Source organism: Mesoplodon bidens (assembly GCF_964165515.1).
Source record: "Mesoplodon bidens genome assembly, chromosome: 8".
NCBI classification, from domain to species: Eukaryota; Metazoa; Chordata; class Mammalia; order Artiodactyla; family Ziphiidae; genus Mesoplodon; species Mesoplodon bidens.
The window spans coordinates 110,196,827-110,341,005 of NC_138165.1; positions in this window are offsets into that span (position 1 = coordinate 110,196,827).

Consider the following 144,179-nt stretch of genomic DNA (forward strand, 5'->3'; position numbering starts at 1 on the left):
AACATCTTCCTTGAGCAGAACTTGAAACATGGGATCTAGGCGCCCTGGTTAATAAGCTAGGATGCAGCAAAATAGGGAAAATACTTATCTAATGCCAGGTTGAAAATATATTTTCCCCTCAGTGAATTGGATAGATGGCCTTTTTCTTCTGCCTAAGTTGTTACTGAAACAAATAAACCAAAAAACTCTCTAGGTGACATTAAACTTATCTAAGAATGTATAAAGAATCACAAGTCTTGTTAACTGTTGCTATTGAAATCCTCACATATTTGGCCTTTGTTTAAAAGTTTTATAAAGTGGACAGGAGAAGCAACACATTTATGCTTCTCACAAATTGCTAATGCAGCCCTCACCTCCTCGGGTCCCAGCCACTTTGGGTGTGAGGGGTGTGACTAATGCCCTGAGTAACTAACTTCCTCAGGGACATTGAGAATAGGGTCCTTGCTGGTGCAGAGATTGCTGTCTCGGGAAACGTGTTCTAAGGTGTGAAAAATGCTTTACTGGACGTGGATTCTGATACCTTCTCTTAGAGACATTGCCACCAGGATGTTCCCTTCCTGGGCTGCTTGAAGGTTCTCACCCTTTTCTCTGCAACAAAGTTTCCAAGCTTTTGCTCTCAGCTTGACCCCACTGGTGGCCACCAAGCATGATTCTGGCATCTCACTTCCATCAAAGCAATTGTCCATGGTACACTTTGCCAGTGGGCTGGGGAGGAAGTTTGGAGAGATAGTCTCCCTCTACTGACATTACAGGTTGGGCAAATCCTTGTGCCCTGAGAGTCCTGGGATAAAGAAACTTGGACAGAGAACACTTGAAAGGTGTCAGGCATTGAAGCTATTTCCTCAGCCTGACCAAAATTAGCTTGGTTCTTCTGCATCTGGAGAACTGCCAGGGACTGGGGCTCTCTGAAGGGACCCTGGAGAGCTCAGGACATCATCAAATGGGTCTGAACTTGGAGGAAATTTCACAATTCAGAACTTACTGTGGAGGCAAAGAAAATCAGTGTCTTTCATGAATAAAGCTGGAACTTCAGATAAAACCACAATGGTTGGCTGCACCCCTGCAAGGAGGGCAAAATTCCTTCAAAAAAAGATCACTCACTTTGCACTTTGTTCAAAACTGTGAAAAAAGGTACCTTCAGAAAAGCTTAGTTCATTCAAACTTACAAAACAGCCATCAGGTTACTACAGATTTAACCACAAATGGAATGTTTGGATACAATTAAGGAAAGCTTTGTGAATTTCTGAAAAGAGCCCAAGAGTGGTTTTCCTTTCCCAGTAGTACACGTCTTCTTCCTCTTTTCTTCCATCATCTTCATCATATCATAATTGTCATCATGATTATCATGATGCTGTGTGGATAATTTAGAATCAAAGTTGAATGGAAATCAGCGTAACTGTATCAATGGTTACTGACTTAATATAGTTTAATTATTACTGCTATTTTATTTATTTGGTGTGCTCTATTTTTGTTTTATTTTAAAATTAAAAATTTTAATGTTTAACGTATTTGTAGAACTTTCATCGGTTCAGTGGTAATATGGCTCCTCCAGTTATCTACATAAAATCTACCTCTTCATAATCAACAAGCCTCCAGTGAGCAGCATTTAAAAAACCAAACCCACACATTTTGGGGAAAGAAAAACTGTAATACATGCAAATGGTACCATAAAATATTCTAAGTAAAGTAGATTTATGGTCTATTACCATGAACAACTTTAAATACTCATTGAGAAACTATTTAAAAATGTATATTTAATTAAAAATAATGTTAAAGAATTACAGGAAAATGTTCAAATTTGAAAAGTAGTAGATTTAGCAATCACCTGTTGTTAATTTGTAATCTATGGCTCTATTGCCTGGAGACATTTTGATAGTTAATAAATAAGATTAGCAAAGGCAGGGATTGCTTTAGTTCCTAAAAGCTTTACGATCTGTATGAAGCTCTCACACAGTAGAAAGATAGATCAATTATTCCAATACTAATAACCACTTCTCTTTTGTAAAACCTTCACCAGATTTGAAGCGTAAATTTAGATTTGGAATTAAAAGGCATCATTTGAACCACAATTTTGTACTTACTCTAAGAGTAAATTCTGTATAAAATATTTTTAGTCAGAAGGGCAACAGAATTCTTTTGCTATACTTGGTTTTGAGGGGTGAAATACACGGTTTTACACAGATTTAGGATTTGGATCATTCACAGGTTTTCATTTTAATGGTGTTTGTGTAGATGAGATTTGTAAATTAGATAGAAAGGCAGGACCATCCGAAGACAGTTCTTGCTTAATCTAAGGAAGAGAGTCTTTGTTGACCATCCTGTGCTGACAGGTAATCGTCATTGAAAACAACAAACTTTGAAAACATGTTAATATTTGGACACATTCTCTTTTTTTAAAGATTTTTTTTTGATGTGGACCATTTTTAAAGTCTTTATTGAATTTGTTACAACATTGCTTCTGTTTTACGTTTTGGTTTTTTGGTCGCGAGGCATATGGGATCTTAGCTCCCTGACCAGTGATCAAATCTGCACCCCCTGCATTGGAAGGCGAAGTCTTAACCACTGGACTGCCAGGGAAGTCCCCTTGGACACGTTCTGATAACAAAAATAGTAGCACTTATATAACATGTACACCAAGCACTGTTCTAAGAATGCTTCTTACATGAACTCATGTAACCCTCATCTGGACTTTACAAATTAGGAGTCATCACCGTGACAATGCTGAAAGAATGGCAGTGATGCCCATCCAGCACTGTCTGTAGATACCATGGTGTCTACAATGGATGGCCAGGAGCATTTGACTTCCTAAGAAAGACAATATCATTCATCACACATAGACACATTTGTGTTTTAAGAAGTATAATTTTGCCCTGAAATGGTGAATGAGTATTTTGGGTAGTCTGCAATAAATGCTTTCTGCCAATAGGACACTCACTCATTGGTGTGTTTGTTTCCATTTCTGTTTCCAAATTACAGGGTTTCATTTAGCCACCAGACCATTTTCTACTGAATGAATGAGTTTTAAATTAAGCCTGCTGAAAGCAGACCGGAATTGGATTGGCCACAAATATTTTTTCTCTCTTTCTTTGGTTTTTAGCTTATTTTAGGATAGGAACATAGAAAAGTGAATGACAGGCCAAGGCATCATTTCCCTCTAAATATCACATCTTGTACACCTGAAACTAACACAATATTGTAAATCAGCTATGCTTCAATAAAAAATAAAAAATATCCCTTTTTCTTTTCTCTCTGTTTTTTCATGTGTGTGTAGGCCTTGTTTAATGAACTTATTTATTTTTATTTAGCCAAACATTATGTGTATTCATGTATCATTATTTTTGTTTTCAGGAGAATGTTTTCTAATGCTCATATCATTCTGATGCTTGTTATTTCTTACTTCTTTTATACTTAAAGGAAGAATATATTCAGTCCACCATTCTTTTGTCACAGTTTAAAATGTGAGTTCTATTGTTTCTCAGTAAAATTAGTCTTACTAAGTCCAGCTCAAAGAATAGTGCGATTATTAAAGGAATTTACCAAAAGCTTTTCTAATATTTTTAAGCTCTTGACATATTTTCATACACATATTTCTAATTTGCAAGTCTCCTTCCACAAAATCTCTAATTCTGATTGCCACTGAAATTCATATTCCTGAAATAATAATAACAACAACAAAAGACTTACTAGAAGTCAAGTAGTGTTTTAAGCGTGTTCAAACTATTAGCTCATTTAATGCTTCCTATTAAATGAATAATTGCTATTTTCAGAAGTATACAATGATTAAGCAAATTGCTCAGGTCATATTACTAATAATAATAGATCACAGAGGCATAAAAATATCTTTATCATTATCATTTTTATCCTAATACCCTATATCAACACCTTTTCTAACTATCCTAATGTTATAACGAAAGAGGCTTGAGAACACTCATAAGGTATATAAAAAGAGTCAACAGTTGAGATTGCAGACCCAGGATGGAAAGACTGTGAGGGATACAAAATTCTAGTGAAACCAAAGGAATGGTATACAGAACACAAGTAGAAGGTCATTCTTGCAGGAGACAACTCATCTTTTGTAAATGGGAGAAAGGACCAAAGATGCCAGGTTGTGTTGTGATGCAGATATAATCCAGAGAAGCAGGAAGAAAGCTGGAAGGGTTCTGAGGCTCCAATGGTACCTTTCAGTTAAAGCCAAGGTGGTCTTTTCAAAGTAGAGGGGCAAAGGAGGAGGGATCAGAGTTTGGGAAAATGGTAAATATTTGAGAGAGCTGCTCTAGCCCTCTACAGAACATGACAAGGGGCTGGCCAGGGCCATACAGAGAGCTTACCACATAGCCCAGAAGTGTGCTGCTCAATCCTGGGGGCCTCAAGATATGCAGAGTAGAGGTGAAATCATGACTGGGATTTGCTGGAAGAGTGGATAGAATGACAAGGACAAGAAGGGAAGAGCTTCTGGGTCTGGGTAAGAACATGAATGTGTGACAGTCCAAGCTCTGATACATGTATCAGGACAGTGGAGGTGAGAGGGAGGGGAACAGGTAGATGGAGAGAAGACCAAAGGATCAACTGCTCACAAGTTTTGCTGAGTCTTCAACAAGTGTAAGGGGGGCTAGAGAACAAGGGAGCTGGAATGATGGCACATTGTGGTCAGAACATTCCTTGCGTAGAGGAATTTAAGATCAGAGAAGTGGGGAAATTCTAGGGACAAGTCCGAGATATGGCCCTGAGACCAATTACCTGAAGTTGAATGGAAGAAGATGTCACTGAGTCGAGGAGCTGAAAGAACAATGCCCAACTGGTCAAGCCTAAAGGTCAATTAAGTCATCCCAAAGGGCGATGAGTTTTGGGGTAGAAAGGGAGTCAAGCACCTGGTATGAATGTTCTCTATGAATATGGAGCATTGACTCAAACTGGATAAATAACCAAGAAAAGGAAGGGTAGAAAGTGTAGATGAGATGGCAGACTCTTCATACATGAGAGCACATGGAATAGCCTGAGAGTGGCTTTGGGAAGGAGGTCCAAGGGGAGAAATGGGATTGCAATAAACAAGAGGGGAGAAGGGCCTTCTAAGCAGAGGTTGTATCGGGAGTGGAGCAGTCAGAGTTCCCAGACCACTGGGGATGGTGAGGAAGAGGGGCCATGGTGAATCCATGTGACTTAAACGTTGTCAAGCCGGCAGCCATATAATAGCAGGATTCTTGCACCTGCAAGACTTACAGAGTCATGTGTAAAGGGAAGTGCATTTCAGATGTCAAAATAAGTGAATCAAATACATTTTATGGGGTGTTATCTTTAGTTTTATAAGGCCAGATGTTGCAGCTGTGCATTGCCTCACTTGCCTGGGTCCCCTAGAAATGTCATGGTCTCTGTTTACTTTACAGTCTGGAAATTCCAGGTTTGGCCTCTGTTATCTAGAGTCGGCTGTCCTATAACCTCACTTATTTGAAAACTGGAAAAGAAAACAGAGGGAACACAATAGGCTTCCAAGCAGCCAAAACAGATGTCACAAAGCCCAGGAATCTCACCCACTATACACGGTCACAGTCCATTTGGATTTAAGGCAAAATTTTAACAAAGATCAGTTGTTTGGGGTCCTAACCCATAGCGGCATTGCTAAACACAAAAGGGCAGAGAGGGAATGATAAATCAAAAGCACTGAGCCACAGACGGGTGGGGCAAAAGAAACACGAGAGGCAGCCACAACCCAGGATCTTCAGGGACAGCTGAGGGAGGACACAGGAAAGCCAGGAAATGAAGTACATGAGTTTTGTGGCCATGACTCGGCTGTAACTCTGTAAAACTCTATTACAATTGACAGTCCACTTCATCTGAACTGGGCCTCCAAGGCATGACCCCCGGACCCTCCAAGCTCACTCCTCCCTTCTTGGCTGCCAGCTTCCTGGAGTGCCCTTGGGTCCCTCCCACGGATGCCAGGAACTGGGCCATTTCCTTCCAGCTGCCCCCCTGCAGTCTCCCCACCTCCTGAGCTAGCTGATAACTCAGAGGACCTTTTCTTTTCAAGGCTTATGACCAGGGTTTCTGGCCAGGAAAAAAAAAAAAAAAAAGAGAGTGACAAAAGAAATATATGGGATAGTTTCAAAGACCAAGAAGTTCTCCAAGTAGCCATTTGCTGGTCAATAAATATTGGTTGGGTAAATGAATGGTCTGTTTAGGATGAGCTCAGACTTCAGCCCCTCCCCTGAGCCAGTGGTCTCAGCCGACCCCTGGAAGTCATAGTGTTTTATTTCTATTAGATGCTTTTGGACATTTGGGATGAGGGAACAGACCTCAGCTGAAGTGCAGACTCCTGAAATAAGGCTGGGGTCTCTGAGATACTACTACCCATGTCTGTTCCCCTAGATGCACCGCCACCAAATCTTTGGCTCCTCTCTTTCTTCGGTCCACAGTCTTGAAAACTCCTTCATGGTGGCTGGTCAGAGATCTCTGAACTGGCTCCTAAATTGAGAGAATCATTTGTTGATCCAGAAAATTCCTAGTTAGTCTCCTGACTTGTTCCATCTTAGTTATTACCTGCTACTAAGAAATCAAATAATTATTAAATATATTTTCGGGAAAAAATGTATAAGACTATTAACCTTTTACAGGAAGTACTGGTTTACGGCATGGTCTTCAACTGTAGGAAGTGGAATTTTGCGGTCCCCATATCCCAGCTCCATGCAGAATACATGGATGGTGACACCCTTCTCAGCAGCTCTCTCTTCCCCCATCTCAGACCACTCAGGGCTGTGAGTTGTTTGCCATCTTTTCTCCTCAATGAGGACACAGCTATGTGGGAGGCTGGTGATGACAAAGGGATTCCGTGGAGCGTGAGAAGGAGTTCCTGTCTTGAGGTAACTTAAAATCTGGCTAGAGAGACAGGGTGGAATTTTCTGAGAGTCAAATGCTCTCTGAGAGTGCAGAGCATGACTTCAAACTCTATTAAAATCTTCACTTCAGTCCGACTCCCCAGTCGTGCAGGGCACAAACCTTGATTCAGCACCGATCATGTGCCCGATACATGTTAAATACTAGAGGTAAAAGAGATGAACGATTCGATCCCTAAATCTGAGAACCTCACACAGTCCAGGAGGTAAGACAGACCCTGAAGACAGTTCAGGTGCAATGAATGAGGGGTATAGGAAGAGGCTGGGGTTTCTGGTCTAGACAGCTTGGTGGATGGTGGTGCCTGTGCTTGAATCAGGGAACAGAAGAGAGTTAGGGTAGAAGGTCAGGGGTCCCGTTTGGGGCATGTTGAGTTAGATGTGCCTTAAGTGGAGACTTATTAGGATTCTTCTCTGAGCCAACACTGTGCTAGTTTGGGGGCATCAGCGACAGTCCCTGCCCTCAAAGAGTTCAGTCTAATGGGGCAGAGTGACCCTAACACAACAAAGTGCTACAGCAGAATTGCAGCTTGAGTTTAACGTGGAGTCATCCATCGTGTGACCAGTAGCAAGCACCATGTTGCTTTTAAAAAGCTCATTTTTCACGTTTTGATCATATTATCCCCTTCAAAGTACCTTTTCATTCGTTGCCTTTCATTTTCACTCATCATATCACTTTCTTTTGGCAACCACAGAGCAGCAACATGGAAGCTGGACTACCCCACATTACCTTGTTCTTAGGGTATTGGGGGTTTTATTTGACTTTAGATTCTGGATAACAGATATGGGGGCTAATTGTAGTGACATGCAAAGTGTCCTGTGTCTCTGTGTGCTGCCAGGGTGAATTTTAATCACGTGATGATTTCAAGTTAGATAATTCCTGATAGTCAGGGATCACCACCTCCCTGGGGGACAGACTGGTCCCAGCAGGGAGTCTGGGAATTGTCCCCCACTTGCCATATGAGGACAGCCTGTAATGTGTAGTTTTGTGTGTAACAAATAAAAGTTGATGAGTGTCAAAGCGTGTCTTATTAATTAACACTCTCATCTATTTATTTCAGCAGATTTGTACTGAGCAGGTGCTGAGCTAGATTTGGGGTACTTTTGGGTACTTAGTGATAATACACCTTCTTCTGAGATCTTAACATCTTATTGGGGAGACAGAGAATAAGCCAGATTATTAAACACAGTGGTAAGTGTAATGAAAAATATAAACCAGGTGATGGAATGATGGAATACCTGTGTGTGTGTGTGTGTGTGTGTGTGTGTGTAGTAGGGGTATCTGGTGATGGAGGACACCACTTTGGCTTGGGTGGCCCAGGATCATCTCTTTGAGGAGGTGAGATTTCAGCTGGGACCTCTTGTGGGAAAAGGAGCCAGACACAGGATGAAGAGCATTTCAAGAAGAGGCAACTACACATGGAAAGTCCTAGAAGTTCAGGAGACCTGGGATGGTAAAGACAGGTGGACCAGAAAGGAGGGCCATGTGACTGGAAAGAAATGAACAAGGAAGTCAGAAAATGGAAGAGGGCATAGAGAAAGGAAGAGTTAAGAGTGTTGGGTGTCATTACAGGTTTTTTCAAAACATTTTTTATCGTAGAATAGCTTGAGATTTACAGACAAGTTACAAAGGTAGTACAGAAGGTTCTCATATCCTCTGAAATTCTTCCATTAGTTTGATGCCTTTGTCACCACTAATTGACCAATAACTATACATTATTGCTCATTATTCCCAATTTGTCTTTTTTTTTTTTTTTTTTGCAGTACGCGGGCCTCTCAGTGCTGCGCCCTCTCCCGTTGCAGAGCACAGGCTCCAGACGCACAGGCCCAGCGGCCATGGCCCACGGGCCCAGCTGCTCTGCGGCATGTGGGATCCTCCTGGACCGGGGCACGAACCCGCGTCCCCTCCATCGGCAGGAGGACTCTCAACCACTGCGCCACCAGGGAAGCCCGTGATTTAATATTTTTATAGATTATACTCCATTTAAAGTTATTACAAAATAATGACTATATTTCCCTGTGCTGTACAATATACCTTTGTTGTTTATTGATTTTATACAGAGTATTTATATCTCTTAATCCCATACTCTCATCTAGCCCATCTCCCCTTCCTTCTCCCTACTGGTAACCACTAGTTTGTTCTCTATATCCATGAGTCTGTTTCAGTTTTGCTGTATTCATTCATTTTATTTTTTAGATTCCACATATAAGTGAAAATATACAGTATTTGTCTTTCTCTGTCTGACTTATTTCACCAAGCATAATACCCTCTAGGTCCATCCACATTGTTGTAAATGACAGAATTTTATTCTTTTTTATGGCTGAGTAATATTCCACATCTTTATCCATTCATCCGTTGATGAACACTTAGGTTGCTTTCATTTCTTGGCTATAGTGAATAATGCTGCAATGAGCATTGGGGTGCATATATCTTTTCAAAATAGTGTTTTTGTTTTCTTAGAATATATATAGAGAGGAGTGGAATTGCTGGATCATACGGCAACTCTATTTTTAGTTTTTTAAGGAACCTCCATACTGTTTTCCATAGTGACTGCACCAATTTACATTCCCTACAACAGTATAGGAGGGTTCCCTTTTTTCCACATCTGCACCAACATTTGTTATTTGTAGACTTTTTGATAAAAGCCATTCTGACAGATGTGAGGTGATATCTCATTGTGGCCTTAATTTGCATTTCTCTGAGGATCAGCAATGTTGAGCATCTTTTCATGTGCCTGTTGGCCATCTGTATGTCTTCTGTATGTGCAGTTCCTTTTGCCTTTAACCTCACAGAATCCACTTTTTTCCAAAGTCACTTGGGTCAGCACCTCCTTTTCCCCTCTGCCTTTCACTGCAGTCATTCCACACATTTTTTATGTAGCTAGGATCTTTCGTCACAGTCTGCAAACCATACTGGGACCCCCTGGCTTCCTTCAAAGTTTCCATGGCTCCTTCCCCCTTCTCAAGCTTCCTCAGCTGCTGAGTGACGAAAGGACTTCAGGGAGTGGAGTCAAGGCAGGAGGACAGACAGGGGCTGACACAGCACCCAGGTGAGAGGGTTTCGGCCTCACCCTCACCAGGTGCTTGCGCTGGCAATGAAAATATGTAGAAGAGATAAAGTTGGACATAGGTGTATGGATGTGAGTTACATTTCTGCAGTAAGTATAAGGATGTCCCAGAGGGATCAGATCTCTCCATTGAAGTTTGTCCTCGAACCGGAAGGCTCACCCTCCTCCTTCCCAGCCCCCAGTGTCAGGCTGGCTGGGAATCTTTAAGTGTGACATCACCAGATCCCAGAGAATCATGTTTAATAGCAAAAGCACTTTATTATTCATGTGGATGATGTCTTTCAATGCGGATGAATCGTGTCGTCTAATCATCCTGGGTGCCAATAATAAACACAGTCTGCTGGGCTATTTTAAATGGTCACAAGGTGAGGGAGGTGTCACCTCAGCCATCTGCTCAGCACCAGGAACAGCTGAACTGGGTCTGGCCGAGGGGACACTATATACACTTTCTGCTCCTTTGATAGATTTGTTTGGGGGAAATGTTCTAGTGATTAATGAGCCACTTCCTTACTGATATACCACACACCACACGTGTCAACATTAACAAATGATTCCGGGGCAGCCTTGACAAAGCCCCGCCCTGACCATATCCGGGCTGAGGTCAAGGCTAGAAGTGGACAGCCCTGGAGAAATGCATTGCTTTGCAAGCTGGAGGAAAAGGTGGACACGGTAGGGGACCCAGGGAGCACACAGAGGGGCCCGGGTGGGGAGCCCAGGCTGCAGGACTCAGAGTTGACGCCTGTTCCTCTCAATAACATTCCTCCTGATGGTCCTTGCAAGCAGGACTTCTTTCTTTAAGGATGAGTCAGTATTCCTCTGACTTGTGATAGTGTATTTTGTGTCTTGGACCCACTCACTGGCTTTACCAGAGCTGTGATGGTCCCCATGCAGCACCTGGGGACTCTCTCTGTCCCAGGACTTGGGACAAGAAGACACAACTGGCAACCCTAAGAATGCTTGTGTCCTTATTGTCACACGGTGTCCAGAAGGATTCCCTTCAAGTGTTTATTGTGAGTGTTCTCAGAGTCCCCACTGGGATAATCCCCAAAGAGGTCTCTGCTCGTGTAGGGCTCACAGCTCCAGGTGCTCCCCAGGGCTTACTCCCTGGGGAAGAAGGTCAGTGAGCCAGGTGGCAGCCCCTCCCAGCTCAGGTCTCTTAACTTCAGGCTCTTCAGAGTCCCAAGGGCCATCTCACAGCCCCACTTGTAATGCAGGTTCCCAGGACTGGGGGAGAAGCAGCCCCCTCCCTGCTGAAGGGAGAAGAATGTTTCCAAGGTCCCAGAGACCTTACGGCCGGGAGATGCTCACGCTCAGAGCATGCTGTCTCCAGCTCTGCCCCAGCTCCCATTCCCACCCTGCCCTTCCTTTCCCTCTACCTGGCATCTCCTATGCAATCTTCAAGTCTCAGTTCAGATGTCACCTTCTCCAGGGAGACATCCAGAACCCCTCCCTAGGAGAAGGAAGGAGGAAGGAAGATGGGGATGCAGCAGTGAGACTGATCATGGGATGATACCTTCCTGGGGATATTTTAAAGCACAAAAGAAGGGAACCAGAATTTAGAAAGCACCCTCCAGTGCTTTTCAAACTGTGGGTTGTGAATTTGACTTAGAAGGTGATGGCCAGCATTCATTGAATGGACTGGCATGGAGCATAGGATAAAGCACAATGGTAAAAGAAATCGTAGGTTTATGGCAAGAGTAAGTAGTGTTTCACACACATACATACCAGAATGCACCGAAATTCATCTTTGGGATAGACTCCAGTGTTCAGTTTTGGCTTCAGCCTTGACCTTCAGAAGGCCAGTTAGGTGTATGCCTATTTCAACATCCTTCTTAACTTCTCAGTCTTGTGTGGATCAAGGATTAGGTGGTCCTGGAAGTTATTATCCTGTCTAAACTGTTTTACAACATGGACAAAGCATAACATCCAGATTTATTGTTAATCATTCACTTTCAAACATAGATAACTATTGCAGATGCAATCCAGAAAAAAATCTCCTTGTATACTGTAGATTTAAAATTCCACCAGTCTATATATAATAATATATAATATTGCAAAAACAATGTAATAAATGATCATTTGAAATCTATTAATTTTATATACAAAATTGTTGAAAGTCTTCATGTAGTTAAGTAAGGAAATAGATTGGAAGATATTGGCTAGAAAGAGGCTATGTGTTAGATAGTATTCAGAATAACATTGTTTTAAAGCCTTCTGAGCCAAAAATATTCATAAAAAACTTAAATAGTAATGTAGACAGGTAAACAGAAGTTAGCTGTATCATGGTTCTAATCTTTGTAGAATTGTTTGGGTACTAGTATTATACCAGTAAACAAAATAAATAGCTGTAGTTATATTTTTGTTATTCAATTCCACTTTGGCCATGATCTTTCAAGAAAAAAATCCTATTTGAGAATTCTTCACACCTTATGTGGACAAACTGAAAGCAGAATGTCAACATTTGCTATCGCAAAGTATTATAAGGAGGCAAAACTCCAAAATCAGGATCTTCAGCCTACAGGACTAATCCAGGCACCATAAGAATATAATCCTTCTAATAAGAACTTGCAGTATAAAAAAACAAAGGAAAAACAACTAACACTAAACTTTCTTTGGGTTATTTGTATGGAAATATGTTAATATAAATGTTTCAGACATTACATGAAATTTCTAAAAATCTTATATGTTCTGGTATAATGTTGTAAGTCATAATTCTAGTTATTACTTTAAAATGTATATCTCAGAAATAACTAAATTTCCTTGTCAATTGCATTATTATGAACTTTCATCAAATCTTTAACCGTGGTCATTTTTAAGTCTTTTGTCATTTACAGACAGTTCTGGGTGTACTCTGATACTTTTGCAAAAATGTTCCTATAAAAGGGTTTCATCTTCAAGGAATTCATGGAAAAGACTCTGACAAGTACAGGTTTCTGGTAACTGACTATACCACTGAACTGAATGAATAAGCATTTTCAGAACTCTAATGGAAAACTGATAACTCATAAAAGTGCTAACAAAAGATCAAGATGAAAAAAAAATTTAATTACATGGGACTGAGTGAACTGATGAGGATGATTATAATTTTTGTGACTTTCTGTTTGAATAAAAAAAAATCCCACAAGGACTCAGAGGCAAAAAATATACAAATCAATTTTCACTGCAAAGTAAAGGAGCTGTAACAGTGGAGGATTGCTGGACTGAATGTCAATATTATGACATAGTATGAGTGTGTTTCGTGTTTGGTAATTGCAATCATTGTTGCTTTTGTTGTGGTCATCCATTTACAATGCTTGGTGTCAGTTTATTTATCTCTTGTAAAAATAAAATACAGTGTGTGTGTGTGTATGAAAAAAACAAAGAATATAGTCCTTGCTTTTAACTGAAGTCAGCTGGGAACACATTATTTTAGGGGACCACAGTTTTCTCTGTTTCATATTGCAAACGTGCAGTAGGAGGGCATGAGGAAGATCTGGCAGCCCTGGTCTATATCATCAAACTTAACATTTTAATCTCTAAAATTGTAATAAAAGTGTAATAATAAATAAACCTTTAAATACAAGTTTAAATACTTTTGAATTTTGTTCTTTTTAGTATTAAGACCCAGATGCTTTGATCTTAGTTTCAGTCAGCTGTTGATTTTCACATTTGAACATTTTGCATTAGGCCTATACATGTATTAAGTACATCTGAAATGTGTGTGTGTGAATGTGTGTCTGTGTGTGCATGTATGTCTGTGTGTGCATGTGTGTCTGTGTGTGCATGTGTGTTTCTGCTGAGTGTAAGGTGAGCCCCAGTCCCCTCCGCACCTGAGCCAGTGTGCCCACTGCAGGCCTGAGGGGTTCTTCCTCGGGGCCCTGGGCTGGGACTGATACAGCCTGGGTCTGAGTTTCTACCTCAAGGAGGTGAGTGTCCTGGGGATGACACCCTCCCAACCCTCTCAAATGATTATCCAGGTGACATTTAGAGCTTTCCTTGTGAATCCTCGTGTTCCTCCATTGACTCATTGAAGACTCGTCGATGAGCCTTAGAACCGGGGCAGCCTCTGGCATCCAGCACGTGGATCCACACAGTGCTCCTTCCGGCAGGAGAGTTACCACCTGTGTGAGCGTCCCTGGGGATGGGGCGGGAGAATTTCACGGGTCCAGAGACAGCTATGTGTCCTAGACAGAGTCCAAGGGAGGACCAGATGGGAGGTCCCAGGAACACCCCAAAACTGTGGACAGAATTTTGTGTGGGGGGTGTGTGTGTTCTTAAGTGTTCATAGCTTCCTTCTCATTTTCAAAGAGGTCAGTGACCCAGAAATGGTTAGAAGCCCACTTTTCTGAGTGTTTAACCAAACTTCTGATTAATCCGGACTGCTCTTGATGTGATTGTAGGAAAACCCGTCCAAGACAGAGCGATGTCATCCGTGGAGGAACAGAGCTCCAGGCCAAAGGTCATTCTTTCCCTGGAAGGAATGGGCCAGGGCAAGGGGGGCTCCAGCCTGCCCGGGGGGGCCTGGGGACCTGGACAGGTTCTGACCCAGATGAGGGAAGGGGACACATGGGAGGGAGCAGAGGAAATGAAGGATGGGTGTTTGGGCTCAGAATCTTGGACATTTTACTGGAAGGCAGGGCCAGAAAAGGCCCGGTCACTTGGGATGTGAACTACATTTGTTATAAGTCACACTGCCTTGTAAACAACTATTGCTCGGTCCCAGAAGGAGGTCTACCCTGTCAGGACTTGGCATGTGTCTGCCCCATCTGCCTCATCCTGGGAGGGGTATAGGAGGTCACCAGGAGCTCTGAGCCAGAACTTATCCTCATGGTTAGACTACGCTTAGACCCCAGTACTTGGGGTTGCGTAAACTCACAGTTAAACGATCCAATTCATAGGATCCCAAGTGCAGGAGAGGAAACCAGGTCCTGGAGAAGGTGAATTCAAAGATTTCTTAATCCCATCCATCTGCGCCAACGGTTCGTATGAGGACTCCAAGGGTTTAAATTGGGTAAATTCACATACTTCCACTTTCCTGGTAACTTTAGTCCCTGGATCCAGGTTTTCTCTCCTGTTCACCCTAAACCTCATCTCTCTGTGGTTCCCCACTGACACTGAACTGATTCCTCATCTTCACATCTGGCCCCTCATCCTTTACCTTCCCCCTCTGCTCCTGGTCTTCTGACCCTCCTCTGCCTGACCACTGTCAACAAATGTCAGTCAGGGCTCTGTAATTGCAAATAACAGGAGTAGACTCTAGCCACCTAAAGCAAAATGGTGTCACACAGAAAAACATGGAATGTCACGAAATAGAAAGACAACTAAAAGCCCACAGTTGGAGGTGGGGTGGGGAGTCTAGGTAGCAAGAACTAACAGGCAGCCTCCTCTGGGCCCAGCCCTCGTGACTAACAAATCTGAGCCATTTTCTGACCTTGAGGCACTCAGCTTGATGTTCAAACATCAGAGTCTAATTTGTCTGGTTTGGACCATGTTCCCACATGGACGGTATTGGATGCATTTGGAGTGATGGTGGGAATAGAAGATGGTGAGTCTTCGAAGGAAGAGCAAGGTCCTCTTACCAGGATAAGAGGGAATGGATGCTGGGCAGGTAGACACACCTGCAGGTGTCCATCAGGTGTCCATCAGATGTCCATCAGAATGCCTCAGACAGGACACAGACACAGTGAAAAGACAAAGTGTTCTCCCAGGGACTCAGGGCACTTCTGAATGTAGCCGTGATCCTCTGTGAACTGTTGCATGCTCTGATGGATCTCACGATTTTTCTGGAATCAGCTCGTGCTAACCCCTCGTGGCAGGACAGAGCAAGGCTGATGGATTTTGTTTATGCAAACGGACCATTTGCTAATCTTGCAGCCACACTCCAGCTACTGTCCCACAGGATATGAGGTAAGATTCATGCATCAGAAAGGGTGTGTCTAAAACACTGTGTCATTTCAGCAAAGAATTCGCTGGAGGAAGAGTGGGATTTCTAACAAAAACTCTGGAGATCAGCATCTCTTCAAAGCCCAGCAAAACAAAGCCCAAGGCCAGCTCTGACCTGGACCACAGAAATGGGCAAACTGGCTCAGGAAAAAAACAGACTAATCATGGAAGGTCTGCATTCCTGTCCCGGGGCTGCCACCAACCAACTGACGTCCTTAGAAATCAGTTACTCTCCCTGAGCCTTGGTTTTCTCATCTTTAAATGAGGCTGATTGTTAAGGTAGCAATCCTCACCATAACCTTCTATGAATTTACAGCCGAAAAGCCAAAGCTGGACAATCTACCATGCTGTTCATAACTTCATCCAAGGACTTATGTCACTGTGCTTGGTTATTTGTGTGCATGTGTCTCCCATAGTACCTGGTCATTTCCTCCATGGCAGGGATTCTTATGCATATCTGTATCTAGTACACCCAGCCCAGCGACTGATGTATACTGCGCTCTTATTGGATATTTGTTGAATGAATGAATGAGGATGACTCACAAGCCAGACTCCATTACCTTAGAGGATGCCATGGTCATCAAGCCTGAGGTGGGCCCTCTTTCACTTAGAGCACCCCTGAGAAATGAAGCACCTGGCTCAGGGGTGCTGGTGGCATCCCAAATGCCACCACTGTTATGTGTTTCAAGAACCTTCTCTCTCTTTGGAGTCCACTGAAAAAGAAAATCATGATCCATATGGAGAGATTGGGTCAGCTAGGGAAGTCACATTTCTGGAAGTAACTAAGTGAGAGAATTAGATTAGAATGAACCTCGCCACAGGCTTGGGTGAGGCTCTAATGTAAGAACCCTCATGGAGAACCCTTGTGGCAGGGTGAAGGCAGACCATGGTCCCTACACCTCCTCTGTGGTGGCATGGGGTGGGGGGGCGCATGTCAAAAACAGTGTGGAATCAGAGCATTGCTCAGCGACATGGTACTCACGTAATGACCCTGAGGCAGGACAAGGTCTTTCTCCTTCAAGAGCATCAGGGATTTGAAGGTCAAGCAGATCCCATGCTCTGGAGTGCCATATGCAGTTTTCTCCCCAGGTTTGGGCTGCAATTTCAGTTTTAGGAAGGCAGAAAGGGTTCTGATAGCAGAGCATTATTCACTGTAGCCAAGAGGTGGAAGCAACCCACGTGTCCTTAGATGGACGAAGGGATAAACACAATGTGGTCCAGTCACACAGTGGTATATTATTCACCCTTAAAAAGGAAGGAGATTCTGACATGTGCTACCATGTAGATGAAACTGGAGAGCATTATGCTCAGTGAAATAAGCTAGTCACAGACACACAAATACTGCATGACTCCACTTCTAAGAGGTCCCTGGAGGAGTCAGCTTCACAGAGACAGGAAGAAGTCGGGGGGTCGCCAGGGGCTGGGGGAGGGGAATGGGGAGTTGTTCTTCCCTACTGGGCAGAGCTGAGTTTCAGTTTTGCGAGGTGAAAAAGTTCTCGAGTTTGGTTACACAGCAATGTGAATGTACCTAACGCTGCTGAGCTGTACGCTTCAACATAGTGAAGATGGTTAAGAGAGAGGGCTTGCCCTGACTGCATCACTGATGCAAGCAGCTTAGCAATTTCACACAGAAGCAACAGGGAATCAACACGTCAGCTCTGGTGATAAAGGAAGGCACCAAAGTGAATGGCAAAGCAAGAAAGCAAGCCAGATTCATCAAAAGACGTGAGCTAGGGGCCTCCCTGGCCCTCGAGAAGCAGGTGTAATTGACTCAATCTCCTACCAAGGCCCTGGTCCATCGCAGCCCCAAGCCCTGGTCCACAGCCCCTGCCTTCCCGAGGGCACCCCTCAGCCTCTGCACTCTGCTTCTGCTCCCTGTGTGCACAGCACAGAGGTGAGCTCTGCACCTCTCTGAGCCTCACAGAACACGGCGAAATGCAAATAAAGCAATTGGGAACAGTCTGGGGTCTGGGGATCAGGAATGTGACACCGTGGGCATCACCTTGTTGGCCACCCCATTGCCAACAAGCTTCCCTGGCACCTCCACCTGCTCCAGTCACTTTTCACGTATCTGAATCTTCTCTTTCAGCTCCTTCCTCCTCTTCTTCATCCCCATGCCCCCGCCACCCGAAAGCAGGAAATGCCTCCAATGGAATCGCAGACTGGCTTCTTCCCTCCTCTGAAGCTCCAGTGCCAGGATCACTGGGCCTCCAGGAGTTAACACCACAGTACCAAGAGTTTCTTGCAAACAATATTGGTTCTCCACCTAAGTGGAGTTCTAACACCAGCTGCTAAGATAACACAAAATGATCCACATCCTGGTTGGGTTGCTGGGAAATAATCATAGTTGCTGGGAAAAATTAGCTAGGTATCTAGGGATAGGGGAGAAGGCATACACTGAGATCCGTATCTTACATCAAAGCTGCAGAATAAGTTGCTGATAGATAGAGGAGTTAAAAGGAAGGGTAACCCATAGAGGTCAATATTTTCTCTAAGCTATTAAGATTAAAAGCAATGGCAGAAATAATAAAATAAAAATGGATAAGCTTCACTACATGAAAATATAAATAGGCAAGGTTTAAAGGCCTTGGAACAAATCTACCTCATATGTGACTGGTTTCTACCTTTTCTATAAATAGCTCAGACAAACCAGTAAGAAGAACAGTAGAGCCTTTATACAAAAGGAAGCAGTGACTGGATACACTGTTCTCTGAAGGTGAAATAAACGTGGTTAACACAAAATGTTCCAATTCACTTTTTAAAAACACCCAATTTGACATCGAGGTATGATTTATTGTCTAGACAATTGTCATAAGATTTTAATGACAATCTTCAAGGCTGACAAATTGTAGTGACACGGGGAGAATACAAGCATCTCAGATTTCATGGACTTTTATGTTTCATCAAATCTTCTGGAAAGCAATTTGGTGATAATGATGAAGAGCCTTAAAATGTTCATTTGGGTCAGTGCTTCCAGGACCCTTTTGTGGGTACACAGGTTGAAACACTGATATATATTCCTAGCTTTTCATCAGTTTTATTTATAAGTCTGAAAATCTGGCAATAATTTGGGTGTCTAATAGTATTTGGATGGCCAAGTAAATTGATATATCCATATAATGGAATATCATGCAGACACTGAAAGTTATGTTTTGGTGGATTTAAATGACAATTAGTCAACAATAATTTTAAAAACAATGTTAAAAATAGTCTGTATGCAGTTCTGGGTGTACTCTGATGCTTTTGCAAAAATGTTCCTATAAAAGGGTTTCATCTTCAAGAAATTCATGGAAAAGACTCTGACAAGTACAGGTTTCTGGTAACTGACTATACTGATGAACTGAATGAAAAAGCATCTTCAGAACTCTAATGGAAAACTGATGAATTCATAAAGGTGCTAACAAAAGATCAAGGTGAAAAAAAAATTAATTACATGGGACTGAGTGAACTGATGAGGATGATTATAATTTTTGTGACTTTCTGTTTGAATAAAAAAAAAATCCCACAAGGACTCAGAGGCAAAAAATATACAAATCAATTTTCACTGCAAATAAAGGAGCTGTTACAGTGGAGGATTGCTGGACTGAATGTCAATATTATGACATAGTATGAGTGTGTTTCGTGTTTGGTAATTGTAATCATTGTTACTTTTGTTGTGGTCATCCATTTACAATGCTTGGTGTCAGTTTATTTATCTCTTGTAAAAATAAAATACAGTGTGTGTGAAAAAAATATAGTCTGTATTCATTAAGATACTTATTTATAAATAAACATGCATACACATTCATAATATTTTTAGTAAAAGACTGGAAATCTGCTGAGTCAATCCAGATATCCACTTGGGAAAAAACACACCATATAAAAATCACTTCCAGATTTACATGTTAGATTTAAATGAAATAGATTTAAATGTTAAAGGAAAAACCATGAAGAATGTAGGAAAAAAGAACATTTTCATGAACACGAAGGAGGGGGAATTCTTAAGCAGAACAGAAAAGTGCTGAGCCATAAAGAAAACAAAAAGATTATCATAAAGTTTTAATATTAATGAAGAAAGTAGAAATGCCAGCCACAGGGTAGAAGGAGAGATTTGCAATACCTATCCCTACCAAGGAATCATAGCTGGAATGGGTAAAGAACTCCTACAAGTTAATAAGAAAAAATGAATAGCCTAGTAGAAAAATGGGCAAAAGATTGGAAAAGGTACTTCACAGGTGAGGCTAACCAAATGGCCAATAAATATGAAAAGAATGGAAAAAATGAAAAAAAATGAAAAAAATGGTAAAAAATAGAGTGTTGGTAAGAGCTTCCAGCACACTTGTGTACTGCTTGCTGCTGAGGGTGGTGGTAGTGGGAAAACTGTATCTACTAAAATTGAATACAGATGTAAACAAACTGTGTTATATTTGCAGAAGAAAATACCTGAGAGCAACAAGCATAAACAACTATATGCAATGGGGTGGGTCAATCTCAGAAACATAAATTTGATTACAAAATTCCAGTTCCAAAGAAGAGCATCCTGTATTGATTTCATTTGTATAAAGTTTGAAAACAGGCAAATCTAATCTATGATGCTAGCTGTTATCCCTGGAGTGACTGGGGGTGGAGGGGATGACCAGTAGGAACTCAGGAAGGATGTCGAGGCTGCTGCTGGAGCTCTTTCTGTATTTTGGTGCCGGTTGCATGGGTATGTTAAACTTGTGAAAATTTATCAAGCTGTACTCTTAGGACGTGTATACTTTTAGTATGTATATTATACTGAAATAATTGTTTTTAAAAATGAGAAATAAACCCTGGGCAGTGGGTACATAGTTATAATATCTGGATCGTGGATGATTCTTCTTTTCTTCTTTGGGTCCGTGTTTTCAAGAATGAGCATGTGTTACTTTTTATTTTATCGAAGTATAGTTGATTTACAATGTTGTGTTAACTTCTGCTATACCGCATAGTGATCAGTTATACACATATATACATTCTTTTTCATATTCTTTTCCATTATAATTTATCACCGGATATTGAATATAGTTCCCTGTGCTCTACAGTAGGACCTGATTGTTTATCCATTCTCTATATAATAGTTTGCATCTGCTAGTCCCAAACTCCTAATCCATCCCTCCCTTACCCCCCCTCCCCCTTGGCAACTGGAAGTCTTATCTCTATGTCTGTGGGTCTGTTTCTCTTTTGTAGATAAATTCATTTGCGTCATATTTTAGATTCCACATATATGATATCATATGGTATTTGTCTTTCTCTTTCTGATTTATTTCCCTTAGTATGATAACCTCTAGGTTCATCCATGTTGCAGTAAATGGCATTATTTCATTCTTTTTTATGGCTGAGTGATATTCTATTATGTATATTATATATTATATATAATATTACCTTATATATATGTATATATACATAAAGTATATATATATCACATTTTCTTTATCCACTCATCTGTTGATGGACATTTAGGTTGTTTCCATGTCTTGACTGTTGTGAATAGTGCTGCTATGAACACAGGGGTACATGCATCTCTTTGAATTATAGTTTTGTCTGGATCATATATTACTTCTATTGAAAATGATTTTTTTGTCTTGGGTTTTGCTTATTTTACAGTCCACCCACCTGCCTTCATCAGAACAAGCCCTGTGATGTGTCACACCTGCTGGGAAAGTGTGGCCTTGGTGGGTGGAGTGCGTGGGAAGAGGTTCCCGTTCTCAGAGAAGGTGTACCTGGTAACACAGCTCCTTACAAAGCTAAACCAGAACTCAACACAGGGCGCATTTGCAGAAGCTCGCAGGGCCAACCCTGTCCTTCAGCGTGAACAGCTTCCTTCCTAAGGAAGCACTCAGTTGCATTCTCCCAGTCACCATCTTTTTCAGTCCAGACTCTGACAAAATGGGAAGCATCCAAAGGCTCAGCATGTCCACAAAGGCCAGGATGGCGTCTTCTTTGTCCACTTCTGCTCCTAAAGTGTGGATCCTGAACTGTCCATTATGGACCAGAAAGTGTCAAAGGGAGAGAAGAAAGATTGTAAATCCATTCCAAATACGGCTTATTGCAAAGGCAAAGAGAACCAGTAAGAGATGATGCTGATGCTGACATATGTGTTGAAGTTCTGCATTTTATTTATGCTCCAATCAATAGCACATCTTACCTAACACACCCTGTTATCAACAACCCTTTGCTCTCAAATATCAGACAACCCAGCTCAGACGAGTTTGGGCACGTTCAGGGTGGTATGGCCGTAGACATCAGACCACCCAACTCAGAATGACTTAAATACTTCAAGGCAATTTATCATAGCACCTAACAGAAAAATACAGAGGTGGACTAAGCATTCAGCAGGCTTTGATCTGGACTCTGACTCTCTTTCTATGTCATTTTCTCAGCCCTGCTCGTCCCCCTGTGTTTGCCAACCCCCTCTCCCATGATTGCAACATGGCAGCACCCCCAAATATACATGCTTCCTCATTCACATCCACAGCCATCCGACCATGGCCTGAGCTTTGGGCTGATGGAACACTCCTGAACCAACCCAGTGACCAGGAGGATGGCATGTTCTTAGGCCTGGGTCACCTGACCTACCCACTGTACCACGGACATTGGGTACCCTGGAGCTGAGGTGGAGTCTACCACCCAAACTACCTAATGGTGGGGAGGGACCCATACACCCCTACATGTGCAAGGGAAAAAGGGAAAAATGGTTGTGTGACCTTAGACTTTTCACAGCACAAATTTGGAGTTCGTCACTCTTAAAAGATGGAGAGAAAGACCACAATAGGCTCTTTTGCTTCTCCAAAAAACCCTCAAAGACTCCTCAAAAGAAAACTATGCTGGACACCTACCTACGTGGTGGCAGGCCCTGTATGAGGTCCTGGAATGACACATGAAAGGACAGACTTTTTGACTGTGAGGCTCTCTGGGAGCCCCTCCCCTCCTGCATCCAGCCCAGAGCCTCAGCCTCTCTGTCACATGAGAAAACCTTAGAGGTGGAAGCAGCAGGGTGGGCGGTGGGCTACCCTGGGGGGTACTTTGTCCCACCTTCTTCCGTGGCTCCTGTCAGCATGTTCTGCATTGGCTGATTCACCTGGTCCTGGAGGATGAAGGGACCTGGGGGGTTACACAGGCCATCTTTATTCACTTTAGACCCTCTCAGAATTATCACCCTGCTTTCCCTTTCCTCCTGTCCGACTGAAGGGAAAGGCAGATGGAAGCCATTGTGGACTGGGAAAGGAAGGAAATGGCCAGCTTTGGAAGGACCATTCTATGCAGCTTGCCTCTGATCGTCTTCCCTCCGAGTGACCTCTGCTTCTAAAAGCACTGGCCTTTTCCAAGGTCTGGGAAAAAGTGCCAAGAAAAGCTCAGGAATGCCTCCTTTCAGGGCCTAACTTTCCTCCTTTCATGTGGTAAAGAAACCCCTTTGAGGGAAGCTTTGCACAAACCCTGTGACTGCAGAGCTAATACAAACCAGAGCTGGATGACCCATCCAAGAATCCTTGTTTGGATTCATGACTACTTTCAAAGGGGACCCTGGACCCCCTTCTTATCTCGTCCTGTATCAGCTGAATGACGCAAGTGTTTACAAAGGGCTCAGCAGAGGAGATAACACATTATCACTCTTTCCCACCCTAGAGAGGTGGAAGGACCTTTACTCTTAAGATGATTAAATCTCAACTCTAGTTAAGTTTGAGTAAGCCCAGAGTATCTGGGAACTGCTCTTGCCCTGTTCGTGGCCCTGCACAGCTGGAGGTCCTGGGAAGGTCAGCAAGAGGGGTCTCTGACAGCGTGGCCATCAGAAGTGGTGAGCCAAAGGGATGCAGGTTCTTGTCTGCAAAGGGAGCTGAATCCCAGAGTAGATAAGGTGCTGAGAGGATGGGAATCTTCTTGCTAGAGCTGAGCTAGGCTTGAAGTTCACAGAAGACCAGACAAGAGGGTTATCAACAGTCCCTATTACGTGGGGAGTTCAGACTCCCCTGCAGGCTGAGAGGAGTGTGGTCAGCTGGTCGACATGAGGAGACAGCTTACAGGTCACCCTCAGCTTTGGGGTCAGGACCTTCCTGATCTTGGGGTGGCCCCAGACAGTGACTAAGCAAGACTGAGGGACAAAGTCCTGGCCATTTCCACCAGACACAGGACTCCTCTGATGAGGAATCCTTGCTCCAGAGCTCACTGTAGGGCAGGCGGGGAAGATGTCAGATCTGCATCACAGCCCGACGGCTCCCCTGCCCCATCCTGCATCTTCCCTTTTCCTTGCAAAGCCATTATCCCTGTCAAATGAAAAAAAAAAGTACAACATAAAAGTTCTGAATTATGTTTTATTTGGCCGACAAAACTGAGGACTTAAGCCCAGGATAAGTAGACAGCTTATAAAGAGACTGCTCTAAGCTCTGAGGGACCACTCCTAAGAAGGAAGGGAGGAGCCGAGATCTATAGGAGTTTTTGCAACAAAGACCAGGTAGTTGGAACAGCAAAAGGTTACTGCTGATTAAAGAAAACCAGACATCTCTGGTTACGTTAAGGAATTAGGCACTTTTCTCTGTATGGGAAGATGCAAGTCTGGGCTCATGGAAATCTTTCCTTTGACCTGCACCTCAGCTATCTAGGGCCAGCTTCTTGTGCTTTCTCATCCTGAGTATCTGCAGGGTGCACAGTTGGGCAGCTGTAATGTGATGGCTTGATGGCTGCAACATCCTTTGTTTACTGATATGGCAGGTGATATTTTTTTCATTGAAACCCTAAACGAAACATTGCTCTCCTAACTCAGTCTCAGTGTTTGCTTCCCAGAGGGTCCAAAAGGCACACTGCATGCCCAAAACCCCATCACCCGAAAGCTCTCCTGCATCTACCCACCTGCCTATGAGGGGCTATCTCGTGGCCCTCTCCCTGCAGGAGCTACTACTTGATGAAGAAGATCCACAGGGAGATAGAGCCCCAGGGGCCGTTTAAAGGACAGCAGGAATAGTTTGGAGAGTTGGGAAAAGAAGAATCTTCTTGGAATCTAGCCCTACCCAGATTCTCTTCCACTACATGAATTTCCAGAGACCATTAGCCAAGGGGGTGGAGGGACACTATTTTATTGAACAGAACACCATCCCAAGGATATCCCCTTAAGGGAAGGTGCATCTGAAAATACTCTGTCAGACCCAGGGCAGCATTTGATGTCTGTGGCAAGTAATGCTGCGTACACTTATTGGGGTGGAGATGTATCCAGAATTTTCGCAGCCCAGAATTCCCAGACTTAGCCAAAGACTGTAGACTGGGTCCTCATCAGACACTTTGAAAGATGAAGAAGATGCTTCCCATCACTCAATTTTGTCTGATTTGATTCCAAACATAACAAAATGCCCTCTCCTGAGGACCTGGATTCAGACAGAGCCCAGGCACCCCTGCACCTGCACCTGGCACCTCTGTCTGGAGAACCTGCCAGCCATGGCAACCCTGGCTGATGGCACACTCAACAACACCCATCTTCATCCTCTTATAAGAGCTTGCTCCTGTAGCTTATCCTATAACAATTCTAAGCTTGCTTTTTTCTCCAAGATACACCCTAGAGGCTTCTTTGTTGATCTGTTTATATAAAGCATAAGATACCTTTAACTCAGTGGTCCTCAACCTTTTTGGCACCAGGGACCAGTTTCATGGAAGACAATTTTTCTACAGAGGGATTGCTCATGTGGTAATGCGAGCGGTGGGGAACTTTGCTCGCTCGCTGTTCACCTCCTGCTGTGTGGCCCAGTTCCTAACAAGCCACGGCTGGGGAGCCTTGCTCTAAATGATGTTTGGAGAATGTAGTCATTTTTTAAAGTTATGTGAAATTTTAGAGTTTTTAAATTGAAATTCAATACATTGTGCATTCAAGGCAGGTTTCCCTAACTCTAAAATCTAACCCTAACACCAAGCCTAACCCTGAATCATGTGTCTGTTCTCTCCCCTTGCCCAAGGGGAGAGAACAGAACTGTCTCTCCATCCACTGACATTTTTGCAGGGCATCAGGGACAGTCTATAATCTGACAATTTACCCGTGAAAATATGTCTCAAAACCAAAAACATGATGATTTTGTGTTATTTTTAGAGTGGGTAGATTGCAGAAAGCCAGAAGGAAATTCTGTTTTCTAGGCTGCTTATTTTACTTGGACAAGGAAAATGCCTCTCTAATGGATGTCCTTGAAGGCAATCAAAGCCAAGAAAAAGCATTGCCAAGTTTAAAAGGGTAAATATTCCAAAAAGTAATATTTAGCAAATTATCTTCAGGAACAATGCCCAATACCACCATAATTATTTATTAAGCTTTGGAAGTCTTGGTCATTATAACATTATAATAATACAGGAAACAGAGTAAAATGAATGTATATGATAAACGGAGAAAAATACTCTTCACAGATAATACTAGTTAAGACTACACTATCTAAAACACAGGTTAATTAAGCGACTTCAAGGGACAAATATGTAAAGACCAAGAGCATCTCAGTATAGACCTCTATCCACAATGGTATCAACAATATTATATACATAGAGGTGATTTTGAGAAAATATATAACATATAAATAAACCCTCAAAGTTATATTGGAAGTCAATCAATTTTACGGCAAAAAATATTTCTGGATGTAAAGATGAGTAATTCAAACAGGATGTTTATCAGTTTGGCAAAAATAATTTTGAAATCCATCTGAAAGAACCATTGGCTTAGACTTCCAAAAGACAGTCTGGAAAGATAAGAGTAATGAGGGCAATGTTTATACTTCTAACAGATCTTAAAATGTTTTAAGAACAACATTAACTAAAACATTAAAATATTGGCTAAAAACCAAGAGAGAGATAAAAGTAACGAAATATGTAAGCCTTAAGTTAAAGGCAATCATATGTAGAAATACAGTCAAAGACAGAATTTAATATTTTCTAGTTGCCACATTTTAAAAAGCAAAAGGAAATAGGTAAAACTAATTTTAATAATGTTTTACTTAACCCGATATATCAAAAACATTATCATTTCACCCAATCTAAAAAATATTAAAAGATATTTTGCATTTTTTTTGTACTGCCTTTGAAATTTGGGCTGCCCATGTGTCAAGTGTTCAGTAGCCATATGAGGCAAGTGGCTATCATATTATTACAGCACAGCTTGTGGGAGAGGGAGTTTTACATATCATTGAACAAGTATCAGGAAAACAGTGAAGGAAAATAGATGTTTATTAAATGGTACAATGTCTTGATAATGATTTGTGAAATCCAGAAGTACATCCCAAGGAAACCACACCATAGGCCATCTGACACAATAAATTCTACATGCAGTCGATTATAAACTATTTTAACAAACAAAAACATAGATCAACCAGCAGTACGTTGAACTGTGTCATGTCTTAGCTGGACCTGGTGGGAGGGCTGTCATTTCAATGATAAAACAGCCCGAGGAGGGAGGGAAGAAGGTAGGAGGTGATGGACACAGTGGAGATGGATGACCTGTTTACTAAGGCAGGTCTTCAAGAAGGCAGCAAGGGACCCAACCACCAAAAAGCAGAGAGAGAATTTCCAAAGTGATTCAGAAAGCTGTCTGGATCGGGAGATCCTCATGGGGTGAGGCTGTATAACAGAAGTTTCCAGGCCTGGGTCCAATTTGAAGCCCAAAAGGGTGTTGCCCAGTTTGGGGTAATCTGTCCACAGTGGACTGGGCCCCTCCCATTGCAGCCCCACCAAGGAGGCTGGAGCTGTGCCCTGGGAGAAGGTCTTGAGGAAGTCAGGTTGCCCCAAGAACCATCAGGGTTTCATATGGCTCCAATCCTAGGGGGACAGTGGGACCCCTCCAGCCAAAGATGTACTGTCGGGTGAGAGAACAAGGTGCAGGATGAGTGCCTTGGACAGACCACCATGGGAGTGGAAGATGCTGTTTTGGGCTGGATTGTGTCCCCCAAATTTGTGTGTTGAAATCCCACCTCCCAGACCCTCAGGGTGTGACTGTATTTGGAGATAAGGGCTTTAAAGAGGTAGTTAAGTTAAAATGAGGTCACTAGGCTGGGCCCTAATCCAGTAGGACTGATGTCCTTATAAGAGGAGATTAGGACACAGACTCGCACAGAGGGAGGACCATGTAAGGACAGAGGGAGAAGACGGCCATCTATACGCCAAGGAGGGAGACCTCAGGAACCCTGATGACACCTTGATCTTAGATTTCCAGGCTCCAAAATAGTGAGAAAATAAGTTTCTTCTGTTTAAGCCCCCCAGTCTGTGGTCTTTTGTTATGGCAGCCCGAGCAAACTACCACAGATGCAGAGACCAGAGACTGTACCAGTGAGAACCCCCTCCCCAGACCACCAGAGTAGACCCAGACCTGCTGAGCAGTAGAGGAGCACCCCTGGGGTCCACCTGAACTCTGTTTCTTGGGCAAGCAGCACGTCCTCCTGAGGACTGAGAATAAATACTAACCTGGTTGGGAAGAGCTGACACCGGTCACAAGTGGGGACCAAAAGCTAGGCTTGCCTGATAAAATACAGGACTTCCCGTTAAACTGGAATTTCCAAAAAGCAAGATATTTCTTTAAGATAAGTATGTTCCAAATATTGCCTGGGAGTGCTTATTTTTTAAAAAAACTTATTTGTTGTTTATCTGCAATCCAAATTGAACTGGCTGTCTTGTATTCTTATTTGCTAAACTGGACAGCCCTGCACAAGTATAAGGGAAGGGCCAGCTGGTCCAGCAAGGAGGGCAGAGGAAGCCAAGGAGGAGAGGAGAGCTCAGGAGGCCTAACCAGGGCAGGGAGAGGACTTTCTGAGACTCAAGCGAAGACGGAATTGCAAGAAATGTTGAACAGATTTAACTGCATCAATATTGTATAACTAAGATGAAAGGAATAGGAAAAAAATAATAGACTGGGAGAACCATTCCAGCAATATGATGGAGTTGGTATGAATATAAAACATGCATTCCAGTTTGTAAAAGAATAAATCAATATCTAGTAGGTAAATAGGTAAAGGATGTGATAAAAAAAATTGTACAAAACAATCTACAATTCTCAAACAAATCTGGAAAAGCATGCTGTCTTTTTAATAATTTTTAAATGCAGTGCTCTTAAAAATGAAGGATCAACCTTCACCATTCTTAATAATTAAAAAACAAAAAAACTAAAATACTTAGTGAGGGTGAGAATGTGGTTCAGCTGATAAGGCCCTTTTTAGTGGTAGAAACAATTCAGCAATATGTTCATACTTGGCCCAATAAAATCATCCTTGGTTTTATCCTAAGGGTAATCATTTAAAATGAAGGAGGGCTTCCCTGCTGGCGCAGTGGTTGAGAGTCCGCCTGCCAACGCAGGGGACACAGGTTCGTGCCCCGGTCCAGGAAGATCCCACATGCCGCAGAGCTGCTGGGCCCGTGAGCCATGGCCGCTGAGCCTGTGCGTCCGGAGCCTGTGCTCCGCAACGGGAGAGGCCACAACAGTGAGAGGCCCACGTACCACAGAAAATAAATAAATAAATAAAATGAAGAAGGAAAAAAATGATAGGAAGTGGTGCCTTATTCCATTATCATAACTATAAAATTATAAATATACTTGAACAATGACTATAAGGGAACATGGAAAGATAAAAGCCTTTGATGTGAGTATACTTTTCTCTTTAAAATTCCCTCTTGGGTCTTTAGTATATTATTCCTTTACAATAACACATTTTAAAATAAGAAGTGGAGGAACAGCCATCTCTACCCACCACCAGTCCCCATGAGGAAACTTGCTCAAGCCTCTTAGATAGCCTCATCCACCAGAGGACAGACAGCAGAAGCAAGAAGAACTACAATCCTGCAGCCTGTGGAACAAAAACCACATTCACAGAAAGATAGACAAGATGAAAAGGCAGAGGGCTATGTACCAGATGAAGGAACAAGATAAAACCTACTAGAGAATGGACTTGAGGATATGGGGAGGGGGAAGGGTAAGCTGTGACAAAGTGAAAGAGCAGCATGGACATATATACACTACCAAACGTAAGGTAGATAGCTAGTGGGAAGCAGCCACATAGCACAGGGAGATCAGCTCGGTGCTTTGTGACCGCCTGGAGGGGTCGGATAGGGAGGGTGGGAGGGAGATGCAAAAGGGAGGGGATATGGGAACATATGTATATGTATAACTGATTAAATTTGTTATAAAGCAAAAAAAAATAAAAATAAAAAATAAAATAATAAAAAAAAAAAAACAGAAAAACAACTGAATGAAGTGGAGACAGGCAACCTTCCAGAAAAAGAATTCAGAATAATGATAGTGAAGATGATCCAGGACCTCAGAAAAAGAATGGAGGCAAAGATAGAGAAGATGCAAGAAATGTTTAACAAAGACCCAGAAGAATTCAAGAACAAACAAACAGAGATGATCAATACAATAACTGAAATGAAAACTACACTAGAAGGAATCAATAGCAGAATAACTGAGGCAGGAAAACGGATAAGTGACCTGGAAGACAGAATGGTGGAACTCACTGCTGTGGAACAGAATAAAGAAAAAAGAATGAAAAGAAATGAAGACAGCCTAAAAGACCTCTGGGACAACATTAAACGTAACAACATTCGCATTATAGGGGTCCCAGAAGGAGAAGAGAGAGAGAAAGGACCCGAGAAAATATTTGAAGAGATTATAATCTAAAACTTCCCTAACATGGGAAAGGAAATAGACACCCAAGTCCAGGAAGCGCAGCAAGTCCCATACAGGATAAACCCAAGGAAAAACACGCCAAGACACATAATAATCAAAATGGCAAAAATTAAAGACAAAGAAAAATTATTGAAAGCAGCAAGGGAAAAATGACAACATACAAGGGAACTCCCATAAGGTTAACAGCTGATTTCTCAGCAGAAACTCTACAAGCCAGAAGGGAGTGGCATGACATATTTAAAGTGATGAAAGGGAGGAAACTACAACCAAGGTTACTCTACCCAGAAAAGATCTCATTCAGATTCGATGGAGAAATCAAAAGCTTTACAGACAACAAAAGCTAAGAGAATTCAGCACCACCAAACCAGCCCTACAACAAATGCTAAAGGAACTCTTTAAGTGGGAAACACAAGAGAAGAAAAGGACCTACACAAACAAGCCCAAAACAATTAAGAAAATGGTCCTAGGAACATACATATTGATAATTACCTTAAATGTGAGTGCATTAAGTGCTCCAACCAAAAGATACAGGCTCACTGAATGGATACAAAAACAAGACCCTTATATATGCTGTCTACAAGAGATCCACTTCAGACCTAGGGACACGTACAGACTGAAAGTGAGGGGATGGAAAAAGATATTCCATGCAAATGGAAATCAAAAGAAAGCTGGAGTAGCAATACTCATATCAGATAAAATAGACTTTAAAATAAAGAATGTTACAAGAGATAAGGAAGGACACTACATAATGATCAAGGGATCAATCCAAGAAGAAGATATAACAATTATAAATATATATGCTCCCAACATAGGAGCACCTCAATACATAAGGCAACTGCTAACAGCTATAAAAGAGGAAATTGACAGTAACACAATAATAGTGGGGGTCTTTAACATCTCACTTACACCAATGGACAGATCATCCAAAGAGAAAATTAATAAGGAAACACAAGCTTTAACTGTCACAGTAGACCAGATAGATTTAATTGATATTTATAGGACATTCCATCCAAAAACAGCAGATTACACTTTCTTCTCAAGTGCACATGGAACATTCTCCAGAATAGATCACATCTTGGGTCACAAATCAAGCCTCAGTAAATTAAGAAAATTGAAATCATATCAAGCATCTTTTCTGACCACAATGCTATGAGATTAGAAATCAATTACAGGGAAAAAAATGTAAAAAACAAAAACACATGGAGGCTAAACAATACATTACTAAATAACCAAGAGATCACTGAAGAAATCAAAGAGGAAATCAAAAAATACCTAGAAACAAATGACAATGAAAACACGATGATCCAAAACCTATGGGAAGCAGCAAAAGCAGTTCTAAGAGGGAAGTTTATAGCAATACAAGCCTACCTCAAGAAACAAGAAAAATCTCAAATAAACAATCTAACCTTACACCTAAAGGAACTAGAGAAAGAAGAACAAACAAAACCCAAAGTTAGCAGAAGGAAAGAAATCATAAAGATCAGAGCAGAAATAAATGAAATAGAAACAAAGAAAACAATAGCAAAGATCAATAAAACTAAAAGCTGGTTCTTTGAGAAGATAAACAAAATTGATAAACCATTAGCCAGACTCATCAAGAAAAAGAGGGAGAGGACTCAGATCAATAAAATTAGAAATGAAAAAGGAGAAGTTACAACAGTCACCGCAGAAATACAAAGCCTCCTAAGAGACTACTACAAGCAACTCTATGCCAATAAAATGGACAACCTGGAAGAAATGGACAAATTCTTAGAAAGGTATAACCTTCCAAGACTGAACCAGGAAGAATAGAAAATATGAAAGGATCATACACCATGATCCTTTTAATGTGATCATACACATTAAAAGGATCATACACCATGATCAAGTGGGATTTATCCCAGGGATGCAAGGATTCTTCAATATATGCATATCAATCAATGTGATACACCATATTAACAAATTGCAGAAGAAAATAAATAAATAAATAAAGTAAGAAGTGGTTCTATTTTTACACACAGGATTGTTGACGAAGGTGTGCCCTGTAGGTGTTCCACCTGGCTGGTGACATGAAGATTTGAGGGGTGTCAGCCTTGGGAGGCCTCTGGACATGGCTCATGGCACAGTTCCAACCAGATTTCATTTCCATCTGTCGTCTGCATTTGGAGGTCTATTTTTGGCTATCCAGGCCTTTTAAACAGCTACTCAAAAGCTCTAAAAGATTTTTTTCTGGCCAAAGGTCTAATGTATTGTAGGCTATTCTTAATGAAGAAAGATTTCCATTGAATGACATCATCATTTTTATGCCATATATTTTTAAACTGGAATAGTAATGCCTTTCATTCACTCTTCACACTGTCTTCTCCCAACCAAAAACCAAGCTCTAAATAAGTTAATGTGTTGACAGTCTTTACCTGGTCTGGGGTAATAAATCTTTGTTGTCATTACACCATTTTCCAACAGCTAGGAGGAGAGGGAAGTGGTCCTCTGGATCAACCCGGAAGTGTCTGTGCTCTGGTTCTGGAATAGATGACACTGATCATTGGAGTTAGTGGGAGAAGGAGGCTTCATTAGGGAAGATTAAGTGCATGCCATTACAGCTTGAGGGTTTCCTAAAAAAAATGAAGATTTCATGCAAATATCAAAAAGCACTGGGATCTCCTGAACGTCACAAAGCTTTTCTCACTACAAATTCAGGAACAAGAGATCATTCGTGTGTTACGGCTCGGGCTGCCATGACAAGTACCATGGACTGGGGGGCTCAAAGAACAGACGTTTATTTTCTCATGATTCTGGAGGATTGAGGTCTGAGATCAGAGTGCTGTCAGGGTCGGTTCCCTCTGAGCTTCTCTCTTTGGCTGGCAGATGGCCGTGTTCTCCAAGTGCCTCCCCGTGGTCACCTCTGTGTGTGTGTCTGTGTCCAATTTCCTCCTCTTATAAGGACTCCAGACACCTTGGATTCGGGCCCACCCTAATGGCCTCATTTTAACTTAATTACCTATCTCCAGATGCAGTCCCGTTCTGAGGTACTGGGGTTAGGACGCCAACATATGAATTTTGGGAGTCACAACTCAGCTCATAACAACCCAGGAGGTCAGCAGGGACCTTCTCTGTTCTTGGCCCCAAAGCTTCACAAGAATTCCAAGTGTTTCCTTACAGAATCCCAACGTGCTCTGTAAGCCAGCGTATCATCAGTCCTAAGCTAAGCACCAAGAGGAACATGCCAGAAGAGTCTGGCTGACTCGCCCCATGGTAAACAGCAGGAATCAGCACAACCCTGAGATTTCTGTCTCAAATCTGCGATTCTCTCTGGGGAGGGAAGCCTTGTGCACACAGGCCTCTGTGCCAGGCCCCCACTAATGCCAGTAAGAAGAGTGTCTCCATCTTGTGTCCTTGGGCCCCTGAGGGCTGGGTGACGTCTCCTTGCCTGGGCACACTGCGTTCTGACCTCCCTCCGTATCTTGTCCTTCAGCCCGGCCCTGTGGCCTGATGCCCCCTCTACCTGATCTGCGGAGGGACTGTGAAGCCACATCTTCCCTGGGTCTGGGCCCTTGTTCCGACTTTCCTAGTACTGCCATCATGCACCTTAATTCCCATCAGCATTGCCAGCTAAGGCCTGGCCTGCCGCAGCACACAGCCTCGCTCTGATTGGCCTCCTGGCCTCCTGCTCAGAGCGTGACCTCCCTGCCTCCTGGACATATGGGATGGATCGAGGACGTGGGGGGCTACCCTCACCTTCCTGAACGTCCCACCTGCGGAGGTCCCTCATTCGCCCTTAGACTGGAGTGAGGCTATTTGTTACAGCAGACTAGGGGTCCAGATTCATGCATTTTATCTTTTAGCCAAGCCAAGGGTTGGGTTTGAAATGCAGGGTATGGTAGGAGAAATCGTCCAGCTCTTTCTGGAACACATAGAGGGAAACATGCATTTTGACAGCCCACGTGCAGGTCATTTGACATCTAGCTCCCTTCGGGCCCACTGGGGTGTGAGGGCAGGCTCCCCCCCAATTCGAGCAGACCAGTGTGTCTGCACTATTGGGCCTCAACGCAGCCCCGTGGGGTAGGTGGCCTGGCATTTAGCGGGATTGTACTAGGCGTGGCTGCCTCACTCAGAAGACAGGCAGCGACTCTAGCTGGTGTTTATTCTGCACAGAGATCGGTAGACATGATGTAATATTTGCAGCTGGGGAAGAGATTGCAAACCAGGTGGGAAGCAGTACCTTCCTAGTTGCCTGTTAGCATCACAGCACAGGGCAAGGCGTCGGGGCCTCTGGAAAACCTGCCAATGATATAAAATCAAGTCAGCCCTGTCGGTGGTTAGCACAGTCCCAGCAAGGCTGGAGAAAATTCTCCAGGAATCAAACTTAGTGGACAGCTCAGTCCAGTGTTACTGTGCTTTTCCTCAGGCAGCCCTACGCTCTCAGATATGGCACCAGCAGCTTAACTCTGGGCTTGCCTGCCACTCTGCCACTGATTAAAAACAACCTGAATGAACACAACATTGTACATCAACTACAATAAAATCTAAAAAACAAAAAACCACCAGAAGTGCTTTGCCTTGTCCTTATTGGAATATAGGCTCAGAAATTATCCATAAAACTGCTCATTACTTAAGGCAAGATAGTATGAAGTGCAAAAGCAGTAAAATCTCAGAGATTTTTCTCACATTTGGAAGTAGAAGGCAATCTAGAATTTTCTGGCTCACTGGCTTAACTTTTTTTTTTTTTTCCTTTGGTCACTAAGCATTACATGGAACGATACTGGAAAAAATAGGGCAATAGAAAGGAATTAAAGACCTGAGCTTGGCAGAAAGCCTGCCAACAGTGCTTTCAGGAAAATTCCAGTTGTGCGGGAGGTGTGTGCCCCGTCCTTACTGTTCTCTACAATTGGGGGTGCTTTAGGAAGCGATCCATTCTGTCTCCATTTTTTGCTGTGTTTGGAAGACATCTTCCAAAATGTAGATGTGCAATTCTAAATAACTCTTTCACAGATTAAGGTGTTCAGTTCCTGGGATACACCCCATCACTAATCCATCCTTGCAGACCCCAAGAGGCCTGGGAGCGGGGTGGCCAAGAGCAGAAAATCAGAGGGCTTTTTTGATGGGGTTTCTCTAGAGTTAAGACTGGTCACATATGACACCTACTCCCCATTTTCTGGGATAAAACACTCTCTCCCAAACTGCTGAAAACAAGGCAGCAGAAAATGATTCACCCTCCCCTAACTTTCCATGGACATTTGCCATTAATATCAGGAGTATTGGTTGGTGGTGGTTTGGGCTTCTGGAGAAATGGCCACCCACCAAAGCAACGGCAGTGACATAAAAAAGCCAGCACATTCTAAGACTTGTATTTAGAGGGGACAATATTTCTTTATTCTGTGTATTACTAATCTACCCTTTAAGCCACTATTCACTGGTTTGTGGAGAAAATGGCTAATAGCTAATGTTCATTGTACTTAAATGCTTAATTCCACCCAATAATTTCAAAAATTGCTTTTACCTTTCTTGGAAAAATAAAAATAAAAACTCTGTTTCTCAGATAAATCCCCTCTCTGCCTGCAGAGAATCTGTGCCTAATCTGTCCCTAAATCTCTCCCTAAAGCTTCTTTCCTGTACATAAAAGAGTGGTATTGTTGCGGGAACTTGCGCTTGGAGGGGAAAAGCTGAGGTTCTTGAGTGGCTGGATGAGGACCTCTGCCCCCAAGCTGCTGCTGGTCTTGGTGGCACTTCCCACTCGCATCCCAGGTGTGAAAGGTCATCTGGTTGGCCAGCGTGGGGTCTTGCCCTTGCGATGCCTCCTTGGTGGCCTCAGTGGACGCTGGAGCCCCTCTACGACCCCAATTCCCGACTTAGGACTTGCCTCCGCAGAAACAGGGCCCACTCCCGCGCTGCCTAAGTAGCCTTGGGAGACAGAAATAAGAGGGGATGCAGCAGGAACACGGGCCACAGGGGCACTGCCGTGTCAGCTGCAAAGGGCGGTTCTCAGCTGTGGTCCTTGGGCAGCAGTGTCAGCATCACCTGGGAACTTGCTGGAAGTGCAGATTCTCAGGGCCAACCCGTACCTCCTGAGTCAGGAATCCTGAGGGCGGAGACTTGTTTTAACAAGCCCTTCAGGGGATGTGGATGCACTTGAAAGTGAGAACATGAAGAAAATTCACTTTCCTGGATATAATGAACTGGGAGAATACGACTTGTGGTCAATTACTCTATCTCTTTGATTTTTTTTTTTACGATTCAGAACCTGTGTTCCATCAACTTCAGAAGCTACACAGCAGTGGGACGACTTTTGATCAAACACTTTCTGTCCCTCCTCTCCTTGGCTGAATGTCACAAGGTCAGAGGGTGTGGTGTGGACGCCCCGCCCCGCGTCTGTCCCAACGCAAGGCCATGATGCCCCGGGCCCCTTCCAGAAAGGAAGGCCGGTGACCTCCCGGGGGGCCCAGCATTCAGAGAGCTGGGGCTGGGCCCAAATCCATAAATCCGTTTCCAGAAAGTCCACACGCCCCATCTGTTATAAATGAACATACATTTCTCGTGACAGAAATCCGCTCCTGGAGCCGAGGGTGAGAGGGTCAGAAGCAGGAAACGTTGCTGCTGGAATTTTTGCCTTTTCAAAGCGGGTTGTCAGCATTTTGGGTAGCTTCCTAAGGCCATCAGTCCACCCAAACCAAGGCCAGCCTGGAGCTGGGATTTCCTAAGCCGGTTCGATGGGGCTCCCATGCCCTCGTCCAGGCGGGGGCCCCTCTGGGTGGGCGGCCTCCTCCCCACGGTGTGTCCTGAACTGGCTCCCAGCCCTGTGGCCTCCGCTCTCCCTCGGCTGAAGGGAAGGGTGTCTCTGGCATCCCTCTGTGCCCTCTGGTCCTGGGGGGGCCAGACGGCTGCAGCTGCCTGGACCCCTGGGAGTTGGAGGGCAACCCATCCCCCTGCATCACCAGGGCATCTCTCTTGCCTCTTAACTCATTCATTTGTTGGTGCTTTAAGTACAGTTCTGCTTGCCAAAAGTTTTGAAAGTCAGCTTTTATATTCTAACGTTTAGATGTTAATGAGGGTTTAGGAGATGGATTATGTGCCTAGCAATACGGTGCGTCTGGCCGCGCTGGTGACTCCTGAACCCGAGCCGTGTGTGTGTGTGTGTGTGTGTGTGTGTGTGTGTGGTGTGTTGGGGTGGGGGGTGGGGTGGTTAGGAGGTGAAGAACCTGATACCAGAAGCCCTGAGATTGCTCTGCAAACACAAACCACCCTACGAATCGTCCTTTCCTTACAGATTGAAGCTGATCACCCTGCTTCCTGTCTGATGCTTCTGAGCAAGCGTGACCTTTTGCAAATGCTCAGCGAACGAGTTGCTCCCGTCCCCCGCCCAGCAGCCCACCCTCCTTCCCTAGCTGAGCAGGCTCAGGCCCACGCATTTTGGTGCAGAGACAAGGCAGCGGGTATGTATCCTCAGGATGGGAATCGCCCAGGTTGTCAGAGCTCACCTTGCTGCTCAATTCTCCGAAAACTGAGCACGTTTCTAGCACGGTAGCCCCTCAGGATTGAGTGTGAACCCCAGGACCTGCTGGTGGCCCCTCTGAGGCTGCCGGGCCTGCTTCCCTGGGAACGAGGGACTCTGGGAACCGGGCTTGTTGGGCTGAAGAGAACCTCCCCAGTCCCTGGTCACAGGACGCCCCCAAACACCCTGCCCTCACCCCAACCCCTGTGTGCTCACCCCAAAGAAGGTGGAATTCATCCTTCCTCTAAAACGTCCCCTCTGTGAAAACACCTATTCAGAAAACAATGTGTTCTCTGCCTGGGCCCATTCTCTTCCAAGGGCAATGTGCATACTCCCTGGGATGTAACCGTGGGATAACAGGATTATTTATTTTCCTCAGCATTGGGCTATATCTTACATGAATACAAACATTTATTACTTAATAGGGGAAAATAGGCACACTTTTCAAAGATAAAATCGAGACAGTTTCAGCTTTCCCTAGCTGCCCCTGGCTATTCCCCCAGGTCCTGGACTCACACACACACATTCTCTGCAGTTGGCGATGCTTGGGGGAAGAGTGTCTGCAGGCCTACAGGGACCTAAACCAGAGACAGGAACCATCCTCCTTCCTGTGAGATGGCATCAACCAAGGAAACCCCGACGGCATCTCCCGACGCTGTCCTCCCTGTGCCCCAGCCTCTCCCCCTCACCCCTTCTGACAGAGTCACTCTCCCTGCTTCAGCAGCCTGGGGAAAGGGGGATTGCTGAGTCCCACCGTCCCCGAGTGAACATTTCAGTTCTGGACACCGTCTTGAACTTACCAGACTGGGCATCGTTTTCTGTATCAGAAGCGTTCCTCTCCAGAAAGGCAGATGAGCTTAAAAACAGCCGGGGACAGGAATGGGGACTCTGGCTGCTGAGTTCTTATCCTTCTGTTGGTAAACAGCAGCGGGGTGAGGTAGTGATGCTTAACCACGAAAGGCCAGTTGCCGAGGAAAACTCTGTACCTGGGGCTGGGTTGGCCTGAAAGAATGTTCTAGACTATTCCTCAGCCCCCTTCCCTTCCCCATCCCCAGCCTCCATTTCCCTCCCGGGGCCTTTGCACAGCCCTTCGCTCTGTCTAGGAGCCCCTCATTGTCCTTCACAGGGCCAGCTTAGGCAGTAAGTGGGCCACCTCTCCTCCCCAGCCCAGCTAGGTTAAACCCCACTGTAGCCAGATGGTTATACTGCAACTTACTATAACCTGGTGGTTCCCAAACCTCAGCAGTCAGGCTTGCATCTGAATCCCAGGGAGTAGGGACTTCCCTGGTGGTTCAGTGTTTAAGACTCCATGCTTCCAACGCAGGGGGCATGGGTTCGATCCCTGGTGAGGGAACTAAGATCCCACATGCTGCAATTTATGACAAAAAAAAAAGAAAGAGAGAATCCCAGGGGGTGGGATGGGAGACTTGTTAAAACACAGATGTCTGGGCCCCAGTCCCACAGCTTCTGAGTTAGTATGTCTGGGAGGGGCCTGAGAACATGCGTTTCTAACATTCAGCTCTTTGATGTAGCTGCTTGTTGGGGACCACCTTTCAGAACCACTGCGCTAACCCTTGTTACTCAAAGTGTGGTCCATGGGCCCAGCAGCATATTAGAAAATCCACCATCTCAGGCCAAGCCCATAACTACTGCATCGGAATCTGCATTTTACAAGATCCCCAAGGATTCACATAAGTTTGGGAAGTGCTGCTCTTCCCAAAGAGAGAGCACTGTTCTCACTTTTCTCGTGTTTCTGTATGTTCCCAGGACCTGGTAAAGGAAAGGAGGAGGCCAGGGGAGGGGTGAGGGCAGGTGTCCTAGTTTGATAGAAAACCCGGTCCTGGACAAGGGTGCCAGACTTACCCATAGCGGGTTATTTGGCACTTAGAAGAAAAATCAGCCAGCGTCTCTGATGTCCTGCGAGGTTCTGGAATCTCACGATGAATGTACCATCATTTTTGTGCCCAGGTGACTAAAGGAACATTCAAGCCTGGGTGAGCAAAAGGGGAGTTTTCCAGGATGTGTTGGAAAGAGTGAGGTGCAGGGAATTGACCCCTATCCCATGGGGCCTCTGTCACAGGCCCTAAAGAAACGGCCTAGAGTATTGGCTGTCTGGCTCCAGACTCAGAGCTCAGCTTTCTGTTAATAATTTTTCTATTGTATTGTTAAAAATTTTAAACTGATATGCACAGGACTGGGAGCACAGCAGTGTGTTGACGGCCTCTGAGGCTCGGCTCCACACCCAATCCTGATGGTTTGCTATCCGGAGCCCTGCTCTCCGGGATGAGCGTATTCTACGGCCCCCGACTCCACAGACGCATAGCACACGAGGCAGATGAACACATCTGACGGACAAGGCCCAGAACTGGGGGATTATGAACGCTTTCATTTGGGCAGAGGTAACAAAATCTTCTGCCTTCCCCAGGTGGAATATTCCATGAGGAAGGAGCCATCCTTGGAGTGGTGTCTTGCATCCGTCACCGTGAAGTTATTTCACTTTGGTGTCCTTGAGTGAAAAGGAGAGGTCAACTTGATATAGAAGTGGTACAGCTAATGGAGAGAGTGTGGAGAAAAGGGACCCCTCCAACACTCTTGGGGGGAATGTAAGTTGATGCAGACACTATGGAAAACAGTATGGAGGTTCCTCAAAAAACTAAAAATAGAGTTGCCATATGATCCAGCAATCCCACTCCTAAGCATATATCTGGACAAAATTATAGTTCAAAAAGATACATGCACTCCTATGTTCATAGTAGCACTATTTACAATAGCCAAGACATGGAAACAGCCTAAATGTCCATCGACAGATGAATGTTTAAAGAAGATGTGGTACATATATACAATGGAATACTACTCAACCATAAAAAACAATGAAATAATGCCTTTTATAGCAACATGGATGGACCTAGAGATTATCATGCTAAGCGAAGTCAGAAAGAAAAAGACAAATACCGTATGATATCACTTATATGTGGAATCTAAAATATGACACAAATGAACTTATCTACAAAACAGAAACAGACTCACAGACATAGAGAACAGAATTGTGGTTGCCAGTGGCGGGGGGGGGCAAAGGGATGGATTGGAGTTTGGGGTTAGCAGATGCAAACTTTTATAGGTAGAATGGATAGACAACAAGGTCCTACTGCACAGCACAGGGAACCATACTCAATATCCTGTGATAAACCATAATGGAAAAGAATATGAAAAAGAATATATATATATGCATAACTGAATCACAGTGCCATACAGCAGAAATTAACACAACATTTGTAAATAAACTAGACTTCAATAAAATAAATTTTTTAAAAAAGTGGTACAGCTAAGATTTGCCCAGAATATATCTTGTAAAATAAACATATGAATCAGGCAATTTAAAAGAGCCACACTGTGATGTGTCAGGTCATGGATGGAACCCCAAGTGACCCCAGACCCAGGGCAGGTGCAGACTCGGTCGGGGGGGTGGGCGCGGGCAGTACCCCTTCCCTGTCTGTTCTCCTGCACACAAATCCCATAGATGTGATGTCACCTCATGCTCATATTTCAGCTGATCTCTTCCCTTCCTCTGTATTGTCTCAAAATATTTCTTCCTGAAATGTGACTTTTTAGGGAAGAATATGGTTGGGGAAGGGGGCCAGATCGGAAGGTATTTCTTGTGTTCCGACACTGAGGGCCTTCTTCAGATCTTGCTTCAAATACCTTTTCCTTCTTGCCAGCCCACAGCCCTGGGTGAGCTCACTCTGAGCTTGACAAAGCCCAGGCCAGCACTGGAAACATCTGCCTCTTGGCCTTGGTCTTCTGGGTGCCACGTGAGAGACCGCGTGAGGCTGCACACCTACGGGGTCAGCTGTGTCCCCTGAGGCTGGAGGATGAGAGATGGAGGCCGGAAGTGGCCTCGACTTCTTATTAAACTCGCCCCAGGGACCCAAGCCAGGGGAGGCTGAGCTGGTCTGCGGCTGCTCCCAAGATGTGCTCCTCTTGTCTCCCAAAGCAGGAAGGTCAGGGGACTTCCTCAACATCTACCTCACCCTGCCCCCCTCACTACCTTGACAACCCACAGTGGCTTCGAAGGGCACAAAGCACTGCAAGACAAGGGACTCTGGGGGCAAAAATCTCTGTGCATCGGGGTGTTGTGTCCTGGGAGACGGACCTGACTTTCCAGCCCCCCAACCCAGACCTCTCCTGGTTTGGCTTCACTGGCAACGTCCACAGAAGCCCAGGGCCGCTGGAGAGGTGACCGCCTTTGCCCTGGGCCCAGTTCGTGCCCCCCTGGTAAGAACATGCGTGGCATGTCCATCACCAGCAGTTCCCTGGACTCTGCCCACACAGTTCCCCAAGCCAGCGCTCCCTGCTCCTGGCCTGTGGTCAGCTCATCTGGCTGCTCCACCCACCGTGAAATCATCTGCCTTCTCTCACTCTTTGAATTGAGAATTTTGCTGAAATCCCCAAGATCTTTCCCTACCATTCGGTCTTAAGTCACTGACCTCACAGATATCATGAACTTCCCCTTCCTTGTCTTCAAGACATCAGCCAAGTTTAACATGCAACCCCGCATTCTCACAGCACAGCAATTATTTAATCTCCATCTTTTCTCCTCATCCCAGACTCGGAGGGTTGTTTCCAAACCAATGATAGGTTTGCCTTCCTGTGCCCACCATGCCACATCTGCCTGACATTATTTTAATAGAATTATTCTTTATTTGGATCATGAGCTGGAAAACCTCAAAGTTGAGAGGTTGTGTTTTTTTCCAAAATCAGAAAGCAAGTTTAGGGAGGTGACAGGAAAATAACTTTTTCTTTCAAACTTTTCTTCGTGGTTGAGAGATCGTGTTGTCACATGTGTCGTGTGTGTGTGTGGGTGTGTGGGAGTGTGTGTGGGGGAGTGTGTGTGTGTGTGAGTGTGGGGGGGAGTGTGTGTGTGTGAGTGTGTGTGTGTGTGAGTGTGTGGGGGGAGTGTGTGTGTGTGTGAGTGTGGGGGGGAGTGTGTGTGTGTGAGTGTGTGTGTGTGAGTGTGTGGGGGGAGTGTGTGTGTGTGAGTGTGGGGGGGAGTGTGTGTGTGGGAGTGTGTGTGTGTGGGAGTGTGTGTGTGTGTGGGAGTGTGTGTGTGAGTGTGTGGGAGTGTGGGAGTGTGTGTGTGAGTGTGTGTGGGAGTGTGGGGGGGAGTGTGTGTGAGTGTGTGTGTGAGTGTGAGTGTGAGCGTGTGAGTGTGAGTGTGTGTGGGGGGAGTGAGTGTGTGTGTGTGGGGGAGTGTGTGTGGGGGGGGAGTGAGTATGTGCGTGTGTGTGTCTGAGTGTGTGTGTGTGCGTTTTCATCTGTGTCTGTTGCTTTCAGATCTTAGCCACACGGGTACAGAACTTCAGGACCAGCCTGGAAAGCTATGGTGGGCGTTATGATCAGGCAAACCTAACACCAGTTCCCAACACACGTCTCTGCGGCCTGACTCCAGATGGAGACTGAAAGACCCAAAGGCTCATGTTCCCAGTCTCCGTCAGCAAGAGGCAGCCGTGGGATGGAGTTTTGGAGGACGAGACTGTGTAAGCCAGGACAGGTTAAGTTATGCTGTGGTCACAAATCAACCCTGACATGTTAGCAGTTTAGCACAACAGGGTTGATTTCTCACGCATGTTGCAGGCCCCTGGTGGGTCTGCGGGGTTCCCTGCTCCACCATGTCCCTCAGGGACCCAGCCAGATGGAATTTTACTATTTTGCAGCTGCCCGGTCTGGAACATTCAGTTCCCAAAGTTGCCAACAAAGGGAAGAGGAAGATGGAGGACCTTTCAGGCTTTTAACCGCCATGGCTGTAAAGTGTCTTGTGTCACTTTTGCTCCCTGTTGGACAGAACTTGCATTTCAACCTAATTGCCAGGAAGCTTAAGAATGTAGGGAACTGATTTTGCAGTGTCCTGGGCAAGCACAAATTGCCACAAAGGTGTAACCGAAATGCTGGGGCCTGGGGTCACTTCTGGAAAAACTTTTGCTTTCCTGATGAAAGGGACAAAGATGACACCTCCCCTTCTAACTCACACATGGGCTTTATGGCTGGCACTGGGGCAGCCACCTTGTGACTGTGACCCTGCATACCAACATGTTAAGGACGGTGGAGTGCAAAGAGCTTTGGTGACACTGGTGATCCACTGTGCTGGCCCTGGCTTGCTGAGTCCAGATGTCCTGTTCTGTGAGAAACTCAGCCCCATTGGTTTAGGCCACTGTTGCATGTTCTGTTACTTGCATACAAACTCATTTCTAACGGATATGGAGGCTTTGAAGAGAAGGTTGGACTTCATAAACTATTTGTAACCAGAATTATATAATTGGGGAGGGGATAGGAAAAAAAGAGAGAGAGGAGTGGGGAGGATACGCCAGCTATGAGGTTCTGTTGAGAAAGAGTTGGTACAGAATTCCTGCCTTTTGGTGTAATGAGTGTCTACCCAGCCAGGACTTGTCCTGGCTAAGGCCTCGCTCTGTAAGGACAGCCATGGACCTCAGGACTCTGTCATACACCGTACCAGGCTTCTGAACAATAGGAGTATGTCACTGGGGGCCCTGGGCCCTTAGGGTGGAGACAACATTCACTTGACCCTCCTTCCCTGGCAGTGAGCTCCTCAAGCAGTGGGGGATTCCCAGGAACTCTGCTCCCACTGAACCAATCTGGCTAAAGGAGCATCTTGGGGTCTGTCTACCCCTCAAGAGAACTGCACCCCTTTCCTTTGTATCCACCCTACCTCCCACCCCCAGCAAGGCCAGTGACTTGAGCACAGATCTGACTGAATATTTAGGATCCCAAAGGGGATAGCAGACCAGGTTTCCTGGCATCTTAAAATATTGGCTGTCTTTGCTTAGAAGCCCCCGGGCTAGTTCCGAAGCTCAAGTTCTAAGTTCCTCTTCCTGGCTCCCCCTTCTCTCTCCCTCCACCCCACCCCTCCCCCAGAGCCTGATGCAGAGTCTTTCATCTCTTCATCTGCTAACCTACAGTCCCAAACAAAGCCAGGCTAGGGCGATTCTGCTCTGAGCCATACAGTTTTCAATATCTCACATACCCATCCACTCACAGATACAAGGAGACACAAATGAGATACTCGGTGATCTCAGATTAATGACGATCCTTTCCTGCACAACTGTGCCCACGGCTAGCCTCCCACCTCCTTTTCCTGTTCTGCCACGTTTCACACAGGTGGATCCGACCAGGACCTCATCCACGAGACTTTCCAGCTTTCTGTCTACATCTGCTGGGAGATCAGATTCCAAGGATGAGGGACACGGGAGTCTCCGAGGGTCCAACTGTGCAGCACCTTCCCTGCCCCGCGCAGAACATGGATGCAGGCTCTGCGCAGGTGTTCCTGCAGGAAGGCAGCTCCCTTCTCCCCTCAGTGAGGGGAGGGGCGGTTAGAGACCCCCACGCACCCACCTTCCAGCCTGAGGCTGCCTCAAAACCCTCTGGAACCTCCTGACCCTGTGCAACCCCCTTTGGTACGTGTCACCCCCCTTATCCCTGCTATCCAAGCCCCAAGCAGGCGGGACCTTCTATTTCCCCATTTCAACATCACATGGTAAAGCCAATCAGGTAAAAAAGTCAAAGTCAGAGGGGGCACAGTGTCTGGAAGGAGATCTGAACGGGAGATTAGGCAAACTGGGTGCAGACGCTACTCTGCCACAGGCCAGGGCACTGACCCCATCCAGTCACCTCACTCGTTGGGCCTCTGTGTCCCCATCTGAAGAATCATGGTTCAAAATAACTGCATTACCCCTAAAGTGGGTTGAGGTTTTCAAAGGTGTTTCTTAGCAAGTTACACCTCTTGGAAATGAGGGACCGCTCCCGACTTTTCCCCGACATCCCCGAAGTCTTACTGGGGTGCTAGAAGGTTCCAGAACTTTCCACGTGCCTCTGACTCCTCCAATGTCACAACTTTCCTCTGACTTCTGGTGAGCCTTTGGCGAATGAAGCGTTCCTGCATCTGCTGTTTTACTGCAGCGCAGTTGCTCTGGTGCACACGCAGCTTACGTTTTTTTTCTTTCCTCTTGAATCACAGTCAAGACTTTCAAAAGGGATAAAATAAGATGATCCCCGCAGGGGCTGCTGTTCAGCACAAACACCCGTAAGCCTCTGGGTGTGTCTGTCATCATTTCTTGTGCAGACATCATGAGGCAACGACAGAGTCTGCAGTTCTGAATAGCTCTGGAAGGGTATTTTACAACTGAATATGTGGGAGTGGCCAGGGAGCTGCCCCTCCAATATCTTCTGTCTGTACAAGTTTTAATTGGGCACCCAGAGGCATAGAAATGGTTTCTTTTCAATAATAAAAGAATCTCTAAAGAGATAAGCTTCCATATCCCTGCCCAGGGAGCTGAAGGAACAAGAGTTTGAAGTGAGCTCTTTTAGCAATGCACGTCGGTAACCTGTGATCCCCAGAGATAAAGAGAAAAAATTTAGGGTTATCTCTGCATAGGAAAGACAGCTAGATAAGTCCCACCTCTCAGCGAATCATCGTGCATCTTGCTTTATGGACTGACTGGCTACTTACTTGCCATCAACAGATGGCTCAAATGAACTCAGAGATTAGGTCCAAAGAATGTATTTTGACAATTTAAGTCACAGTAAACAAGAAACTCTATGTGAAGGGAGTTAGCACAGCGCTCTGCATATAGTATGAATCCTACAAATATTAATTCTTCCCCCCATGTAAAAATTGTCAAATGAGGTGATTTGTAGGGTAATCTGGACCTGTAGGGAGGTAAAAGGTAGCATGGTAGATTTGTCTCTTAAGATGACGGCAGTACTATCTACCACCCTTTAGTAGTGTGACCTTGCTTCTCCTCCGTTAAGAGGTAGAGAACCTTGGTACTTCCCCTGAACCTGAGCAGGGCCCATGAGGGCTTTCTTGACCAACAGAATGCAGCAGAAATGAGGTGCTATACATTCCCAGGCTGACCCTTAAGTCTGTAGCTTTTGCCACTTTCAACTCTCCCTCTCAGAAGCCAGGCACCATCGAAGAACCCCAGCTCTCCTGCCGCCACCATGCTGTGAGGCAGTCCAAAGCAGCAAGTGAGAAAGGGTGGCCTTGAGGAGGGACGCCCAGGTGCTAGACCTGTGATTGGAGCCTTCTAGGACCTGTCAGCCCAACGCAGGCAGCAACCGAATGCAACCTATCGAGTGACCCCAGCCAACATCACCTGAACCAGAAGAGCCACCTGACTGGAATTCCTGACCCATGTAATCAAGAACAAATAAAATGAGGGTTGCTTGAAGCCACAAATTTGAAGCTGGTTTTTTTATACAGCAATAGATAAATCAAGTTTTGTACAATAAATCTAAGAAAGAATAAAAGAATTTCACCTCTCCGTAGGATTTTTCTTCTTTTTCTTTCTAGCTTCTCCAAATTCTTAATACAATGAGTATACATTCAAAAGTAAGTGCTCCACAGACATAGAAAACAAACTTATGGTTACCAAGGGGTAAGTGTGGGGAAGGATAATTAGGAGTTTCAGATGAACAGATACACAGTGCTATATATAAAACAGATAAAAAACAAGGACCTACTGTATAGCACAATACCTTATAAAAACTATCATGGAAAAGAATCTGAAAAAGAATATATATATGTATAACTGAATTACTTTTCTGTACACCTGAAACTAATACAACATTGTAAATCAACTCTACTTCAATTTTAAAAAATGATATATGCAGAATAGAATATTTGCTCTCAAATGTTGGATATGCCTTAAATATATTTTTAATAAATCCATTTGAGTTCTTTTGCAAAAAAATTTTTTTAATTTTTAAAAGTAATTGTTCCACAGACATTGTCAAAGGATCTGCGAATTCATTCACTTAGCAAGGGCTTGATAAACATTTTTAATATTAAGCATTTTATCTATATTGATTTATAGATATATATTGTATATATTATGACATATATTTTACATATAATCCCCATCTACAGGGAGCTTAAATCTGACAGTGTAGACTAGGCATATACCCCTGGATGTTGATAAACTGCAAGGCAATATATGACTATAGCCAAGTGACCTCTTAACTCTCTTCCGGCCCTAAAATTCCATCAGCCATGGGGTTGGTATACAAGGACTGACCCTAGAGAAGACCCTTTGGGGTCTGTGGATATCAAAACCCGAAAACTGAACAGACAAGCTTATCTAAATAGGGTTTTATTTTTCTGGCATCACATTAAGTCCATAAGCAGACAGCCGAAGTCAGACGCCTCTCCTGTGCCATCGGGACACATGCTGCTTCTCGATTTCTCCTCTGATTCTCGGCATGTGGCTTTTGCTCACATGCTCCCTGGATGGGTGCACCACCTCCTGGTAATTTGCTCACATTTCCAGGCAGGAAGAAAGAAAAAGAAAGGGCAACTCTCCAAAGGAAATGCCAGCTCAACCTGTCCCTTTTCATCAGGAAAGCAATGGCTTTCCTAGAAGCCTCCCCTATGAAACTGCTCCTTAAATCTTCCTGGCCAGAACTAAGTGGCAAGTCTATCCTTAGCTGCAAGAGGTCCTGGGCACACCCTGACATAAGCTGGCTTTTGCTGACAAGGAAAAGGGACCAGCCTGCTGTGGGGGTTGGAAGTAAGGAAGGGAGAACACATACTGGAGTCAATTAGTGTCCAGCATGGTCAGAAAGTTAGCAGGTGAAACAGATGTTTGGACAAGATGAAATGCAGAGGGCATATGGCAGAAAGGAGTTGACGGGGGCTTCCCTCTCTCCTGGGTTAGTGCTTTTGCACAGGAGGAAAGAGTATACACACCCTCATCACCATGTAATGTTTGGACTTTGGTATTTGAGGCTGATTCTCTAACTCACTTTGCTCAACATCTTCTCCGATGCTACTTAATGTACCATTTTGCTCTTCAGAGGCTAAACGCCAAGACCTATGTTTCCCAGACTTCCTCGCAGCCAGGGTTCTGGTGATGGCTTCGTGTGTGCCAATCAGACACACTCTTTCAAGACATGCATTCAAAAGTGGGTTGAGTGGGGAAAGAGGCAGGTCATAATGAGGCCCTGGAGGTGGCATGGAAACCATGGCTTTCCACTTGACAGGCAGTTCCCTGGGCAGCAACTTCTGTGGCATGGGAGACTTTTCTGCAAGCTCACTTAGAATCATATTCCCCAGCAGACCTCATGATTCTGCTGTCCATCCAGTAACAGAAGTAAATTCCTTTCTAAATTGGCTGGAATGACTCTGCTTTCTGTAACTGAAGGCTGAACACAGCATCACAGAGACCTCGGTCCATTTCAGCTTTTCCTGCTCGCTAGCTGTGTGACCTCCGGCAAATTACTATTTTGATCCAAATCACGACTTCTTTTCTCTCAAATGGAGTTCTTGCATGGGTTGATTATAAACTGCATGTAATCATCATCAGAGAAATGCAAAGTAAAACCACAATGAGGAATCTCTTCACACTTGTCAGAATGGCCATCATGAAAAAGAACACAAATAACAAATGTTGGCGAGGATGTGGAAAAAAGGGAACCCTCTTACACTGTTGATGGGAATGCAAATCGGTGCAGCCACTGAAGAAAATAGCATGGAGGTTTCTCAAAAAACTAAAAATAAAACTACTATATGACCCAGCAGTTCCACTCCTGGGTATATATTTTTAAAAACCCAAGAAAACACTAATTCAAAAGATACTCGCACCACCATAGCAGCATTATTCATAGCAGCATCATTTACAATAGCCAAGATATGGAAGGAACCTGAGTATCCATCAACAGAGGAAAGTATTAAGAAGATGTGATGTACATATATACAATGGAATACTACTCAGCCATAAAAAAGAATTAAATTTTGCCATTTGCAGCAGCATGGATGGACTTGGAGGATATTATGCTAAGTGAAATGAGACAGAGAAAGGCAAATACTGTATGATATCACTTATATGTGAAATGTAAAAAAAAGACAAGCTAGTGAATATAACAAAAAAGAAACGATTCACAGTTACAGTGCACAATCTAGTGGTTACCAGTGGGGAGAGGAAAGGGGAGAGGGGCACGATAGGGGTAGAGGATTAAAAGGTACAAAGTATTAGGTATAAAATAAATACGTTAGGAGGATACAACACGGGGAGTATAGCCAGTATTTTATAGTAAGTAGAAATGGAGTGTACTCTTTAAAAAATTGTGAATCACAATACTATACACCTGTAACATATAATATTATACATCAACTCTACGTCAGTAAAATAAATTAAGAAACAATGCTTCATGTAAAGCGCTCTACTTAGTGCCTGACCCAGAGTGAATGTTCCACAAGTATTCGCTTCCACAACCTCATCGCAGAACCTTTCGGAAAAAGGCAGCAGAAGTAGATGTCGAATGGCAGATGGTACTGGAGAGACTTCCTGACATGAGATGACGGCTCACAGGAGCCGCACATGGAGCCCTTCGTAACAATGTCTGTCTCCACCACTAACTTGAAGGCTCCTGGGGTCCTAGACTAAGCTTCAAGCCTATTTGCATTTCCTTTAGCTTCTAGCCTAAAATCTGTTTCAGGGGAGTCCGAGAATGTCCCGAATGGAGACACCAAATGCCGCGAGTGGCCTTGGAACCAGTAGCCAAGCAGTTACTATCTATGAAACCCACGCATGTGCCAAACTCTGCTAAGTGCAGCTGTGATGGGGAACAGGACAGACACTGCCACTTTCTTCATAGTTTCCAGGCTGGTGCGGGAAATAGACCCTTAAAACATTAGTTCACACTTAGTCCCCACTTACATATGTTAATATTAGGATGGATGTTACGGAAAGAGGCGGTGCATGGATGGTGTGGGTCCAGTCTATGACCTCATTGAGGGTGTTCCTGAAGACGTTGTGTTGAGGCTAAAGCCTGATCAAAGAAATCAATCCATATCAGCTACTCCAGGTCCCTTGGGGGCTTTTGGTGGCCAAGACACTGTGATGCCAAGTGTAATTTTGCAGGGAGAAGAAAGTAAGTAAACACTGCTGCACGCAATAGGGAACCAAGGCAGACCGCAGAGGACAAAGCTATGCTCTAGAGGTCAGTCTGGCAGCTGTGCTCAGGATGTAAAGGGGACTGGAGGGCTGAGGCAGCGGTTATGGGCCTTGGACCTGGACCATCTCAGTGGGAATGGAAAATCAGGTGAAAGCAACAGTTTCTGCAGAGGACCTACAGAGTCCGCTACACGTATCTGTGCTTCCCTCTCCTTGAGGTCTCCTCAGACGGTAAGATGAAGGTGGATGTCATCACTAAGTCAGCCCAGCTTCTCCTCAGGGAAGCTTTAATGACCCACCCGTGGGTTTGCATGGCACCCCGTGTGTGCCCATCCACGGCCCCCAACCCAGCATTGTTTTGTTATCTGTCTTAATCCCCATAACAAGAAGAGACCACAGTGGAGAAAGCAGGCCTTCATCTCTGCACCACAATTTTGCAGAATAACTGCCCAATAAGTGGGATCCAGCAGCAGGAACAAGAGTGGGCAGGTTTAGTAAATGATGATGGGGTGAGACCACGCACAGATGGATGACACCACCTTATTAACTCTTACGGAGACAGCCCATCCCTCTGACTCTCAGAGGAATGCCCTACTTGTCAGGTAGCAGAGCCCACTGAGGATAAGACAACTCAATAAAAGCTAAAATCTATTGTGCCAAGTCCTGGTTCCACACTGCTGAGAGCGCCGTGGAATGTCCTGGTGGGTGCAGGAACAGGAAGTGGTGGAGGGGAGATGCCAAGCAGAGGAGGTACGGGCTCCTTGCTGAAGGATGCTTGGCAGCCAAGGAAGGGGAGGCCAGCTCTGGATCCTGGCTCCCCTTAAAGGGTGATCCAGGGAGGGGCAGCCGGCTTCTTTGTGCATCAATCTTCTCCTTTTAAAATGCTAGTGACAGAGCGTACTCTGCCCAATTCATAGCATTGTGGTGAAACCCAGATGAGACAAAGTGTGAGGGAGCTTCTTAGCGCCATAGAGATGCAATGACTGACTAGTTAAAATATTACAGAACCACAGAGGGTAAACTGAACCTTCCTATGTTGACTCAGACTGTGTGGACTGGTACAGCTGGGACAGGCAGTACCAAGTAGGCTCCCTAGAAAAGGTGAATTGTAAGCAGAAGTTAGAAGAAATGTATGAACTAGCAGATAGGAGACAGAATCCTTCTGGTCAGCCTTGTACCGAGCGTCCACCTTTTGTGCATTAGCTCATTTAGTCAACTCTGCAGGTTGGCATGTATATGGGACACAGGAGGAAAGTCCACAAGTATACCGTCAGGTGGCTGATTGTGCTACCTCACAACATGACAGCTAGGTTCCCAGGAGGAGCATGCCACGAGGACAACATCAGTGGGCAAGTGCTCATCAAGCTTCCACTTACATCATGCTGGCTGGTGTTCCATGAGTGGAAGCCAGTCACACGGCCAAGTCCAGAGGCAATGTGGAGGGGACTACATAAGAATTGAAAGTCAGGAGACATTGTTCTTTGGGGACCACAGTTAACAGTTCACCATAAAGAGTGACCAAATGCAACCAAGCTAATCAATATAAAGTCATGTTAGCACTTTAATAATTTTTAAACTTTTTATTGAAGTACTATAAACACATAGAAATGCATAAAAAATATAATACACAGTTTTTCCCAAACTGAATACACTCAGCATTCAGATCAAGAAACAAAACATTAGCAACACCAAGAAGGCCCACTTACGCCTGTTCCCAGGCATTCACCACCCAGGACAACTACTCTCCTGACATCTAATATATATTTTTGGAACTCATGGCTCCCATCAATGGTTTCTTTTGTTCAACATTATGTTTGTGCATTCATCCATCTGATTGTGTTGTTTGCTCATTTTCACTTGATATTCCATTGTATGACTCTTAACATTTTATTTATCTATTCTACTATTAATGGGCATTTGGAGAGTTTCCAGTTTGAGACTTGTACAAATAGTGTTGCTATGAATATTCTCAAACATGTCCCTTGAAGAATATATTTACATATTATTTTCGGGTATACACTTAGGAACAGAATTACTAAATCATAAGGTATGTGTTTTCAGTAGATAATGCAAACAGTTTTCCAAAATGATTGTAAGAGTTTACATGTTCATTGCAACCTCATGTAACCTTAATTACTTCCCTAAAGGCCCCATCTCCAAATAGTCACATTGAGGGCTAGGGCTTCAACATAAGAATTTCGGCAGGACACAATATTGCCCATAACACCATCCTTTATATACTGCATAAACTGAGATAACATATGTATAAGTCTGTTTCTGGATTCTCCATTCTGTTACACTGGTCTATTTATGTATTCTCAGAAATACTGCATTCTCTTCATTAGTATAGCTTTGTAATAGGTCCTGATATCTGGTAGTGTAGGTTGAATCATTTTGTTCTTCTTTAAGATTGTCTTGGCTATCTTGGCCCTTTGAATTTCCACATTTTTTTGAATTTTATTTTATTTATTTTTTTATACAGCAGGTTCTTATTAGTTATCCATTTTATACATATTAGTGTATATATGTCAATCCCAATCTCCCAATTCATCACCAGTTAGAATGGGCATCATCAGAAAATCTACAAGCAACAAATGCTGGAGAGGGTGTGGAGAAAAGGGAACCCTCTTACACTGTTGTTGGGAATGTAAATCGATACAGCCACTATGGAGAACAGTATGGAGGTTCCTTAAAAAAACTAAAAATAGAATTACCATATGATCCAGCAATCCCACTACTGGGCATATACCCAGAGAAAATCTTAATTCAAAAAGACACATCACCCCAATTTTCATTGCAGTACTATTTACAATAGTCAGGTCATGGAAGCAACCTAAATGCCCATCGACAGATGAATGGATAAAGAAGATGTGGTACATATATACAATGGAATATTACTCAGCCATAGAAAGGAACGAAACTGGGTCATTTGTAGAGACGTGGATGGATCTAGAGACTGTCACACAGAGTGAAGTAAGTCAGAAAGAGAAAAACAAATATTGTATATTAATGCATATAGGTGGTGTGATGAATTGCATTTCCACATTTTTAGAGCCAACTTGTCCAATGCCACAAAACAAACCCCAGTGGTTTTGGTTGGGGTTTTATTGAACCTATAGATTACTTTAAGTAGGATTGGCATTTTTCAAAGTATTGGATTTTTCAGCCAATGAACCTGATATAATCCCTCCTTTTATGCACAGGAAGAAAAATAAACAAAGATCTGACTCCTTGTAGAACTGAGAATCTCTGAGAGGACTACACTGAAGAAGAAAATCACAAACCCACCCATACTCATGAAGAATTGTAGTATCTGTTACCTTGAAAGTAGGTATCTCCATCAGAAGGGGGATGACAGCTCTAAAGAAAAAGCAGAATCAGTGAGAAGGTGGTGGGCACCAAGGCTTATAAGATCAAAGGAGCATTGGGCCAGGAGTCAAAATGCACAGCTTCCCAATGAGTTGCTTATCCTGAGCCTCAGCATTATCAAATATAAACAGCAACAATAATCTCTATACCACTATTTCATGGGGTATTTGTAGAAATTATGTGAGATAAGATAGAAGGAAATTCCCTCTGAATTACAGGATTCTGTTCAAATATTAGAAGTTATTCTTATCTCCACCACACAGCCACATAACAAGATTGCTTTTAGGAAACAGATCATCAACTCACCCTCTGCTAAAGATCCAGGATGGTAGATGGAAAGAATTGCTCAATAAATGGAAGTAGATTCTTAGAAACATTGCTTACCAATGGTGAATTTTTTAAAAGAAGGCATCATTTGATTACAGCTTAACCAGGAAGCCATCCCTGACTCTATTTTTCATACTCACCTCCGATCCTGAAGTTCTTCTACTTTTTAAATGTTGCTAAACTATGCATTCCTTCCTACCTTTAATTTCCTTCACTCCAGTCCTCACACTTGACCTGGGTGACCCAGCAAGCAGACCCTGAGGCACAATCACATATGCTACTATTATGTTAGGAAGTTCAGGCCCTGGAAAATAGGATAAGGAGGGAAGCGAGCTAGGGGGAAAAAAGAGAGAACCAATCTGGGGGTGGAGGCCTCACAAGATGACCACCACTTGGTAGTAAGTGTACTTACTGTCCAGATCTTAGGGGACAGTTTTCTGAGGGACCTAAGAATGCTTGAGTCTCAGAACAATGCATCCTGGGGAAGGAAGAGGAAGTAACTTCTCCATCTGCTCCCGTTCTCCACTGGCCTAAATTTCACCCCATGGGGCTTTAATTCCCTCTTGTTTTGTAGTTTGTACCCATACGGGCACTAGGGTGGAGTGGAGAGTAGGCAGGGATTGTGTAGGATTGTGCTTCTTTGATTCATCGAATCCATGCAGACCTGATCAGAGTGGTGGCTGGTGCAGAACAAGCAGCCAAAGGCCTTGAAACTGATGAGGAACAAAAGAAGTATGTGAGACATGCGGCCACCACAATCTCGCACCTGCACACCTTCCAGGGCTTCCCAACGTCCAGGGCGGTGCCTAAGCTTCATGGACATCCAAAGGATCTGTTGAATGATCTCATTGCCTCTTCCCTTAAGTATCTTCCTCATAACATCCTTTCCTACAAAGGGAATAATTCTTCTCTAATGTCACCTATTATTGGAGAGAGTAGAAAGAGAATTAGACTATAGTTTGACAAGGAGCCTAGAGTCTTATCAATTGGATTTGAATCCTGCTTGACTCTGCACTTCCTTTCTTTCTTTTTTAACATCTTTATTGGCGTAGAGTTGCTTTACATTTTTGTGTTAGTCTCTGCTGTATATCAAAGTGAATCAGCTATAAGTATACTTATATTCCCATATCCCCTCCCTCTTGCATCTCCCTCCCACCCTCCCTATCCCACCCCTCCAGGTGGTCACAATGCACCCAGCTGTTCTCCCTGTGCTATGCGGCTGCTTCCCACTAGCTATCCATTTTACATTTGGTAGTGTATATATGTCCATGCCACTCTCTCACTTTGTCCCAGCTTACCCTTCCCCCTCCCCGTGTCCTCAAGTCCATTCTCTACATGTGCATCTTTATTCCTGTCCTGCCCCTAGGTTCATCAGAATCATTATTTTTTTATTTTTTTTTTAGATTCTATATATATATGTGAGCATACGGTATTTCTTTTTCTCTTTCTGACTTACTTCACTCTGTATGACAGACTCTAAGTCCATCCACCTCATTACAAGTAACTCAATTTTGTTTCTTTTTATGGCTGAGTAATATTCCATTGTATATATGTGCCACATCTTCTTTATCTATTCATCTGTCCATGGACACTTAGGTTGCTTCCATGTCCTGCCATGTCCTGGCTATTGTGAATAGAGCTGCAATGAATATTTTGGTACATGACTCTTTTTGAGTTATGGTTTTCTCCAGGTATATGCCCAGTAGTGGGATTGCTGGGTCGTATGGTAGTTCTATTTTTAGTTTTTGAAGGAACCTCCATACTGTTCTCCATAGTGGCTGTATCAATTTACATTCTCACCAACAGTGCAAGAGGTTTCCCTTTTCTCCACACCCTCTCCAGCATTTATTGTCTGTAGATTTTTTGATGATGGACATTCTGACTGGTGTGAGGTGATACCTCATTGAACTTTTGATTTGCATTTCTCTAATGATTAGTGATGCTGAGCATCCTTTCATGTGTTTGTTAGCAATCTGTATATCTTCTTTGAAGAAATGTCTATTTAGGTCTTCTGCCCATTTTTGGACTGGGTTGTTTGTTTTTTTGATATTGAGCTGCATGAGCTGCTTGTATATTTTGGAGATTAATCCTTTGTCAGTTGCTTCATTTGAAGATATGTTCTCCCATTCTGAGGGTTGTCTTTTCATCTTGTTTATGCTTTCCTTTGCTGTGCAAAAGCTTTGAAGTTTCATTAGGTCCCATTTGTTTATTTTGTTTTTATTTCCATTTCTCTAGGAGGTGGGTCAAAAAGGATCTTGTTGTGATTTATGTCATAGAGTGTTCTATGTTTCCTCTGAGTTTTATAGTGTCTGGTCTTACATTTAGATCTTTAATCCATTTTGAGTTTATTTTTGTGTATGGTGTTAGGGGGTGTTCTAATTTCATTTTTTACATGTAGCTGTCCAGTTTTCCCAGCACCACTCTTTGAAGAGGCTGTCTTTTCTCCATTGTATATTCTTGCCTCCTTTATCAAAGATAAGGTGATCATATGTGCGTGGGTTTATCTCTGGGCTTTTTATCCCATTCCATTGATCTATATTTCTGTTTTTGTGCCAGTACCATATTGTCTTCATTACTGTAGCTTTGTAGTATAGTCTGAAGTCAGGGAGCCTGTTTCCTCCAGCTCTGTTTTTCTTTCTCAAGATTGCTTTGGCTATTCAGGGTCTTTTGTGTTTCCATACAAATTGTGAAATTTTTTGTTCTAGTTATGTGAAAAATGCCATTGGTAGTTTGATAGGGATTGCATTGAATCTGTAGATTGCTTTGGGTAGTATAGTCATTTTCACAATGTTGATTCTTCCAATCCAAGAACACAGTATATCTCTCCATCTGTTTGTATCCTCTTTAATTTCTTTCATCAGTGTCTTATAATTTTCTGCATACAGGTCTTTTGTCTCCTTAGGTAGGTTTATTCCTAGGTATTTTTTTTTCTTGAAATGGTAAATGGGAGAGTTTCCTTAATTTCTCTTTCAGATTTTTCATCATTAGTGTATAGGAATGCAAGAGATTTCTGTCCATTAATTTTGTATCCTGGTACTTTACCACACTCATTGATTAGCTCTAGTAGTTTTCTGGTAGCATCTTTAGGATTCTCTGTGTATAGTATCATGTAATCTGCAAAGAGTGACAGTTTTACGTCTTCTTTTCTGTTTTGGATTCCTGTTATTTCTTTTCCTTCTCTGATTTCTGTGGCTAAAACTCCCAAAAGTATGTTGAATAATAGTGGTCAGAGTGGGCAACCTTGTCATTTCTGATCTTAGGAAAAATGGTTTCATTTTTTCACCACTGAGAATGATGTTGGCTATGGGTTTGTCATATATGGCCTTTACTATGTGGAGGTAAGTCCCTCTATGCCTACTTTCTGGAAAGATTTTAATCACAAATGGGTGTTGAATTTTGTCAAAAGCTTTTTCTGCCTCTATTGAGATTATCATATGGTTTTCATCATTCAGTTTGCTAATATGATGTATCACATTGATTGATTTGCATATATTGAAGAGTCCTTGCATTTCTGGTTTAAACCCTACTTGATCATGGTGTATGATCCTTTAAATGTGCTGTTGGATTCTGTTTGCTAGTATTTTGTTGAGGATTTTTGCATCTGTGTTCATCAGTGATATTCGCCTGTAGTTTTCTTTTTGTATGACATTTTGTCTGGTTTTGGTATCAGGGTGATGGTGGCATTGTAGAATGAGTTTGGGAGTGTGCCTCCCTCTGCTATATTTTGGAAGAGTTTGAGAAGGATAGGTGTTAGCTCTTCTCTAAATGCTTGATAGAATTCACCTGTGAAGCCATCTGGTCCTGGGCTTTTGTTTGTTGGAAGATTTTTAAACACACTTTCAATTTCAGTGCTTGTGATTGGTCTGTTCATATTTTCTATTTCTTCCTGATTCAGTCTTGGCAGGTTGTGCATTTCTAAGAATTTGTCCATTTCTTCCAGGTTGTCCATTTTATTGGCATAGAGTTGCCTGTAGTAATCTCTCATGATCTTTTGTATTTCTGCAGTGTCAGTTGTTACTTCCCCTTTTCCATTTCTAATTATATTGATTTGAGTCTTCTCCCTTTTTTTCTTGGTGAGTCTGGCTAATGGTTTATTAATTTTCTTTATCTTCTCAAAGAACCAGCTTTTAGTTTTATTGATCTTTGTTATTGTTTCCTTCATTTCTTTTTCATTTATTCCTGATCTGATCTTTATGAATTCTTTCATTCTGCTAACTTTGAGGGTTTTTTGTTCTTCTTTCTCTAATTGCTTTAGGTATAAGATTAGGTTGTTATTTTGAGATTTTTCTTATTTCTTGAGGTAGGATTGTATTGCTATAAACTTCCTTCTTAGAACTGCTTTTGCTGCATCCCATAGGTTTTGGGTCATTTTGTTTTTATTGTCATTTGTTTCTAGGTATTTTTTGATTTCCTCTTTGATTTCTTCACTGATCTCTTGGTTATTTAGTAGCGTATTGTTTAGCCTCCATGTGTTTGTATTTTTAAATTTTTTTCCTGTAATTGATATCTAGTCTCATAGCATTGTGGTCGGAAAAGATAGTTCATACAATTTCAATTTTCTTAAATTTACCAAGGTTTGATTTGCGATCTACGATCTGATCTATCCTGGAGAATGTTCCATGATCACTTGAGAAGAAAGTGTATTCTGTTGTTTTTGGATGGAATGTTGTATAAATATCAATTAAGTCCATCTTGTTTAATGTATCATTTAAAGCTTGTGTTTCCTTATTTATTTTCATTTTGGATGACCTGTCCATTGCTGAAAGTGGGGAGTTAGAGTCCCCTACTATGATTGTGTTACTGTCTATTTCCCCTTTTATTGCTGTTAGCATTTGCCTTATGCATTGAGGTGCTCCTATGTTGGGTGCATAAATATTTACAATTGTTATATCTTCTTCTTAGATTGATCCCTTGATCACTATGTAGTGTCCTTCTTTGTCTCTTGTAATAGTCTTTATTTTAAAGTCTATTTTGTCTGATATGAGAATTGCTACTCCAGCTTTCTTTTGGTTTCCATTTGCATGGCATATCTTTTTCCATCCCCTCACTTTCAGTCTGTATGTGTCCCTAGGTCTGAAGTGGGTCTCTTGTAGACAGCATATGTATGGGTCTTGTTTCTGTATCCATACAGCCAGTCTATGTCTTTTGGTTGGAGCACTGAATCCATTTACATTTAAGGTAATTATCAATATGTATGTTCCTATTACCATTTTCTTAATTGTTTTGCATTTGTTATTGTAGGTCTTTTCCTTCTCTTGTGTTTCCTGCCTAGAGAAGTTCCTTTAGCATTTGTTGTAAAGCTGGTTTGGTGGTGCTGAATTCTCTTAGCTTTTGCTTGTCTGCAAAGCTTTTGATTTCTCCATTGAATCTGAATGAGTTCCTTGCTGGGTAGAGGAATCTTGTTTGTAGGTTTTTCCCTTTCATCACTTTAAATATGTCCTGTACTGCCTTCTGGCTTGCAGAGTTTCTGCTGAAAAATCAGCTGTTAATCTTATGGGGATTTCCTGGTATGTTATTTGATGCTTTACCCTTGCTGCTTTCAATATTTTTTCTTTGTATTTAATTTTCGATAGTTTGATTCATATATGTCTTGGCATGTTTCTCCTTGGATTTATCCTGTATGCGACTCTCTGTGCTTCCTGGACTTGATTGACTATTTCCTTTCCCATATTAGGGAAATTTTCAACTATAATCTCTTCAAATATTTTCTCAGTCCCTTTGTTTTTCTCCTCTTCTTCTAGGACCCCTATAATTTGAATGTTGGTGCATTTAATGTCCCAGAGGTCTCTGAGACTCTCCTCAATTCTTTTTATTCTTTTTTCTTTATTCTCCTTTGCAGTACTTATTTCCACTATTTTATTTTCCAGGTCACTCATCCATTCTTCTGCCTCAGTTATTCTGCTATTGATTCCTTCTAGAGAATTTTTAATTTTATTTCTTGTGTTGCTCATCTTTGTTTGTTTGCTCTTTAGTTCTTCTAGGTCCTTGTTAAAAGTTTCTTGTATTTTCTCCATTCTATTTCCAAGATTTTGGATCATCTTTACTATCATTATTCTGAATTCTTTTCCACGTAGACTGCCCATTTCCTCTTCATCTGTTTGGTCTGGTGGGTTTTTACTTTGCTCCTTCATCTGCTGCGTATTTCTCTGTCTTCTCATTTTGCTTAACTTACTGTGTTTGGGTTCTCCTTTTTGCAGGCTGCAGGTTCATAGTTCCCGCTGTTTTTGGTGTCTGCTCCAGTGGGTAAGTTTGGCTCATTGGGTTGTGTAGGCTTCCTGGTAGAGGGGACTGGTGCCTGTGTTCTGGTAGATGAGGCTGGATCTTTTCTTTCTGGTGGGCAGGACTGCATCTGGTGGTGTGTTTTGTGGTGTCTGTGAACTTAGTATGTTTTTAGGCAGCCTCTCTGCTGATGGTTGGGGTTGTGTTCCTGTCTTGTTAGTTGTTTGGCATGGGGTGTCCAGCACTGGAGCTTGCTGGTCGTTGAGTAGAGCTGGGTCTTAACATTGAGACAGAGATCTCTGGGAGAGCTCTTGCCTATTGATATTACATGGGGCCAGGATGTCTCTGGTGGTCCAGTGTCCTGAACTCAGCTCTCCCACCTCAGAGGCTCAGGCCTGACACCCGGCTGGAGCACCAACACCCTGTCAGCTACACAGCTTTTAGGAAGTCTGTCATCTTCTGCCAGCAGTCAGTAGGTGTGCTGTAGGAGTTGTTCCACATGTAGATGTATTTTTGATGTATCTGGGGGGAGGAAGGTGATCTCCACGTCTTGCTCCTCCACCGTCTTGAAGATCCTCCCTCTGCACTTGCTTTCTGACCTTGGATCTCTCTGAAATATGATGACTTCAGTTGTAAAATAGGGATAATAATGGTCCCATCACATAAGATGTTGTGAGTGTTAAATGAATAACTATAGGTTGGAACACTTGACAGACTGTCGGTGCAAGGAAGGCTTCACTGAATGTTGCTGTCAACATCAAAATCGTCATCAGCATCATTGTCATTGTCATCAGCAGCATCATCATCAACATCAGCATACTTGTCACCAACAGCACCATCGTCAACATCAGTATCACTGTCATCAGTGGCATCATTGTCATCACCAGTGTCACCGTCATCTTTGTCATCATAGTTACCTTATGATTATTAGGTCCTTGCTTTGCTGCTTTCTATTGTGTGACATGGTTTCATTACCTAGATACAGAAATTATAACAATTTCTTCCTAAGACTTTTGGAAGAATAGGATGAATCAAATTTGTAAAAAAGCTTTATCAACTATGCTACCACCTATTAAGATCTGGGATCATAATTACTCTGATTTCCCTCATAATTCCCAGGCTCACAACATTTAAAGCCCATTTGGAAGGAAACACAAGAGAGAGTGGTTTGGCTAGAGAAGGAGCTGGAGCTACCTCTGAACCGAGATAGGGATGGAGTCTTATAGATAAAATGTTTCCCAGGAGCACCACCTCACTCTACCTCCAAGACAACTCTCCAAGGTAACATTTATTAACCCCATTTTGCAAATGAGAAAAAGAAAGCTCAAAGAGATCAAGGAATGCACCCAAGATCACAGGACTGGTAAATCACAGAGCCTAGCACCCACTCCTTCCCCAGCACAACTCTTCACTTTGGGCGTTAGGAGTGCTCTAAATCTCTAGATTCAAACAGTCAATTCTGCACAGTTTGAAAACCAGAAATTAATCCTTGAACCCATGGGAATGCTCTGAGAGCAAAGATAACTCTGCAATATATCCTTGTGTATACTTTCTGTGCATCTCCACTTCCTCCTGGTTAAGAGCTATAAGTCAATCTTTTAGCCACTAAGCTAAATTCCCAGGGTGCTCTTAAGATACAGAAATTCCAGCAGTAAATAGCAAAACTGTTAGACCAGATTAAACTTGCCAAAGTGATTTGAGCAGAGCTGAGAAAAATGGACCCCCTTGAAATGATACACTATCAGCCAACAGTAACATAACCCTGGAAACGAACCATTCAGTTTATTATTCAACATGCAGAACACATGGTAGGAAGACTTGGCCAAAACCTAATATCAACAGAGGGTGTGGAAAATGTGAGCTGTACTTAATTTACTTTTCATTCTCTCTCTTCTTTTTTGTTTTTTCCCAATAAAATGACCATGTGGGGAATTCCCTGATTTTGACATTTGAAATCTACAGAGTCTGTCTGAAAGTGACTAATGATAGTGCAGCCCCTGAGCTAAAGGCTGTGATCAGAGGGAAGAACCGGAACAGAGAAGACGCGTGATAGAGGAGGAATCACATGGATGCAGATGAAGGATGCGGGTGGGGGAGAATCCCATTCATGGGGAGACAATCGGGTCTCATCTATTTTTCTTACAACAGCCTAAAAAGGGAAAATGAATGCAGTGGGGGACTTTGTTTTTCTAGGGAATTGATACAGTTTTTAAAAAATCCCAACACTTTCTTAGGCAGGTCAATTTTTTGTTTTTGACTAAAGCATTTGAGGGTTACACAACCCTTCAGCCCTTCTTGAAGGCTCTTTAGTTTTGCTTAAACACAAAAAATTCTAAGCAAATACTGCACACCCTGACCTGTTTTTACCGCTTATTTTTATCTTTGTTTTGAAGAAGGTGACATTGTGATAAGTATTCACTTTAGCTTATAATCCTATGACCAGGCAGGTGATTTAATTACAAAATTATTCAGACACCTGTGACAACTCCAGGAAGACAGGGCTAGCCTGTTTGCTTCTCTTTTCAGACTGTATTTGGTATTATCACCAGCACTGTGTCTTAGAATAACTGAAGGCACTTCCTGTTTGCTCAGCCTTTGTCCTGAAGTCTCGGCCGGGGCCCATCCCGTGTGTACACCAAGGCTCCCAGACAGGCTGTTGCTTGCTGTGAACCATTCTCTGGGCCTGACTTGTTCTTTCTCTTTCTCTCCTTCAGGCTCAGAAAGTCCTTTTCTAATAGGGAAGAACAAATCTGACTCCATATTAGATGTGTTCCTTTGACTTTAACCTTTGTGCTCTGTTGCCTGTGCTGAGTCAGGCTGCCTCTGTACCTTTTGTAAAAGAATGTTGCCTAGAGCCTGAAATATGCAGGAGAGTCCATTCTCAAGGCTCTGATCTTTAAGGGTATAACACTTTTATATTCATATAATACAGAGTTGCAGAACAGAGAATAACATTTGTCTTGTTGGAAGTTTACAGGAACATCATGACCTGACCTTCATGGACAGCTGCAAGAACAAAGGGTGCGGACACCAAGGAGTCTGCAACAACCAACCACTCCCCTCCCTCACCTTGCTTTAAAAGTGCTTTGCTGGGCTTCCCTGGTGGCGCAGTGGTTGAGCATGTGCCTGCCGATGCAGGGGACATGGGTTCGTGCCCCAGTCTGGGAAGATCCCACATGCTGCAGAGCGGCTGGGCCCGTGAGCCATGGCCACTGAGCCCGCGCGTCCGGAGCCTGTGCTTTGCGATGGGAGAGGCCACAACAGTGAGAGGCCCGCGTACCGCAAAAAAAAAAAAAAAAAAAAAAAAAGTGCTTTGCTGAAATCCTTCTGGGAGTTCGGGATTTGGGGGGCCTGTTCTCCTTGCATGGCCCTGCAATAAAACTTTCTCTCCTCCAGACTCCAAAGTTTTCATTTGTTTGGCCTCACTGTGCATTGGGCACACAAACTTGTATTCGTTAACGCTTTTTCAGTCTTTCTTGTGGGAAAGTGCTTCCAAAATCTGAAATTATGCCATGTTATATGCATATGGGTCTCTGTCCTATATATTTAACATTGGCTTATTTCAGTAATTGCAAGAGGTAGGATATATTTGAAGAAAACCAATAATGGAGACATGGTGGTTGCATCCTTCAGTCCTCGGCTTTCTGGCAATCATTTAACTCTTGGGTTACTCCCCCATTCCACTTTCCTCGTGTAAGAAATGTTGAACAGTTATCCAGCCATTGTTCATTCATTTACAAACATCTATTCAGTGGTAGCTTTGTCCAGATCCTAGATAAATAAAGCCTATTTATGTTGCAGGGAGGTTGGTGGACACACTAGGTTTTTGGACTTTTCATTAGTGACCTCCTTGGGAAGGTTTTGAGACCATCTCAGCATGCTGTAGGCACAACTCAATTGAGAGACAACCCCCACCTTGGCTGAGATGAGTGGGGTGACCAGTCACTGAACCAACCCACCCCCTTTGAACACGTACTGAGTACCTACCTTGCCGTGGGAGAAGCACCGAAGAGATTCCCACGTTTACAGGTCAGGAGAACAAAACTGGACAATACCCTTCCTTTGATTTATTTGCATCTGAAACTGACATAGGGCCATTCAAGGGAACAGGTGGTGGTGGCCTGCCCTGTGGAAAAGATGACTTTCTGTGTAGTCTGAGGAATTCTTCTCGAAGATACGGGAATGGCAGTTCCCACTGCCCCCTCCCCTCCGCTAAGATCTGATATCACCCACTGGGTGACAGCGAGCTGATCGTGTTTCAGTCTATAAGACAGTATCCTCTGCAGTGACCTATGCTGGCTCCCACTGCCGGCGCCATGAGAAGGGGAGCTCTTTGAAGTGCTGCAGACAGAGGTTGCATGGACATATGAGCACTTCAACAGGTGGGGAAGAAAGAAGCCCACCCACCGCATCAGTGGTAGGTGAGTCAGGGCAAAGGGGTCAGGCTGGGATGGTTCTTCTTACCCTTCTTGGTGATGACCGCAAAACGAGGAGCGGGGAGGACACTGAACAGGTGCAATTCCTGAGGCTGGCAACTTCCCCTTCCCACCCCACCCCCTGTCCAGTAAGGGTGTGCCTCTCCTCGCCCAGCTCAGTGGTTCCTCCTTTTAAAAGGCCTGGAGCATATATCTGGACAAAACCATAATTTGAAAAGATACATGCACCCCAGTGTCTGTTGTAGCACTATTTACAATAGCCAGGACATGGAAGCAACTTAAATGTCCATGGACAGAGGAATGGATAAAGATGTGGTATATATATACAATGGAATATTACTCAGGCATAAAAAGGAATGAAATAATGCCATTTGCAGCAACATGGATGGACCTAGAGATTATCATACTAAGTGAATAAGCCAGACAGAGAAAGACAAATATCATATGATATCACATATATGTGGAATCTGAAAAAAAAGATACAAATGAACATATTTACAAAGTAGAAAGATACTCACAGACATAGAAAACAAACTTATGTTACCAAAGGGAAAGGGAGGAGGAATAAATTAGTAGTTTGGGATTAACAGATAATCATCACTATATATAAAATAGATAAACAACAAGGACCTACTGTATAGCACAGGGAACTATACTCAATATTTTGTAATAAGCTATAAGGGAAAAGAATCTGAAAAAGAATACATATATGTATACATATATATGTATAACTGAATCAGTTTGCTGTACACATGAAACTAACATGACATAAGTCAACTATACTTCCATAAAAATAAAAATAATAAAAATGAAATAAAGCAAAATCACATGAAAAAAAAGGCCTAGAGGATCCTGGGAGGGTAGAGTAGGGGTCACAGGGCCCAGCACTCCCAGGAACGTGGGCAGAGTTTTGGTGTCCGCTTGGTGTGGGACCTGGAACACCTGGACCATGGGTTTGTCATCAAGAGATGAGTGAATTCTAGGGGCTTCCCTGGTGGCGCAGTGGTTGAGAGTCCGCCTGCCGATGCAGGGGACACGGGTTCGTGCCCCGGTCTGGGAGGATCCCACATGCCGCGGAGCGGCTGGGCCCGTGAGCCATGGCCGCTGAGCCTGCACGTCCGGCGCCTGTGCTCCGCAACGGGAGAGGCCACAACAGTGAGAGGCCCGCGTACCGCAAAAAAAAAAAAAAAAAAAGAGATGAGTGAATTCTAATGAGTCTCCTGATCTGAGGTTCTATGACCCGGGCTATCAGTGTTGTGCCCAAAGCGTTCACCCCAATATGACATACATGGGAGGAACCCTTCTGTAAGGAGGCAGGTAAGTTTCTACTTCAAGTGAGCTATGAAGGGAATTCATTCCTTCAGCCTCAGAAGCAAACTTGACTGCCGTTTCCGTTTGTTGAGTGCATCCCAGACCGACGGACTTAGCAGGAAGCACAAGGAGGCCATGATGTCTCTCAAAATTCCAGACACTGGAGAAGGGCTGGAACCCAAGCAAGCAGCTGGGCTCTGAGACTCAGCAGCCGATTTAAAACAATGTCAGGCTCCCGAATTCAAAGGAAACCAGTGTAACCAACCAGTACCTGCAAGTACCTACATTAGAGATTAGTGTGGTGACACAGTCAGGCTTTTTGGGTGTCTGGATTTAAAACCATGTCCTGTGAATCTTACTCACAGAATGTTGGTCAGGGAGTGTTTGAAATGACTGATTTTCACCCATTATCAGAGTCAATATTTACCTTTGAAGACAACCAGGGGTCAGACCTTGACAAAGGGGGGCTTAGCCAGTGAGCTTGAGTATTTCGTTAGAGCATCCTTTCAGTGCTACCCCTTTACTCTTGTGAAGAAGTGTCACCTAGCCTCATGTGACCAGAAAACACTGGCTCAATAATTTCACCAATTCGTTTTAAGTGATTTCCACGTTTCCTCCAGCAGGCCTGTTGCACAGGTGCACTTTCTGTGTCTGTTGATCTTTCTTCCTTTCCTTCTTTTTAGTTTTGGAGGACAAAAGGGACACCCTGTTCCAAATTCAGACTCTGGGACAGCAGTGGTTCTCCATGACCAAAACTCTCTGCAGCTGTGGCCTTGGAGCAGAGAAGACAAGCTTCTTTGCCAACCACCCTTCACCCCAGAGATGCGTCCTCAGAGTTCATCCAGGTCGGAGTCAGCAGCCACTGGCCAGGTCACAGATGTGGGGAGCCAGGAGGACCATCGCCCGTTTCCCCAGACCTTGGTCTGCAGACCTGCAGCCACGACAAGCAAAGGCAAGGGGGCCCCGCTGTGTCCACCCAAGTCCTGCAAGCACCGCAGTCCCCACGTTACTTTAAGAAGTTGACGCAGCTTCTTTGGCATCATTGCTGGAAACAGAAGAGGGTGGGAGCCCGAAAAGAAAATGCTTGCTTAATTAAAAGCACATTTATAAAAGGTTGGAGCTGTCAGGAAAATGACAAAGGCAGCTAAAATTTTAAAATCAAGCCCTTCTCTCTGAAGAGATTCCTTCCACACCCTGGTGGATTCAGGATGTTGCGTTTTCTTTTCCGACAGAGCCTGAACCTCTGAGTCGGGGTGAGCCAAATTCCTCCCTTGTTTTCAAACAAGTGGATCTTTTTCCCCAAAGTGACCCCACCTCTTAAGCCCATTGGCAAGGATAAGGCACTCTGGGCTCAGGCTTAGACCCGGCTCCATCCGGAAACACAGCGATGGATGGGGAAAGCACAGGGGGAGATTTTGTAGGAACAATGGACCTTTGATATGATTTACTAAAAACAGCTTCTTTCAGAAGTCACTCCTCAAACTGGATTGCTGAGACCCATGAAGGAACTGGGAAAGTTGGGATTGAGAAAAAAATTTTAGTAGCGACTTAATAGCCATCTTCATCTCTTTGCAAAGGGAACTGTACAAATTCTTTGTAATTCCAGAAGGCAGACCTAGGGACAATGGGGAAATTGCAGGAGGGCAGATTTCTGATTAACAGAAGGACTTTCCAACAACTAGCCCTTCTCAGATAGGAAATGGTGGGCGGTTAGTCAGCCCCAGCTCTGGATGTGTTGAGAGAGAGACCAGAGGCCCATTTCCTGCTATTGAGGAAGAGGTCTTACAATGGGGACAAGGGGAAGGGGACTAAATTAATGGGATGTTAATTTAGTCCCAGAATTCTTCGATTCTGGATTATGGCATGATGCACCTTAGAAAATGTTTATTGCTCAGAAATTTGGGAAACAACTGTTGCACATTTTACTGCTTATCTGTCAAATCCATTTCTTTTTTAATAAACTTTTTCAATTTTTTATTTTTGGCTGTGTTGGGTCTTCATTGCTGAGCGCGGGCTTTCTCTAGTTGCGGCGAGCGGCAGATACTCTTCGTTGCGGTGCTCGGGCTTCTCATTGCGGTGGCTTCTCTCGTTGCAGAGCACGGGCTCTAGAGCGCAGGCTCAGTAGCTGTGGAGCACGGGCTTAGTTGCTCCACAGCATATGGGATCTTCCCGGACCAGGGCTCGAACCCGTGCCCCCTGCATTGGCAGGCGGATTCTTAACCTCCGCACCACCAGGGAAGCCCTGCCACATCCATTTCTGAATAAAAATCCATTTGATAAGAGAAAACCCTTTTAATGCATTCTGCCTGAGAACTTCATATGTCCTCAGTGACTCACTATAATCTGTGCGCATGGACAGCATTCTTGCTCCTGGCTCCAAGAAGTACAATCAACAGAGGGAGAGTGTTTCTTAAGTAAAAGAGGTGTTTCCAGTTGGCGAAACATAGATTATTTTTGCTATTAGAGAAATTGATTTCTTAAGACTTTGTGACTAATTATGTCTGTAAAACAGAAAATCCATCAAAGGCAAGCTATTTTTCCCCTCAGAAAATACTTACAATGTCATTGACTACATAGGACATTCTATTAATAGGCACCTTGTCTCCAAAGATATATCTGGGCTCACTTTCCACTCTTGGGAGATTGATGACCTAAGACAAAACCGAGGGAACACTTGGTGCCATGCTGCTGGTTCTTGAGAATCAAAATGAAAGCTCTCCCCTTCACCTGCTCTGCAGAGAGAAGCCCTCTGGGGAAAACAATGAAAGGTGATTTACTTTCCAAGGTGACCTCTTTGGTGAGTCCCATTGGCCTTACCATCCAAATCGATCCAGGATCCTAGCCCTTTTCTCCATGTCTACTGCTAAGTCCCTGGTCCAATTTGGGCGACTGCACTACCCCGATAACATTTGGGCAATGCACCCCCAGGGCTGTGTGCTCAGCTGGTAAGCGACATCCCTGTAATACACCCGAGTCTTTCACCTGGACTACTGCAGTTGCCTCCTGACCAGGCTACCTGAATCCATCTCACCCCCATTTTGTTTATTCCAAACACAGCAGCCAGAGGGACCCTGTTAAAACCCAAGTCAGATCATAAGACTCCACGCCTCCATCCCCCCAGGACTCTCATTCCAACCAGAGTAACATCCAGAGTCCTCCAGTCCCCATGAGGTCCAGCTCCTCCTTACCTCTGACTTGCCCCAGCCTAGCTTCACGGACTTGCCATTTCTAGGAGGCACCAGGCCAGCATGGCTCTGGGCCCCACTATTGCTGATCCCTCTGTCAGGAATCCTCTCCCCCGTGGGCATCTCCGCAGCCTGCTCCCTCTCCTCTTTCAAGTGTTCGATACAAATGTCACCTTCTCAGAGGAACTTTTCCCAAACACTCTTGTTAAAAGTCCAGCTGATCCTTGACATTCTGTGTCCTTCTCCCCTGCTTTAGGTTTTCCAGAGCACTTATCACCACTGACATACTACAGAACTGGCCTGTCTGTCTTGTTTCTGTCTGTCTCCCTCACAAAGAGGCAATGTCTCTGAGGGCAGGATTAACTATCTGTTTTGTCCACTACAGTATCTCCACTGCCTGGTGCCATGCCTGGCACATCATAGGTCCTCAGTAAATATTTTTGGAATGGGTGGGTGAATGGTGGATGGATATATGGATGATGGCTGGATGAATGATGGATGGATGGGTCAATGGATGGATGGAAGGATGGATCTCTTCTTCCAACTCAGAGAAAGCAAAGTGTGCTGCATAAGAAGTGCCTAAACTTGAGGATACTATGGAGATGCCAATTCAGTAGGCTTGGAGCAGAGACTAGAAATCGCATTATAATAAGATTTTCAGGATTTATCAGGTACAGTGGAGTTTGAGTTCAAGGGACGACAGAGTAGGCTGCACAAGGCTTCCCACTGGCCTGAACGCCTGGCAAAATGGTATGTGAAGTGCAATTGCTCAGGGGAACATTCTCTGGGAAGAAAGGGATTTGAGAAGAGGTGATGGTGACCCTCTTTTATTCGAAGAACATGTTGTCTGCCATGTGTCCTCCTTCAAGCTCTCTTGAACTGCTCACAGGATGACCCAATTCCACCTGGAAAAGACATCAGCACAGCACGCCCTTTGGGCTCCTTCTCACCATGGAGGTCACGGGCCTGCTCACTTCCTTGCCGGGAAAGTGGTGGGAACTCAGAGCAGCCCAGATTCCTCCCAGCCCATCAAACCCCTACCACCAGTTACGATCATCAAACCTCATGTTTTACCTACACCTTTCATGCTGTCAATGTACCTTTTCAGGGGTCACTCCATCTAGTTTTCCAGAGACTTTTGAGCCAGAAGACACTCTGAGTCCCACAGTATCTTATGCTCACCTGTCTCAGCTCTCCTCCGTACAGCTTTGTGAAAGGGTCTGCGCACACAAACATCTAGTCGTCTTTCATCACTGAGCCCTAGAATGAGTGGGCGCTCAGGACAGGTTTACAGACAGGGAGGAAAGGAGAAAGGGAGGGGAGGTGAGAGAGTGAGGCCATAGTGCTTTAGCAGGATCAGATGCAAAGCACCAACTTCACAAAGAAATGAAAAAAAAAAAAAAAAAGCAGAGGATAACAAGAAGAGAGTGGAGATACAACCTTTTAGGAGAGGCTGTCAAAGCCCACCACTGGCACCTCGGCACCCTCCGTGGCTTCTTGCTGCAAGGCCCTCGTCTGCAGTGACCCTCTGCTTGGGGGCCTTTTTGGCTGCAGAACAAGGCTTGGCTGAATGAGCTGGAGAGTAGCTGGGCTACCGTCCCAGAGCAGCCCTCAACCACAATGGAAGGCAGAGGTGGGTGAGGATCTGATCTCCCACAACTTGGAAGCCCATTCTCTGCAGCCTCTGAAGTTCAAAGCAAGAATGAGCCCCCAATGCCCAGAGGGGTGACCTGCTCATTGGGGCACCTGGCGTTGGTTTCCTACCCTAGCTTGGCACCTCCCCCTACTCACTCACCGTTGCTTTTTAGGATCACCTCCAAAGCTCATGACTTACATTCCCATCTTGGTTGTGGCGTCCGCTTCTGAGGGAGCCCAGTCTCAGACGGGCCCCATCAGCAAGAGGTGTAAGTCACCACACACAGGTGTGAGACACATAACAAGCACATATACAAGTCTCAAGTGGCTCCAAAAATGTGAAGAGTTATTAAACACCTTTCCACTCATTGGGGAAAAACTCAGACCTGGCACAATGGCAGACCAGTTGTCAAAATGATTTAAAGCAATTGCGTGTTCCGGCCCCGCCCCTGAGAGTGCAGTACTTTCATTCCCTGTTCTGTGCAGATTGAATTCCTGAATTCTTATTTTCATTGATCTTTTTATACTCTGCTGCTGTAGGAGAAGTTCACACGTGTAGCTCAGAGTTGCTCTGTGTTCAGCCAGCTCCGGGGCATCACCCACGGAGGAAAGTCAAGCTCTAAACATGTAGGGAGGCTGGGATGGCCGGTATCCACACTGGGAAGTGGTCCCTGAAGACAAAATAAAAGTTAATATTAAGAACTGAAATGTACATAGAAAGGGTTATATATTAAGTACATGGGCAGTTATCCAATCTGATTTTTCTTTTCTGTATCAGATTGATGGACACAAATGACTCATTATATAATGACCCAATCTGCTTCAAGCTGATCTCATCCCTGGGGGGGCAGGGGCTGGTTGGGATTTTCCTTCACAACCTGTGTTCTGTGAAAAACCACCTTTAGCCACATCTGTGTTCCTCGCTAGAAGGTCACCTTGCTGAGAGCTGACACAGTTCTCACCCACCAACTTCATGCCCCTTGGACATTCAGGAGATACTGGTTGAGTGAATGAAGGGTGGATGGAGAGATGAACGCTTTCTTACTGGTCTTCTCTCTGTCTCACTACTGTCAGTAGCTCTTTTTTCCCCAAGAATCTGCCTTCTCCATTAAGATGGCCATATTTTAAAAGGATAGTTTGGAGGGAGATATAAGTTTATACTTGTTTTTATACAGCCTGAGAGTTTGTCTTTTAATAAAATAGTTTAACACATTTATTGTGTCATATTAACTGATTTGCTTGGTCTTGATTCTGTCATCTTAGATTATGATTTCTACTTTTTGTTTCTTTCATGTTTCCAATTTATTTCCTTTCTTCTTTTTGTCATATTACTTAGGCAATACTTGCTCTCTTCCTTTTATGATTTGTAGATTTTCTGTGTCTTTACAACAACAGCAATGCTTAAGTTTATAACAGTAATGCCTAAACATGTGTAATAATATATTTTGCCATCAACATTTATAAACTGCATCTCCTAGCTCCTACACATGGTATGAAAGAGTTAGCATGCAGTATGTTACTAACTTATTTTCTTTCACCCTACCACCCTTCCAAAATCTTGTTGAAGTCGTTAGGAATTTGAAATGCAGACAATTATTGTTCAATTATTTCTATCTAACAGAACATTTCTTTTCAGTATGATGACTTTTCACATTTGCATTAAACTGTGTGATCATGTTTTCATTAGCTGTACATTTCACGGGGTTGATTTTATATTTTATCTTCCCTATTGTTGCCTTCCATATTTAATTGCTGCTCAGTTTTCAAGAAGTCTCCGCTGGTGACTTTCGCTGTAGGGCACCACAGCCCTTCCAGTTGTGAGAATGCCCTGACATGGCCTCAAGTGAGGGATGGGATTTGGCAGTACTGGATGCTAGTATCACATATTTCCCACCCAAACTCAGAAGCTGATGCTCCAATGACTGGCATTTCATGCTGCAAAGAAGTCTAAATGCCAACCTGTTTCCTTCTGTCTTGGTTTGGCAGATCATCTGTATTTCTGGAATTCTGAAATGTTCACAAAGATATGTCTAGTTATATGCTTCTTAAAATCAGAAATGCAAATAGCTTTACTTTTTTCCCCCCTAATTATAAAAGTAATGTGTTCACTGTTGCACAGGAGCCAATCTACTGTTTACTCTTTTGATTACAAACAAAACTTACACGTTTTTCCATTTACATTGTTCTCTTTTCTCTGAAGAATGTCCTTGGAGGCCTTGGAGAACGTGAATTGACTACTTCAGAGCTGTCCTCTCGCTCTGGAAGCAAGTTGTCTGCCTGGGGAGATGTTTCCTCCACGGGTGCTGTTTGGATATCTCACAATTTTCTGTTTGCTGACGTTTCAGGGGAGGGAGAGGATCGTCCCTGAGTCCCTGGTGAGCTCTTGTAGCCCAGGAAAGTGGGGGCAGAGGAAACATGTATTCTCAGTGCTGCTGTTGGCGATGCACAGGTCTCAGTGTGGGAGGCCTGGGGAAGCAGACCCACTCAGGAGGTACACCCAGCTGGTGGGGGGCTGCCCCTGCAGGAGCCCTGAGATGCCACCCTCACAGTGAGCCCACATGAGAGGGCCCCCCTTCACCAGCTGTGCTCCCACCCAGGAGTAGGCCCACAGGGAGCCCCGTAACGTAGCCGAGGCCCCTCCCCACTTCCCACCTCACCTCCAGCCCTAGCTGTCAAGCCAGGGATCTTGGCGCCCACGTAGCTTCCTGGCAGGCAGCTCTGTTAGGAGCAGCGTGGGGTAGGGAACTTCATAGCTGTGCCCGACGCCTCCCTTTTGGCACTTCCTGTGGCTTCCTGAAGTCGGGACCCTGCTCCCACCCAGACCCACTTCTCTAACTGCCTCGGAAGCCTTCCTAATGCTGCTCAAGAATGCTTGAGCGGCTCCTGACCCCCGCGAGGTTCCTGTTCTCTGATCTGTTTCAGGGATGTGCCTGCATCCATTTATTGGAAAACACCAACTCTACACCCAAAGTGGTCCAGGCCCTTGATCTGGAGACATAGCTGGCCCCTGGGGAAACCCACGTGAGTATGTCAGCTGGGTGCGTCTCCCCTCTGAAACAACAGGCCACGTTCTTCGTAGTTTTTAATTCGCCTATAAGGGCAAATCCAATCTCATATCCCTGGCTAAGTTTAAATTAGGAATATTTTGCTACTTTACATGTCTTCCAGAAAGAGACCGCATATTTCTAAATTTTGTTCCCGTGACACTCGCTATGTAGGAAAGTAATACAGGGACAGACCTACTGGTATCACTTGTTTACACAGTGGAATGATGGAAAGTACAAAATATAAACACAGCATTGTAACTCAACTATACGTCAATCAATCAATAAATTTTTTAATTATAAAAAAGTGTAAAATATAAGAGACTTTGCAAGACAGATGTTTGAATGTAGTATTTTGTTCTTTCTTCTAGAGAGCTGGGAAAAGGTTTTGACCCACCTACCAATTATTTTTCTGGACAGCTTCCTGACATTCCCAAGGAGAGAAATAAAGTGACAAGTGATTAGGAGGAAGCAAGCCACAGGTCCTCCATCCTAACGTGGCAGGAGGGTGCTGGCAATACCTAATTTATCAATGCTTGTTTTCCCTGCCCCAGCGAAGTACACAGAATCACTCAGCAAACAGAGAAAGGGAAAGTCATTCTTCACCTTTTCCAGAAATGTAGTTTTGCTTTGGTCAATTTCCCAGATAAATTATGGTCTTGTCTTACTGCTGCATGGGTACCATTCTTATGAGTGTTATTTAGTACGCTTAAAAGCTGTGCAAAACCCAAACAAATCTACAGTGTAAAAAACAAAACAAAACAAAACAAAAAGTTAGCCAAATTGAACACTGAAGTTTTGCATTGTTCCTTCCACTGGCTCCAGTTGAAGTTTATCATCATGACCTTTCAGTCCAGGGTTCCTGCTCCAAGATGCAGCACAAATCAAAATTTCTAGTCTGGAGGTCTTGTTTCCCTGTAACTCATTAAGCGTTCCCCCCATGCTATGATAAATATTTCTGCCCACCAGGAATTTTAGATCATGTGTGCATGTCCCTATTTTACTCAGCAGAATAATTCTCAGGATATACAAGCTAGTGATGCTTTGTGGTTTTGAAACTTTATTGTTATTTGTGTAGGGCACTTAAAAATCTATAGACAGGTTATTAAGAGAATTCTGAGGAATGAAAACATGATTAGACTTTATTATTGTTTATTGTACCCAGATGTTCAAGCAAGGGTTAGTAGTAATGTCAGATACCAAAATCTTACTTTTCCTTGCAGATACTGAATCTAAATTTTTCTCATTAAAAATGAAACATTTACACTGAATAAGTGCTGTATGTCTGGGAAAAACATCAGCTCTCAATGAAATAACATTGCTTAATTAAGACTTATGACATACTTGAAGACCAAAACAAAGCTTTGGCTACTGTTGGAAATTCTTGCCTGGGAACAAAAGGGTATATTGTGTGCGTGTGCACTTTGATTTTTGTAGAATGTTCTATTTGGAAAAGAGACTAATGATGTATACATCCAGGATGAAACAAATCATGCCAGCAAATATGCAGTGGGGTAATTTTAAAGAAAAGTTTTGTGTTTAATGAAAAGGAAAGCAAGGCAAAGCAAAGCTTGACAAGTGCTAAAATGTGCTAAATTTCTAGTAAAGGCCAGGCAATCTGCTCATTGCAGTCAGAAGGTTTTTGGTCATTAGTCAGTTAAGACATATCTAGGGAAAATTATAGTTTGACCAGCAAAATTAGTCCTGCTAACTCCATTTGATATTAAACCACAACGTAAAACAAATAACTGAAGGAATGAGGAACTAATTTTTTAAAAGACGTATGGAGCTACACAACAGAATAAACAAAAGAAAGGTTATTATATAGAAGAATTCAAAATATGATAAATAAGCATTCCATTCAGGGGAAACAAGGGTTATATAACAAACGATGTTGGCATGGCTTGTATGTAACTGGCAGAAAATGAATCTAGAACAAAACCCAATATGGACTGCACTTACAAGCCCTCTTGCCTTTTGTCTTCTTCTTGCCTTGGCCAGTGGAGGGAAGCAGCAGGTAATAGGAAGGAGAGAGAACAGTACGTGTGGGGGAGTGTCCCCCGGTCCCCCACGCCAAGTGACCGCTGGACCGGAAGCAGCTTCCCTGTCCTGACGCCCGCTGCTTGGCCCACGCAGCCTTTCCAGGCCACTCTCCAGGTTCAGGAAACTGCTTAGTCATTGACCCCTTTAGGGTAGGAATGATCGAAGCTTCCAACCACTGCCAGGCCCTGCCTGGTATCTCTCAGCCCTGCTGATGCTGTTCTAATCATCTTAATTAAGCTCCCCTCAGTGACCCAGTTCTAATGGGCCATCTGTTTCCTCCTGGTGCCCTGGGATGCAGTCACTAAGCTTCAGCCTCACATGCAATTTCAGAATTTGAATTTTATCTCTTCATCCAGGACTGGAGAGGTTGACACTGCGGTTCATGCTCAGCAGACATGCAGATGACTGTCTCCTGTGAATTAACACCATGTTCTAACTCAGTGGTTCTCCATGGGGGCACTCTGCCCCCGGGAGACTTCTGACAGTGTCTGGAGACATTTTTGGTTGATACAACCGAGGGACAGGATGCTGCTGGCATCAAGCGGATGGAGGCCAGGGACGCTATGAACATCCTCCACTGTGCAGATGGCCCCCGGCAAAAAAACATCCAGCCCAGACCCAGTAGTGCTGCTCGTGAACCCCGCCCTGACCACTGGGAGGGATGGTGCATTCACAGCAGCGGGGCAGCAGAGCAGACTCTTGTCCGGTGGAAACTGATAAACCTATTTGGAAAATAAAATTTCTACCATTGACCCATTAGGGAGTATGAACCAGAGGTTTAGGACCGGCTGGGTGACCTTAGGAAATACTGTTATCAAGCTCTGAAAGTCCACTTTATCTATCTCCGTTCTCAGGATGGACCTCCCAGGTGAACTGGGAATCTCCGACTGGCTGCTCAGAAGAGCCCACAAGTGTGACAGCTGCTGGGGAGTGTGTAGGATGTGGCCTCTGCTTGGGGCTACCAGGATTCAGATTTAGGTCCTATCACTTACCATTTGATTTGGTTAATTTATTTAGTGTCTGTGAGGTTCTGTTTCATGATCTGTAAAATATGGGTTGTAGGGCTTCCCTGGTGGCGCAGTGGTTGAGAGTCCGCCTACCGGTGCAGGGGACACGGGTTCGTGCCCCGGTCCGGGAAGATCCCACGTGCCGCGGCGCGGCTGGGCCCGTGAGCCATGGCCGCTGAGCCTGCACGTCCGGAGCCTGTGCTCCGCAACGGGAGAGGCCACAGCGGTGAGAGGCCCGCGTACCGCAAAAAAAAAAAAAATGTGGGTTGTAGGTTTTGTAAGACAGGATGAGGATTAAATGAGACCATGTATGTGCAAGGCTCATGCTACACCTCTACCTCTGTGATAACCACACCTGAGTACTCTCATGACATAGAAAGCAAGACGGAGGCGCGGGGTAGAAAATGACCTGCGCAGGGCCCTAGAGCTGGCAGGACACCTGCTCTGGGCTGAACTGGCTTCAGAGGCTGACAGCACTCCCACAGAGGCGGGCCGCCGCCACCAAAGAGTTCAGAAAGGACACTCCTCAAGGCCCAGACAACCAGCGTGCTGAGCACACAGCAATGCCTGTCACAGCAGGTGAGGTTTCCCATGCCAGGCCTTCAGCAGAGGTAGGTTCCCACCACACAGGGTGTCTGCCCACGTGGGGGATGATTTAACTCTGCTGTCAGTGGAAAACAACTCCAAACACAGGGCTGTAAACAAAGAGGCTGGACACAGGAAATGCCACCCGTTCAGCTTTTCCAGAGAGCCTAAGCTTTATGTACCCCGTTTTCGGGGTATCTTTGGTTTTAATTGTCCTGATCACTATTAAAATAATTTGTAAGTCATTTTAATACATGGGTGACTGTTTTACACAAAGGAGTTAAGCTCTTTTAAAATAATGTTGGGCACGGGTCATGGTCATGCTGGGCGCACTCCATCCCTGTTCTTCCTTAGAGCTAGGACCTCTGATCCAGGCCTTCCCGTGAGGGCTGGCGCATGCTGCACTTGGGCAGATGAACAAAGAGCAATATGTCAAATAGATGCTGATGCAGATTTAACAGAATTCGTCATAAATTCCTAACAAACCCAGTTTAAGTATCCTTCCCTTAAAATGTTTGAATACATTTCAAAGGCCACATTCTACATAATAGTGGAGCCTTTGAAAGATGGCTTCAAGTTCAAGAATGACACAGAGAAAACCACCATCTCCATTAGTTTTATATTTTTCAAGTTCCCCACAATGCAATAACACAGGGAAAATAAATAATGACGAGCAAATTCATAGGAGAGGTATTTAGTAAATGATGGTCAGGGGCTATCTTGAAAGAGGACACAGTGGTGAGTCAGCTAGATAACCTTCCAACCCACACGGAGTTTACCTTCTAGTGGGGCACAGAGACAATGGGCACAGGAATAAATACACAGGTGAGTGTCAGGTCATAATAAATGTAATGACAAAAGTCTGAAACAGCAGAGTGCAAAAATGTGACAGGGATGGGGCATCTATTTACATGAGTAATCAGCCCTCTGTGCAGAGGTGACATTTGAAATGAAACCTGAATGCTGAGAAGAGCCAACTTTTTGAAGATTTGAGGAAGAACATTAGGGACAGTGGGGAAAGCACATGCAAAGGCCCTGAGGCAGGAACAAATTTGGCTTCTGAGGGACAGAAAGAAAGCAGTGAAGAAGGAGCATCTGGCATGGGGGTGGGGGAGGGGAGGGTCAGACCAGGATGAGACCTTGGAGGAGATAAGACCAGACACACAAGGATTTAGAGGGGAGTTGGGATCCCATCAAAGGGCAATGGGGGTCCATCAGCAGATGAATGGATAAACACGTGGTCCATCCATCCAAGGGAATAACATTCAGCCTTAAAAAGGAAGGAAATCCTGCCGCAGGCTGCAGCATGGGTGAACCTTGAGGACATTAGCTCAGTGAAACAAGCCAATCACAAAAAGACACATACTGCATGATTCCACTTTTGTGAGGTCCCTAGGGTAGTCAGATTCATAGGGACAGAAAGCAGATGGTGTTTCCAGGGGCTGGGGGAGGGGGATGGGAAGTTAGTGTCCAATGGGGATAGAGTTTCAGTTTTGCAATATGAAAACATTCTGGAGATCTGTTGTACCTCAATGTGAATATACTTAACACTACCAAACTGTACATGTAAAAATGATTGAGATGGTAAATTTTATGCTATGCCATTTTTTGTCACAATTAAAATATATATATATATATATATATATATATATTTTTTTTTTTTTTTTGCGGTGCGCAGGCCTCTCAGTGTTGTGGCCTCTCCCGCTGCGGAGCATAGGCTCCGGACGCGCAGGCTCAGCGGCCATGGCTCACAGACCCAGCCACTCCGCAGCATGTGGGATCTTCCCGGACCGGGGCACGAACCCGTGTCCCCTGCATCGGCAGGCAGACTCTCAACCACTGCGCTACCAGGGAAGCCCTACAAATATATTTTTTAAAATTCAAAGGTAATAGAGAACCGTGGGGAGTTCTGAGCAGGGAAGAGCCGCACTTAAGATTCTTTAAATACGATTAGTTGAAGAAAACCTGACTCCATTCCTAAAAATGTCTAAAAGACAAACTGCTTGAAAATCTAAAGATTAATACAAACACCTCTGTGAGGGAACAACTATAAGAGAAATATCCAGAAAAAAATAGTAGCAATGTCATATATTGATTGATTATATTTGTAAAATATTCAGAAGTAGGCAAACCTGATATTATATTGTGTGGGATTCATGCATGGGTGGTGAAAACTCTAAAGTAAAGCAAGTGAGTCATTACCATAATTAGTGGTTACTGCTCAAATGGGAAGGCGATGGGATTATGATGGGAAAGAGACATGCAGGGGATGCTAGTATGCAGGCAAGGTTCTTATCTTGGGTGGTGGTTACATGGCTAATCACTTTACAATTCACTAAACTATATATTTATGTTTTATGTACCTTCTGAGTGTTATACTTCACAATAAAACGGTTTAAAAGCAGAAAAAAAAGTAGCAATGTCATTAGTCATGGAAAACCTAGAAAACAAGCAGATAAAACTCTTTTGAAATTCAAGATCCCATTCACAGATGACTCGAGGATTTGAAATAAGAAGTCAAATTGTGTACATGTGATACCATCATAAAAAACCTTGCAAAAGTACTGAAGATGTACTCAATAAATTGCTACTGGATGAATGAGTAAAATTAGAAGGCCTTATTAGGGGGTTAAAAAAAGAAGACAAAGTAGAGAAACATCGTGTTCTATTTTACAGATATAATGTGATTCCGTTTAAAATATAAATAGAGTCCATTTTTTATAGCTCAGCCAAGTGATGGTAGATTCATACAGCACGATAAAATAGGTGGGGTGGGTGTTTCCCACGAAGATAAGGAAGCCGAAGGCTCAGGGCCCCTCATTTCCTCCGGTCCTTCACAGGAGGAGCTAGGACATTTTGTGTTTATAATTTTGTCTTGTTTTTCTTAAGAGGGTCCCCAAATTGTATAAACTTCATGTTCCACAGAACCTGGAGTCTTCCCTGTTTGGCTTTATTAAATAGAGGAAATGAATTGAAGCTGAACTTTGTTAGGAAACAGAGTATTAACTCCTGTAACGATAATAAAAGCCAAGTGGAATTGTTAAGAAATAGAGGTAAAAATGAATGGGTAGCATACTCATAGCAGAATAGACTCAGTATAATATGTGATTGCACAATCTTCTGAAAACAAAGGGGTCAGGATGAACTGTGATATAAACACCGTTGGGATAATGTGGTAGCAATTTGGAGAAAAACTAATTTATATCCATACTTTACACCATAATTCCCGAATAAAGAAGGTTGTTTGATCATTACAAGCATATTCATAGAGAAAAATCAGCAGTAAATATCCTGCCTTTGAAGAACTGATAAATAATATTTTTTTTACTTAAAGGAGGCAGGAAACAAACTGATGAGCAATTCAATTAAAAAATTTTTTTTACTATATTGATTAAAATAAAAGGACTGGGGCTACCCTGGTGGCACAGTGGTTGAGAGTCCGCCTGCCAGTGCAGGGGACGCGGGTTCGTGCCCCAGTCCGGGGGATCCCACATGCCACAGAGCGGCTTCGGCTGTGGGCCATGGCTGCTGAGCCTGCGCATCTGGGGCCTGTGCCTCGCAACGGGAGGGGCCACAACAGTGAGAGGTCTGCGTACCGCAAAAAAAAAAAAAAAATTAATAATAATAATAAATAAAATAAAATAAAATATAAGGACTGGACTAAAATATACAGGGAAACATGTAAGATAAAATGTTTACATGAATTATGTCAACAAATATAATAATATTGATAATGCCCTTTGAAAATACTCACACATACTTGGAAGGATTTAAAGACCCTTATAAGAAATGAATCAAGGCCAAATACAAAATATGCACACAAAAGAAGGCAAAAATAATAAACCAACATTTGAAAAAGAAATGAATATAAAAGCAAATGTGAAGTACAACTTTAAACTTAAATTAGAAAAAATAGTTTAAATAATAACATCTGTTGCTGGTGAAATTGGGATGAAACTAACACGCACGTATGCATGCATATGTATATCATGTGTGCATAATGCACAGTTGATAGCATTCATTTTTAAATTAATACAAACCTCTTATAGATGACTATAGTATGGCAAATAAATTTTTTACCTAATTTTCCCACTTCTAGAAATTTGTCTAGAAGAGATATTAAAGGAAATGATTAAATAGAAGATATAAGCTAAATTTAAAAAGGTAATTATTGACATAATGTCTGTTAGAAAAAAAGAACAACTTAAAGGTTGAATAACAGACAAATAGAGAAATCAATTTTGGTACTTTAATCTAATGGAATGGTTACATGGTCAAGTACATGGTCACAATGGTGACCATGGTTACATGGTTACATGGTTACATTGTTATATGTAACAATGGTTACATGGTCAAGTGCATGGTTACATGGAATGGTTACATGGTCACGAAGCATAATTGTTGAAAGATCATGTAGAATCTAGGGGCAAGTGTGGTATAATATAAAATGAACCAATTCCATGAACACAGAACCAAGGTGAACAAATGCCTACCCCGACCCATGACCCATTGGAGTAGAGAGCAGGAAGTTAAATTCAACATCTCTTTGGTCCTTGGGGATGGGGTATGACGTGGAGGAAAGAAGTTTATTCAAAACTAATGGGAAATTGCCAGATACCATAACTGCTTTAAGTAAGAAAATAGTGGATTCCCCATATTTTATAAAATAATCCATATTCCCGTACTGTGGTTCTATTAAGATTCTGCCTGTCAGGACTAGACGCTCTTAAACGTCAAAGCCAGAATGAAGATACCCATTACCTGCACATAAACCGTGAGATCTTGGCAGGCAATTTTTAAACAACAAAAGAGTGCTCTAGGAATTCCAAATAAAAACCCAGATCTTACTTTCATTTGCTTAAAAGAGTTTTCTTTCTTCTCACTCTCTCTCTCTGTCGGTTTAAAGACCCACTCTACATCAAATAGAATGTTATTTTCCACTTGGGGAGAAATATGGCTCAGTGTGACCTTAGCCTTTCTAACTTCATCCTTTGGAGCCAAGTTCCAGTCAGGAAATGAATTTTTATACCACAGTTAAAAGTAAAGAGTGGGAACACTGTGAAATCCTTAACAGTCTTCGGTTCCATCACATCTCCTTCACCTCATCAGTCAGATGGGACTGTCTCCTCCTAAGTCCCCAACAGCCCTAGAGGCTGTGTTCATCGCCTGTGCATCTCCACCTGAGTTCATGCTCCTGGAAATACAAAATGGAACCCTTTAATGTAATTTTTTTATGGAGTGTACCATTTATAGAATGAACCCTTCAATGCTACAAATCAAACAGAAGGGCTTTGAACATAGGTTTAAGTAAATAGCATTGAGGATCATTCTCTATGGAAAGTTTTTTACCAAGAGTGTATAGTTTATTTGTGGTATCGATGTGTTTTTCAAGACCCTCTTGAAATGATTCCATCATAGTCCATCACATTCACCTTGGGGGAATCAGTAGAGAAGCCTCAATTTCTCGTAAGGAATCAGCCCTTAGAACAATGCTGACATATGGTAAAAGCACTGGATAGTTTTCAGCTGTTGTCCTTATTACTACTACCATTATTATTATGTGAGGTATATGTGTCTCCTGAGACCTCGTCAGTGATGGAGAACGTTTTGGAGGTTGATCAATGAGCTAAAATTGGATACTTTGGAAAATGGTAATCTTTACATAGTGGTTGCAAAGACATTGCCTAAGAATGAAACTTCAAGGGTAGAATATACTTGTCCTCAGCACCCACTGTGTGCTTTGCAGCCCACAGAAAACACATAGTTATAAACTGTGAAAGAGATTCAGCTCATGGCCTGAGAGAATAAACTCATAATATTCAAAGTTAACTATATCATGGGTATTATTAGGATTATAAACAACATGCCACTTCTGGAATTTTCTTCATGACTACGTATTCATCCTCAATTGGCCAGGTTACAGCTGGGGAAACCCATGGGGGTGAAGGGCCGGAAATGAATGGTCACAGGAAGATAGGAGAGAAAAAGAAATTGTTTAACTCCTGCTTTTTTAAGAGAAGATGAGAATGAGGAACGAATCGGTTAGCTCAGAGCTTGATAGATCACGACGGTGGCTCCCATTCTTCACCCTCCCTCGTAGCCACATGTGACTTTATAGTGACCTCCCAGTCTGACCTTGGAGGCAGCTTGGCTGAGGGGGATGTGAGCAAACATGATGCAAGCAGAGGCTTGAAGTGTGCTTGTGTGACCAGGCTCCCTCATGTCCCTCTGCAGTCATATAAGCATGGGCCCCAGGATAGGCTTCTATAGGGTAAGAAACCATGGTCAGAGCCAATGGGCTCCAATCACCCAGCTGAGGCCACCTAGGGACAGCCAATGGCCATTGGAACCGAGATGTGGGCTCCCGACCACAGTCAGCAGGGCTGCCTAGATGATGATCCCCCCTGCCAAACAGGCAGCAATAACCTCCCATCTTATCTCCTAAATATTCCTGAAATCTGCCAATGTTCCCCCGTCTCTGCAATTATCAAAGGATCACTCATCCACTGAAATAACTATTTATTCACCACTTACTCTATTCCAAGCTCTGAGCCAGCTGTGAAACCCCAACAAGGAGCAAACCAGGTGATTTTCCTAGAGATCTTCAGAGAGACTCATTGGTCTTTCTGCATCTACTCCAGCTCACCTGGTACCAAGTTGGCATTCAATGCCTGTATCTCATTATATCCTGTCCTACTGAACCCTCCTGAGACACCTCAAGACATTAGAGGGGCTCCTTAACATAGACCGAGGCTCCTACCCTTCAGCAACATCTGCCACCACGCTCCCATTGACCCCTGTACTTCCCGGTCACCATGCTTCCTCTTAGTACGAAGACTTTGCACTTTCTATTCCCTCTGCTGAGGATGCTGTTCCCTCCAGTCCCCAGCTGGTTAACTCGTTCTTTAACAAGCCTAACAAGTTCAAGGTCCCTCTTGCAGGCTCTCAGAATGTATGCTCTGTTCCTTCATCCTACTGAATGCACCTGTGGTTTTACAGGGCAATGATTAGATCAGTATCTGTGCCTCCCCCTCTCTTGCAACTTCTAATTTATAAAATCCATCTTATCCTCAGCATCTAGTGCCCTGCTCAATAAATATTCATGGAATGAATGACAGCTGAAATTTCTCTTTCAAATATAAAGAAACAAGAATCAGGAAGGTCACGTAACTTGCCCAACGTCACATATTGAGTAAATGTACAAGTGTGAATTTGAACCCAGAGCCTTTGATTCTTAAATCCACATTCTCAAGCTTCCTTATACCGCTAGGACTGTGCACTTAGAAAGATCCAGCACCAGAGCCTCCACCCTCATTGTAAACCTGAGCTAATAACCTCATCTCAGCTGCCTGGACAGAGGTCAGTCGAGCATAGGGGCACAGGGTTGCAGATAAGCTTCCCTTGGTCAGAATTCTCATCACTGCTGTGTCCACAATTGCTCTGCATCCGGGAACTATGAAATAACAGGGACGTTTCTCTCTGTTTCCTCAAACTTTTCTGGCCTTTAGTTTTCATTATATATATAAAAAAATCTCGACCACATCGGAGATCATTAAAAGAGCTCACTTGTTTCAGGGCATCAGCAGCTCATGAAGTGGTTTGTCTTTGCTGGTGCAGAGAAGGGCCGTGGCGGTCAAAATTCTATTAAAAGTGGATAGTTAGGCAACAGTCCTGAGGCAACCGAGCACGTGATTAATGTGCTGACACAGTGATAGATGATAAACATAATAGAACTTGAAGGAAATTAATGATATTTGGAATCTTTAATAATGGTCCATAACTATCTAAAAGAGATATCTCCATCACAGTGTAATGCTTTTACAAGCAAAGGGAACTTTGCAGACAGCTGTGTAAAAACCTTGTGCACATGTGGACGTGTGTGGACAAGGGCTAGGGGGAAACAGATAATGAAAATAACTGAATTTGTCATTGGGCTTGAGCCTTTATTTTTGTTTTCTTTAATATTGTCATGATGGGGTTTTGTGCCACTAATTCTTTCACAAAGAAAACACCAAGTGGAATGCTGTCTTTCTCAAAATATATGTATGCTTTTCATGAGAATATAAAGATTAAGTTAATTGATGCCCCTTTCCCCTCCCTCCAGCAACAAAACCCCTCTCTGTTCCATCCCACAAATGTAAGCTACACGCAGGGCCATTGTTTGTGAGGTTTTGTGCATTAAGAGTTTGGGAAATTGCACACTCACCCCAAGAGGAAAGGGTCAGATGCCAGCAGAAGGAATGCCTTCAGGGACAATGGGTCATTGTGACACCCGGGGCCCTGATTAATCACCTACATCTTCGGAAAATTCAAAATAGTTCTGAGAGAGACACCGCGATTTGGAGGCTGCCTCCGAGGAGGAAGGGAGCATGTTTTGAGCGAATCTGTGAGTCTCTCCCGCGTAACAGGATTCGTGGTCTGGAATGCCATCCTGCATGCAGCAACCTTTCATTAAATTCCCACTTCTTCTCACCCTGGCTTGTTTTATCACTAATTGAATGGGAATATTATTTGAGATCATAAATAAAAATCCTGTGAAATTATGATTGCTGGCCATTAGCAGCATATACTTATTATAAGACGTCACTGATTCGCCTAAGAAAGTCTATTGGCAGCGGCCACACAGTGAATCCATGGGCTCTGAAGCTGACCCACGTGTGAATGTGGAAGGTTATACTGGAAGGCTGAATAGACTCAGAATCACGTCTAAGGACCTTCCCTGCCCAAATTTGTAAATCAGCCCCAGTATTATTTTATAACGATGCAGTTAACTGAGTATGCTAATAATGCCCTGTCTATACGTAGTTTAATTCCTCCGAGGACCTGAGGGTGATTTCCATGATAACAGACTTGGCATTAAAACAGTCCACTAGACCTTGTGTTCTCTGAATATCACAAAGATGGGCTCTGCTCTCTTAAGGGTGAGCTGCTTCTCTGATTTAAAGAACTGTTTCAAATGGTCCTTTTGAAAACGCAGCCAGGTTTTATCTACATGAGGCCAAACCGACCAAAGGACGAAAGATAATTCACCCCTGAGTTACCTGAATGAATGCGATTCAATGAACTGACAGGTAAACGGCCTCACCCGACAGCCCCCCACGAGTGCCACACCTGGCACCACCAGTCATATACAAACGGTTCTGCTCCCCACATGCACATTTGATTCCTGAGGAACACGTTTGGGTTTAGAGAACTGTTGATCGTTCTTTGACAGAGACAGAAAACAGAGCCAGAAGGGGAGCCGCTTTGAAAAAGCAGGACCCAAAGGGTCTTGTCTCCGGAGGGCTTGCCTACTCACAGCCCTTTCCAAGATCAGCCAGGCATTTTCTGTAATTAAAAAGGGAGTTCTGGGGACAGGAGGGATCTGATGGGATGATAGGAATAAAGGAGGGAGAAGGTACATCTTAATCAGAGAATTAAGGAAAAAAAAAAAAACCACAGAGAGCCAGAAAGTTCTCTGCGTGCAAAAAGAGAGAGGGAAGCTTGTGAAAGGTACCAGAGCAGTTGCAGGCCTCCTTGGACACTTTACCAGGGAGTGGCTGCCCGGCCGTAAGACACACAGAGCCGTGACATCCTAACCCTTTTCAACGTCTGGATTGCTTCTTCCCTTCCTTCTGCTTTTCCTCCCTCAGCTTCTATCCATTCAGCCCTTGCCCAGGAAAACTGGGGGATAGTGATGTGATAAATACAGAGAATAGCCATCATCAGAAAGATCTACAAACAATAAATGCTAGAGAGGGTGTGGAGAAAAGGGAACTCTCCTGCACTGTTGATGGGAATGTAAATTGATACAGCCACTATGGAGAACTGTATGGAGGTTCCTTAAAAAACTAAAAATAGAACTACCATATGACCCAGCAATGCCACTGTTGGGCATATACCCTGAGAAAAACATAATTCAAAAAGAGTCACATACCACAATGTTCACTGCAGCTCTATTTACAATAGCCAGGACATGGAAGCAACAATGTCCATCAACAGAGGAATGGATAAAGATGTGGTATGGATACACAATAGAATATTACTCAGCCATAAAAAAGAATGAGATAATGCCATTTGCAGCAATATGGATGGACCTAGAGATTGTCATACTGAGTGAAGTAAGTCAGGCAGAGAAAGACAAATATCATATGATATCGCTTATATGTGGAATCTAAAAAAAAGCGTACAAATGAACTAATCTACACAACAGAAATAGAGTCACAGATATAGAAAACAAACTAATGGTTACCAGGGAGGAAGGGAGGAGGGATAAATTGGGAGATTGGGATTGACATATACACATTACTATATATAAAATAGATAACTAATAAGGACCTACTGTATAGCACAGGGAACTCCATTCAATACTCTGTAATGGCCTATATGGGAAAAGAATCTAAAAAAGTGTGGATATATGTATATGTATAACTGATTCACTTTGTTGTACACCTGAAACTAACACAACGTTGTAAATCAACTATACTCCCATAAAAATTAATTTAAAAAAATAATACAGTGTGCAACTATGTTCTGATTCCAGTTTTGCTACCAGATACTGGTGACCTCAGCATGCTGGACCGTGGTGGCTCCACTGAGCAGTAGGAGCACTGGACCAGATGACTGCTCCATCCATGTGGAGCCTTACTGCCCTGTGACAGAGCCTGATTTATTTTCTGGTGCCAATAATTCTGGGTGTCACAAGAGAATCTCCATGGTGGGTGTCAAGATTATTTGCTATTTTCTTAGGCATGTGGGTAGCTTCCATGCATCCAATTCAGTCATTGCTTATGGGGATCTTCGTCTGCAGGCTCTGCTGACTGCTACAAAGGAAATTACAAAACATAGTTATTCTTAAGGGGCTCAAACTCGGTGGGAGAAATCAGAAAGACTCCAAGTTCTCTGGTTGGAGAAATCAGATAAAGTCAGAAAACCAATGGGCAAAACAAGCTGGTGAGAGAACAAAATACGAGGCAATGCAGAGTGGTAGAAATGGCAGAATCAGGACCCTTGGATTCCATGTTAACTCATATTCTTTTACCTCTTAGGCCTCAGTCTTCTTGCCTGATGAATGAGAGAGCTGGACAACATGGTCCCCAAGGCCCCTCCCTGGAACACAAGTAACAGACCCAAACATCATGCTCTCACAACTTAGGGAAGTGGAGAAAAGTGTGTGCAGGGGAGTTTAAGCCACACATGTGTGACAGGGGCTGGGACATGCAGTGTGGGTCATAGTTGGAAATGTTCAGAGGACAGGCCCAGGAAGACCACTAGAGATCACTGGAGGCAGGGGACACAGATGGCCCAGATACCCAAGGTGTCCAGGAGCATGGTATGCAGGCCACAGGGGCCAGAGAGTGAGAGAAAGCCCTGGCCTGAATAGGTGGGATGTGACCCCTTTCCAATGAGGACTGTGACCTTTCTGTTTTGTTCTGCTGACAGTAGGGAGCCTGTGGAAGCCCAAGGGGAGGAATGCTGGGGGGCCCGACTGTCCCTAACAACGCATGGTCTTGGGCTTCTCCCTTCCCTCCCCCGAGAGGCTCCTGGTGTCACCATCACATCATTGCAGTGTCTCCAGAGTGTGTCCATATTAAGAGGACCCAACAGGTAAAGAAGGCTGAGGCACAAAGTGGGTACCCTGCTAAGGTTCCTAGCAGGTAGGATTTCTGCCCTAATTTGCCATCTCCAGGAGCAGAGAGATTTTGAACTGTTCTTGATGCTAAAAATGACGTAACTCGCTGGGGCACCTGGAAAATGGAGTCAGCTTCATTGAGAAGCCACCCCCCCAAGAAAAATCAAACAGCAACACAAATGAAATACAACCAACCACCACAAACCAGAGAGCACTTCCTTTTTACCTAGGGGATGAGAAAGGGGAGGTTTTAGTGTAGCCGGACTCTTGATTTACTCATGGCCAGAACTGAAGTCATTCTCAGACTAAAGGGGCAAACTAAAGAAAAAGGGGAAGCCCATCTTTAAACTCAAGTGTTGCTCCAGGGGAGGGGTCTTGGTGCCAAACCAGAGGGTAACGTGTCTTTCCCAGCTTTTGAAACTTTTACACTTTTCACCATTAAGGCAAGATGACTTGGTGACAACGTTGTGAAGAAAATGACCTGAATTTTAGCAGAAGTTCTGGCTGATGTTATATTGGCTTCCTCAGAATTACCTTGCATGGACAGAGAATGGCATCCTATAAAAACTTAGCATTACACACCACATCTCCTTTATCCGTTCATCCATCAGTGGACACTCAGGTTGTTTCCATATCTTGGCTACTGTAAATAATGCTGTGATAAACCCTGAGCTGCAGGTATCTTTTTGAATCTGTGTTTTCGTATTCTTCAGGTAAATACCAGGAAGTGGAATAGCAGGATCATATGAAATACTAGCCATAAAAAAGATGAAATCTTGCCATTTGTGACAACATGGATGGAACTTCAGGGTATTATGTCAAGTGAAATAAGTCTGACAGAGAAAGACAAATACCATATGATTTCACTCATATGTAGATGATTAAAAAATAAAATAAACAGGGCTTCCCTGGTGGTGCAGTGGTTGAGAGTTCGCCTGCCGATGCAGGGGACACAGGTTCGTGCCCCAGTCCGGGAAGATCCCACGTGCCACAGAGCAGCTGGGCCCGTGAGCCATGGCCGCTGAGCCTGAGCGTCCGGAGCCTGTACTCCACAATGGGAGAGGCCACAGCAGTGAGAGGCCCGCATACCGCAAAAAAAATTAAAAAATAAAAAATAAAATAAACAAACAAAACAAAGCAAAAGCAAACACATAGAGAACAGAGGAGTGGTTACCAGAGGGGGAGGGGTGTGGGAGGAGGGCAAAATGGGTAAAAGGGGGTCAACCGTATAGTGATGGATGGAAACTAAACTTTTGGTGATAATCATGCTGCAGTGTATACAGAAATCAAAATACAATATTGTACACATGAAACTTATATAATGTTATAAACCAATGTCACCTCAAAAACAAAAGGAGAGGAAAAAAAATGTAGCCATTATTCCGAGTCTATTATGTGCTTTTTCAAGTGGCTTGGCTAAAATCATTTAGGATGTTAGAAATTCAAATATGACCTCAGTGGATATAAAGCAACTCAGTCTTCTTCTTTTAATTTTTCTCAGAAAGGAAGTTAAGGTAAAATAATCCTCACTAGAATTCAGGGGAGCAGTGGGAAAAGAATTCTGTGCAAGGAGCCATCAGTCAGTCACTCCAACCCAGGGCAGGTAGCTTTTTCATTCTGTGGCTGACCTTTGAGCAGTTGGGCATCTGCAGCATCTGCTTACCTATGACCAGTTGCCCAGTTTTTCAAGTTTAGTCCAGAAACCACCACAGAATTGAGAAAGGGCCACCATGTCTGCAAGCAAACTGGCCACTGAGATTCCCTGGGCTTCCGGTGTTCCAACCAGCTCTGGCCTTCACCTCCTGCTGTCCTCTTGCTCTGAATTTAACTCTCAGGTGCCCTCTCCCTGATGGAGCTGCCACTGAGGGGGGGTACAGGCACAACACTGGCTGCCTCTTGCTGGTCCCTAATGCTAACTCAGCCTCAGCCACGCTCCATCCTCTAGTCACCACCTGCCAAACCTTAACAGCAGGATGCAGGGAGTCAGCAGGAAGACTCATCAGCCGAGCTTCCAACCACCTGCCCACCTTATGCAGAGCCATGAGCTCCATGGAGCTGAGCCCTGTGCTCCACTGTGTCTTGTTATTACTTCTAGTCTCCAGCACAGGACTTGTGCAAGCTGGGTGCTCAGAAAAAATTCTTTGAATGAGTCATCAGAAGGATGCCTGAATGCATGCATTAGGACTTGGAAGATAGGGAGAGGGAGGGTAGGATCATGGTTGCATAAAAATGATTTAGAAGAAGTGCTTGCCTTCCAGGAGCTTACAATCTAACAGAAAAGATGAAAAGGAAATGGAAAGAAAAGAAGAGATGAGAAAAGAAAAGAAAAGAGAAAGGAAAAGAAAGGGAGAGGAGTGGAGGGAAGGGAAGGGAAGGAAAAGAAAGGAAAGGAAAGGAAAAAGAAAAAAGAAACAATTATATAAGGTAGTATCATAAATTAACTGGCTACAAATATACAAAGAATGACGGGGTAATCCCATTATCCTTGAGGTCATATGATGCTTTAATTCTAAATCTTGAGAAATGTTTGTGAAGATGGTGTTTGAGCTGGGTCTTGTACTATGGATGGGAACACTAATAAGCTGATGTGTGCTCTCCTTCTCTATCCTAAGTCAGTGGCAGACATCACTAATTGATCATCCAGTGGCAGACATCACTAACTGATCATGGCTCCCTTTCTCACTGAGCTTTGCAATCCTTCTCCACGCAGGTGCTCCAGGCTCACATCCTCAGGCCCAGAAGGTGCAGTCTATTTATTGTCCTCTCCCTATTCTAGATCATGGCTGGCCATTCTGGGACCCAGGGCTCAGAATCAAAGGGATTCCAGAAGGGACAAGTAACCACTGATAACTCAGGGGCTTTGGTGCCTTCTCAGGTCTCAAATATTCCTCCTCCACTTGTGCTTGATCATAACTCCATGTCTGCCCACACCCAGAGCCGTTTTTCTCCATGCCTCCTGCAGGGCAGAAGGCGACTGGGGTCCCTATTTGCTGTTGATGTGACCTAGAGAGCAATCCCAGCAGTGTAAACATCGGAGGCAAAATAACACTACTGGGACCCTCTTTGGCTTTCTGGGAAGGGAAAAAGAGAAATAAAGAACTTCTATTGTCACTGGCTTTGCGTCAGGCACTGGAACAGGCATTTTCAGACATGGCCTCTACTTCAATGCTTTAACAGTTTTGAGAGGCTTATTAAATGATAGATGATACATAGATAGATAGATGATAGAGAGAGAGAGAGAATTTTTTTAGCCACCAGTGTCATTTCAATGCCAGTTGTTTGACAAACACTGAGTTTGAATACTTCCGACTTTTCTTATAGGCTTTCTCTGCTATTGTTAAAGACTCAAGGTACCCAAATGGGCAGCCAGACCCGGCCTAAAATTAGGAATTCTTTGCAATTTGCTATTCAGTTCTAAACAGCAGGGAGACATCAGATGAGCCATAATTATGACTTGAATACCATGAGATTCTTTTGTCCTCTTCTGGTTCCTGACTTTGCTCTTGTATCCTCGACAGATAGCATTCTTTTGAAGTCCATAACTTTCTAAACTTCAAAGTTTTTTCAGTGCCTAAGTAACAGGAGGTTCTCGAGGTAGAAATACTGACTCTGCACAGTATAAATAATAGACCTCTAAGGACATCTAGGATTTTAAATCTGTTCTTGTTAACGTAGACAACTGCTGACTCTACCCTTGTGTGATGTCCTATTATAAACATCAGAGGAGAGGAAACTTGGGAGAGGAGCCATGCTCAGTCATATTGGATTTTAGTAATTTCCTTTCCATAGTACCTTAGACATGAGACCACCCGAATGTGCCCCCTGGCCCTCCTGTGCTATCAAGCAACTATTCTCACCACAGGAAGCAAATACTTTACCCCATTATATTATAAGGCTTATCATCCAAAATGCTCTCGAGAGAGAGCTTAAACCCTTGAGAGTTTATAAATATGTTTTGTTGGGTCACTATTGATTGATGGAAATCTAACCTCCTCTTGATACCTTGTATTTTTAAAATAAAGGTGTAATAACTGCAGTGATGATAAACCCAGGTATCGGCTCTGTCGCTGCCAGGTGTAAGGGCAAGAGCTTTGTCAACATTATCTCGATTAACTTCTGTAAGAGCCCCATTTAAAGATGTACAAACTGAGGCCGGGAGAGGCTAAGACAGCTTGCCTAAGATCAACAATGAGACATGGAATCAGAATTTGAATGCCACCAAAGCCAATACGGTTTATCTTCTCTCTAAATTCAGTCTCCCTCTTGTTTTCCTATAATCCAGAAAAACATTCTTCAGTGGATTGATCCCAAATATGTATGTATATATACCATATATGTATATATACATATACACATATATACATATATATGTTTTACTTCTTTAGTTTCTTTTTAACTTGGGTTTTCCTGTTCTTTCTTTTTTTTAATTTATTTTATTGAAGTATAGTTGATTTACAATGCTGTGCTAATTTCTGCTGTAGAGCAAAGTGATTCAGTTACACATATATATCCATTTTTCCTCTAGTGTTTTAAAATCTAAGGCCATCTACAAGTTCTGTACATCAGTAATTATTTCATTCCATGTAATTAGAGGTAGCAATATTTTCACCTGGCAGGTTGTAAACTCAGTCAGAGAGAATCAAATCATTTCCCTTGAGCTCACTGCATGAAGGTAGCCTCGTTACCTTAAAAAAAAAAAAAAAAAAGCTTCCCTTCTTCATTAAGCTTCCTCACAAATATTGCCTGCATTTTTATTACTGCTTTCATTACTTGCCTCTGTTTAAGACTTTTCTCCCAGATGTTCTCAATTTGGAAGTTATTTTACATTGCACATGAGCCCTTCAGTACTGTAAATATTTGACTTCAATATTTTCCATAGCTTGAAGAATGTTACAGTGGTCACTTCAAACACCATTCCAGAATTTTCTCTGCCCCTTCAAGGTAGTTCTGTAAATTAAGAACTTGGGAGCTGATCCCTTGCTGGCTCCATGCACCATTCTTTCTCTGACTTTGATGTCTAGAAGTACAGAGTACTGTTAATGCCTTAAACACATAGAGGAATATCTGCTAAGCACACACATGGGTAGCTCTTTTTCTTTAGTTGAAGTATAGTCGATTTACAATGTGTTAGTTTCTGATGTACAGCAAAGTGATTCAGTTATATATATATATATTCTTTTTCTGATTCTTTTCCATAATAGGTTATTACAAGGTATTTTTTTAAACTTATTTATCATATTTATTTATTTATTTTCGGCTGCATTGCATCTTTGTAGGTGCGCACGGGCTTTCTCTAGCTGCGGTGAGCGGGGGCTACTCACGGCTACTCTTCAGTGCGGTGTGCGGGCTTCTCATTGCCGTGGCTTACTCTTGCTCTAGATGCTCAGGCTTCAGTAGTTGTGGCTCACGGGCTCTAGAGCGCAGGCTCAGTAGTTGTGGCGCACGGGCTTAGTTGCTCCACGGCATGTGGGATCTTCCCGGACCAGGGCTTGAACCTGTGTTCCCTGCATTGGCAGGCGGATTCTTAACCACTGCGCCACCAGGGAAGCCCTATTACAAGGTATTGAATATAGTTTCCTGTGCTATACAGTAGGTCCTTGATGTTTATCTATTTTATATATAGAGAGGTAGCGCTTATGAATAAATATTTTCCAGTTAATTTCTCCTCTCTGTTGGGATTGTTATGCTTGATTTTAAAAAGCTCTCTGCCAGCTGTCTTCAGTGGGACATCTTGATTCAGCACTTTGGGTGGTACCTGACTTCCCCGATTGATCTTTCAAGTATGAAATGCCCCTGGACCCTCTCCCTCTCAACCTCAGGCCGGACCTACCCCTGTTCATCATCCCTTCAACCAGGGTCCTCCCCCACCCCACCTGCCCTTGGGTCATTTTAATTAATATGTCCTAATAACCATGTTAATATTAATATATCATGTTAATCAGTAATAAATCAATTTTGTGTCTTCTAAGGACATATTCACGTAACTAATCTGACTTTTAAAAAATTACCTTCATTTGCAGTTACACAGATTTTTTAATTTTGTCCTAATTCACAAATTGAAAGCTATAAAAGATAACTATAAAAGCAATTGTTTCATTTGATGTTACGTTTCATATTGCAAGAAAATAACATTCTTTATCCTGTAAAAAAATAGAATACTATAATTTAAATCATCAGTGGATATGAAAAAAATTCTTATTAAGGCATCTGGTCCATCTTGCTAATATAGGAATTTTGTTGATGGCGTGCTGTCAACATTTTTTGTAAGATCTTGCTAAATAACATGTTTATAAATGGCTCACATAATGTATTTTTAACAACTTCCCTGGGAAATAATTTTACGTTCCCATAGATTTTCCTGCTATGAGGGAAAAATTCTCCTGCCACTCATCCTAAATTTCCTTTTGACAGATTTGATGGCTCAATAAGGTGGTAATTTCATTGAGTTCTTTCAATTGCCAGCATGTTGCTGCCATAAAGGTCATGAAAACTTAGAGCAGGGAAGGGCCCACGAGGTACAAAATCACACAGACCTCATAGTCACCATCTTCTCTGTTCAATTCAAATGAAATTGCATATATTTGTTTATTGACTGGAAAATAGTCTCGGCATATTTTTAAATGCAAAATGTTCATAACGGTACACTGACTATGATTTTTTTTTTTTTTTTTTTTTGCAGAGGGGCATCTATCTGCGTTTCCCATTTCTTATAAAGTGGTCATGTTAGCTGTTCATCGCTGAGTCTGCTGGACCGTCTGTCCACTTGAGGGAATGGCAGAGTGAGTGCCACCCTCTCTGTGACCGTGACTGTGACCGGAGAAGCCATCCCCCACGTGGCCCTCCCTCTGCGTCAGGTCCTGTCTCCCCCCTGCCCTGGGAATGGCCAGAATAGAAGCACCTGCCCTAGACTTTCTGCTGCTACCATCAGGTGACTCGTTTCAGCAGCTTCTGGCGACCTCTGGTCTCCTCTTTCTCTCCATTTATTAAGAAAATGCATGTTTTTGTTTGATTTGGGCTTTTCCCAGTGGATCTCCTCTAGGAGAAGAGGTTGGGAGTCAGGGATCCTACTAGCGTTGGTGTTGCCCTTATAGGACGTGGAGTTGTTTTCTCAGGGAGGGAGGAAAGTGGGTCAGAAAAGGTTCCAGTGTAAAACCCGCACCAGAACTGAACATGCTGCGCCATCCTCCAATGTCCCTGCCCCAGGCTTCTCGCTCACTGGGGAGGTTTTTCTCTCAGGTACCTCTGTCCCTCCCTGCGATGTGGCTTCCAGCCTGTCCCTCTTCTTCCTGTCCCTAGGTTGGACCTATGTCCCCACGTCTGGATCCCACCAGGGTAGGTCTCTGAACTCCCAGGTCTCATTTAAATGAGGGCACATGACTGTGCTTAGCTCCAGTGTCCTGTTTCTAGAGAAAATAAAAACAACAACTGACAAAACCCCTGCCCTGTGAAGCTTCTATCACAGTGAGAAACTGGGGAGGCCAGCAACACACAAGATAAATAATAAAATATATAGAATATTCACTATTAATATTGTGACAAAGAATATAAAGCAGAGGATTGAGCGTGTCATGTTAGGAAGGGGGTTGAAACGCCAGTTCCGGGGGCCGGAGGAGGTACCACGTGAGTGAAGACCTGAAAGAAGTCAGGGAGGAGCCTCACAAAGGAACAGCATTCCAGGAAGAGGGAACAGACTGTACACGGTAGTGAAGCAGGAGTGTGTTGGTGTGTCCAGGGCGCAGGGCGCGGACCAGCATGGCCTGGGCGGATGAGCTAGGGGGTGGGTGGGAAGCGTCAGACAGGATCACGGGACCCTGGGGAGTCTTAATGAGACTCGGGCAGTGGCTGAGTGAGCTGGGGGCGCCGATGGGGAGTTTTGCTCAGAGGAGGGCTCAGAAGCAGGATCTGACTTGTAATAGGATCCCTTTGACAAGAGACTCCAGCAGGGCGGAGGGAGGGCACAGCAGGGCAGGACCAGAAGCAGGGAGACGGGTCACAAAGAAGTGCAGGAACCCAGGAGGGAGCGGGTCTGAAGGGGGCTGAGGGCGGGCGGTGGTAGTGTGTAGGGGGATGGGCAGCGGGAGCAGAAAAGACTTCAAAGTGCTTCCCTCCAAGCATATTTTCTGGGCAATAGAAAGAATTCACTGACTTTGAAGAAAGATTGGAAGAGGAACAGATTTGGTGGACAGATCAGGAGCTCAGATGAGGACGAGGTGGGCGTCAGATGACTAGCGGGCATCCCAGAGGAGATGTTAAGGAGGGATGTGGATGCACAGGAATTCCAGGGAGAGCCCAGGGCCAGAGAGATGGCTTTGCTGGTGTTCAGGATGCAGATGGCATTCAAAGCCAGGAGACTGCATGAGGTACCGCTGGCTGGATGAGGATGGGAAAGAGAAAGACTCAGAGGGCTGAGCCCCGAATGACTTCAAAGTTTAAAGGTGAGCCTCAAAGATGCCTGGGAGGGTGGCCGCAGAGGGAAGGCCTTCCAAATCGAAGGAAGCCGAGCATTTCAGGGACAAGGAGAGGCTCCCATGGGTCAAATGCCAACAAGTCCAAGAGGACCAAAGCCTCCTTCAGGTTTGGTGATTAGGGTGTCAGTGGTACCTTGGTCAGAATACTCTCAGGGTGTGATGGAATCAAAGCCACACTGCAGCTCCTGTGACCTGAGGGGCTGTTGGGACAGGAAGGTGTGGAGTCTGTGAATTTAGAGAAAGCCTTGAGAATATTTGCCCTAAAGACTATGATGTTGGTGATAACTAACATCTCTCTTCTGTTCTGACACTTCACGTGTATCGAATAACTGGCACAAAAGGAGATAACGCAGCATCCCAGTGCTCCATGGGGCCCAAGAGAGGTTTGCTACTGCTCTGGTTGTGTGGTGTGTGCAGTTACCCAAAACCACAGAGCATATTTCTAAGCTGAAGAAGGAAACAGTGATGGGAGAAGCTGAAGATACAAAGAGAGGAGAGGTCACGGGAGACCCTAGACCTTTTGGGTGGAACCCAGAGCCCAGACAGTGGGACTCACCTTGGGCTGAAGGAAGAAGCCAGTGCATCCTCCAGGAAGAAGGAAAGGAGATAGAGAAGTCGTATTAACCTGACTCATTCAGAAGAGGGTAAGGAAGAGTGAGAGGGAATTCCCAGAGGCACCGGGGCTGGAGATGAGGGTACCGGGCGCTGAGAGCTGCAGGGAGGACAGGGAAGCCGAGTGCAGAAGCAGAGAGAGAACGAGTGACGGGCTGTGGGACCAGGGTCGAACCCTGCTAAGGGACTCGAGCAGGGGGACAGGAGGCAGAGGAAGCCCCTGCGTGAGCTCAGGGGAGCGTGAGCAACAGGAGCAGGGAGCGGAAGGTCTGGGAGCCCAGGGAGTGTGTCCGTCCCCCAAATAATTGTTGAGAACCTGCTGTGCGCCAGACACTCTGTTGGAGCCACTGGTCCATCAGGAGGTTGAATGTGGAGCATCCCAAGGACACAAGCTGGAATGGCAGAGCAGGTGAGATGCCCGGGGGACCGTGAGACCCAAGGATGGAGCATTTGGGGAAATGCCTTCTCCAGTGAAGGGAGGAATTAAAGGGGGCTGTGCTGGAGCTCTCGGGAAGGAGGGAAACCCCTCGGACCCCCAACCACTGCCCACACTGTCCCACACTCGGAGGAGGAGAGTTTGAAAAGGAAGCAAGTGCATCACGGCTTGACTGAAAACCAGCCTCTTCTACCAGGAAAGACGGCTCTCCATCCCAGCACCTGCTTTCTGAGGAAAGGACACTGAAAAAGCCCTGAGAAACAAAGGGACCTGCAGCCACCAACCAGGGCAGCTGAGTCCACCTTGTGGCCAGTGGGTGACATGAGGGAAGTCACCACCAGCTCCAATGACATAAAGATAGGTCAGAGCAAAGCTGTCACCAGTGGTGCCTACTAACGACTACACTGCCACACTCAACTTGGGTAGACCTGACCTTTCCTAAGTCCCTTCAGCATCCTCTGCCCGCTCTGTCCTCAGCGTGGCCCTGGGAGCCTCGGCTCTTCACAGGTGGACATGTTGAGGCCAAAGGCAGGTCTGAGGGACTCACCCCCAGACACAGAGCTGCTGGCGGCAGTTGTGGTAAAAATGACAGAGAGATCGCTCTTCACACATGAAAGGCGAAAGTCATTCGGAAATGACTCTTGGCCACAGGCGCAGCAAGGTCGCCTGCTGTACTGTGCACGGTCCTCTTTTTTATGCTAAACATTCAGGATATTTTCCTTCCTAGCAATTCCCTTTCACTGTCTTTTGAGAAGCTGTCATTGACTTTTCTTATGTCTTTGGGGGGCTTCTATTCCTCCAGTTGAGTCTTTCCCAGCTCTCCCATTATTGCAAAAAAGTTCACTCCCTAAAGACTGCCAGAAAGGACATTTTCAAAACAAGTGTTAGGTTTCTAATTGATCTGGGATGCGTGACCTGACCAGGCTGCTTAGGTGCCCCTGCTGGTCGAGGGCCTCCGGCCATTTGTTTATGCCAACGGACACTTACTTAGTTGGTTAAAGATTCTGTTACTGGCCATACAGGGTATGATGAAGAGATGGCCGTGCAATCCAGAGAAGCATTCAGTTCAACTCTGCTAAGATTTTCTGAGTGCTTTGTATGGACCCGTCTAGGAATATGAGTAAACCTGGGAGCTGTCTGCACCAAGAGATCATGGAGAACTTCACCTTCCCTTGTTCAATGAAGAAAGCAGACGTCCAAACACACGAAGCATTTGCCCAAGGTTCACAGTGAGGGCGGAACCGGGCCAAACCCTCTCCTTGGTCCCCAGCCCAAGGCGCTGTGCACTCAGACCCCAGGCCCAGGCCTGCCCTGGGCCCACACAGGCCGGACCTGATGCATGGCCCCTGTGATGACCACCAGCTCTCGACTCTGTCTTTCTCCTCAGTCATGGCAGCCCTTTGGTTCTCTGGTCCAGGCCCTTCCTCCTCCATCCCTCCTCCATCACCAGCTGCACCTGCTTCATGTCCCCCCCAGGGCCACACCCCAGGACAGGAGCCCACTTTCCTCCAGGACCTTCGTACTTTTGCTGTAAAGATTGACACAGACACCCCGTCATGGAAATCAGAGGGACATGGAGAGCAAAGTCAGCACTCAGACAAGTTCATCTTGTCTCTCCCGGCCACCCACCATGCCCAGGGGCCACCAGCCCAGCCCAGCGGGTGCGAGGGGCCTCGGGAAGGATCATGAGTCTGCAGCTCAGAAACGCGGGAGAACTGAGCATGATTCGGGGATGGAGGGGGCAGGAGCTGGAAATGCGTCAAAGACAGAAAACAGGGGTGAGCGGCCCTGAGCAGAGGCAACGCTCCAGCCTCAGGGACACAGACTCCTCACAAACCACCTGACAGTGTGGAGTCTCCCTCGGGAAACATACACATGCATGGAAACTTCTGGTTATCATTTCTGGAGTTTCTTGATCCCCGGAAGAACTCCCTGGACCTCAAACTAATAAACCCTGAAGATCTGGCTCTTCTGAACAAACTCAGGAACAAGTTAGGTAAGCAGTGACTCCGCTGTAGGCTCCATACACGCCTGTCCTCCCTGCTCCTGGAAGCCGCTTTCAGGAAGTGACATCGGTGGCACCCCTGCCTCACCCACCCCTGATCCTCTTTAGCCCCGGAGAAAATTCTCCTCCTCCTGAAGACTCCGGTGGTCCATCCTCTGCATGACAGCCCTCCGCCACTTCAGGGGCGTTAGTCATGTCACCGTGTTGTCACTCCGGTTAGATCCCTGGTTCCATTTACCTGGGCCTCTTCCCTAGGAAACCGTGAGTCCCTGGACAGGGGAGGACCGTGCCCTGCTCCCCTGGGCTCCCCTGCGGCTGCCAAGGGCTGGCAGTGAGATGCTGGTTTTACTGATTGTGAGAAAGGATGCCAAGATGGCGTGGGCACAGATTTTGACTGCTTTGTATTCTCCCAGGTGATGAAAACCTCAGAACTCAGAGCTAAAGTTATATTACATGCAAAGGCATGTTAAGATGACACAGCATTACACGGTCTAGAGTCCTCTTGTGCAATTATCTCTGGTATGCAAGGTACCCCAACACTCCAAAACTGCCCTAGAAGTCTTACTTACTCTGAAAGCCAACTGTATTTGCTTCCCATGGTAAAAGTTTCACAGTGGCTTTTGGCAAAAAGCAATTTGATTCTACCAGACCCAAGCCATAGGCATATGCTGCCTTGTTTAAGTTAATGTCTCCTACCTGGGAGGGAATACAAACATGGTGGGGAGAGGGATGAGGCCCCAAAAGGCACTGAGAAAAGCTGAGGGTGAGGGAGGGATTGGGGGAGGTGGGGGTGTGCCTGGAGCACAGCTGTTTAACGTGCAGAATTGAAATGGGTCCTTGTCAGGTAAAACTGCTTCCCAGGTGTTCACAAATGTGATGAGATTCAAGAAGTAGACGCAGACATTCAATAACCAATTTCACTGAGGGTTTCATCAAACATCTCAAAATCCAGAAGAAGAGGACATCTCAGCTGTGGAGGGAATGACCTTCAGCACGGAGGAAAACAAGTCACACTTGGGGTGCATATTTGGCGTGCTAAGCCCCGGGTTCACCTCCAAGGGGGGCGGCTGTGGGACCAGGGTCCAACCCTGCTAAGGGACTAGAGCAGGGGGACAGGAGGGAGGGGCTCTGGCCCTGTGGCCTAGCCCGTGGGGAGCAGCCCCTGCTCGGAGCCATCGATGGGATTCAGGACTTCAGAAGGGGAGATAGGAGCTGCCCGCGGTGTGTCTATGATCCTGTGTAGGGACAGTCTGATCTCCATCTGGGACAGAGTCAAGTCAGGCTGTGTTAGTTCCACGGACAAAGGCACCTCTTGAGCCAGTGATGCAGTGAAAAAGCCAGTCGGACTGCATCCCTCCACCGTTCAAAAGCACCCCTGGTCTCCAATTCACTCAGAACACTCCCTGCCATGGCGAGTCCTCACTGGACTCCTTCAAGGAGGCCTCATCGGATCCCTCTGACCCCATCTTGTAATCGCCCTTCCCTCCCCCTCGCCTTGCTCCATCCCGCTAGCCTCCGGACTCCCACCTCAGGGACTTTGCACGTGAGGCTCTCTCTTCATGAAACACTCCTCTCTCCCAGCGCTGTGTGACTTACACCCACACTTCCTGCAGGGCTCTGCTCCGGACATCGCCTTCTCAGGAGGCCTCCCTGGACCACCCTGGGCTAAGTTACCCTTTCCTCTCTCTGCTTCATTCTCCCATCGCACTGAACACCAGGAAGTATTCTATACGTTTACCTGTTTATTTGCTTGTTGTCTGTCCCCCTCGCCCCACACCTTACCCGAACAAAGGTTCCACCAGAGCAGGGACACCCTGTGCCCACCTGCCGTACCCCCAGATATTCGCTGAATGAGTGGATGAAGAAATGAACAAAATATTCCCTCTGCATGACCACATCAGAGGAAGCAGCTGGATCCCCTCTCAACCAGCTTGCCCACGGGGTCTGTGTCAAGGACTTTCCCATGGGTGCCAACAGTCAGTGCCCACCTGAGTTTCCTGGCAAAGCCCAGCGAAGGCATTTTCTGACCAGTCCCCCTCTTTTGTAAGCTCTGTATCCAAATCCATTCAGACCATTAGAAGCAGGCACCTGGACCCCACGAAGGTCACGTTTCTCTAAAACTCCTCCAGGCAACCATGATTCAACATCCTGGATCTTTTTACCAAAGCCCAGAGCGAGAAAGAATATTTTGGTTCTCACTGCACTTTTTGTTCTTCATAAACTTCCAGAGGCTTCCAATGCATTGGTTTCCCAAAGTTCCGGTCTGGCTTACCCACTGTGTAATTGCCATTTTCAATGGTAACAGAGTCTAACTCTACCATATTGATCTAATAGAAGACATTTGGAGTGGGCTTTGCTCCTTTGAGCATATGTTATTGTGATGGATAAGGGGGTATGACAACATCAGAAGATTAGATTCTACCTCTTTATGGAAAATTAACTCTGAAACCGAACATCCTAGGATTTCTGCTTCCTGGGGCCATGGTTCCCAATTTTGGGTGGCAGACCCCTGGGGGAATATCAGAGCTCTGTCCTACTTCAGGGAGCCTTGCAGTCACTGTGGCCACCAGGTGCCACTTGCATACTAAAGAGAAGTCTCATGACTTTTAAACATGTGCCCATGGGCTTTGGGACCAACGAGTTATGACCTCAAGTAAGTATTTTTATGTATTTTTCAATCAGTCTATATCAACCTGCACCCATAAACATGCTAACCTCCCGGGGATCTTTGAAATCTGGAATCTTTGTGGCAACGCAATATGTTCAAAGTGAGATATTCATCATCAGAAGTTCATGGAGACTGTCAACTGAAAAAAATGCACAACCTAAAACTTGAAATTTATGTTATATTCGGCAAACTTGCTGAGGACTTAAGCCTGGGAGGCAGGCTCTCAGATTGCTCCAAAGAGGCAAGGGAGGGGCCAGGATATATAGAGGTTTTCTCAACAAAGACCAGGTAGTCGGAACGTTAAAGATTACTGTTAATTAAAGAAAACCAGGTATATCAAGTTAAGGAATTTAGCATGTTTCTTTGTATGGGAAGATGCAGGAGTCTGGGCTCATTGAAATCAGAAATCATAAGCATCTCAGCTACCTGGGGCAAGCGTCCTGTGTATTCTCATCCTGAGTCTCCTCAGCGTGCCCCACTGTGGGCGGCTGAAGTGGCTGAGGTCTGCAGCGTCATTTGTTTACTGATATGTTTACTGATATGGCAGGTAACATTTTTCATTCACAAGACAATGAAAGAAAAGTTCAATCACATGCGACTGGGAGACTCAGAGTTGAACCGAATTTTCTTTTCTCAAGTTTCTCGTCTGGTATTCACCTCACTTCATGCCTTTCCCCACCTCTCCTGATAATCCAGCAAAATACAGCAATAAAACCACCATCTGTGTTCAAATCGTAATATATCCTTAATACTAAAGTAAAGGGCATGACATCAGACACTTTGCTGTTTGTTTTTAACTAACCGCAAAGCAAATATCTGCAGAAGATTGCCCTCTGCGTGCATGGCACTCACAGGAACTTCCTTATCTGTCTCGGACTCCCTGCGTTGGCCTCGGAACCAAGCTGCCTGCAGATCGGAGGGCGTACTCCACGCTAGGGCCTTGATTCCAGAGCGAGCAGAGGTGGCAGAGGTAGGAAGTCCATACACAGGTAGGTAGGAAGAGGAATAACACGTGGATGTGATTTTAGGGCCTCCCTTTGGCGGTGGCTGTGTAAGTATGACAGGACTGAACACATCTGAAAGAAGAGCCTGGCTGGCCACCAAGATCTTACATCAGCTCACTTAAGATCATCGCTAAATTCACAGTAACCCTTGATATCTGAGACCCATGAATATCAAGATGTGTGCATCCATATGGGCATCTCCCAGACCTCACCATCCCACTCTCTGTTCATCGTCTGCCATTCCACACTTGGTTTTGGCCTTATATCACCCCATACAACCCCTGGGAAACCCAACTAGGGGATGACCGTTGGGTCCAGTGCCTTCTCCACCAGGGGTGAAAAGGAGGACCAATGACTGGGGCAGAGAGAACCCATCCCCTCCTTCAATCAGGTCAATCCACTTTCATCTATCAAATTTATTTATTTTGTTATCCATTTATTTAAATTTGTACAAAAGTCCTATCCACTGTTAAGGAGTTTGAAGTCCATGCTCTGGTCTAAAATTTTCAATAATATGTGAACTGCTTTCCCTGAGTCAAAAAGGCATTCATTTTGTGAGTGATTCAAAGGCCAAATGTACTCTGATTAGTTCCAAAACTTTGCCTTTGAGAACAAACACATTGAATTCTACAAACGTTGTAGCTTTTTTGAGTAATCGAGACAAGGACATAAGTTCTCCGGCATCATGAAGATGAGGCGGGACAGAGGAAAAGCAGCACAGGTGGTAGAATCAGGTGACCTGGACCCACTGGCCCCAGGGGACCCAGTCCCTACCCTCTGGCATTATCCATGCGGCCTTGAGCAAGCGTTTAACCGCTGCAATCTGTGTCTGTCTCTTGGGGGTTACCACCCTCTCCTGTGGAATTTCCTCTTCTCAGCCCCCAGGGCTGCAGCTGCCACTTACCTTCTGATGACTCTTAAATATCCCTCTGTTCCAGAGCCCTGCCTACATCCAGCTGCCCACTCCACACCCCATAGCTTTCTAGATCTCCAAGTAGACAAATTGAATTATTCCCCATCCCATCTGCAGCATACCATATCTGGACTGGCAGCACCAATACCTCTGCAGTTTCTGCATCTAGAAACCAAGGTCCGCAAGATGAGTGAGGACCATCCCTTCTGAACACCTTTCAAGCCCGACTTTCCCAGCCACTCCCATGATGGCCTTAATTGACCTATTGCAGCAGTGGCCTAGTTGGTCTCCATCTATCTGAACCCATTTCTTCCAAATACTCTTTTCCTTATTAACAAGGATTCTTCTGAAACACCAGTCTGCTAATCTCTCTCTCCTGTTTGAAACACTTCCCTGCTCCTCATTGACTACGGATTCCAGTTGCAGCTCCTTAGGGGCCCTGACCTGGCCCCTGCACACCCCTCCAGGTCCATCCCAATGCCCCCACCCCACCTTTCACCTGACACTCCAACAATGGAGCACCCTATTTGCAGGTCAGGCCACTGTGTCCACTGGGTGTTGCTGTCCCCTCTACACAAAATCCCACCCCAACTGTGGCCACCGAAAGGGGACCTTGTTTGTTTTCTCAAATCCAACCCAAATTTCAAACCCTCAAGGAAGCCTTTCCACAGAAAGAGAGACTCTCAGGAAATTATTACATTCCTCACTCTGCATTATAGATTCTCTCTTCCCAGCACCCAGCACAACACTGAGATGTAGTCCGTGTGCAATGAACATTTGTGGGGTAAATGACTGGAAATGAAATGCCTGCAAATATCCACAGGTAGTTACAATAGAAAAGTCCTTCTGCTGAAAATATGTGAAGGAGAACTTTGACAGTCCTCAGACCCACTTTGGGAAAGACTTGCTTTATTCAATCATGTTTATGGATGAAACTTTCCTTTAAGAAAATGTTTCAATATCTCAAACTAACTCCATTTTGTAGGCTATCCTTTTTAATGAGGAAAAGATAATGGTAACCTTATGGTTATCACAAGAGGACTTAACAGTGGGTCTAAAACAGAATTAAATTCTACTATAGCTAAAGATGATTTCCTTAGAGAGTTTTGATTTCTTTTGAGAAAAAGTCATTTGGTAACATTGCTAGGAAAGGAGAATTAAGGCTATTTATCACCCAAAAGGAGAGTGAACTTCTAAGAACTTCTAGCCCTGTTTTTTCCCTTTGTTCTTTTAAATTACAAAATATGAATAGAGAGAGGAAAGCCTGGAATTGCAAGATAATTTAGATCAAGCGAAGGTATACAGACTCCAGAGACCCACAATCCAGCTTCCAAGTGGCTCTCAAAGCCTTTTCCCAATTTTTCCTGACACCCTGCCCTATTGGACTGCCCAGGGTCCTTCTTCCAGGGACCTACCCTCTGGAGATTCTAAACCTTCCATAAGGGCAGGTCCTCTTCAACTAATTAGGCTGCTACTGCAAGAGGTCAGTTAAGGCCATCATTGGGAGGGGCTGATTAGACCTGTTTAAATCAAGAATCAGCTGCTGTGTGTGATTAGGAATTTAACAATTTTTCAAAGTTGATTTTTTTTTTTTTTTTTTGTGGTACGCGGGCCTCTCACTGTTGTGGCCTCTCTCATTGCAGAGCACAGACTCCGGACGCGCAGGCTCAGCAGCCATGGCTCACGGGCCCAGCCGCTCCGCGGCATGTGGGATCTTCCCGGACCGGGGCACGAACCCGTGTCCCCTGCATCGGCAGGCGGACTCTCAACCACTGCGCCATCAGGGAAGCCCTGATGGTGATTTTATAAGTTTGCCAAGGTCATTTTAAATCTAATGAACCTGAGTTCAACCCAAACTTTAAGCAACTGCTCATTCATAGTTTTGATGTGTTTAGAATACGTTTTCCCTCTACCTGCACCAGTTTGCCAAAATAGTCCTGTTGCTAATTTTTCAGTACTCTCTTGAGTAATGAGATTCTGAGACCCCTGCCTGTTAGATACACATAGGAGGCTTTATAACTGTGTTTCATCCTTCGTATGAGCTTTTTCATCCCTTTACTATATCTTTTCTGATTGCTTCCTTAGAATCTCCTTTTTTTAGTTTTATCCATCATCCACGCATCTCTTTTTTTCTCATAAGATTAAGGTACTGTTTACACTAAAGACTAAGATCTGTCACCAGAGGATCTTGATAAAGATGGGAATGTGGTATTTGGGGATGACATTGATCTGAACAGAATAAGTCATTTACCATAAAATTCTGAATATGAATCTAGTCCAGGAAAAAGTGAAGCACAGTTTGTATTCCTTTGCCTTTTCTTCCCCATAAAAGATCCTTAGCATCCATTTTACTGCACATATCATTTCTCTCCCAAATCATTGTTAAATGATTTCCCAGCATGGCACTTACCAAGAGCTATATCCTGCACCAAGTCCTAGGATGATAAAATAACAGCATGGCATTCCTCTGCTGGGATGTTTCTTATTATTTATTTGACATAGGATACACAACAATGACCCTCAATCCCTGCTGGTCACAGAGGAGGGCTGACCTCGTGCCCGTGACGGCCCTGCACTTGACTTACATGACAACTTTATGAGGTTGGCAGTTATTCCCATTCTACAGATGGGGAAGCTGGGGGTCAGAATATTTACATAATTTACCCAGAGTCACATGGCTAGTAAAAAGCAATAGATAACTAATGAGAACCTGCTGCATAGCACAGGGAACTCTATTTAATGCTCTGTGGTGACCTAAATGGGAAGGAAATCCAAAAAATAGGGGGTATATGTATACATATATCTGATTCGCTTCACTGTACAGCAGAAACTAACACAACATTGTAAAGCAACTATACCCCAATTTAAAAAAAAAAAAAGCAAGGAAGCCAGGATCTGGACACCCACAGGTCTGAGTTAAAACCTAGACAATCACTGTAATATGTGCATCTAGTTTGCCCTGCCAGACTCCCAGGAAGCAAGCATGACGTGACCTCTTTACTTTTTCCATCAGTGCCATCAAAGGATGCTGGAAGTTGCAAGGCTGATTTCTGTAACCTCCATGGGCACAAACTCCTCATAACTGGAGACCCCATGGACCACCTTCTCTGTGGAATCTTGAGAAATCTGAGAAAAGAGCTCTGAGCAAGAAATCAGAGAATCATCTCCCAAACCTAGAAAGGACAGACTATCCACCAATTCACCTGAGGGCTGTCAGACTCTAACTTCTAACCTCTGACTCAATTCTGAGTTCCAGTAACTCCCCTGATTCTTCATTAATTGAAAAGACAAAACAAAACAAAAAAGCAGACCTGCAGGAGATTAGAATCGTGTAAGACTTCGAAGACTTGGGAGTGTCTGGACGCTCTTGACACCCTGTTTTTCTTTACATCCCATTTTTAATCATATCTTTAAATGTCACTCCATTCAGCTAATAACAGTCACCAGCTGCCCTGCCAGGAGCTTACACACACACAATAGAGATTTCCACCCATCAACGGCTAGGACACTGGCTGACTCAGCAGGCTCACAGCGAAGGCTTTGCAGGTGGTGACTGACAGCAGGACCAACCTTGCAAAACCGTGATGTTTGAACAGGTGAGAGATTATGCATGCCAGCTTCCAAAGCTGCACCCCTTATGAATCCATCCAAAGAATACAAAACATTAAGAAAACTGTCACCTGCATTTTTATATGTTTAGTTTTACGCTTCTCTCCCTCTATTTTGGGAAAAGAAGAAGAAGAAAAAAGAATATTTCTTGAAATATACAGATGGTCATAGGAAAAAAAGGAGAAAATAAGGGACATTTAGAAGAGTCAACAAACTGACATTTTATTTACATGCTCTGATAGAGGTAGGGTAAGATTGTGAAGTTTAAAGAAATTGTTTATGTGCTTGTGTTAATTGACAGGAAGCCACCATACAGCCAGAGCCCAAGAGAATTTCTTCTTGAGACAGAAGATCAGTGCAGGGAAGGAGTTTCTCAGGTGGCTGCTTTTTCAATATTATTTTTTAACAAAGAAGATTGGCCTGTTTTGGGGTTCCTTGCCTCTGAAGGTAATCCTACTAGAGACAATTCAGTCCATAGCACCTACCTAAAACAACCTCAGGCCTTGATACTTCTCCTCTGTGAGGCAGATATCATGCTCCCCAAATTCCAGCAGATGGGTGAAGCTTCCCAATGGGTCCCATTGACACCCCCTCACCTGGCTCCAGGTGTGCAGGAAGCAACCCTCCTGTCCCCCTGGAAGGGGGGATGCTCAGCACGTCAGCAACCCTCCCCAAAGGGGTCCCAGCTCACCCTCTTCCCACCCCCTACCTGGTCTCAATTCACATTTGGAGCAGACTTGGGGCAGGGATAGTGCTGGGAAAGTGGCTTCATCATCACTCCGTGATCCACTCCACCTTGGGAGATTGATTGTTGTCTTGTTCTCTGCTAAAATGTTGAAGCAGAAAAGTCTCCCTTTAACATCCTGTGATAGTCGTGAATATATAAGTGATAAAAGCAGATTATGAAAGAAAATGTATGGCTCCATATCATTTTTGCTTTATGAAAGTAAATATTTATAGAAAACTCCTAAAAGAATAGGTATTAAAATGGTGTGGGAAGTAGAAGTTCTCAGTGATTCATCCTCTTTTTGCTTCTCTGTAAGAAACAATTACTTTTTGCAAGAGACATGTGTTTCCTTTATAATCACAGGAAGATACTGAAAATGTGGTTTTTCAAAAATTGAAAATAAAATGCAGAAAAGACTACAATGCCATTAGGGCTGTACTGCTCAAACTTGAGTCATTTCCTTTAAAAGAAAAATAATTCTCATGGATTCCTATGGTTGACAAATTCTTTCATTATAATGTTTCTTAAATATGTACCAACGTAAAGCTAGTCATAACCCCTTATTCACTTGCAACTGACATTTACAGAGAACATACAAAAAGAAGGGCTTAAAGACAAATGATATTCAGATCAATGATACTCAATAGATAGGACAGATTGCGTTATTTTGCTAAAACAAAATTGCTAGTTCTGTGTTGAATAGAAAAATATATTGGTGGCTTTATGTTGACTTGTCATTGCCTGGAATGTGTTTTGTTATTTGTCTTGATGGACCATCTTTTGAATCACCAACATTATTATTGTCATAATTTACCATTTTATTTTTTTACATATTCTGTTAGTTATTTTTAACTGCCAATGTTGACAGGCCAATCATTTTAAAAGTGTATTCCAAATGCAGTGATGGAAAATCAAAGTATGCCATTTAATAAAAACTTCCCCATGGCCCATCTCCTGCTACATTTACTGCTAACCGACTGCTGCTGTGATGCTCCATGACGCACAGAAGGTGGGACCTGGGAGTCACAGCCTTGCGAGAGCGGAGTGTTGGGACAGCCATGGCCCCAGGTCTCTGGTCTACTCCAGGAGGTGTGGTGTGAGGTCTCAGTTCAAGCGCCGTGCTTTTTTGTCTAATCTCTGCAAGCCTTTATTGTTAAGTAAAATATGACTGCATATTTGGCTGAGGCAGCACTATTGCTTTAATATAAAGTATGCCTTTGCTCTCACTAATCCAGGATGATTACAAAGAGTATCACCCTGCAGTTCTAGGTCTTTTAAGCTACGTCAAATCAAAGTCTTCTGTCCTCAGATAACTTAAGAAAGTGAAGTCTTCATCTGTGAAAATGGTCGTGGTTATACCTGGTTGAGGAATTCAACTTGACACAGTGGCAAACAGGAAAGGATGCTGTCCTGTGACATTAGGTTTATTGTATGAGACCACAGAGCATGACATGATGGTTAATGTAAACGTGGGCCTTCAAATAACATGGCAAAGGGTCATGGCAAAGGGTTTTCCAGGTAATCCCAAGTGGGTCTATACTAATTTCTTAATCATCAAAACAGAAAACAAAAATGTAAAATACTCACGGAGAAATTGCAGACTGCTGTGAAATTTCCACAAAATTTATTTTGTAAGCTACCTAACCCAGTAATATGGCAATAGTTGGAGTTCTTTGGCTGGTAGATGGGTCACTCCTATCTGTCATCCCACAGTGCCTCTGTCATGACATAAAATTCCCCGTGTGTCTGTGTCTTTGTGTCCAGATTTCCCTCTTCTCATAAGAACACCAGTCATCCTGAATTTGGGACCCACCCTACTCGGCTGTGACCCCATCTTCACTTGATTATATCAGCAACAACCCTATCTCCAAATAAGGTCACATTCACGGGTTCTGTGCACACATGATTTTGAAAGGACCCTATTAATGCCAGTAAAAATATCAATAAATTTCCTTTGAGCAGCTGTTTAATATATAAGAAATAATTCCATATCTCTTGATTTCCCAAATTTCACATTCCAATTTGAAAGTTCAAAGATGCTTCCTGTACTGTCTAAGCATGGATGTCAACTCTGTTTTCAACTCATTAAAGAATATATTATAATTGTAAAAGTATGAGTTTTACTAGTGTTTTGCTACTTTGGAGGGAAACAGTGGAAGAACTATCCACTCATTCCTCATCCAATTAGCATTTTTTTTTTTGAAAGATACATGATTTGCATATATCTTCGCGGGGGGGGGGCGGGGGAGGGGAGGGGGTAGTGTCAGTATTCATAAGGCAAGTCCCTGGTCTTAAAATGTTTATTAATTTTTAATAATATTATGAAGAGCCCCTTACCCAGGCCTCTGCTACAAGCAGCAATAGCCCTTCCTTACTCCAGGGGAAGGAATTCCCCTTGATCCTCCTATTTCAGGGCAGCAGGAAATTTTTGCAAAGAAAGCAAGAAAGATAGCAGAGTTGCTTTGTTTGGGGGACTGGTTTGCAAACGGAACCTCTCAAAGCAAACTCTTCTCCTGGAAAGTCTAAGGTTTCCCCATGGGGCAGAAGAATAAACCTTCTTATTGTCAGACAGATAAAGCAGTGGTTTTTCCCACTCAAGAAGGTGTGTCCTTTTTTGCCATGAGAAGACTTTCACCATTGCCTGAAGTGGGTTAGATGAAACTTTGTGAAGAGAGGGGGATAGATCAAAGAGAATGTTTTCCACTTAGGCTGAAAGCTGCATAACATTAAGTAGTGTTTCCAACACTTTATGATGTTTACCTTGTCCGTGCAAACATCCATCACTAGTTACTTAATGTATTTCTTTGATTCACCAGAAATGTTAAGTAATTTATTTCCATCATAGGCAATAATATCCGTGAAAAACTCTGGTTTCATGTTGCAATTATATGGTTTAGTAATGTTTTCCAATTATATTTTCTCCAATTCAAATTAAAATAATATATAACTAACAAATAAAAATATTCATGCATCTGTCATGTAAAACCCTCACAGGCATCATCCGTGGAATGCTGCCACGCGAAAGAAATACTGACTTAATGTGACCATAATCGTCTTGAGTTCCTGCCATCAGCAATGGTGGCTCTGGACCCAAGAAGATAACACAGGTCATAACAAAGGAAAGGGTTGAAGACAGTTCATGTAATGGTCAAGCCTGTACAGCTCTGCAGCCCTGCAGCCCTAGCTTTGGTGCCAGCCCCACTACTGAGCCCAGAACCTATGCTCTTTAGACCTCAGTTTCCTCACGTACACAACTGGAATAACATCTCCTAATTCACTGCACTATTGTGAGTATTGACATCCACTCATTCACAGACATTCACAGAGCACCTCTCATGGGGCACCAAGCAAGTGCCCCACCCATGCAATATGCACCTGTCATCAGTCATCTACGGGTCACACTTGTTCAGGAAATCTCTCTATATACTTGTTCATTCATAAGCACAATTTAGTCACTTTCGGTCAACATCCTTATTTCTAATTTTCCATTTAAACAACTACAGAACACATGGACTTGTGTGGACCCTACTCACAATCAGATGTTAATATTTTTATTTGTTAAACTTCAGCTGATTTACAATATTGTGTGAGTTTCAGGTATAGAGCTTCAGATTCTTTTCCATTATAAGTTATTACAAGATACTGAATATAGTTCCCAGTGCTATAAGTAGATCCTTGATGTTTATCTATTTCATGTATAGTGGTGCTTGTCTATTAATCCCATATTCCTAATTTATCCCTCCCCATCCCCAGCTGTTAATTTTAATGCAGACTAATTTCTGCCTGCATGGAGCTCCCTATTAACCAGGGGGAAAGAGACAGTAATCAACTAATTTTGCAAGTGCACATAAAATTGTAATCTGGGAAAAGTCCAGGGAGCAGAGAGGGCATCTGAGCATATAACACAAAGGCCTTATTTGGGCTAAGAAGTAAATATGATAAGTAAATATTTATAATATATAAAGCCCTTTGGAATAGTCCATTGTCCAGGTCAAGCTGGTGTTGATGATGAAACGAAAACAGGAGGAGGAGTTCCCAGTCCTTGGTCCAGGCCAGAGACACTTCTAGTGGTCCAAAACAGAATCCCACCCAGGCTATCTATTTAGACGTTGATTGTTCATTAAATCACTCCATGAACATGGTCACCTGTAGTACAACTGAGTTTCTGTTAAGTATTGTCTTTATTTCTACTTTTCCAATTAAAGAAACACTTTGTGATATTGCCTATAAGAGAATCCCTGGACAGTGTACACCCTGCAGAGGATTAAGTCACTACACTAATGTTCAGTAAGAGGTGACCCCATAGAGTAGATGGGTCACGCTGCAGCAGATGGCATATTTTCATAAAAACCTGGAGTACATCATTAAATGCCCAATGGAACGCCATGGAGGTAGTTGGAGATATCCCAAATGACAGTACATTACATGCTCCCACCTCGGTTTTATCTAACTGAGGTTGTAGGGTGATTAATCTGTTAACACAATAGCGATTTAAAATATTTATTTTTACGGTGACATATCATTTATTCAATTTTACTTCAAAACATCTCCTGGACTCTTGCATTTTGCTGCTGTAATCATGCAAATGTAAACGTGATGGTTGGATGACCTAATTGCTTTGAAGTTTGTAATGTTTTTTAAATTTCCCCTTCTCTTACAAAGGTACAGGAAATGCAGTACTTGTTGAAAGTCACTGTATATGTCCAAAGGGGAATTTAAAACACTTAATGACTTGAGATTTCACTGCTGCTGAGTCCACATTCTTCCCTGTTAGCAGCTGAGCCAAGAAGGGAAATCACAGAGGAATCTTTGATGTCAGAGAAAAGCAACTTGAATGGCAGGGCAGGAGACAATGGGTGTAGCTTCCTTAGAAAAGACAGGAGTAACATAAACCAGGACACAGAGGGTAGCAAGGGAGCCTGGAACTTTGCATGCCAGAGTTCTGTTTACTTTATAATAATATCAAATAAGCATCCCTAATATTAGACACCATGCAATTGCACACTCCTTTTTCCTAGAGTATGTTTAATTCCTTTGAAAAGGTATAAGTGAACCAATTTTAACAGGAAAAATCTAAAAACCCAACAGTACCTGGGTTTTCAAAAAAATAAAGCAAGAGTTTTGGCTCAATACATTTTCCCTAAGAAATTTGACAATATGATACTTGGGTAGTTTTTCTAGCAATTTTTCCAATGTTCATTATTTGAATGGTGTTGTTAAGCTGACAGATAAAAGTTGTATAATCTGTAGAACTTGTATAAAAGAAACCGGTATGTTGAAACTTGAGAACTCCAGGAAGATCTGTCTCTACTTAGTCAGCTTTGCCGTGTTCTACTTCATTCATTTATTCAATCATTGAACCAACATTTGAGGAAACAGGTCAGCCAGAGATGAGAGTTTGTGGATCACCTGTGCCTTCCTGAAAACTTCCCAGAGCTGCCTCTGCCTGCCCCACTCACCAACACCACCCCTCCCTTCATGTGGACTCAGACACCTTTGATGACCTGCCAGCGCACAGAAACCTATGAGAAGGGAAATATTCTCAATGGCAAGAGAGGTCGATTGCTGCCTGTGAGAGAAAGAAGTTTTGGAAGTACAAAGGAAAGCCTTCAAAGGAATGCCAACCAAAGCTCTCCGAGCCAACGCACTTGTCAGGTGCATAACCTTGCAACTCTGAGCCGTGACTGATTTGCGGAAGGCCTATTCTGATTGGTAAAGACCAGGTTAAATTGGATGTGTTTTCTGTATGTTCTGATTAATCTGTTATATTTCAAAGTCCCATGGAAGTGTAGAGTGTTTAAAGTTTCGTTCACAAAAATTAGGTTCAATTATCTGGTCATTTTTCTTAGGTGAGACAATACATTCTCAAGGATGGCAGATAAGTGAGGGGCTGCTGAAGTTTACCCCCAAGAAGTTACCAACTGGGGGTGCTGCCCATCCCTAAAATATGTGTATGGATGGATTAAAACCACGAATAGTGTCCGAGCACCCAGCATATGGAGGGGGATGAGTTCTTTGCAACAAGTGGGATGACCATTCTGAGTCCCCAAAAGAACCTGCAAGGGGAGCATTTCAACACGACCTTGGAGGAGCTATTTGGAATGAGGGCTTGCCTAGGAGTCCCACAAAGTCATCAGGGAATAGGCAAGGGACAGTTCCTTAAAGGAAAGCAAGGAGACTGTTACCACCCCCAAGAGAGGAAGCAAGCAAAGAGCAGTAGCCCACCACCAACATGATGCAAGGCAGTTTTCTAGAGTATTCTGCCTCTCCCATAAGAATCTCCCATGAGGGTCACACTCAAGCCCAGTGATCTTCCACACAAGGAGAAAGGGGGTCATCTCTGTTGTGCAAAGCACAGGGCAAAAGGGAGGGTGAATCCATATCATCCTTTTCCCGAAAATGAGAACGGCAAATCCCTAGGTCCCAGTGCCCTACAAGAGGGGATGTGGGAGGAGGGGTGCACATGAAGCATCTGGTTTACAGGAGAAGGTCTTGTAGACACAGACAGCTCAACAGCCCATCCGAATCCATCCTCCCATGGAGAGAAGAAAGGCCCCAGCGCAGGGGACAGGGGACAGAATAGCACTCTGCAAGCAGCCTGTCGGTGTGTCCCAGCTCCCTCTAGGCCTCACACTTGACTGCATAGTCCTCACCGCTCTGTCTAAAGCTCTGGCTTACTTTTGAGAAGATAAAAGGCATCAAAAGCCGGGGACTTAAAACATATTTGAAGAGTCACCTTTACCTTGTGGCCTTGGGGGTGTTTTGAAACCCTCAGTCGGCTCACTAATTTCAGAGAAAAGGCCCAGGCACAGACACTGAGTATTCCTTGTTAAGTGGAGCCAGTACCTGAGGACAAGAGCCGGGTGCTTCCTCACCCAAGAATTTGGAAAGAAAGGAAATGCTCTGAGGCTCAGGTCAAGAGCTGATCTGTCATTGAGGACTGGGCCCTCATGGGGAGGCCCGTGGCTTCATCCCATGTGGCTTGTGGTAATCTCAGTGGTGCAGCACCAGGATGGGTCCACAATTAGGAAGGCTGCCTTCAAGTCTCAAAGAAACTTTGTCATGACAGAGCTAGCAGGAAGCCAAGACAATGGAGAGACAGACAAGCCCTGATCATGTTTATCCAGCAATTTCTAAGAGCAAGAGACCCTAAATATTGGACACAAATATTCTGGCTATTAAAATGATGTTCTCTGTTAGAAAGTGGGGAGAGGTTGTCAGCTGTCATCACGTCTGCCCTGATTTTCCTTGAATTAATGTTTACCTGCCCACTTTCCTATCTCCCTTGACTTCCCACGTTTACTAATCTTAAGAAGGGGGTCCTAGATAGCAGTCTCTGAAAAGGAAATATAGCCTTCCTGATTTATTTCATTCATTCATACCATCAATATTTATTATAACTTCCTATATGCCAAACACTGTGCTAGAGTTTGATGGCATGCAAATTTGAATCAGGTACAATCTTAGCCCTCAAAGAGGCTCCGTTAGCTTGAGTCCATTCTAGAGACTTTTATAAGATCCTGTGACACTACAGCTGTATGGTCAGAAGCACAAAGAGAAGAACCACCTAACTAGTCTGTGGGTTGCTCAGTGGTCTGAGCTAAGGTTGGATTCCTGTAGAAGGTTTTGTCTGGGCTAAGTCTTTAACTCAGCCCATCCTTTAATGGGTAAAACATAAAAGAAGGACAGAGAAGAACAGAAGAAAAAGCAGGAAGGTGTGTTATAACATGGTATGTTTGAAAAAAACTCAAGAATTTTGGCATAGAGTTTGAAGTAGTGAATGATGAGAAATGAGGATAATGACACAGGACCCAGGAGCTTGCAGGCAAGAGCTTCTCAATAAAGGCTGAGTGGACTCCAGGGTGAGGTGGGGTCTATGGCAGTAAGCCATGGGAAAGAGATTAATGCATGGCCATTAGGAGCAAAATTTACAACTTTATTGGAAGACTTAAAAGAATCCTTGAATAAAAGGTAGATCTACATGTTTATGAAAAGGAGGGCTTCGTATCACAAATATACAAAAATATCATTTTTCCCAAAGTCAATCCCATGCAATTCTAATGAAAGGGATTTTCTTGGTGGGACTGGAGAAATTGATTCTAGAATTCTGTTTTGGTGAATAACTAAGGGAGGTATTATTCCCCTCAAAATTCATGTGTTGGAGCCCTAACCCCCAGTACCTTAGAATGTGACCATATTTGGAGATAAGAGTCTTTATAGAGATAACTAAGTTAAAATGAAGTCATTAAGGTGGGGCACAAATCCAATATGACTATTGTCCTTATAAAAAGAGGAACTATGGACACAGACATGAACAGAGAGTAGATGATGGGAGACACAGGGAGAAGATGTCCATCAACATCTTCTGGAACAGATCCTCCCCTTGGAGCCTCGGAGGACACCAACCCAGCCAACACCTTGATCTCAGACTTCTATCCCCCAGAACTGTGAGAAAATAAATTTCTGTTGCTTAAGTCACCCAATTCGTGGTATTTTATAATGGCAGTCCAAAACAACCGATACAGAGGATGTCGTCCAATAGATATTAAAGTTTATTATAAATCTATGTTATTACACAATATTATATAGGGGCAAAGATAAGCAAACAGACCAATGCAACAGAATAGAACATCCAGATTCATCAGAAAAGAAAAAAATTATATCTGACAATACCAGTGCTGACAGGCACCTTGGTGGGCACCTTGGTGGGCACCTTGGCAATACAAGTAAAACTGAAGTTGCACTTACCTATGATCCAACAATTCTCCTGTTAGGCACACATCCTAGAAAATTATCATGTGGACAAAAAGGTAATGTGCATGTGCTTATTTCAGCATTTACAACATGAAAGGGAAACCACCTAACTGTCCATCAGTAGAGAAATGGACAAGCACATTGTAATAGATTCACTTGATGGAATCACTTTTGAAAAAGTCCTTATTTCACCTTCATTTTTAAAACATATTTTCACTGGGCAAAGAATTCAGTGTTGGCAATTTTTTTTTGTTTCCAAACATTAAAGACGTTGCTCCAATAAGACATTGGAGCAGTCTCACTTGCATTGCTTTTTATGAGTAATGTGCTGTTTCCTCATGTTTCCACATGTTTCCTCTTCTTTATTCTGTTTGGCTTTTTCTCTTGTTATGTTTTTCTGGCTTCTTTTTAAATTTTTCTTTATCGCTGGCTTTGAACAATTTGACTGTTATGTGTCTTGGTGTACTTTTCTTCATGTTTCCTGTGCTTGGGGTTGCCTGAGCTTCTTGAATCTGTGAGTTTATAATTTTCATCCACTTTGAGAAAATTGGGGGCTAATTATTCATTCTACCATCTCTTCTGTCAACACTCCTTTGGGGATTCCAATTACAAGTGTATTAGTTCACTACTTAGTGTTCTGGTTGTTTTTTTTTTTCAGTATTTTTCTCTGTGTGTGTGCTTCATTCTGGACTGCTTCTGTGGCTATATCATTAAATTTACTAATCTCTTCTTCTGCAGTACCTACCATGGTGTTAATTCCATCCAACGTATTTTTCATCTCTAAGAGTTTGATTTGTGTCATCTTTTGCCTTTCATGCCTCTACTTAATTTTTGAACATAAGGAATACAGTTATTGTAATTGCACTTTAATGTTCTTGTCTAATATCTAACACCTGTGTCCATTCAGGATTAATTTTGATTGATTTAACTCCATTATGGGCCATATTTTTCAGCTTCTCTGCATTCCTGCTCTTGTATGTTGAAAGTTTTTGTATCCCTATCAGTATTCTTGAGCTTTATTTTGAGATGCAGCTAGGTTACTTGGAAATGATTTAATCCTTTTGGATCTTGCTTTTAAAGATCTTCTAGGTGGCAATAGATTAATGCTCAGGCTAGTTCTAATTTATTTCCCACTAATTAAGGTGAGGCCTTTCTGTGTGTTCCAGCCAAATATCTTGTGAGTCATGATGTTCTCCAGTCTGGCTGGTGAGAGGAGGCCTTAAATGTATATGCCAATCAGTATTCAGCTGAATTGTTGAGAGTGACTCTCCACATCTTGGGAGTTTTCTCTCTATGAAGCCCTCTCCTTTGGTATTCTGATGTGTGAGCTCCAGCCACCATGATTTTCCTGGACTCTCAGCTCTGTCTTCTCAACTCAGGAGTCATCAGGCTCTGCTGGTTCACCCCTACCCTGCACATAGCCTGTAACTCTCTCAAGGCAGGGAAATCAGGCAGTTGCTAATTTCCTGTCTCACAAGATCACTGTCCTTCATTGCCTGAAGTCCAGTGTCTTGAAATTCATCATTTCATATCTTTTGTCTGTTTTTTGGTTGTTTCAGGCAGGAGGGTAAATCTAGTCCCTGTGTTTCCACCTTGGCAAGAGGAACAAGCTCATTTGATGGAATGGAATATTGCAGTTTTAAGAAATGAACTAGAGTAATAGATAAGTTTATACATATTAACATCTATCCTGAAACTTAATATTAAGTGAAAAAAATCAAATTTAAAGAATAATATATTCTGCCTAAAACAATTTACATAGTTTAATAAGAAGTATGAAACATACATGTAAAAATGTTAGTGAATTAGCATTACTTAAATTCGATGGTTGGTTAAGAGGATGTTATTAATTAACTATATTCTTTCTGTATCTTCAAATTATTTCATAATTTAAAATACCTATCATTTAGGTTAGTAGTAGATTCTGCTGTCAAGAATAGATATTTGCATCTGCCTTTGGGTCTCAGGTTCTTTGCTCACATTTACATAATTAAAAAGCTCACAGAGGTGGCTTCCTGGGAGAAAAAGCAGGCCCTCTTCTGAGAAGGAAATATCCAAGACAAGACAGCTCTGAAGAGGTAAACCATTCTGGGTGGTTAGAGATGTGTTTAAAAGTGTAAGCAGAATTCTAAAAGTACGTCTCTGCAAAAATTTTCCTATGGAAAAAAAGTTTTTTTGTAAATATTCATTTAGACTAAACCGTGCACCTAAGTTTTGTTCATTCTCCTGCTTCTAGGGAGGCGACTATATATGTATACATGCGTATGTGCATGTGTATGTGTGTGTGCATGCATACACTTTTTTTGTTCAATGTTATCGGGAGTAAGGAATCTCAAACACTTGGGAAGATCCGTAGGCTCATTCTCAGGACTATAAAAAGGAATAAAATTCTCTTGACATCCATATGTAATATTACTTAATGTTAATTAACTAACACCCTGATACAGGTATTGATGGTAAGACTATTACGGTACCATTATCTTGTTGGGGCGTGACAGGGCTAGACCACGCCCTGTGAGTATGTGTGCTCTTCCTCCTGAAGACAGTCAGGAGTCCCACTGTCCAATGTAACAAGAAGAGGCAGCTCTGGGGACAGCAAATGAGCAATTGCATCATTTCTTTGTGGGAGCTTCTGCCAGTTTGGCTTTGGATGTGGAGACAGAGCCGGGGCTCTGAAGGTTGTAACATTGGTAACAACTCTAAGCCTTTCTTGTCGTGTTTCCCCTTTCATTATACCCCAGAGTTCCATGAGTCCTTATTGAAAGTTACCGCCCTGTCTCTGCTATGCCTGGAGGCAGCTACTTTGGTTATTGTCAATGTAATTTGGAAATAATTTGCAAAGGACCACTTTCCAGGAATTAAATTATCAGGGGGTCTCTCACAACCTTCACATCTGGTTTTATGTTGAGAACGTGATTTTTGTTTGTAGTTATGGATTGATCTGATTGTATCTGGGTACAGCTATCAGGAAAGAAATAGACAGCTAAGTCTGGAACTTGTGACATTCTCTAACTTCTCTGCAGGAGGAACTCTCCACCTTCTTTCTTCTTCTTGACCAACTTGACAGATGCTCGCTCCGGGCTGTCAACAGGGTTAGAGTGTAAGTGAATGACAGTGGCATTCCTTTACAGGTAGCCCTGAATGTACTTCAACCTTTATAAAGAAGTAAATCTGGTGCTTTGATATTGGTAACAAATGAACTGTGCCATGGCCTACACGTATCCATCTTTACAGGCAAAGGCAACTGAATGCAAAAGGCGGGGCGGGGTGGGTGGGGGGGAATAAGTGAAGAATAAATAGTCAATAGGCTTCTCAGTCAGGGTCTTGTCAGGAAAATGGAAACCACTCTATGTATTTTAAACAGAGGAAATGTAATATAGGAAACGGTTTAAACAGGTACTGGGAAAGCAGAGCATTTAAACAGGGATGGCAGGCAATGTGGAAATGGACAACAGGGGGCAGCTGCTGTCCCCAGGGCTAGGCAGTCACGGAGAGGAGACCCAGGGCAGCCCAGGATCGGGCCACTTGGCAGAAACTGCAATGGTGGCAGGCAGATCTGGCCAGACCTGGAGCCATAGGAAAGCTTGGTTGTGGCTGAAGATGCCACCAGAAAAAGGGAGGGGTCACATAACCTGGCTCTTCCTGGCCACCTGCCCACCAAACCTATTTATCCAGGCTTTAGCAGCAGGAGGGCAAGGGAGCTGGGAGATGGAGTCCCTGTGAGGTACAGCAAGCAGGGAAAGGGCAGGGGATAGTTCTAAGAGTGTAGTTGCCAAATTAAATACAGATGCCCAGTTAAATTAGAATTTCAGATAAACAACTAATAAATTTTTAGTATAAGTATGCCTCATGCAATATTTGGTACATAATTATTCAAAAATTTACTCGTTGCTTATCAGAAATTCAAATTTAATTGGGCATCTTGTGTGTTTATGTGCCAATCTGGCAGCCCCATCTGAGAGCAAACAGGGAAATATTGGCAAGTATGTAAATGAATGCTAACATGGGCTCCAGAAGGCCCCTTAGCCCAAAGAGTAATACCCATGAAGGAAGGGGAATTTTGCAAAGACTAAAGGTTCATCCAAAGACTAAAAAAAAAAAAAAAAAAAAAAAATGAGAGTTAGAGAGAGAGGTAGGTAAGCAGTTAATATATCAGAGTCTTCAAAATATTTTATAAGAAAGATCAAGGGCAAGGGGATTCCTGCAGACGTTGGAAAAGGAAGTCCAAGACTGGGAGCTGGGAGTGTGTGTTGCACTCAATGATTCCTGTTAATGGGTCATGCCCCTGATTGAAGTCTGAAACCAATTAGAGGCCAAAAGATGCTCAGCATCAAAATTCAATCAGAATGTACATGGTAAGGCATCATTTTGAAGGATGAAGGAGAGTAAGCTTTGATCCGGCCCCTTTCCACCTTACTGTGCTGTGGTGAAATAGACAAATAAACCAGGAAAGAACTGGAGGAAAACACCAACCCTCTATGCATCGCAGGAGGGCCTTAGGAGTTTGGAGCAGTGTCAAGTGCTACCTTCTGTTCTTGGGGAGAAAACTGTAAAATTGTATAGAGTTAGTTGCTAACTTTGGGGTGTTGGATTACCAGTGGGTCTACTAGTTGGCTGGGCTGATCAGACCCAACCTCTCCTACAGGGTCCTCCTTTGCCATCCCTTCTTAGGCACACACACACAAATATACACATACACACACACACAAACACACACTGGAGGCAGAGGAGGTAACTTGGAAATGATTCACACTGTCCACCCCACCTGAACACGTGATGAACTTCTCTTATTATGGAACAGTTGAAACACCATAAATCCCAGGCCTATCCCCACTATCAACATCCAAAGTCCTGAAGTCAAGAGGGCCTCAAACACACTTACAACAATTACTGAGGATGGATTCTTCGGGGCAGCAACTAGGACTGGTCCACGATGAGCAAACCACACCATGGGCGTCAGGAGTGCATTGCTGCCTCATGAAAGGAGTCCTTCATCCAACTGGGTCCAATCACAGACACAAATGAAAAATATCTAGGTCGAAGGCCCAGACACAGGTAACTATTCAAGAGAGTAATCTGGTCTGGCAGAAAGCTGTCTTGCTTACCCCAATTTTTACATGAACGTTAAGATTTTGTAAGAACTTTAAAGACCAGGAAGCAATGCAACTTGCAGGTTTATGCAGCGAGCCCACAGTAGAGTCCTGGCCTCAGAATCAAAGCCTAAAAATGATTTTTGCCCTCAGCGGTCTTACCCTAACTGAAGTGGTATTGGTCCTCAATAAAGTAAGTTATGGGTTAGAAGGAGTTATAGGTGGAAGAGACACACGCTGAGGGTGGGGTAGGGTCTATGCAATTTGAGATTGCAGTTCTGGGACAAAGAGCAAAAGGAATTGGGCCTCCTAGTTTTTGATACTTTTCCTAAGTCCAGCCTCTCTCAGCAAAATGGTCCATTGGGCCAACATTTCTATAGAGCTTCCTCCTGAGGCTCCCTATTTGTAGTTAACATATATACATCCTACTGCTGTTATTACGCAATCTTTAGAAACAAAACACATGCATATCCTAAGTCCACATGTCCAGTATGGTAACTACCAGCTATCTATAGCAATGCTATTGAGTACTGGAAACGTGGCTGATTTTTACATTATATTTTCCTTTAATTAATTTTAAATTAAAACTGATACTTCATTCAGTTATTGGAAAACTGAAGTATCTTTGGCACCACTTGGGTATGTGAATCTACCTTTTCGATCTTCAATTTTATGAAATTTAAATGCACAGCAAGTCTTTCACATGAAAACTTAACATTTGCCTTGAGAGGTAAGGATAAAATTCTTTTGAGATTTCAAAGACTTAGTATAAAAGATACAAAAGTTCTCATTAATAACTTTATACTGATTACATGGTAAATGATATTTTGGATATACTGGGTTAAATAAGATATAGCGCTTAGGGCATCCCTGGTGGCGCAATGGTTAAGAATCTGCCTGCCAAGGCAGGGGACACAGGTTCGAGCCCTGGTTCGGGGAGATCCCACATGCCATGGAGCAACTAAGCACGTGTGCCACAACTACTGAGCCTGCACTCTAGAGCCCATGAGCCACAACTACTGAAGCCCGCACACCTAGAGCCCATGCTCTAGAGAAGCCCACGCATCAAGAGATGCAACAAGAGAACAACAACAAGAGAAGCCACCACAATGAGAAGCCCGCGCATCACAACAAAGAGCAGTCCCCGCTCGCCGCAACTAGAGAAAGCCTGTGCGCAGCAATGAAGACCCAACGCAGCCAAAGAAATTAAATAAATAAATAAATAAATAAATAAAATTTTGAAAAAGATATAGTGTTTAAATTGATTTTTTTTTGTTTTGTATTTTCTTTTTTTTAATACGGCTACTAGAAAATTCCATGTGTGGCTGACATTATATTTCTATTGGACAGCACTGCTCTAGGTTTCTATATCTCCTTAGGGTCTATATCACTATAAACTTAAATGTATACACCTAAGCCTTCTTTCCTTGTGGTTTAACTAGAACAGCCAGGTGCACAGAGGCAGAGGTACAATTAGACTGCATATCAGGATGATACATGCTATCTCAATGGGAATATTAAGTGGAAAAACTGCATTTTCTTCCCACCCACTCTTTTGTTTCTTTCACTATCAAAATCTTCAGTAACACAGAGTAAAGTAGTAGAGATTTTGCAAGGATAATGAAAATTATAATTATGAAAGATGGCCTTGGTCACGGTGAAGATGCTGAAGGGCTAAGACACTATGACATCTAAATTCTTCACCTTGAAGATGCCTTAGTGCCAATCACCCCTCCTTCATGCACTGAAAAAGCAGGATGGAGCCTGGGGGTGACTGATGGGTGGAAAATTCAGAAGGGAAAGTGGCGACAAGAGAGTAGAGGGAGAACTGTACAGAGGGACACGCAGGTAATGCTCTGGTCCAGGTTGCATGTGGAGGGCTGGATGGGCAACACATCTCAGCACTGTGATTCATCTTCTGGACCCTGAGAGTTTGTGAGTCTTTGTGTCTGTAAATTATTTGCTTTCTGGTAATGAATATAGCAAATGCAGATGACAGATTTTCTTAATAATCTCTAACTCTGGCCCTAAAATAGGAATTTTTTTTTTTTTGCAGTACACGGGCCTCTCACAGTTGTGGCCTCTCCCGTTGCACAGCACAGGCTCCGGACGTGCAGGCTCAGCGGCCATGGCTCACGGGCCCAGCCACTCCACGGCATGTGGGATCTTCCCGGACCAGGGCACAAACCCATGTCCCCTGCATCGGCAGGCGGACTCTCAACCAGTGTGCCACCAGGAAGCCCTAAAATAGGAACTTAATCGAAGTTTACCTCAGTCTTAGCCGGAAGAGAGCTATCCAACGATACTAATGTTTAAGATTAAATCTGGCTAGCTCAAGTCTCACATTTGTTTGTGGAGGTGATCTTCTAACGACCAATCCTGACTTTCATCTTTTCAGAAATAATGATAGCAGCTGGAATATATAAAATTCATGGACTACGTAGAGTTCAAATGACTGTCAGAATAAGGCTAAGCCTCTAACTAAGCCATACTATGTCCATCTCATTAAGCAGCAAAATCATAAGGGGAGAAATGGATTTTTATCATATGAGCCTGGGCGCATAGGATGAAATGAAGGTGACCACTCAAAGCTGGATTCTTGACAAATTTTTCCCCCTGTGGTCAGAAAAGAAAGGAGCCCAAAACCTTAGAGATGAAATAATTTATTTTCTAAAAATCCAGATAACTGGCAAGGAGATCATATTATAACCCAAAAGGGTAGTTAACAGGTTAGGGTCTTTGTTTATAGAACCTCACCATGTCACATGAGAGGAAAGGAATTCAGTCAGTGGAGTTGCATGCCAATGGATCTGCTTCAGGCCTGGGTGTTATGGGCTCGTGGACACTGCTTAAATAACCACTGTGGGGAGTCCAAAGTCATCCTTGCTGAGCCAAGGACTGGAACCAGCGAGAATCTGCATGCCTTCTGGGCTGGGTAGGCTGCAAAGGGAGGGGCCTATTGGAGACTGGACAAGCCCTGGCTGGAGGCAAGCCACGTCCAGCCCCATCCAAGAGAGGCCTGGAGAGGGCCGTCAGCTCAGGTAAGCCAGCATGCCCCTGGGTTTCATCAATTTCAATCCCACTCCTGGAAGATGTCAGATCTGTGAACACTCACACCTGTGCAGGAGTCAAAGACGTGGAGGAGGGCCGGACCCCTGTCCTCAGTTGAGGGTGAGGTAGACGGGGCTCCCTTGTCAACATGATCCCAGGGGAAGCTGCAGCAATAAGATGGCACAAAGCCACCCCGTTGTCCCAGTAGGGTTGACTCTGCTGCATTACTGACGAGAAGCAGGTGTCTTGAAAGTTATGAGAGCTTTACCCTTTAGTTGGTGTTTTTAAAATTATTTTTAAAGTACTGAATACATCATGTTTACTTTTTAAAAAAGAATAAAAATTAGAAATGATCTATAATTCCACCAAGCATAGCTAAACAATAGTAATATTTTATAAAGCATGTTATTATAGTTTGAATTCACTATTTTTTTAATATAAAGCATTTATCATGACTTAAGCACAGAACCGTGCTGTGAGCCTGTGGTCTCCACTTTACATGTCCTAACTCCCTGGTTTGGGATAATACACTGTTTTTAGCCTGCTATTTTCACTTCAGAACATTATTCCATGTCACTGGGTATTTTTCAATGTTGTCTATTTCACAGATACCTAATACTCATTTTCTGATACGTATAAATTCATCTCTCCATCGCTTAGGATTGAACCAGACTTCATATTAAATCATAGGTATATATTCCCATAATCATATCTTGATTTCAGCAGATTTCACTGTTAAGAGAATTCCTTTTACAAAAGTTCCCATGTTTCTTCCTCTCACCATCGCCTTCACGACAGTTGTATAACCATGTAATTCTTTAGCCCTGGCTTACCATCTACAAATGTTTGCATCAGTGGCCCCAGTCAATGGGCAGGCAAGGCAGGTGTGCCTTGGGGAGATGTAGGATTGAGCACTCTGGCCAGCCACACATTCTGGCTGTGGTCGTCATGCCCAGATAGGACAGTCCTGGGAACAAAGCTCACAGAAGGCAGGCTGGACCTTACAAATGATGCTGCCAAGAGCATTCCCCTTATCCATGAAAAGCAGGCAGAATTCCATGAGGATCTCTTGGACAACACTAGAAATGAATATTTTATTTACACACATACACATACAACACACCAAGAGGTAAATAACAGGAAAAAATATTGCGACGATTTCCTTGTTGGGGACTTTTCACAAGGACACTAAACGTATTTGTTTCCAAAGTTCCAGAGTTCTGGGTTCCTTCTGAGGAGCAGCTGGTCTCTGAAGAGTCCTGTCACCCCCTTCGCCCCACCTCACGTCCCAGGGTGATGCACTGGACCCTGCACAGCACCCAGCTCTGGAGGCTTAAGGAGGCTGCTCGTGCCACAGGATCGTGAGAGCAAATGGGACATGTGATCATGCACGGGGAATGTGAGAAGCAAAGAAGGATGGGATGGTATGGAAGGAAGGATAGGTGCGTAGAAATAGAATAATTTTTGCATAAAACCAAACTCCTGGGCTTCCCTGGTGGCGCAGTGGTTGAGAGTCCGCCTGCCGATGCAGGGGACACGGGTTCGTGCCCCGGTCCGGGAAGGTCCCACGTGCCACGGAGTGGCTGGGCCCATGAGCCATGGCCGCTGAGCCTGCGCATCTGGAGCCTGTGCTCCACAACGGGAGAAGCCGCAACAGTGAGAGGCCCGCATACCGCAAAAAAAACAAACAAACAAAAAACACCTCCCTATATCCCTAGAATTTCTGGGTTAGGATAAAATCCTAAATTCACATCCCAAAGGCTGCCCTGCCCAGCTCTGTCAGTCCTCTGGGGGGAAAACGTTTATCCATCCAGGAAATCACATATGGTGGGGCGTTTTGTGGCTTCATCAGTGTTCTAGGTCACTTTGAAGATGGAGCTTTTCTTTCCCAGACAAGTTCAAGAGTAGCTCCTCTGTTCTGAGCTAGACCTTGGGACAACACAGGATTAGGTTATCCAAATCAAGCTGCAAATACTGGGAAAGCAGAAAAAGGAAAGAATGCCCAGGAAAGTTTCAAATTGATTTTGTTCGTATTGTTGTGTTTGTAAAGCGAGAATTAATAAGAAAGATTACATTTGGGGGATGAAGCAGTGACTGGACTGGAATCCTTTTGCGGCAAGCACCACCTTGTGGTCCATCTCTTGAAGTTTTCCCAAGAACACGGTAGAGGCGCCCAGGCTTGGGGACAGGGGTCTCGCCACCCACACCTGGACAAATACACCTAACCTTCCCACCTGAGGGCTCAGGACCACCACAGACCCACCCCAGCAGGCTCCTCCCACTTTCTGGAATTAAGACTGTATGTCAATTTTTTGGCCCTGGACCAGGGCGCAGGTGTCTTGTAACCATCACTGTTCCCCCAGGTCGCTCTCTGCTTCCTCACGTTGCCGCCACACCTGAGATCATTGCCCTACACAGTGCCCACCCACCCCACCCCATGCCTATTTTGACTCAAAACTACCATCTGCCAGGAAATTCTATCCTTCACTCCACATTCAGACCCATCCTGCAGCCAAGGTGACTTGGCAAAGGTGACTTCTGATGTGGACCCAGGAGGCTGGCCTGGCTCCATATCTGACACTTGGTTCATCGTATTTGATTCATTCTCCCCAACAACAATTTAATGTAGTGATTATTTCCCCCATTTTACAGATTAGAAAACCGAGGCTCAGGAGGTTAAAAATGTACTTATCTTGAATTTCCCTAGACATTATCAAACTGTTGAATGAGTTCACTTTGTCACAGATACTCAAATTCTACTGGCTTGTGACTCCCCTCAAATGGAAGTAGCATCAGCAACCCCGCCGGGACCCATCAGTGATATGTGGGCATCTCTGGGTGTCTCTGGTCTCTGGGTATCTCACACAGGCTCTCCTCATTGACACCTCTGCTTGCAGAACCGTGGGGGTCAGCACCTCCTTCTCCACGGCTGCAGATGGGTTCTGGAAGAACCATCTGGACAAACTCAGGAGGACCCACGTGTGCAGGGTTCTGTCATCCCTCTCCGTGCTGCAGCCAGGCTGTTCTCCTTACAGAACTGGGCAAAATATCCTGTCCTCCCAGGCAGCATGTGTGGTGACCAGCATTTAAGCTGAAAACTGCTCTGTCACACTCTGTCCAGAGCCCTCTTGATGCAGGGCTCAGACCAGGGGCCACCAGGCATAGGCACTGCTTTCCTCTTCTTTACTCTGTATTCATTTTCTACTGTTGCCATAACAATCACCACAAACTTAGTGGTTTCACCACACAAGCATGTAATCTGTTGTTCTGTAGGTCAGAAGTTCAGTTCAGATCTCGCCAGACTAAAAGCTGAGTGCAGGCAGTTGCTCTTCTTTCTGGAGCCTGGGCTGGGGGTGGGGGGGTCCATTTACTGCTCATTCAGGAATCAGCAGAATTCAGTTCCTTGTGGTTGTAGGACCGACGTCCCTGTTTTTTTGCTGGTTGTCCTCTGAGGCCTGTTCCTAGTTTCTATAGAACAAATGGGATTAACAGGATGTCCTTCCTAGGGCTGAGGTCCCTCGATATTTAGCCTGGCATGCAGATGGGTTCTTGGTCTTCAGAATCATCACTCAAATCCAACTCCTTCAGATGACAGAGAGCCCTTTCTCCCTGGTCACTATTTTACGGAAAGCAGATAATCTTTATTTCTCAGTCTGTCACTCTGTGTCTCTCCTGCCACTGTCCCCAAAGTTCTACCATGCTCCTGTTCATCTCTGGATGGTTCCCGCATACCATGAGGTCTACTCACCAGTCAGCTGCTCTCCCAATGATGTGGGAACATCGGATACTGGGGGACCAAGTCAGATAGATGGTACACCCCTACCTGGAGCAGTCAATTCCACTGAGATCCAGGGACTGTTCAGAGCCAAGAGCTAATGGACAGGACAGGAGGGCTGGATCTGTTGATGTAAACTGGGCAGAGGGGCTGGAATATTTGAAAAATGGAGAGATCATCAGCAGGCACCCAGAAGTGGAGCAGAAAGCTGGGAGGGGGTCATTAACTGGGGAGACAAACGTGGGAAGTCAGGAGGGAAAGGGTGGCCCTAGGTGACTCTGGGAGAAGAGTTGCAGTTGCTGCCACTGTCTTTAACTGTTTGGAGTAAGAAAAAGGTTGGCAGCCCTTTGCATCACCCCCCGCAGGGCTGGGAAGTGATGGGCCAGCATTGGGGTCCTGCCACATTTCCTGTAACTATGTCTGCCCACTTCTCAGACTCTCAGGTGACCCTATGCAGGAGGCCCACGTTCCTGGGACAGGGTGCGCGTTGGCCACCCAGACTCGAGGCCACCTATGGACAGGCAAAGGCAGACTGCAACACTTAGGAGAGCAAGAGGAGGCATCCAGAAATGGTTAGAGAGGAATTCCCTGGCAGTCCAGTGGTTAGGACTCAGTGCTTTCAGTATCGGGGCCCAGGTTCAATCCCCAGTCAGGGAACTAAGATCCCACAAGCTGCATGGCATGGCCTAAATAAATAAATAAATGTTTTTAAAAAATGGTTAGAGAAAAAAGAGCAGAATAACACAGCTGTGCTGGAAATTGTCATGGAAACATTAGTACAGCCAAACAGAGGATATTTATGGGATCTGTACTAGAGTGAAGACTAGGGCAAAACAGTGAGGTTAGCAGAGCCCTAATGATGGTTTTAAAAGGCTTTGCAGGCAATAAGAAATATGCCAGAAGGAGAGGTGTGGGTGGTAACCATGTGACTCATGTGTAGATAGTGAACTGAACATGAAGACCCGGGTGGTGGTCAGGGCTGAGCTCCCCCATGGGCTCTATCAGCCCCAGTTAAGATGGCTCACGTCCGGGAGGAAGGCTGCTGACTGTGTATGTAGGAGACCCATCCTGGATCAAGAAGTTTGAATTGCATCCAGCAGAGGCACTTGCATCACTAGAAAGCCAATATCTCCAAATCTGTGGGCCTAAATCTTTCATCTCCACTGAAGCATGGCTTGCAGGCTGTGGCCAGGAGGTCAACACGCTGTGCAGATCCAACCAGCTAGCTGAGCAGGAGGAAGGTGGAGCCTTTGCACATCATTTATCAGTGGACTAGCTTTGAAGGGACAACCCCCCCCCCAGGACTGTGGATGTGTTGGGATGAATGACCAGGTGCCTTTGGGACCTCTCCAAAATACCATGCAAAGGTGACAGGGCACACACTGATCCCAGCTTAGCAGCCCACAGGCCAGTTACTTTGGCTTCTGTTTGGATGGGGGGCAGCTCCCACTTCCAAAGAGACTTCTAGAAGTTGAGCAGGACCACTAAGGAGACGGACAAAGCTGGTACCTCATTGCCCCAATTCACACACTGATAAGCCCCACTGGTCCTGGGCTATAATGTAGAAAAAAGAGTAGAGAGGAATACTTGGCTTGATTTGCCAACATCCTCTGGGTTGTTTTAATGGAAAAGTTCTGATGTTAAGCTTCCAGACAAAGTTTGAAGCACTGAACTTGAGCTGGATAGACTATTACCTCCTGAGTTGTGTGTTCACATCTGTGAATCATCTCTATCCCATTTATCTTTCCCTGTCCTTTTACCTCCATGTGAAAGCAGCCACTTCTGATCCTTTCCATTGAAAACAATATGATCACAAGCCTGGAGCTCCAGGCGCTGGACCACAAAAGAGAGAAAGATGTGATAAATAACAGTTAAACCACTGCAAAGTTTGATTTTCATGTCTAATATCTGCCTCTGGAGATTCTGCTAAATGTCTTTTATTCCTCTGTTCATAAATTCTTATGATAACAGCTTTATTTGGGAATTAATCCAGATTCCCATTACTCACTGAATTATACTTTCTGGGAGTGTAATTCCTCGTTGTAAGTTATAAGGCTTTAGAAGCTACATTAACTCTTTCTGGCTACTATAGTGATAGGGAGGTATTGTTAATTCTCATGTGTTTCAGGATTATATCTTAAGAGCATTAATGTAGTTTTAAAGGGTTTACAAATTAAAACCAGGGTGAAAATTGGCTCCTGAGAGAACCTGATTCGCACTGTTATGGGATGTTTAAATACACTGCTATTTATCCTATTGCTATTGCCTTTTGGCCCCCATACAAGGAACGGGCTTCCCTCTTGAATCCCTCTACAAGCACGGAAGCTCTGGAATGGGACTTCCAGGGTTCAAAGCTTGGCTCCATCTCTCACTGGCTGTGTGACCTGAGCCATGCTACATAAACCTTTCTGAGCTTTGGTGTCTTTGTTTGTAAACTGGAGAAAATAAGACCCACTTCCCTAGGCTGTTGTAAGGATGAAATGATAGAGAGCAAGTTAGGAGCTGAGAATGGTGCTTGGCAAATAGTAATATGAGTTAACATTTACCTAGGACATGGCCGTGTGCCAGGCAAGCATGCCTTTCTAAGTGCTTTGCAGGGACTAACTCAATGAGCCATTCAGCAGCCCTGAGGTTGCTCAGTGACTGCGGGTCATTTCCTGTTGGCTCGGACCCCTGGCATCCACTCACCCTACTGCCAGTGGCTCTTTCCAGATTTCAGCCTGGAAAGCACGCCCACGCGGCCTGCCTCAAGTCCACGGGCTCTGGTTGGGGTCAATCACGTGACCTGGGTCCAAGCCAATCAGAGCCTCACAACATCTTCACGCTGACTGGCCTACTGGGTGCCAGATCCCATGGGACTCTCTCCTGCTGCCCTTGAACCTGAGAAGGTGAGGCTGGGCCTGCCTGCCAGTGTGCCAACTCAGAGGAAACTGAGTCACGGTGGGACGGGAGAAACCAGGTTCAGGTGGCAACATAAGACTCCACTCAGAAAGCCTGCCTGGAACGCCCTGACTCTGGGCTGGTCCATTCCTTGTGCCCATCAATTCCTTGTCAGTTGAGACGGTGTAGCTGGATTTTTGGCACGAAAAGTCCTAACTGACACGGTAATGTACAAAGTATGATTATAAAATGTATCTGATAAAATGAATTTCTTTCCTTGTATCTTGACCCAGAGCATGGGAGCTTCTTGGGAAAGCATTGGGGAGGCGGCTTAGCCCCACATCCCTCCCTGACTCTCCCCCCACCTCTCCAGGAGGAGGGACCCGCGGGGTGAGGGCAAGTGGAGTTGACATGTTCAAGGCAGGGCAATGCCTCCAGCCTCTCTCTTTCTACAGAAAGTAGATTAGAGGTTACCAGGGCATGGGGGAGAGGGGGTGGGGAGTTATTGTTTAAGGGGTACACAGTTTCTATTTGGGGTGATGAAAAAATTGTGGAAATAGTGATTATGATTACACAACACTGTGCATGTACTTAATGGATTATACACTTTAAGATAGCAAATTGGCGACTTCCCTGGGGGGAATGGTCAAGAATCCGCCTGCCAGTGCGGGTGACACGGTTTTGATCCCTGGTCCAGGAAGATCCGACGTTCCGCGGAGCAACTAAGTCCATGCGCCACAACTACTGAGCCCACGTGCTGCCACTACTGAAGCCTGCACACCTAGAGCCCGTGCTCCTCAACAGGAGAAGCCACCGCAATGAGAAGCCCGCGCACGGCAAGGAAGAGTAGTCCCCTGCTCGCCGCAACTAGAGAAAGTCCGCGCAGTGCAACGAAGACCCAACGCAGGCAAAAATAAATAAATAAATAAATTTATTTTTAAAAAATAAAATAGCAAATTGTATATTATTTAAGTAAATCCTTTTATAATATTTTACCATAGTAAAAGAAATATAATAAAACACCAGCTCTACTGAGGACAAGCTGTGTGACTCTGGAAGAGGCTTTACAACCCATCGGGGCTTCACCAGCCTCATCTTCAGATGGAGGAAACGGGACGCACTGTGTACCGAGTCTGCTGATGGATGAGGGGCCCAGGGCCCAGCCTGTGTGACAGCCTGACCAACGTGAACCACGCTCGAGGCAGCCCCAATCAGCCCGCAGTCCAGGCTTCTCACATCGGGGCGGGGGTGGGGGTGGGGGTGGGGGTGGGAGGGTGTCTCCCGCCCGCCCCCTGCCGGCCAGACCTCCCCAGGTCTGTCTCTGTTGGCGGTTTCCCCTGCGCCCCCAGTCCTGTGCCCACCTGCTCAGCTTTCCGACAGGCCAGACCCTAAGGCTCCTTTGAGGTTCTATAGATTTCCCACTTCTTTAATCAATTCTCCCCGTGAACTTAGCTTTTCTACACGCACCCTGACTTTGTTCTTTCCCAGCAGCCCCAGTACAGGAATCTGTGTCATCTCCCTGCTCAGAGCCCACGGGACAGTAGGTGACTCTTTTGCCACTTAGTCCTTGGCAGCACCGAGCAGGCAGCTTCTGCATACTTACTGACTCGACTTGAAAATAAGTGACCAGACCTCCCAGCGCATGCAGGGCAGCCGCCTGATGCAAAGCAGGCCTGGCACCACCCGGTGGAGGCGGTCGGGGGCCTCTGTCTGGTTACCTACAGAGCTCAGCTGTGCGCCGTGATTGGCATCGATCTGTGTCTTGGGTCTGGGCACTGTGGCCCTGGGAAAATGCTAACCCTGCCCTGGTGGGTCTACTGGACCCAGACCATCCTTTCCACCAGCGCAGAACCGTGAGGTCACCTGGGGCCACTGCAGTGGCAGGGGCGAGGCTGCTGAGCAGCTGCACAGACCCCTGCCTGCAGCACAGGTCTCTCCCTCCAAAGCCTTCTCTGCCCCGTGTGTTGTGGAACCCGGGGAAAATTTTTCTGAGCTTGTCCCAAGCCATCCCGCCCATCTGCAGGCCCCGCCTCCACCCTCTGCAGGCCCCGCCCCTCCTCACCCACGTGGTCACCCAGCCTCGGTATCACGCCTTTTCCAACCCCTGGGTCTTCATCACCACCACCCAGGTTCTGCCAAACTCCAAGCGAAGATTCAGACCCCAGCTGCAAATTTAGGAGTCCCGAGAGCCACCCTCACTCAGACCAGCTGGTTACAAATTTGGGGGTCCCTATGGACACCCACAGGATAGATAATCCGCTAGAATGACTCACAGAACTCAGGAAAGCACGACACTTACAATGACAGTTTTATTATAGCAAAAGGAAATAAATCAGAACCAGCCAGAGGAAGAGACCCATGGGGCAGGTCTAGGCGTGGGAGCGTTCCAAACGTGAAGCTTCTATATCATCAAGGACGCGGTACCCTCCTGTCACTGATGTGTGACGATCCACACAGAGTTTTCCCAGCCCAGGAAGCTCAACCAAGCTTCCGTATCCAGAATTTATTATTGGAGTTTCATTCCAGAGGAATGATTGATTGAATCACCACCTGCATGACTGAACTCCACATCCAGCCCCTGCCTGTCCCCCCGGATCTGGGCTGACAGCTTGAGGATCAAACCTCCAACTTGCCAATCGCATCATCGTCCTTTCTGGCATGGCCAGCCCGAATCCTGAGTCAGCTCATAAACATAAAATATCTAGGGGTCCCCCACGAGTCACCTCATTGGCGTCAACTACCAGGTGGGGTCTAAAAGGCCCACCATGAATAACAAAGACCTTCCCATCACTCAGGAAATTCCAAAGGTTTAGAGGTTACCTCCCAGGGACCAAAGATAAAGGCCAACCAGTTTCCTTATTACACAACCAGCTACTGACATCCCTTTGGGTGATTAGGGCTCTGGGGCAGGCACACTTACATTTAAATTCTGTAACTGGATAAGTATTTAACCAAACAGCAAAATTGTAGCCCCATAATCATATGCATAATGCCTCTTTGGCCCACCCACTTTCTGTGAATAACTTTGTTTTTCTCCAAGCCCATATTTAATATCAGTATCATATTCTATTGAAGGCTCTCTGTTTTGCCAGAGCTGATGTTATCAATCACCCTGAAATTCAGAAACTTCACCCTGGTTTGTACCCTCAATTAGGGAGCATATTACAGTTCGTGTAAACTGGCCCTTGCCTGGGGGCCACAGGATGTGTTACTGAATATCAGGAAAGTCATTTCCCACAAAGCTCTTCTGAGGATTTCAACACTCACCAGCTAACCCAGACCCAGTAGCTCTAAAAGGAAATTAGTATATTTCTAAAAAATACACTTTCCTCTTCCTCTGGGCAAATGGGGCAACGGTTTGCTATCTGCCCCAGATGATGTCAGCAATGGTTGAACCCTTCAAAGAGGTCAAACCATGTGGAAATTTTCCAGTGCCTCCTGGGAAGGAAAACGAAATGTCATCATCCAAGCTTCACAGGTTGGAGGGCTGTGAGCAGTGGGGCCCTTCAGAGCCTCCAGGGCAGAGCCTTGGCTGATGGTGGCAACAGAAGACCCAGGTCCCAGAGGAGCAGTTCAGAGAAACCATCTGGTTAGGACCCAGCAATGATCAGCTCAGAAGAGTCACATATCCAAAGCCTTCAAAGGCTGAAGTGTCCTCTAAAATACTATTTTAAGACCCCATAATGAAAATGTCAGCTCTTAGAGGGACCAGACCCCTCCCTCCAGGCCTTTCTCTACCTGTGGATACCTTTCTGGCAGAGAGGGGATGAAGGACTTGGACTTTTTCAAAGCCCCTCACCATTTCCCTGGCCCTGGCTAAAAGAGTTGAGGGCCTCCTTGTCTTCCCTAGAGATGAGACTTGCCAAAGAAACCATGATTTCAGTGCCCTGATCATGACTTTGTTGGATGCACCAACCATATTCCATGTCTGCCCCCAATCTTTTATGGGATATCCAAGAGAGAGGAGGTGGAAGTTGCCAGTCCTCTCGAAGACTAGTCCTCTTAAAGAACTGACAGAATTCACTTCTGTGTTCTACTGGGCAAAGGAAGATTCAGGGTCAGCCCAGATTCTGGATGCAGTTAGCTGCATGTTCATACTGGGACTAATGGAATTGATGGTGCCACATTTGGAGTCAATGAAAGTACTCTTCATTCCTTTTTAGAGCTATGTACCTCTAAAAAGCGTTCCATTGAGAGTATGTGCCATGGTTTAGCCAACCAAGCTTCTGCGTCTCAGCATTTAGATAGTTTTCAACTACAAACAATGCCTTAATGAATAAGATGGTTCATGTATTATTTGTTGTATCATTGGAGGTGTGTCTTCATGATAAATTCCTAGAAGAGGCATTATTCGGCCAAAGAGTACCTGTATTCATTGCCTCGGGCTACCTAATACATACTAGTATTAACATTGCCTAACACTACAAAATGTGTGGTTTTAGGGAATTCCCGGGTGGTTAGGATGCCGTGCGTTCACTGCTGAGGGCTCAGGTTCAATCCCTGGTTGGGGATCCCGCAAGCCATGCAGTGTGGCCAAAAAAAAAATGTGGTTTTAAACCACAGTAATCTATTCTTTTACAGTTTTGGAGGCCAGAGTTCCAAAATCAAGGTGTTGGTAGGGCCATGCTCTCTAGGAAGGCTCTAGGGGAAAATCCTTCATTGCCTCTTGCAGCCTCTGGTGTTGCTGGCAGCCCCTGGCACTCCTTGACGTATGGACCCCTCACTCCAATCATCGCATGGCCTTCTTCCTGTGTCTGTGTCTCTTCTCTTCTCATAAGGAAGTCATATTTGGTTTAAGGCCCACCCTGCTCCAGGATGATCTCATCTTAACTTGATTACATCTGCGAAGACCCTATTTCCAAATGAGGTCACATTCACAGGTTCTGGGTGCACAGAAATTTGGGGAGAAGCTATTCCACCCAGTCCTGTAAGTGTGTATGTAGTTTGGCTATATTGTGTTGAATTCCCCCCCACGGAGTTACCCCATGATGGTCTCTCTGTGGCAGTGTATGGGAGCACCAGTTTCTCCACAGCCAGCAACAAGGTGTGTTGTCAAGCTTTTGAAATTTTGCCAACCTCTCATGTGGAAAACAGTACTCAGTGTTCCAGTTTTTATTATGCATAAAGTTGAGCATTTTTCTTATGTGTCGATTTGCACATTTTTCTTTTTTTTTGGACAGTTCATATCTTTGCCCATTTTTTCTAAGGAGCTCTGGTCTTTTTCCCTCAATTTTTCCTATCCAACTTGTCCAGGATTTTCCCTCAATTCTTTTTTGTTGTTCTTTTTCGTGTGGCGAAGTTTTCATGACCAGTTAGAAGGAATCGTGGCTCACACTGCTTCTCTAATCCACAGAGCTCTCTGCCCTTACTCATGTAAAACGTTTTTTAAATACGGCAGCTTGGTTTCTGAAATTCCCTGGCTATGTTCCTCTTCTTCAGTTGTATGCAGACCCTCTCTTTCCCGTTTCTCAGTTGCCCCTTTTCTGAAAACTGTTTATTCCACTCCCAGCAGTTTTTCCCAGGTGCAGGGTATCCTGGAAGAAAGCCCTGGGGGTTCCATTTTAAGAGTCAACTGGGGCTAGGAGGCTCCACCCCCCTTCACCAGGGACCACTGCACTCATTGGCTGCTGAGGTTGGCAATGCCCCTGCCTCCACGCTCAAATCATGCTTCTGTGCTTTATCGTGAAAACCCCGTGGCTATTCTGGGGTTTTCCTCTTCCTGGGTCCATCAGAAGCCCCATTACTTCTTCTGCTTTTTCTTGCACAGACACAAAAACACACAAGTCTTCACGTACTGATAATGGTCTGCTCCCATCTGCTTGTATTTTGAAGTTCTTAAGACTATCTTGTGACCCAGTTTTATTATAAATGTTATCTGTAGCTTTCTGCTTCTCTGTCTAGTTGCTCTGGCTATTCTTATGGAGGAATTCAGAGAGAATGAAAAACCAGAGTACTGCCAACGTGGCCATCTTCACCTGTCTTTGCTCAATCTTTAAGAATTCTTTATGTGTTCCTGAAATTGTCCCTGATTTCTGTTTCTGATCTATATTGCAAGTACTTTCTGGCAGATCGTGTGTGTGTGTTTTAAACAATGCATGTGGCACATTTTGGTTGCAGAGGTTCTTCTGTAATTTTTATGTGTTCTATTTTACTCACCTTTTCTTTCATGACATCTGGATTTTGATTCATAATGAAAAAACATTTCCCCATAGAGGAATTCACTCATGTTACCTTCTAGAATTTGTATGATTTCATTTTTCTCATTTATATTTCTAATTCATTTGAAGCTTATTGTTGTGTCTGAGATGAGGAATGGTTATTTAATTTTCTCAGCATCATTTGTTAAAAGGCTAATCACTTTTCCAGCATTTGAAATGTCATCTTTATCATAGACTAAATTTCCCTATGTACTTGGGTTATTTCTGGACTTTTGTTCTGTGGATCAGTCTTTGTATTCATGCACCAACACCCTGAGTTTTCTTTTAAAAAAATACTTTCTTTTTACAGCATTTACTATGAAATATTGAAGACATACCAAAAGGTTTAAAGAGTGAGGCAATGACGACCTGTATACCTATTACCCAGCTTAAGAAAGAAAAAAATCACTGTCACAGCTGAACCCCTCTGTGTGTGTGTCCCTCCGCCAATCACACCAGTAGAAACACTGCCAGCTTGGACTGAAGGCACATAAAGAAAGGAGGAGTTAGACCAGCAGGAAACAGATTGAGGAGACCATTTAGCTGTAAACACGTTTTACCTTTCATGAATAAAGGAAGGATGGCTCAGATTCAGGAGCCAGAGAGATGTGGAAACGATTCCAGAAATGGTCGCCATTTACCCGACTGAATTTCAGAACTGCTGTGGACCAGTGACTCCTTCAAGCCCCCATTTCCCCCCCTTTTTGAGCAGGAATATCTACAGCGGTTGTCCTGTGCCCGTCCCACCTGCAGTGCACAAGGGACAGGACATGTGTCTCTTGAGCTTCACAGATCTACAGATTGAGAGGAACTGTACTTGAACCACACCCTGGGGCCTTGTTCACACCCAGATCTGATTCAGACGCTGAGATTCTGGACTTTGAGCTGATGTGAAAATGGAATGGGACTTTGGGGGTCTTGGGAGGAGTTGAGTGTATTTTTCATGGGAAAGGGATGTGAATCTTTGAGGGCCAGAGGGCAAACTGGTGGGCAGCCTCTAAGATGACCCCGGTGCCCGCCCCCTGCTTCAGGTAGCCACACCCTCATCCAGTGCTCACAGCCTTTCCATGAAGTGTGGGCTGCACCTGATGACTTGATTCTGAAGAACATAAGACAGCAGAGTGATAGGACGTCACGTCAATATCCGGTCACAGAAAGACTCTGGTTTTAATTTTTGGTGATGTCTCCCATCTGCGGTGGCCAGCGGACACCGTGAGCTGATCTGCGGGGGGCCCGCCTGGCAGGGAACTGAGGGAGGCCTCCAACCAACAGCCCTGAGGCGCTGAACCCTGCCAAGGACCACGTGAAGGGGCGTGGAAGGGCTCCTTCCCCAGGGCCCTCAAGAGGAGTCAACACCTTAATGACGGCCTGTGAGAGACCCTGAGAGAAGAACCCAACTGAGCCACACCAGGATCCCAAACCTCAGGGAGTGTGAGATGATAAAAGTCTATCGTGTCGTCTGCTACATTCTGGGATTGTGTGTTATGTAAATAATTAATACAGTATGGAGAGTAAATTGTAGAAAGCACAGACCCCAGAGAAATGCCTCACGGGAACGTGGGCTGCCCAAGGACAGAGACTGTGCCCCAGAAGCCAGAGCAGTGCCAGGCGCACAGTCGGCACTTGGTACAGGAGCTGCTCCAGGAGGGAGAAGCGCTGACGTGGGCAGGGTGAGTAGGTCTTGGTGGGGCAGTGGGCAGACTGGAGCTAAGTGTGGAGAGAGGACGGAGTTGAAAGGATCAGGAAGGATGTGGATTCATGATATGGCCTCAGGAATTCAGCTGTGACCTGGGCTTAAACTTGTTTCCAGGCTGCCTCTGGCACCGATCCCCAGGAGTCACATAGCTGGAGAGAGTGCCCATTGGTACTGAGGGGTCCCCCCAGCCTCTGTGCAACGCTGCTGAGAATGTGAGTTCAAACCTCTCATACTTACTAGCTGTGTGACCTCCGGATAGTTACCTAACCTCTCTGAGCCTTGGTTCTTCATTTGGAAGAAGATTGCAGGAGATGATGCAAATAAGGTAGCTTAATACATGGTCATTCAAATCTAGTTAAATCCAGTTCAAAAATCATCCCCAACTTTATTGGACTCAGACCCCGACCTCCAAGTCATGCAGCAGTGACCTTTTCACAGCCTCACGCTCCTTCACACTGGCCCCTCCTTCAGCCCATCAGCCTCCCCAGGACAGCTGGGAACGCCCCCTTCCCAGCAAGGACGCCCAGAGGAACCTGCCTAGCAGCTTCCTTCCCCTCTGATCTCCCAAAACCTTCATCGGATTTGCACCCGGATGCTCCAGGCTGATCCTGACCTTCACCCGGAGCCTCGTACACACGTCCACTTGCTTGGACCATCAGTGCAGCCAAAAGGGGACTACAGGCCTGAGGAAGCCGGAAGATTTAGAGCCAAATATAAGGCACACGGAAGGGGACCCCTCAGAAGCACAGAGGAGTCCCAGGTTTCCACTTGAAAAAGTACTTTGGAGGAGGAGGAGGAATTAATTGCCCTGAACTGAAAAATAGAGGATGAGATAAGGCCCCGCGTGTTAAACTGCTCAACCCAAGGCCTGTCCGAATTCCTCCCGGTAGGAGGGAAATTAAAGATCCTCGCGGTGCGATACCGCCCTCTAGTGGCGCATTCTGAGATGGCACCCAGAAGGTTTCCAGGCGGCTCCCGTCTTTGCTTTGGAGGAGAGAAAGCTGAAAATGACTTCCCTACGATCTTGTTCCCTCCAGAAAACTTAAGTATAATGTTTGCTTTCCACTCTTAAAGGTTAAAGAAGCTGTATCTTAAAACCCTGTGTGAATAAGGTTATGGGACATCCCAACCTAGCGTCCATCTGGCTGCTTCCATCCGGTTAACAATAATCACCTCCTATTAGCCCAAACGCTGGACTAAGACTAACCTAATCCAATCCTCAGAACGGCCTTGCAGGGTAGCCCAGGTGTCACCTCGGTTTGACAGGAGCAGAAGTAGACTCAGAGGGGCTAAGGGTATCGCCCAAGGTCAGTGGTAGGATTCTAAGGCTGGGATCCCAAAACGTCTGCTGTAAATTGTGTGGAAAACACTTGATGGTTTCAGCTTTGATTCCACAAATAAACGATGAGTTCTGTTTGGTTTCCAAAATTCCTACATTTCTTTCCCCACCAAAAACTGACTTTCTGTTAGTCAACTCCAGATCCCAGTCTGCTTTTAGGAATGTGTAAATCATCCCTCCGAGAGAGAGAGAGAGAGAGAGAGAGAGAGAGAGAGAGAGAGAGAGAGAGAGTATTGATTACACGCAGTTTGCAAGGGAGCTGGGTTAGGCGCTGTGGGAAAGCAAAGCAGCAGGAGTCTCACGTTCTGGGCGAGCGGTTCGCACAGTCCAGTGGGCAGAGGGTCACCCGGGTGACTCTGGTGGCTCCAAAGCATGGCTACAGTCAGACTCCCAGCTGAGAAAATCAAGTGAAACCCAGGGTTCATTACCACGTGCATGCTGTGGCTGTGAGCCTTGGTCAGGCTTGCGGGTCACAGCGACTCACTCCGGCACAAAGTCTGCTGGGACCTGGGGAGCCCTGAGCAGGCAGGAGGCAGGAAAGAAGGATGAACAGGGAGAGAAGTACCTAAGGAAGGTACCGTCTTGATTCCACCTCTGAGACGCTCAAGACTGGGACGCTGATCAAGCCTATGGGGCACGACATCCTTGTGCGGGAATGAAGGCTGCCACCAACCTATTCACCCCGATTACTCAAAGTTGCTCACCAGCTCTGATCCTAAGAGGGGATTCTAAGACCACATCCAGGCTCCATTGGAAAGAAGGCTGTGATTGATCAGTAATGTCTGCAGCAGGGGCAGGATCCACGCCATGAATTTGCCTTTTCTGGTTCCAATAGAGCTGTCTGTACTCAGGCTGGAAATGGAGGAGATGACCTAATGCAAGGGGAGGAAAGTCAAGGGCACTGGATGGAGTACGGAGTCCTAACCCCGTGGGAATGGATTGGGTCCTGGGTGGTCCTACAGTCCAGGAAGAGTGAAGAGGACAGAAGCCATCAGCATAAACAATGAGGAAGCGTTGCAGGACAGAAGGCAGATGTCCAGGCAGAGGCTCTGGGTGCTACTGGGGAGGGCAGAGGGGGATCCTGGGAGGTGACATCATGAATGTCCTGTGCTGGGTTCCCTGAAAACAAGAGAAGTTCCAGCCACGATCCTGTCCTGAGGTTTGGGTGCATGCAAGGAGCCAGATCCCCACGGGTGGGGAGGGGAGAGCAGCACCCAGACACCCTTCTGTCTTGAGAAAGGTCCTCTTCATCAAATGGTCAC